General features: G+C 39.6%; 2 protein-coding genes, 1 long non-coding RNA gene and 2 pseudogenes across 5 annotated transcripts; 3 read left to right on the top strand and 2 right to left on the bottom strand.

Annotated features, from left to right (window-relative positions):
* Positions 1 to 37,088: 37,088 nt before the first annotated feature.
* On the top strand, positions 37,089 to 110,775 carry MAP3K1 (mitogen-activated protein kinase kinase kinase 1). Of its 3 annotated transcripts, none has more exons than XM_043887515.1 (20): positions 37,089 to 37,596; positions 81,033 to 81,183; positions 81,807 to 82,007; positions 85,214 to 85,414; positions 86,165 to 86,281; positions 86,660 to 86,808; positions 91,458 to 91,579; positions 92,163 to 92,244; positions 92,359 to 92,542; positions 94,860 to 95,138; positions 98,531 to 98,652; positions 100,276 to 100,367; positions 100,618 to 100,807; positions 101,123 to 102,404; positions 102,777 to 102,929; positions 103,630 to 103,792; positions 104,923 to 105,054; positions 106,065 to 106,207; positions 106,810 to 106,941; positions 108,192 to 110,775. In XM_043887515.1, the coding sequence occupies exons 1-20, from the start codon at positions 37,118 to 37,120 to the stop codon at positions 108,339 to 108,341; spliced, it is 4,524 nt and encodes a 1,507-aa protein (XP_043743450.1). In that variant the 5' UTR covers positions 37,089 to 37,117; the 3' UTR covers positions 108,342 to 110,775. The 3 variants fall into 3 exon arrangements, with proteins under 3 accessions (XP_043743450.1, XP_043743451.1, XP_043743452.1); XM_043887516.1 differs by lacking the exon at positions 37,089 to 37,596 and adding an exon at positions 37,887 to 38,051; XM_043887517.1 differs by lacking the exon at positions 37,089 to 37,596 and adding an exon at positions 38,181 to 38,677.
* LOC122683714 lies at positions 73,274 to 131,343 on the bottom strand. Its single transcript, XR_006337794.1, has 3 exons — positions 130,890 to 131,343; positions 83,091 to 83,379; positions 73,274 to 73,399 (listed from the first exon to the last, which is right to left on the bottom strand). It is a non-coding gene; the product is annotated as an uncharacterized LOC122683714 (long non-coding RNA).
* Positions 90,232 to 91,448, top strand: LOC122683712 (annotated as a pseudogene).
* Positions 121,429 to 121,572, bottom strand: LOC122683998 (annotated as a pseudogene).
* Positions 131,053 to 139,053, top strand: SETD9 (SET domain containing 9). Its single transcript, XM_043887522.1, has 6 exons — positions 131,053 to 131,198; positions 132,611 to 132,978; positions 134,693 to 134,816; positions 135,759 to 135,874; positions 136,571 to 136,676; positions 138,587 to 139,053. Exons 1-6 carry the CDS (start codon positions 131,101 to 131,103, stop codon positions 138,672 to 138,674), a joined length of 900 nt encoding a protein of 299 aa, XP_043743457.1. The 5' UTR covers positions 131,053 to 131,100; the 3' UTR covers positions 138,675 to 139,053.
* Positions 139,054 to 144,179: the final 5,126 nt, after the last annotated feature.

The following is a 144,179-nucleotide window of genomic DNA, read 5'->3' as shown; positions in this document are numbered from 1 at the left end:
TTGACTTGAATCCCAATCAGACAACTGGCATTTAGTCCTTGCACACATTCTGCTCACCTTGTGATGAAAGATTTTAAAGACTGGAAATGAAAGAAGTAACAGCAGCCGACATTATACATTGTATAGTATGCTATACATAATAACAATAATAATGCTATAATAACCTTCCACAGTCTGTTAGTATTCTATAGCACTAACAAAAAGCTTGGAAACAGGAAGAAAGGTTAACATTCAGGTGTTTACACATTTTATTAGGCATTAGACATAACAACAAGAAGTGTTTTCCCCTTAGAGAAGGGAAGAAAAAGGCAAACACAGTTTTTGCTTGTTTTTAATATGCCAAGCAGCATGCTCAGAGCAGCTACAGAACTAAATCCTCCAGACACATATTACTACACCCATTTTACAAGTGGGAAAACTGAGGTTTAAGGGAATTAAGCAATTTACCCAAGGGCATACAGTTGATAAATGGGTGACCCAGGATTTGAACCCAATGTGTTTGATTCCAAACTTCTGAACTCAATCACAAGGTTAATCTTCCCAGAAAATCTCTATGGTGTAGGCATTACCTGCAGTGTTACCCAAGGTTACCTCCTAAGAAGGTCTTCATGCTGGAATACAAAAGATCTTTTCGGAATAGTCACTCCTTCATGGCCCACAGATACTGGGTTGGGGAAAAGTTCGTTCGGGTTTTTCCGTAACATCTTATGGAAAAACCCAATGAACTTTCTGGCCAACCCAATACTATTTTCCTGTTCAGAAGCTGATTTCATGGCTCCACATTAAAATTACCTAAAGAGGATTTTAAACAGTCTCCCATTTTCCATGGTTTCCTCTGGTCAACCATGGCCTGAAAATATTAAACAGAAAATTCCAGAAATAAACACTTCATAAGTTTTAAATTTCACATCATTCTGAGTAGCATGATGAAGTCTCGTGCTATCCCACTGGGGACATGAATCAGGTCTTGTCCAGGGTACCCCACCGGGTAGTCACGTAGTAGCCATATTGGTTATCAGATCAACTCTTGCAGAGCGGCTGTGCTTCTGTTGAAGTAACCCTTTACTAATAAAGGTCCCAGTGCACAAGAATAGTGATGCTGGCAACTCAGATATTCTCTTACTGTGCCTAATTAATGAATTAAACTTTACCATAGATAGGTATGTATAGGAAAAAAAAAAAAAACATATATAGGGTTCAGTACTATCCACTGATTCAGGCATCTGTTGGGGGCTTAGAACACATCTCCCATGGATAAACCAGGGCTAATCTCTCTATGGAGGTTCTAATTTACTATGCCCTCATGGCCCCAGGCCCATCTTGGCCCAATTGAGCCAGCAGAGAGAAGCACTGCCTTCAAGGTTGCCAAGGGCCCCCTCTGCTTCCAAAGGGATGCTCACGTAGTTTCCCCATCCCCTCAGCTCCTGAGGTTTTCCCTCCATCCAGCAGTACCTATAGCTTTTGTCCTCGGTTTGCTCTGCTTTCTCTCTCATTGATTCTTTGCTCTGCCACCAGTGACCTTAAATCGCTTTCCTGAATAATCCACTTCCCCCCCTCCACCCCCACCCTTTCAAAGTTTCCTAGAAAGCTTTGGTGAAAGCATGTTCTATTTCTTTGTTGCAGTGTGCTTGGGAAACCACTGTCTGTGGAAAAGGAAATAAAAAAGAGAGAGAGAGAGAGAAAGAAAAGATGCTCAAAGTCACTATTCATCGTTCCTAGGAACCTACCCTATCAGTGATTTTTTTAGAAGGAAAACTTGTCAAACCTCTCTTGCCCCTAAAATTGGCTGGCAGGGATGCTGCTGGCTTTTAGAAGTGTGTTCTGGATAGGCAGGCTATCTTGGGGGCTGGATGACCCTGAGGAGCAATTGCTTCTGTTTTCTAAAAGTTACATTACCTAGTGTATGGAACACTCTAAGTACAAGGACCTTATTCCTCAAAGAGTGTTCAGTTCTTAAAAATCTCAGACCTTTTAACTGCTAGAAGGGAAAAACCACCCTGAATTTTTTTTCCCCAGTAAAGCCATATTAAAATATGGCTCCAAACTAACAAAACAAAGTTTCTCTGCTTTAAATGATGTACCACTGTTGTTTCTATTGGCCACTCCCTCTGGTACGTTCTATATTCACATGTGGAATAGAATTCTGAAAATACTCCTTTTGACCTACTAAGTCTTTATCCTCCCATGTTAATTGTTTATCTCCACCTCAATTATCTCACAGAGACATCAGTCAATGTAAAACTTTGACTGCTTTTCACTGATAAACCCACAGAAAGGGGCTTTTATCTGAGATGAATTAACTGTTCTCTCCCCTTCTTCTATGACAGTTTAATATCTATGTGGCCACAAGAAAAGCTTTCAATAGCTCAACCTTCAGCCCTGGCTCTGGTGAGAACCAGGAATAAGAATGATAATCTTGTCTGAACAACCTGAAACCGATTCCAGCCTGGACAGAAGGTTTTGCAGTTTTGCCTCCCAGAAACGTCCAAGACTTTAGGCAGATTGTGAGAACAGAAACCACGATATTGCAGTACAGGCTTCTCTTAAAAGGACTTTGGCTTGATTCATCTGCACCTCATTATTAATTTACCTTTTGCTGCAGCAGAGGCCAAAAGAAAAATGCCCAAGAAACAAATCTCAAAGAGGCCTCACTGAGCAGAAGGAGCAGGATTTATCCTGCTGTTTCTGGAAAACAGTCCCTGATTAGTACAGAAATTAGAACAAGTTGTTGCAGCAACACAAGGTTGCTTCTTTACCAAACTGGCTTTTTAAAATCCTGGTTTACAAATTATAGAAGTTCTTATTAACTTTTAAAAGTCACTCAACATCATTTTTTTTTTTTTTTTTTGTACACATAAGCATCTTCTGGAGAAGGCACATTAAAATGTAAGGGATGTGCTCAGTTTTACAGATGATGTGAAATCAGGGTCAGACAACCACGAGGTAGGCCAGGTATTTGGCCTAAATGCTGCAGTATTTAAATACACTTGTTTAAAACTCTTCTAAGAACAATGATACAGATGTATAAGTGGATACACAGTTTTATTCTGGACTGATAATCATAAACAATGACTATGTTTCATTTTCATTTCATGTTCTGTGTAAAGCTACTCAGTTGAGCTCCTAACCATATGCTAGTGACAGTTTCTTTATAGTGTAAAAAGTATTATGGTCAGTGAGGCTATCATCCATTTTAATTCTTCTATATTCTTATGTTAAAAACCAAATACATTCTATTTTTAAATTAAATATCATTTTACCCATTCTATTATTCAAAAAATATTGCGGAAGGGAGAAGCAGTTTCAATAAAGTGAGAACTAATAGAAAAACACTATGCAAGACATGCTCTAGGAATCCAAACAGATTTTCTCCTGTTCGCATATTTACTTCCCTGCCCACTCACGACCAGCAGATTTTACTTGTATTATGTTCTACTTGTAAAACTTTCTGAAATTAAAAAAAGCACCTCAAGACCCACCAGAATAGAGAATTTTTTGAATGCTATCAAGTTATCATATGGTAATATTAATATTTAAGTAGAGCCATAGGAGAGGGGGGAAAAATCTATGGTTTCATGAACTCTGCTGCAGATTCTGAGAAGAGTATGCTGTTCCTCAGAGCTCTGGGTACTTTTATATGTCTTTACTTCTTTGTTCCTCACAAAGTATTATTGTTTTATGCTTTCCATTGTCCAGTCCCCAAGAACCTTGACTGAAGAACCAGCAGTCTGTGCTGGGTTTGAATTCACCATTAACACCCAGGGTAACCTCAGTCCACAGAATGTTAGAAGACAAGCGAGGCAATGTTTGTGGAGTCCAGCGGCTGAATCCGCTCCACTCCAGAAGAAATGCCCCAATTGTCCTTCCTAAGCAAAAATTGCCACGATTCCCCATAAACATGCAGTTGTCTGTTGACTGTTATAAATAGACTTTAATACACAACCAGCTGTCTGAGAGAGTTTATAACTGTTGACCAAAGACACAGTGGGGAAGGGAAATGGGAGATTTCCACATAGCAGGAGAATGGCTTGTCAGCAGTGAGTGAGCTTGTGCACAGATCCCCCATTTAAAATATGTCAGCATGCCTGGATTTGAGCTAAAATTAGGGGACAGCACAATGGGCTTCATGTGGGAGCCTTCAATAGATACTCTATTCTTCTCTCATGGGCACCCTTGAATTCAGGATTGTGAATTAAGTGGCAGTTACCAGCAGACAGCCTGTAAAGTGCTGGTCAAAGGAGATAGTTCAGATGATACAGAGCAAGATGCACCAGTTGGGCTGTGGTAGAATTAACCTCTGCCCCCATCTCTTCCCATTTCCGGTACTATTTTTCTTTATATTTTCCAAGATGTCTCCTTTTCCTTCTTTTCCAGCCTCCCCAGATAATCATTCTCTAAGAGCGTTCTGAACAGTTTAGTTTAAGTAGACCCAATCCCTGGGGAAAAATGGTGTCTCAAAATCTAATGGGGTGTGACAGAATGGGGCCCAGAGCCAGCCTGCTCCGAGTTCCGACCAGCCAGCCGGAGATCACTGGATGTGACTGCAGCTGAAAATGGATGGGCTGCTGTTGCGAAGTTCAGTGAAACTAAGCAGGAAGGAGAGACCTGCCTTCAAGGAACAAAACTGGATCTAAAGGGCACAGACGGAAGACAGACACAGAAGTAGAACCCAGAGGCAAAGATGTATGTTTCTTTCCCCTGCAAAATGCGTAGGAGCAAAGAATGAGGATCATGTTTTAAAAGAAAACAGCGCATTGTGTGCATTTTTTAGAAATACCTTGTCCCAAAGGTCTGCAAAATATGCTACAAGACACTGAAATTTCTCTTCATATCCTCAGTTTAATCCCCACCCCCCAAAAAAAATTTTAAGAGGTATTCTGAATTTTAATTGAAGTATAATCGACTTTATATTAGATTCAGGTATGCATAGTGATTTGATATTTTCTTATATTCCAAAATGATCACCATGATAGGTCTCATTACCATCTGTTATCATCCAAAGACAGGACATAGTTTTTTACTATTTCCCCCACACTTTATATTTCACACTCATGATTCACTTATTTTGCAACTGGAAGTTTGTACCTCTTCATCCACCCCCCCCCCCAACTTATTTCACTCATTCGCCTCTCACCACAGCTTCCCCTTTAGGGGCCACCAGTTTGTTTTCTATATCTATGCCTCTGTTACTGTTTTGTTTGTTCATTCTTTGTTTTAGATTGAATATATGAGTAATATCACATGATATTTCTCTTTCTCTGTATGACTTATTTCACTTAGCATAATACCCCTTAGATCTATCCATGATATTGCAAATGGCAAGATTTCATTTCTCATGACTAACATTTCACTGTGTGTATATGTATCCCACATCTTTAGCCACTTGTCTGTGGACACATATGTTGCTTCCATATTATGAGAGCATCATAAACTCTCTTTGGAAAACAAGCCTCTTATGACTGGCGCTCTGTGATGACTTAGAGGGGTGGGATAGGGGCAGGGTGGGAGGGAGGTTCAAGAGCAAGGGGAAATATGTATACCTGTAGCTGATTCATTTCATTGCACAGCAGAAACTAACACAACATTGTAAAGTAATTATATTCCAATTTAAAAAAAAAGATCATAGCACAGTAACAACACATGACTTTAAATACCTTTTGAGTGTCCACCAATAGTATTCACACACTGGGTTAACTGGAACTAGGCTCCTATGCAAAGCAAGCAGTCTGGCAGGGCACATGTCAGGCCTAATGGTAATGACTTTGGGATAGGATTGGTGGTGGAAGGCAGGCCCTTCATTCATAAACTTTACTATTCTTTACATTTATAGCACAAACTACTTCCACAAATGTGTTAGAACTTCACTGGCAAAGGTACGAAAAAAATATCTACCAAACAAGTTAGTACATCTGCTTTACAGAATACCAAGCTCTGAGACAGAGCTTGGAAAAGACAAGAGCCAGAAACTATTCTGTCTTCTAATTGAGTTCCCATTCCAACCACCATTCTCCCATATTGCCAACTCCATAAATTATGCTGCAAGGGGCAGGCTGACATGGAAAACTATGACCATCTGCTGAGAACGTTGAATGCAGCTATATTAAGATTTCCAAGTGTAAGTGATGTATATTCCTCCTCTTTCCTAGGATTTTATGACCGATCAGATAACATTAAGGTACTGAGTAAATGCAGAATGTCAACTTGAACTTTCAGTTTCTCTTCTGCACCAACATCTAACAAGTAATTTTTACATTTGTAGCCACACTGGAGTACTTCCTTATATTTTTGTAGCTAGGTTTCAGAACCTAAAACCAGAAGACAAGTGTAAACATTGTAAAGGACAAACATTTCAAAGAGCAATTTGAATTGCTTCTCTTTTCTGGGATCCTTGACAATAAGACTTGAGACCCAATGTGTTCACTCATTCTGATTCAGACACTCAAGGACATCAAAAGAGAGTATGAGACTCACAAAATGATTACAAAAAATTATAAAAGATTATTGAGGATAGCAAAAGAGCTAATATAACTGAGTCAAACCATCTTTAGGCAGTGGTGGTGGTGGTTTAGTCACTAAGTCATGTCCAACTCTTGTGACCCCATGGACTATAGCCTGCCAGGCTCCTCTGTCCATGGGATTCTCCAGGCAAGAATACTAGAGTGGGTTACCATTTCCTTCTCTAGGGGGTCTTCCCAACCCAGGAATAGAACCCAGGTCTTCTGCATTGCAGGCAGACTCTATAATGACTGAGCTACAAGGGAAGCCCATCTTTAGGCAGAAAGTCGCTCAAATGATAGTGAGAGACAACCTGTCTGTTGGGGGCCTTCCCAGGTGGCTCAGTGGGTAGAGAATCTGCCTGCAGTGCAGGAGATGCAGGAGATGCAGGTTCGATCTCTGGGTTGGGAAGATCCCCTGAAGGAGGGCATGGCAACCCCCTCTAGTATTCTTGCCTGGAGAATACCGTGGACAGCGGGGCCTGGTGAGCTACAGCCCATAGGGTCACAAAGAGTCAGACACGACCGAAAGGACTGAGCATGCAATCTCTCTGTGACGTCAAAGTTCTCTGCCACCGAGGGTCAGACTCCAGCAACGTCCTCCAAGTCCAGTGGCGCCCAGACTCCCAGCTGACACTCACTAGCAGCTAAGGCCTGGAGTCCTCCACCATGGCTGTCCCATGCAGAGTGCTCCCTTGGATCGAGTCCTCACCTACTCCAAAGAGGCTAGGAATGTTAGGTGTGGAGGAGTTGACCATCTGAGGCTTAAGGCAGCTTTGGCCCAGCTGCAGGCCTATGAGGCAGAGACAGAGAAATGGAGGGAAATAGATTGAAAGGGTTCAAAAGCAGAGCCCTGTTGAACACCAGTAAAGGTTCTCCCCCGACCCCAAGGGCAAACACACCCATCCCAGCTCCTCCTTCCCCTCCTACGTGCCCCCCAAGGTGGCATTACACCTGGCCAACTCACTGTCCGGAGCAGTTATGCAGACGTCCTGAATGCAGTGGGCCCGGCTCACTCAGTGATGGGGCGACATAGCACTAGAGGGGCCTCTGCCCCCGTCAAAGACAAGCATCCAAGGAGGAGTTACTCTCATAGCTCCATCCTTCTTACTGTGCTTTGAGAAATAGAAACCAAAGAGCTTCAAAGAGCTCTCATCACTATGAAGACTAATCCGAGTCCCCAATAGAGTCCCAAAACTTGAGTGACTGTGGGGCCAGTGGGAGGCTCCAGGGTGTCTCAAAAGCAGCCACACGTTTCTATCAGGGATGTGTTCATGCAACACACACTCATTGTCTTCATCATCTTGGGCCATCAAATAGAAACACCTGACCTCGAAGGGACCACTGACCTCTGTGGAAGAGCTAGGTGTGTCTCCGGATAGGAAGGGAAATTGGGTGCAACAATGCACTCTCTGCAAGCAGCTCTGTGAAGTATCACCTTGTAATCCTACAGATGACAGAGCATCTCTGCTGGACACTTAGCCTGGCCAGGCCTTAGCTACCAGTGACACTGGCCCGGGACCCACATCAGGGACAAAGGGCTCCTGCAGGAAGGCAGGTGAAACAGAAGGCGTTCTTCGAGGAGCCAGGACATAACCAGCAGCCCTGCATCCCGCTTGCCATCGGGTGTGGACATGTTTGTTCAGGCCAGTGTCAGCAACTCAGTGATGGAAACGTCTCCTTGGCCATGAGGGTGGGTACCAGCTCCACCTAATACATTAGCAAACAGGAGATCTCCAATAATGATCCTTTCTCTGACTGACTGATAGGATGGAGAGACAGTGGGGAAAGAACCCAGAAGGAATCTTTGGGTGCTCCTCCAGTGATCCTCAAACTCCAGAACTAGCTCAGCTGGATGGGGGTGGGGAGCAGTAGGCACTCACGCTTGCAACTGTATCAAGGAGATCCCAGAGAAGTGGGCGGCTTCCAAATGGAGAAGCCAGTAGCTGTATAGGATCCGGGAGCCTGTAAAGAACAGAGGATGCTGAAGGAGGCTGCCATCACAGAGCATCCAGCCAAGGAAAAGCCTTCCTCCCCACGCACCTATTTAGAAGGATAGGGCCAAGTCTTAGCAGACCCAGGGCATGTACACCCATCGACCCACCTCCTACCAAGCCAGCTCTTGACTCCTCAGCAGTCTGGCATGGGAAGAGCTTTGTCTAATCCCATCACCTACCACTCACGTTAAGACCAAGAAGGATAGCCCTGGGGCTGACCATCATCCCAGTCACCACGACCCAGGACAAGCCACTAGCCCTGCCATGTCTTGTAACACACTCTAGTTGCCCCGGCTAGTAGATGTACACTCCACATTTTAGAGCATCCATGCATACAGAATATTAAGGACATCAGCCACAAAGCTTAAGAACACCTCACCCATCAGAGCTGCAGAGCTGAAACCAGGAAACACACTTCTTTCCTGCTAGACCCACCCAGGGTTATTTCCTGCCTCTAACTCCTTGCTGTATCACCCAAGAGGTTCAAACTGTGGTCACTTACTACTCTTATAGTGGCCCTACAAAATGCTACCAGACAGTGTCTGGAACATTCTTTCCCTGGCAGGGATCAGAGCTCCAGTTATATACTCTTGAACATGAGAAGGGAGCCACATTGCTTGGCAGAAGACATCTTATCCACCTGGAAGGCAGAATCTGGCAGGAAAAGTCGAATAGCTCTACTCAGGTAAACCGCATGAACCAAAAGCCCAAAGCCAGAAGCAGGGACAAACCAACGAACCAGAGAGGCCCCTCTTACTGCTGACCCGACGTTGTACCTGCTCTTAGAGGTTGGTGGCCCTATCCAAGGCCTTTAAATAGCGTTGTGCACAGGTGTAAGCCCTCAACCAAGTCACATTGATTTGCACACCTCATACACAGTCAAAAGAAGAGAAACTTGTGGTTTATTTATCCTGACTTAAAAATTTAGAGTGTGCCCCAAATTATACAAATCAAAAGGAGTCACAATCAGAACATTCCATCTTTAGAAATGCTCCACCAACATTAGCTTATGAACTCACTCGACAAGCCGGTGAGGTAGGCGTGATTATCCTTGTTTTGTGGATATGGAGAAACTGAGGAAGGAGCATGTAATGAGTTGCCAAGGCAGGCATGAGGCAGTGCAAAATGCAGAGTAGACACTATGTTAAGACAATTGCTTTGGATTTTTGTCTCCTAAAAATCAAGAACTACAAAACAGAACCAAAGGAGGAAAAAAAACTTAACTTGGAAAAACAAGCTTTGGTGAAAAGAATAGGGTTTTTTTTTCTTTTTTTAAAGCTAAGAATAAAATTTCACAAGCTAACAATTTGTATGCCTCCAAGGTTCCTGCTAATGACTGCCACCTAAATTGGTTATCTTTCTAGTCAGTGAGAGGTTGATCATAATATTCTTTCCACCGGATATGCTTTACTTTTTAATGAGTAGGTTTTTATGAAGCCCTAATTAAATATGTAGTGAGCTTATGGAATTCCTATCATATATGGATGGAATTTCTAGCAAACATGACTTTCCTTTTTGTTTAAATTAATCTTCAAATTTTCAGCCAAGAATATAGCAGTTGCTCCTGAGTAATTCCCAGAGCTTCCCTAAATGACTTCTAAAGCTATATCAAGTATGAACATGTTAAGTAAAATCCTTCATGAATTTTTAAATTGCTCTAAATAAAGCTTTTCAACAGTAATCTTGAATGAGAGGCTTGTTTTAGTAATTTATAGTGAAGCAGCTGTTGTTTTGGTAGCATCTTCAGTTCTTTTTCACAAGAAAATCTGAAAATGAGTCATGTAGACAGGAAGACCAGATTGCTTTCCATGGTAAATGTTATTATATTCTTGTCTCATAGAACTTTTAAAGTCTCAGAAAAGTAAACACCAAAAAAGATCATTCGTTAACCATTACACTGGAGAAAACATTAGCCAATGAGATATTCAACTTATATTCCAATGAACTTTCTATTTTTGTATTTCATTGCCATGCGATCCCTGACTGTGTGTAATTACCACATAAGCTAGCAAAGCACAAGTCAACTTATCTGATGCCCTGCAAAGGTTAGCAAATGGCTCTTCAAGGGTGCAAGGTAGGATTGACTTCTCAAGTTATTTCCTCTGGCATGCCTCTCTGCACCACTCAGTTCTGTCCTCTTAGACTTGGCGAGAATCAGGAGTTGATGAAAAGCACGTAGTTACTAATATGCTCTTGAGCACTTGAGCTAATTTATGTAAAGCATATGTTATACATTATAAATAGCAGTTCTCATCTGTAGACAAGAATGTCCTATATTTCAGTAACACAATTATTTCTAAGCTCTTGATTGAGTACCAGCAAGAAGAAATGAACATTTAACCCCATATCTATGTGTGTTTATTCATTCATTAATAAACTATATATGTATATTCTCTAATAATATATTACATTATATATTATGACAACAAAAATAGAAATTGAAAAGGGATAAGAATTTAGCAGTTTCTTCTTACTTTCAACAGATAGTCTTCAGAGATAGTCTACAGATAGTCTACTGCTGTAAGGGAATGTTAACTCTATCTTGAAAATAAAGGATGATAATTATAATTAACATTTACATAGTATAGGTAAATACTGCTAAATATCATTAATTCTAGTGCTGTATGTATATTAACTTGTTTTATCTTGGTATCAGCCTTATGCAAGAGGTATAATCTTCACTTCCCAAATGATGAAACTGAGAACAGACTGGTCACGTAACTTGTGTGTGGCCAAATAATTACAAAAAGGGATGTGATTTAAACTGAGGCGGTCTAGAGCTAGACTCCAGCTAATCTGAAAATCTGAAAGCCTGGCAAGTTGTTATCCTTCTAACTAGCGAGTGACAGAGGCTCCAAAGCGTTAGTTTCCAGAATACCTGCATAATGGCAGGTATCCTACCATATTAAAATTGTTGCTTTGAGTGTTCCTCTCTTCCCATAAAATGCAAACTCCTTGAGTTTGGGAACTGAAGTATTTTTATATTTGCATCCCAGCTTTGAGCACAGTGCCTCATATCTAGAAAGCATTTGTTAAACGGATGATTATATGAAAGAAAAAAAGATTTTTAAAATGGATAGATCAATTGGTAGTTTTATCCAAAATTACTAGATAGTCACTGAAATTTCAATGTCCTTGAAATAGGGACAAGGAGCTATCCTACCAACAAAGATACTCTCAGGCTTTCTTCCTAATGGGATGTTATTCCATTGCTAAACCAACACATAGGAAAAAATATCCTGCTGATGCTATCCAAGCCCCTTCAGATAGGAGTACCGTCCCACCCATTAGCCTTCCAATTTTTGACCCTAGAGAAACTGAGAAGGTGAAAGAAGAAAAGATGGGAATGTTGTTCATGGAAATATTATTATTATTATTTCTCAGGAGCCTTATTCACACTTCCTCTCGTGAAAAGAACAAAACAAAACAAAACAAAAAGCAAATCTGCCCTTGTGCTCTGGAGTCAACAGGAAACTATTTCATTACTAACTTAGCCTTATCACTAGGGGTGAGGGGGGGAGGTTGATGGGTGAATGAATGAATGATGGGCTTGCCTTCTAAAAAGTGGAGTTGAGATATCTAGTTTTCAATCCAGTCTTAGTTCAGCACAAGTGGTTACATTTCTTTTAGCAATAGACTTTGTCACAGCAAAAGCTACCCATGCTTCAAGCTGATATTTATCCTCAAACCATGGGAGTTAGTGTATTTCTTTTCCTCAGTTTTGCATGATGCAAATTAGCAGCAGTAGTTGTGGCACATAAACTCTAGGGTGTCTGGGCTCAGCAGTTGTAGCTCATGAGCTTAGTTTTCCCACAGCATGTGGGATCTTAGTTCCCTGACCAGGGATTGAAGTCATGTCCCTGGCATTTGGAGGCAGATTCTCAACCACTTGACTTCCAGGGAAGTCCCTTTTAACAGTATAAAAGCAATAAATTGGTTCCAAGAACATGGAGGACTGTGGCACTGCAGAATCTCTCATATTACAGCATGTAGAAATGCTTAATACAAACTAAGCACCAAAGAAATAATAGAAAATCTGAAGATGCAAAAAAATGGGACAGGAGGACTTCCCTGGTGGTCCAGTAGTTAGGAATCTGCCTGCCAACGCAGGGGACATGGCTTCGACCCCTGGTCTGGGAAGATCCCACATGCTGTGAGACAACTAAATCTGTGCACCACAACTGAGTCCACACACTACAACTACCGAAGCCCCCGTACCTAGAACCTGTGCTCTGCAACAAGAGGAGCCACTGCAATGAGAAGCCCACACACCGCAGCTAGAGAGGAACCCTCGCTCGCTGCAACTAGAGAAAGCAACAAAGACCGAGCGCAGTAACAATAATATTTTTTTAAAGTGATACAGGCGTACGGGAACGCACAAGCAGAACAGTAAGCAAGTGCCACAGCATGTCCCAGGGGGTGGGGTTTATTACCTACATGGGAACAGAGATGTGACTTGGACCCAATGAAGTAGGGACCTAAAACTGAGACTCTTCATGAAGCTGAGACACCCCCCACCCACGGTGACAGGAGGATTAGAAAAACTGCTCTCTGGCCAAGGAAAGTTGGTCTTTTCCTTGGGCTCTGAGCAGAAAAAGAGAGATTATGTGGGAGATTTCAATCCCCAGTGGGCCTTGTATGAATGTGGAGACTTAACACTGTCGGATGTGGAAATCCCGAAGTGAGATACTTGAAACTCCCTGGACCAGTGGAAGCAAAAATGAAACCTCCTGCGAGAAAACCCCCTCCACAGCCCAGGATAGCTCACAGGCACCCAAAGACAGAAAGAGAAAAGGTCAGTATTTTAAAAAAAAAAAAAAGACATTTTCAAACAAGGAGAGTCTACCATCCAAAGTCCTTGGCCAAAAGAGCCACTAAAGGCTGTGCAAAGGAAACTGCAGTTTTTCAGTGCAAAGGAAACTGAAATCAGAAAGGATTTCTTATAACTGCACAATATAAAGACAGCCCAATTTAAAAATGAGCAAAGAATTGGAATAGACATTTCTTTAAAGAGGAAAATGAATGGCCAGTAAGCATAAGAAAACATGCTCAACATCATTAGCCAATAGAGAACTACAAACAAAAATCACAATGAAATATCAATGCGTGCTCACTAGGACAGCCACAATTTTAAAAACCAGCAACAGTAAATGTTGGCAAAGGTATGGACAAATTAGAGCCCTGATACATTTCAACTGTGAATGTAAAATAATGCAACCGTTTTGTTGGAAAGTAGTTTGGCAGTTCCTCAAAATGCTAAACAGAGGTATCATGTGACCCCATAACTCTACTCCCAAGTATATACCTATGAGAACTGAAAATATATTCACACACAGACCTGTACATGAATGTTTGCAACAGCAGTATTCATAATAGCTAAAGGTAGAACTCAAACGCCCATCCCCGATGAATGGATAAATACAGCATGACACATCTATACAATGAAATATTATTTAACATTAAAAGGAATGGAATATGCCTACATGCTACAACTTGGATGAACCTTGAAAACATTATAGTTAAGTGCAAGAAGTCAGTCCCCAAACCATCTATTATAGTATTCCACTTATGTGCAATGTCCAGACTAGGCAAATCCATAGAGAGAGAAAGTAGCTTAGTGGTTGCCAAGAGTAGGGAGTAGGAGGGAATGGAGACCTACTGCTAATAGATATGGGCTTTGTTTGGGGTGATAAAATTGTCTTAAAATTAGACACTGGTAATGGTTGCACTGTGAATATACTACAAACCACTTAATTTTATACTTTTAAATGGTGAATATTATGGTATGACTTCTCTGGTGGCTCAGACAGTAAAGAATCTGCCTGCAATATAGGAGACCCAGGTTCGACCCCTGCATTGAGAAGATCCCCTAAGGGGGAAATGGCAACCCACTCCAGTATTCTTGCCTGGAAAAACCCACAAACAGAAGAGTCTGGCAGGCTACAGTCCATGGGGTTGCAAAAAGTCAAACACGACTGAGCAGTTAACTCTTGTATATTTTCATTATGGTGTGTAAATCATATCTCAGTAAAGTTGTTATAAAATAAAAGATAATGAGAAAAAAACATGTAGGATGCAGAGAAGTAGAACTTTGAGGAAAATCAGTTCAGTTCAGTTCAGTCACTCAGTTGTGTCCGACTGTTTGCGACCCCATGGAATGCAGCACTCCAGGCTTCCCTATCTATCCAACACCAACTCCCGAAGCTTGCTCAAATTCATGTCCATAGAGTCGGTGATACCATCCAACCATCTCATCCTCTGTTGTCCCCTTCTCCTCCCGCCTTCAATCTCTCCCAGCATCAGGGTCTTTTCCAATGAGTCAGTTCTTCACATCAGGTGGCCAAAGTATTGCAGTTTTAGCTTCAGTATCAGTCTTTCCAATGAATATTCAGGACTGATTTCCTTTAGGATGGACTGGTTGGATCTCCTTGCAGTCCAAGGGACTCTCAAGAGTCTTCTCCAACACCACAGTTCAAAAGCATCAATTCTTTGGCACTCAGCTTTCTTTATAGTCCAACTCTCACATTCATACACGATTACTGGAAAAAACATAACTCTGACTAGATGGACGTTTGTTGGCAAAGTAATGTCTCTGCTTTTTAATGCGCTGTCTAGGTTGGTCAAAGCTTTTCTTCTAAGGAGCAAGCATCTTTTAATTTCATGGCTGCAGTCACCATCTGCAGTGATTTTGGCGACCAAAAAAATAAAGTCTCTTACTGTTTCCATTGTTTCCCCATCTATTTGCCATGAAGTGATGGGACCAGATGCCATGATCTTAGTTTTCTGAATGTTGAGCTTTAAGCTAGCTTCTTCACTCTCCTCTTTCACCTTCATCAAGAGGCTCTTTAGTTCCTCTTCACTTTCTGCCATAAGGGTGGTGTCATCTGCATATCTGAGGTTATTGGTATTTCTCCCAGCAATCTTGACTCCAGCTTGTGCTTCATCCAGCCCAGCATTTCGCATGATGTACTCTGCATATAAGTTAAATAAGTAGGGTGACAATATACAGCCTTGACGTACTCCTTTCTCTACTTGGAACCAGTCTGTTGTTCCATGTCCAGTTCTAACTGTTGCTTCCTGACCTTCGTACAGATTTCTCAGGAGACAGGTAAGGTGGTCTGGTATTCCCATCTCTTTAAGAATTTTCCATAGTTTGTTGTGATCCACACAAATACATAAACTCAAATACGCATATTGAGGAAAATTTGAACATTAATGAATTAGTTTTCAATTCAGGAAATCAGGAAAATAATCACAGAAAAATCCCAAAGAGAGTCGACAGAAGGAAATAATTTGGTAAGAGCAAACATCAATAACAGAAAACCAAAGAGAATGTCAATAAAACCAAACTCTAGTTCTTTGAAAGTTCTTTGAAAAAACTAAAAAATAGTCAAACTTTTTTATGAGAAAGAACAAAGCCCAGATCAAAACTAGGAATGGGGAAATGAGCATTCATTACTTTTGAAAAGTAGAGACTTCTTTAAATCCTAAGAGATTCTATGGGCTACTTTAAGATGATAAGCTTAGCTCTTGGAAAAATATTAATTTTATCAGAAAAAATTGTCTAAAATGTTTATAGGGGAAATTATAAACATCTATTGCGGATAAAAATGAAGACTTAAATATATGGTGGAAATCTCCCACCATATTATTCTGTAGTAATTGTCTCTGTAGTAACACTGCCTTTCTTCTCACTCCTTAAGTGAGTTTTTAATTAGAGAGTTGATTTATCTGACTTCCATGGGCTCCATTTGCTCTACGGGATGAAGCTAGCCTATTAAACTGTCCCAAGAAGTGCAGATTCACCCTCTCTGCTGCCTGTCTTCACTCCAGCTGACCTTAAGTAACAAAGTTGGATGGATTATTTACTTTGCCAAGTCCAAACTTGCCCTCTTTCACATCTTCACTGAAAAGCTATACAACAATATTTCAGGTAGCATCATTTAACAAAGGGAAAATTGGAAGTAATCTAAATGTTCAATGATGGGACAATAGATTAAAATAAAATTGAAGAATATTTACACTGTAGAACACCATAGAGTCTTAAAATACATAAGATACCTCTGCACTCATCAAAGTGATTAAATCTCAAAAACAACATTTCAAGAGAGATTTATATAAATTTTTACAGACCATGAAACAATATTGTATCTTGTTTACGGATGCAAACACACATAGTAAGAACATAAAAATATAAAATAACTTCAAGATAGAGATTAGTTTTGGGGTTCAGGGAAGGGAATTTAAAAAGGAAGCTTTCATCTTTATCTATCATACAATTTTATTTCTTCAAAAAAATATTTGAAGCAAGAGCAGTAAAATATCAGCACGTATTAAAACTGGTTAGTGATTACCTAATGCTTTACTATTGTCACCAATTTTTACAATTTTATATAGTTTAATAATTGGAGAAACATAATGAAGCTTTATAAGAGCTTCATTTACATGTGTTCCTCAAGTTTTTCTAAATGAAGTCATCAGCTACATTTACATCTCCTTAATTATATATGAGAAACACATTCCTTAAAAACTAATACTATATGGATAAACCTATGGCTGATTCATGTTGAGGTCTTACAGAAAACAACAAAATTCTGTAAAGCAACTATCCTTCAAATAAAAATAAATTAATAAAATTAAAAAAAACTAATAATAGAAAAGTAACTTCACATTTGTCTATTGTCACTATGATGTCAAACATCTATACATTTTGAAGAAAACAAAAATATATATACAACTAAAATCTTTTTAGCTGTTTTTGGAGTAGGGTAAATACCAGAGAAGAGAATTTTCTGCATCTTTATGTGGTGTGGAAATGGGCTTGAAGGCTATAAAGAAAGAAAGAACATAATTTATCCCAAAGAATCCATCTAGAATGCACCACTTGAATGAAGCCAGAAATGACTGTCTAGTGCTTGGGGGCTTTTTTAGAGGATTTAGGGGACTTACTTGGATTCTTAGATATTTGAGACAGGATAACCAACTTTCAGCTTTGAGGTAGGTACCTGTAGACCTTAAGTTCAGTTGGTTTCTTTCTGGTAAGACGAAGTTTTCCCGTGCTCAGCTTCTAAAATGTTATCTCAATTTCACCTGCAAAAATTAGATTATCCATTTTATGTGAGGGAAGTTAGAAAATTGGCACTTGATTTTGTATACATAGTGTATGGCTTCTTAGAGTCAGGACCCTCTGGACAACCACAAACATTGAAAAGATTATGGAGTCCTTCGATCCCTAGGTCAGGAAGATCCCCTGGAGAAGGAAATGGCAACCCACTCCAGTATTCTTGCCTGGAGAATCCCCATGAACAGAGGAGCCTGGCGGGCTGCAGTCCACAAGGTCGCAAAGAAGCAGACACTACTGAGCAACTCAGCACAGCCCAGCACACGTCAAAGATAACTTGCTTATTTGTAGAGAAAGGATACTTTTGCTTTGCTGGTACCCTGAACACATCACAATCTGTGGGGCAGTTCCACACTGTCTCAGCTATCAGTAAAGTTAAAGGGTTCTTTAAAGAAACCCATTATTTTAAAACTTAGAAGTGACTAGAAAAAGCTACTAGAGGTTCTAAGTTTTCGCACTGGTTTCAGGAATCAGATTCTAGACTGAAAAAGCAAACACTCAAGTAGTTAACCAGGTGGCTCAGATGGTGAAGAGTCTGCCTACAATGCGGGAGACCCGGGTTTGATCCCTGGGTCAGGAAGATCCCCTGGAGAAGGAAATGGCAACCCACTCCAGTACTCTTGCCTGGAAAATTCCATGGACAGAGGAGCCTGATAGGCTACAGTCCATGGGGTCGCAAAGAGTTGGACATGACTGAGCAACTTCACTTTCACTTTCAAGCAGTTAAATGAATAAGTACCACAGGGCTGAAGCCTAACATTGAGATGCTCATTTATGTTCTCCCATCCTCTGACATGGGAGAAGGTAATGGCAAACCACTCCAATATTCTCGCCTGGAGAATTCCATGGACAGAGAAGCCTGGTGGGCTGCAGTCCACGAGGTCTCAAGAGTCAGACATGACTGAACAACTAACACTTCACTTCACATCCTCTGACACAAAATGAGAATGTGAGACACCTGTGCAGTTTGGACCTACGACCTTCTGCATATGCTACATGAACCTTTGAAAAAGCTATACTCTTTAGCTTCAGGACTGCTTTTGTTGTGGTTGATAGAGTGTAATTACTGAACTAAGATTGTCTTGAGATGTCTTTCACAGCCAGTGCGTCAGACTTCCGCAAATAAAAGTCATGTAGAAATATATTTTTTTAAGTTTCAAAAATAAGGTTAATTGGAACAGAAGATAGAGCTAATTAATTTTAAGCTCATGTCATATTACTTTATATTTTCATAAACTTGTTTTGGCAAACTTGTTGAGAGCAGAGACTGTCTATCTGTGAATCCTGCACAGAATCCAATGAGGTGATTGGAGAAATGTCCAGCTGTTGCATTACAAATCATGTCACCTCTTTTCAAGTTATATGAAGACATTAAAAAGTATATGGATTAAAATTCACACTAAACCAAAAACTTTGATTTTTTAAAACACATATACAGAACTACCTGAGATATTTTTGGAAAAAGTCCTCTTTCTTGTATGATTCTCTAGTAGTCATGTATAGATGTGAGAGTTTGACCATAAAGAAGGCTGAATGCCAAAGAACAGATGCTTTCGAATTGTGGTGTTGGAGAAGACTCTTGAGAGTCCCCTAGACTGCAAGGAGATCAAACCAGTCAATCCTAAAGGGAATCAACCCTAAATATTCATTGGAAGGACTGATACTGAAGCTGCAGCTCCAATACTTTGGCCACCTGATGCAAAGAACCAACTCATTGGAAAAGACCCTGGTGTTAGGAAAGATTGAGGGCAGGAGGAGAAAGGGGTAGCAGAGGATGAGATGGTTGGATGGCATCACTGACTCAACTGAAGGAGAGGGGAGCCTTGTGTGTTGCGATCCATGAGTTCACAAAGAGTCGGACATGACTCAGCTATTGAATGACAATGATGACCAAATTGATTTAGTAAATCCAAGAACACCACCAATCAATTTGTTAATTAATCAGTGTTATTAAGTCCTTGTTATATGAAAAGAATCTTAACAGTTACTGTGTGGAATTTTTTTAAAGGCATAAAGGTTTTGCCTTTAAGAGGTTTATAATTTGGTCAAGAAGAAAAAGCTTAAGTACACGACTGAAAAAATAACACACATTAAAACATAAATTGCATAAGAAGAAAAACACAAAAGCAGACAGAGGCAATGCATGATCAGCAGTCCAATCTAAATAAATATAACGCTTTCGTAAAAGGAAGAAATTACTGTAGAACAAAATTTGCTATATGAAAATTTCACTACTTAACCAGGAAACATTGAAGGACAGGCCAGTCACACAGACCAGTTGGACAAGAGTTGCTCCAAAGTTAAGACCAAACTAGGTCAAACTGTCTGGGTATTTACACATCTTTAAGGCTGTAAACTGAGGTTGTAAGCAGAGGAGAGACTGGAGCAAACAAACTGAGGTTGGAGAACTGAAAGGCTGAGTGCCTTGCACACCTCCTGGGAAACCTTCTGCTCCACCAATGGGACGCATTTGATGTGCTTAATATGGATGGATACATTTGCATGGATTCTTACAAAATGGGTAGTATTGTTGCAACTGCATGCTAACTCTGTCTCAGCCTTAATGAGATATAGTTTGCATACCATACAGTTCAACCATTTAAAATGGATTAATCTTTGCACTGATGCAAGATTAGCAACAAGGCCTACTTTCATTCTGTTCTAAGTTAGTGTCTGAACAGAGATGCATTAGGTTTGCTAGTTCTTTTCCCCAACTATGCTGTCTTTGTACCAGTTAAAATTATCTATTAATAGATGCTTCCACTTTGTGAAATAGTCTAATTTTTCTAAACTGTAATTTTTGTTTGAAAATGCCCAGCAAATGATTTTTAAAAAGTCATGAGAGCCCAAAATAATAGAAAATTAGATGAGCAAATCATTGGCTTTTAGTATCTTCACACAGTTGTTCAACTGTCACCACAGTATATATTACTATATTCTTACTTTCCTATAAAGAAATTGTACCTACTGAGGAGACACTGTCCATCGCCTCTCTGCCCAGCCCTTGGCAGCCATGAATCTACTTTCTGTCTGGATGGATTTACTTCTTCTGGACATTTTACATCAGAGGAATCATACAATGTATCTTCTTTTGTGCCTCACTTCTTTCACTTAACATAACAAGGTTTATTCATATTGCAGCATAAATAGGTATATACTTCATTCCTTTTTACGGCTATATGATATTTCATTGTAGGAATTTACCATATTTTGCTTTATCCACTCATCAATTGAATGGATAACTTTTGGGCTATTATGAATAATGCTGCTATGAACATTCATGCATAAGTTTTTGTGTGAAAATATGTTTTCAGTTCTCCTGGGTGGAAGTCTAAGAATGGAACTGCTGCATCATATGGAATGTCTATATTTAGCATTGGAACTATCAAACTTTTTCAAAGTAGCTGCACAATTTTACATTCCCATCAGCAATCGCTCCTCAGTCTCACTAACACTTCTTATTTGTCTTTTTTGTTATAACCATTGTAGTAGATGTAAAGTGGTATTTCAGTGTGCTTCTGATTTGCATTTCCCTGATAGTTAATATTCTTAGGCATCTTTTCATGTGCTCATTGACCACTTTTATATCCTCCTTAGAGAAATGTGTATTTCAATTTTTTGTCCCTTTTGAAATCAGGTTATCTGTCTTTTACTGCTGAGTTGGAAGAATTCTTCTTGTATATTCTAGATACAAGCTATTTGTCAGGGTTGAGTTTTTAATTTCTTAATGTCCTATGAAACACAAAAGCTTTGCATTCTAATGAAGTCCAAATTATCTATTTTTTCTTTTGTTTCTTGTGCCTTTGGCGTCACACCTAAGAAATGATTATGAAACACAAGGTCACCAAGATTTACCCCTATGTTATCTCGCAAGAGTTTTATAATTTTAGCTCTTACATTTGATTCAATTTGAGTTAATTTTCATATATTCTATGAGGTAGGAATTCCATTTCATTCATTTGCACATGACTATCTCATCCAGAGTCATTTGTTGAAAATACTATTCTTTCCCCATTTAATTTCCTTAACACTCTTGTCAAAGATCACACGAGTGTGTTAAGTCACTTCAGTCATGCCCAACTCTGTGCAACCCTACGGACTGTAGTCCACCAGATCCTCTGTCCATGGGATTCTCCAGGCAAGAATACTGGAGTGGTTTGCCATGCCCTCCTCCAGGGGATCTTCTGGACCCAGGGATCGAAGCTAGGTCTTTCCATCTCCTGTGTTGGCAGGTGGGTTCTTTACCACTAGCACCACCTGGGAAGCCCCCATCAAACATCAGCTGACCCTAAATGTGAGGGTTTACTTCTGGATTCTCAGTTCATTCTATTAATCTAGTTGCCTGTCCTTATGCCAATACCACAATGTCTTAATTGCTGTTGCTATTTAAACTGTTTTGAAATGTTTGACTCTTCCAATTTTGTTATTTTTTAAGGCGGCATATTTTTTATTCATAGCATTTTATTTTTTATCTACATATCCCTTTTATAGTTGATTTTGAAACAAACACCTAGTGATAATTTTACATAAAAGCTGTCTTTTCCTCTTTGTGGAGGTGTCCTGTCATTCTCTTCTTTGGGTTGATGTAAACACCAAAACTCCTCTTGCTGGAACTGACGGAAGCAATGCCTCCAAACAAAAGCCTTCTGTGAAGGTGGCAGTTCTTCCTTCTTCCTCAAAGTTCCTTCTTAAAGCAGATCTCATCTCTTTGCATTGTTTTTTTAAACTCTTGAGACCTTTAGGACAATTGCTCTATCTCTGATAATTCCAGTCGAACTGCTCAAGCTGAAACTGAGTGAGTGAATGCATTAATAACAGGCTTTTCTATAAACTCCTTTGCTCTATACTTCTTTCCAATGCTCTCTTCCACATTACTAGGGAATAGTAGAGTCTCTACAAACGATCCATGGTTAATTGATGATATTAGTTGAATAAATGCCAGTTTTAATGTTGGCATTAAAAGAAATCCAAATCTTTAATTTCTAAAATTACCTATAAATATTTCATATATATTACTGCATATAGAAGTATAACAACTAACACATATGTAGTACTCTCTGTGTTCCAGACACTATTTAAGTGCTTTTCCTATTTTAACTCATTCATTCCTCTCACTGACACTACAAGGTACTATTAGTCTCATCTTACAGATGAGGAAATCATTGCATGTGGAGATTAAGTAATTTGTTCAAAGTTACATTAGTATTAAGTTGCAGAGTCAAGCTGAAACTTGGACTGTCTTGCCCCAAAGTGTGTGTGTGTATGCGCCACGTGTTTACACCAACATGGTATAATACCATAATATGGTAGAGGTAATTAGAGAATAGCACAACATATGATAATGTGCAAAGCGATCAGAGAAGAAAGAGGTCCTTATGAATAGAAATGACTGGAAAAGAACTTCCTAAGTAGGGAAGATAGGAGAAAGTCATAGGTCAGTTTGCCCTAAGTCAATTTATCAAATGATCAAACTATCAAATGACAAATTTGCTAAAATTTGTCAGGAAATTCACTGCAGCTAGTTACGGCAACACTGCAACTGTTACCGTAAGAGCCATCCACATGGCTGAGAGCAGAAAGGGATAGAGGTATCTAAATTGTGAGACTGATAGTCATTTGACAAGTCTAACAAGTCTCTAGCTATAGGGTTATAGCAACGCTTCAAGGAGTCTGAAAAGTGAGGAAAGTCCCCAGTAAGGCAATGAATTGATGATTCAGCACATTAATCATCCGAGGAATTGATTTTTGGTGAACTGGCTTATGGCGAATTCACTGTCAATGAATTGATTTTTGCTACATGTGCCTGATTCAACATCTAGAACTGGAAAGTGTAAACATTCGTTTGGTCCTACAATCCCCAAATCAATGACCTTGAATCCTTTTTTACTATAACCTACAGTACTGCTGAAGCTGAAACTCCAATACTTTGGCCACCTCATGCGAAGGGTTGACTCACTGGAAAAGACCCTGATGCCGGGAGGGATTGGGGGCAGGAGGAGAAGGGGACGACAGAGGATGAGATGACTGTATGGCATCACTGACTCAATGGACATGAGTTTGAGTAAACTCTGGGAGTTGGTGATGGACAGGGAGGCCTGGCATGCTGCGATTCATGGGGTTACAAAGGGTCAGACACGACTGAGCGACTGAACTGAACTGAAGAGTAAAGAATACACGTTTGCACTTTACAGTGTGACCACACACCACACATACACCCCCAAGATTCACATTGCTCTTACCTCAGGCAATGTACTCTGGTATTTTCTATTATATTTCTTTTTTTTCCAAACTGGTTACAACCCAATAAAATGATTTTGCAAGCATTCAATTGGTTATGACCTGTGGTTTAGAAAACCTCATAACAGAAAACCTGTTGTACCTTTGAATATACAGTACAAGATTAATAGTCCTATAGCACCAAACTAACATGTGTAATACTATTTTGGAGAAAATAATGGCTATAATTCTAACTCAGTGTTCCAGGATACAGTTCTCCACTTATAATGAAACAGGGAACATTCTGTCTATTAATACTCTAAATCCTGCTGTGAGGCTGTTGGGAGATTCTGCAGATCCAAATTGCTGGTATTGCTGCCATGACCTGGTGGGTGCCTGTGGAACTAGTTTAGGGGCTGAGGGCAGGAGTGTGCCTTGACCACCAGATGCCTCACAAGTGGGGCCCGTCCTTTTCTTCTACCAAATTTACCAGTTCCACTTTTCACTGCTAGAACTTGCTATGTGGTGACTCTAAGAATTGCTCTTTCCCTTGTTCCACTAATAAACCAAATGCTATTTTTCACTTCCTCTCCTATCCCAAAATCAAGTCATCAATCCTTCTAGCTTTTCTAAGAGGGGTATAATGCTAGTGAAAAGAAGATGTAGATGGGTCATGTAGGAAAGAAAGAGTTACACACAGATTCTCATGGTGAGTTGTCAAGGACAGCAACATTGATTTACCACCATCTTGAGAAAAACCAGACTTGGGCTGGTCTGACAGAGTTTTCAGGTCATCTGGCTATTTTAGGATATTATTTATAATTCAGTGACATATAAATATTAGAGGGAAAAACAATTTTTTAAACATATATCATGTGCTATCATATAATATCCCTTCATTTACCATGGATTTAAACAAGTTAGATGCTGATTATACTTCAAGTGTAAAATGCTGAAGGCCTATTCTGCCCTTTTGAGTTCAATTAAATTTTTAATTACTTGGTAAATGGAACTTCGGGAAGAAGAAATGACATTTCACCCAAAGGCTTTTCTAAAGTTAAGAATTGAACAGCAATATTTTTATGTGCTATTGTTTGCTGATGACCAAACAACGCTTTTGTTCAGTTTTAACAAACTCCATTCGTTCAATTCCAAGGGATTTGTATCAAACCTACTGAATGCTAGGCCTTCCCCGGTGACTCAGCAGTAAAGAATCCACCTGCAATGCAGGAGCCACAGGAGACACAAGTTCAATGTCTGGGTCCTGGGTTAGGAAGATCCCCTGAAGGACAGCATGGCAACCCACTTCAGCATTCTTGCCTGGAGAATCCCATGGACAGAGGAGCCTGGCAAGCTACAGTCCATAGGGTTGCAAAGAGCTGGACACAAGATGACTGAAGTGACTTAGCACGCATGCACACACGCTGAACAGTAACAGAAAAGACTGGAGTCAAAGACAAAGAATAAGGAAAATATCTGGGATTTACAAATCTCTGGGATTATACACTTTGCAGCTGGAACTTTCCATATTGGAGTCAACCCAAAACTTATTTTAAAGAGAAACTTTGATTAGCATTCCTTCATTTATGAGGATGTTATAAAGCAAAGTGTTTTCTTGGCACCTTTGTTTTAGATGATTTTTTCTTTCTCATCCATGCGAGCATCTTTAGAAGAAAAAGAAGAAGAAAGAGCTGCACTTTGAAACAGACTTCATTGAACAAGGTGAGTGTGAAGTATTCAATGGGCAAAACGGAGAAAACACAAAACTGAAAGTATTATATGGGCATTTGAGTATCTTGAATGGCTACTGGGCCTGCTGAATGACCTCACTGAATGCGTAAGAATCTGCTCTGGTCCCACGTTCTTTGGTGTCACTCTGCTACCTCTGTGAGTTGAATGGTTAACACTAATGAGGTGACGTGGCAGGCATGGTCCTGTTTGAGTTACTCAGCATCATTCAGAGAAACTTTATTACTTTTACCACTAACTGAACTTCCGGCTCCAACGAACCGCTGGGACACCTTGTACTCTCAATAGCACTGGCCGAGGACTGTGAGCGATTACGCTGTGGTTACTCAAAAATCCTTGAAGTGTCTGGTACCTTATCTGCACTCGATACATATTGGTTGACTGATTAAGTGCCGCCTGATTATTATACAGGAATACCTTTATTCTTCCTGGAAGCAGTGATATAGAGTGGAAAGAATAACAAATTTAGGGTTAGTAGCCTATCTTGCCAATTTGCCAGCCAAGTGATTTGGGGCAGGATGAAAAAATTCTCCCTGAGGCTCCATTTCTGAGTCTCTAAAATGGGAGGAAGAAATTGGTCTCAAAAAAAGAGTTGTGGGAGAATTAAATAGGGGGACAGAATGTAAAACACCCGACACATGAGGGAAATCTCAGTAAGCTTCGGGTGAATCAGATCCAAAATCATTCATTCTCATGAATGAGTTTGCCGCTAATGTTGGTCTTCCCACCAATAACTTTCTGCTATATATTTATTTTGTTCTCTGGATCATCTAGTATTCCTCCTCCCTTAAAAACAATCAACTCATTTTTGGCAAAGTACAGATGCAGGCAAAAATAATAGGAATATGAAATATTACAATGTCAATAAAAAAAGGAGGAAGACCTTCTTTGAGAAACTGGGAAGCTCACCAGACTCCTCTGTGTATATTAATAAGGGAGGCAGTGAATCTGGTGGCAAATTCCCTGGGTTAAAATAACTGGAGCTTTTCACAGAGAACCCAAAGGATTTAAGTTTATGTCATCCTCTCATTAGGGATGGCCTCCTGGTAGTCACCTAAGCTGGTATTACTGTCAGATTAATATGAAAAGTTATGACAGATGCTGAAATAGTTCCCTTTAAATAAAATGAAATTAACACCCACGGAAGAAGAAAGAGATACAAGTGAAGGGGCTAAAAATCAGCTAAGTTAGAAGGGGCCACTCCAAACATATGCTCGTCCTCTAAAGAGACTAACAGCTTGGGTCTGGGGCAGGCCAGACTGTTTGGGAGCTGCTTTTTCTCTTCCTCCAGACCAGAGAATAATCAGTAACTGCCACATGAGTAGCAGAGCTGGGCCTGGGCCTGATACTCAGTGAGGAACACCGGTTGTAGACAACACTCTTGCAAAGTCCTGAGTCTCTTCAGCCTTCAATGCAGAACCTTAAGTACCACCCAACAGCAGTCAGCTGTTTCAGGATGATAAAGAATTCCTTTTAGGAAAAGTTAGCAATTTAAAAATTGGCTTAGAAATGTCCTTATGTTTCAGAAGATTTTGATTTCCAATGATATTCCCATATAATTTTCATCCCTGAAAATTTATTGTCTGAAAAATTAAAAAACCTAAATCTTCTTGGAATTCAAGTCAGTTCAACTGACTCTGTCAGTAGCTATTTTTAAAGGAGATGACTCTTCAAAAACAAAACTTTGAGACTCTCCGAGATATCAAGTGATTTAAAATAAGAGGAAGTGTTTATTTCCAAGGTCTTATTCTGCCTGGTCCACTGTTTTCTTATCTTAAAATGAGTTGGCATTCCAGTATTTTCATATGTACTAATGAGCTATAACAACTGTTGTTCAGTCACTAAGTCGTGTCCAACCCTTTGCAACCCCTTGAACTGCAGCAAGTCAGGCTTCCCTGTCCTTCACTATCTCCCGGAGTTTGCTCAAACTCTTGTCCATTGCCCACCCATTTAAATGACTCTTATTTAGTAAAAAAGAAGATAGTCTTGTGGTTTCCCCCAACATTAGGAGCACTTCTCAAAGAAAAGCTATTTTTAGTTTACCTTTCCCTCTCTCAGACTAGGGTAGGATATGACTTGTTTTGGAAATGACAAAATTGAGGAGAGTAAATGTTTCCTTTTAAGCTTCCATATCTTACCATCTTCTCCTACAATTGGTCCTGCAGACACTCTGCCACTAAATCATCTGAAGCAACAGATGCATCCTGCAATTGCCAATAAATAAGTGTTAGGGAAGGGCTCTCTGCAGACATTTCCTGTGTTTTAGAGCCATTACTACATTGACACTTTTACTTTTTCATCTTAGAAATTATTTTTCTTTGTAATTTAATTAGAGATGGAAGTCAGTGAAGGTGTCCTCTTAGGAAATGCAGAGCAGTTACTAAACTGAGTCCCCAAATCAAGACTGTTTCGCTCACCTCATGAGTTGTATTTCTTTTTCACTTTTCTTTTTTAACTTTGCAAAAACATTTTAATTTCTTAATGTACCTAAAAGGATGCTGTGTCCACAGTGTGCGCTGAATATATCGTAAGGATCAGTCTTTCTGTGTCACAATTCTTTTTCCCCCTTTTTATTTTATATTGGAATATAGCCAATTAGTAGGCTTCCCAGATGGCTCAGTGGTAAAGAATCCACCTGCCAATACAGGAGATGTGGGTTCGATTCCTAGGTTGGGAAGATTCCCTGGAGAAGCAAATGGCAATCTACTCTAGTATTCTTGCCTGGGACATCCCATGGACAGAGGAGCCTAGAAGGTTACAGTCCATGGGGTCACAAAAAAGTCAGATACGGCTTAGTAACTAAACAACATAGCCAGTTATCAATATTGTGATAGTTTCAGAGGGACAGTAAAGGGACTCAGCCATACATATAAATGTATCCATTTATTCTCCCCCAAACTTCCCCTGCATCCAGGCTGCCACATAACACTGAGCAGAGTTCCCTTTGCTATACAGTAGGAGTTTGCTGGTTGTCATTTTAAATATACTGGTGTGTAATGTCAATCTCAAGCTCCCTAACTATCCCTTCCCTAACTTATCTTGTAAATAAGTTTGTTTGTATCATTTCTTTTTAGATTCCGCATATAAAGGATGTCATACAACATTTCTCCTTCTCTGACTTATTTCACTTAATATGACAATCTGTAGGTCCATCCATGTTGCTGATAATGACATTATTTCATTCTTTTTAAGGACTGAGAAATATTTCATTGTATACATGTACCATATCTTCTTTATCCATTTACCATGTCTTAGCTATTATAAACAGTGCTGCAATGAACACTGGGGTGCAAGTATCTTTTTGAATTATGGTTTTCTCCAGATACATGCCCAGGAGTGGGATTTCAGGGTTATATGGTAGCTCTATGTTTAGTTTTTTAAGGAACCTCCATACTGTTCTCCATAGTGGTTTAACCAATTTACATTCCGACCAACAGTGTAGGCAGGTTCTCTTTTCTCTATAAACTCTCCAGGATTCATTGTTTGTAGATTTTTTTGATGATGGCCATTCTGACCCATGTGAGTTGATACCTCATTACAGTTTTGATTTGCATTTCTCTAATAATTAGTGATGTTTAGTATCTTTTCATGTGCTTTTTGGCCACCTATATGTCCTCTTGGAAGGATGGGGGAAGGGATAGTTAGGGAGTTTGGGATCAACACGTACACACTGCTATATTTAAAATGGATAACCAATAAGGACCGACTGTATAGCACACGGAACTCTGCTCAATGTTATGTGGCAGCCTGGATGGGAGGGGAGTTTGAGGGAGAATGGATACATGTATATGTATGGCTGAGTTCCTTTGTAGTCTACCTGAAATGATCACATTTTTAATTAGCTACACTCCAATATAAAATAAAAAGTTTTTTAAAAAGTTAACATATATGAAGTACTTATCACATACTGCCATATAATAAATGCTCAATAAATAATTTATAACTGTAAATAATTTTTAACTTCCTATGCTCCCTTGGAAACTTTCCGAGATCCTCTTCCTACAAACTTTCCGATTTGTTTCACGTGTTACAGATACGGCTCCTTTTCTGTCATTCTCTTCTTCTGTGTTTCAGAGTCCCACTCCTCAGTTCTTTCTCCCCTTTTCCCTTCCTTTTCTCCTTACATCCCTCTTCTCTCCCCCTCAGTTATCCCCAATAAGAGCCAATTAGAATGCATATAGAAATTAATTCTCACCTTCTTCTAAAGAAAGTGCACAGCTATATTTGCAAATAAAGTCATATCACTTTTATGAAAGAGAACTTCTTCCCCATTAGGGAGCAAATGTTGTGATTGATGCTCAGATCCTAAGGAGTCTTAGACAGTTTGTGTTTGGTAACGACCTGTCCAGCTGGTAAAGAATCCACCTGCAATGCAGGAGACCCTTGTTCAATCCCTGGATCAGGAAGATCTCCTGGAGTGGGGCATGCCAACCCACTCCAGTATTCTTGCCTAAAGAATCCCATGGACAGAGGAGTCTGGAAGGGGTTACAGTCCATGGGGTCACAGAGTCAGACACGACCGAGTGCCTAAGCACAGCACAGCACACAGCGACCTAAGTCAACCCCCATTACTTGAGCATCTACTACATGCAAGGCACTGAGCTAGGGGCTCTGGGGAGGTAAGGATGATGAAGAGGAGACAGTCCCTCCCTCTGGGGTCTCATTAGCCGGTGGAAAATGTTGACATGGACACAAGTGGCTCTCACGCAAGGCAGGCTCTGGAAGTTCTCCCAGGGAAAGGGCATCTTCTCACTCTCTCTACCCCCAGCACCTGGAAGGGGCCTGCCTGTTAGCAGGTGCTTAGCAGTATTTCCCTCAGACCTGGGCAAGAGGATAGAAGTGCATCATGTGTCACAAATTTGGAGAACAAGTGTTTTAAAGAATACACAGCTGCCCTGGTCACTTGGGTCTGGGGTGCAGCGCTGGCTTAGCATGACGCATAACCCTAAGCTTCTGTTCTCAAGATCGATGCCTTTCAGGACCCAGAGATGCATTGCTTCACACGCCTTGCCCCCTGGTTTAGACAGGTCGAGAAGGTCTGTGACTGTACTGCTGCCCATGTTGGAGATCAACATTAATTTGTAGTTGGGGAGAATCTTAGTAGTAGACATATTCAATAAGAGAAGGGAAAAATAAGCTAACTTGTCGAATCTGTCCCTCTGATAATAGGAATGCAATGGATTCCTGAATAACCGCACGTCCTTGCTTCTCTTTTTGACCTTTCTCATGGGTCCTGGGCTACTCACTCATTGGGCCAGTATTCACAACAGTTATACACAAATGCTAAGAAAAATTTTGCAATATTAAGCAATGTATATGACCTACATTTGTATTTGTGTAGGTATAGACAAATCATGTGAAGTATGTTGCTATTCCTTACATTGGCAACTATATGGATATTGAATGCTAAGACTGCAAATAGTTTTATCCTAATAAAATACTTGATTACATTTAATTAAATTTTTTAAAAATTTAGAATTCAACTTTAAATATTTGTTATTTAAAATTTTGATATATCTTTATTTTATTCCTCATCCAGTCAGCCCATCAATGGAAACCAGATATAATTGTCTTTAATATTTTGTTGCCAGTCTTTTAAAAAAATCACAACTTTATATAATGTTCAGTTTTGTCTTTATGAAAGTATATATATCAAGGTAGAAGTCTAAAATATATTTTATCCACTGTTGGTTTACATTCTGACTTTTAGCTAATTTAAAATGTTGTTATGGGGCCTTCATGTGTACTCACCCTGCCCCTTCAAAGGTTAAGAATGGGCCAGGCCCAGGGGTGGTGGTGGCCAGAGTTTGGGAGTGGAGTGGATTTAAGGAAGAGTTTTCAGAAGAAGAGGGCTCATAGGTTCCTTTGGAGGAAAAGATAGCATGACCTGCTCCCAACCTGGGGAACAGATATCTGTGGTGGGAGCCCAGGTACAAGACAGGGTGAACTGTGCTGAGAACCCAACAGTCAATGGTGGTAGGCTGTGGGTGTGATGAAGGCAGGTGTCAGGTCTATGCTGATCTCATTCCTTGACCTTGAGTGGTGCCCAGCACACAGAAGAAAATGCATTTAATATTTGATGAATGAAAGAAAGAACGAATTTGGACTCTATACTCTATGTAACATAGAACCACTAAAGAGTCTGAGGAGAGGGGACAGAATCAGAACTGCAGTTAAGAAAGCAACTGACAAGGGTGCCTGGAATTTATTTGAAAGTTTAGCTGTTGGAGATAGAGTAATATGCTAACTTATATGTTACTAATTTATATCTATTGTGATTCGTTATTTCTTGAACATACAAATGTGGATATTTGTAATTATACACAATGAATGAAAAAAGGAATCTGGAATCCGCACTCTATATTCTATGTAATAGGAACCACTAAAGAGTTGGAGGCCTAACTGGACATTTAATGGTCCATAAGGTGTTAGAGGAGACTCTTGAGAGTCCCTTGGACTGCAAGGAGATCCAACCAGTCCATCCTAAAGGAGATCAGTCCTGGGTGTTCATTGGAAGGACTGATGCTGAAGCTGAAACTCCAATACTTTGGCCACCTCATGCGAAGAGTTGACTCATTAGAAAAGACCCTGATGCTGGGAGGGATTGGGGGCAGGAGGAGAAGGGGACGACAAAGGATGAGATGGCTGGATGGCATCACCAACTCGATGGACATGAGTTTGGGTAGTTGGTGATGGACAGGGAGGCCTGGCGTGCTGCAATTCATGGGGTTGCAAAGAGTCGGACACGACTGAGAGACTGAAGTGAACTGAACTGGAAACTCCTAAGTATTAGGTGTAATGGCTCTAGGGCTGTGCTGACTGATAACACTGGTCACTGTCTACATGTGCCTTTTGAGCATCTGAAATGTGACTCAAATGATATTTGATATGTTCTGAAGAGTAAAAAACATACTGGATTTCAAAGATGTAGTTAAAAAATAATGACAAAATCTCATTAGTAATATTTTATATATTGATTAAGTACTGAAAAAGTAATATTTTGGATATACTGCATAAACTATATTATTGAAATCAATTTCACTTGCTTCTTTTTAGTTTTTCTAATGTGGCTACTAGGAAATTTAAAATTACAAGTAAAATAAAATTACATATGAGTATTGCATTTGCAGCTTGCTTTACATTTTATCAGATGGCACTGCTCTAGTGGATATCAATTTTGTACACTTCTTTAGCAGTTTTGACCCCAAAACAATGCAAATAATTACAAAAGGAAGGTGCAAATGTTGCAAAAGATGAAGAAGTTGACTAAACCACCAGAAGTGATACTAAACTTCCTAGATCATGTGTAAGGTCTTGTCAACATAGGATTTAGCAGAGTTGGACCAGTGGACCACAAATGAAAAGGAAACTAACAAGGACACTGATTCAAAGAAAGAAATGGAATATTACAGGAGGACCTTGGAGAAATGTATGAAGTCTTCAAATATTTTTTTTTTGCAAAAATGATAGTCATGATTAAGCCATAAAACTTAAACAGAAAAAGAATATTGCATTATACATCAAAAAAGAGCAATGAACAGGGTTCAACAGAATTCAAAGGATCATTCAGAGTTGTAAAGGTAAGTCGAATTTGGCTAACTGTGAGATAAATCAAATTTCATTAGTTGCAGTTGTATTTTTAAATATAAAATCCCGATCCAGCTGGCTTTCATTATTCACTACAAAAATTTAGTTTCTGATTTTAAATACTTGCAAATATAAGCAAAATATTTCAAAGGCTGGTTAATAAAAAGGAATCTCATATGTACATATAGTATAAAATATTTTCCTTTAGCTTAAAACATAAGCAACAGGATTTTGTCTTGTATAGTTTGGGGGTTTTAATCAGTATTTGGGTGGAGGGCCTTGGTCTTTTGAGTATGGGTCCATTATCCAGAGGCTTTCTGACATCTCTCATGGTCTACAGTTTTCACTTTTATTTTCTTTCAAGCAAAGTGAAAACTGAGAGACATGTACAAAGTTCTTATAGATTTGAATGCTTTTTTCTCCATTCTTTCACAATCCTCATATCCATAACTCATTTGACAGAGACTCTTTCCAGTGTCTTGCTTTCACTCATTCTTTCAAAGCATTTAACTTAGTTTTCATCGGAATAACTTTTGTTTTGCACTTACACAGTCATGTTCAATAGGACTTAATTAAATTCCATAGCGACAGTTACAGCAGCTATAGTCAGATTTGGGAACAAATATGGTGGATTCGCTGGGGTCCATAACTCACCTGGTGGGAGCAGAAGTGTGCCGGTGTCACGAGTGTTCATTATGCTGCAGCATCCCTCTGGCTGCTGCACACCACACCAGGAATGACCGGAATCTGTTACTAGATGAGTCAGTAAGTGGAGGTTGGTGAAGAAGCTTTCTACTATTATGTCACCTACAGTGTATTTACAAAAGGTCACTATCCTATACATGACAAGATTTCCCAACTTAGGACATCTGCAAACACTTGGGAAGTATGGTGTCTGGAAAGAACAGAGAAACCAAGTTCTCACCCCAACTCTCCTGCAAGTATTCTATAATAATATTTATAACCCTGATAGGATACCAGCTTTTACTCTATTCTCAAGGTTATCTTCTTACTCTTTACATCTACCTAAGATGTAGATCTCACAAACAGAGGAGTGAAACCCCACACATAGATGGATCTGAAATTCTAGCAGAGTCAACTTGATAAATACCCACTCATAAAAATATTTGCAAATGGATCGTTTTATTTACTTTTGTAAATCTCTCAAGAGAAGAAAATTTCTTATGTGTGCATAATAGGTATTTAAGAAATACAAAGTGAATGATACACAGACTGAAATATTTCTGCAGTGCCTATTAAATCTGTTCATTCTAAATCAGTGATGTTTATGCACAAGGAGGAAATGCGCCAATATTAAACTGGATCCTCCAAATGAGTGTGATTCAGGAACTGAAGTATGACTTAGGTGATTCCCAGAAGCACTATGTGGAAGCAGTGATCTGTAAAATATTGACGTAAAGGTTACCAAAGTTGTCATAGCATAAATGAAATTACTGCAACATTTGTGTCTGAGAGAGAATAGAAATAAAGAGGTTGGAAATAGGAACTGGAATTTTCAGTGTACAAGCAAACTTGGAAGAGTCACAAGACTCCTTTATGTCATTAAAGAAACAAATTAAGGCAATTTGACATATGTCTTTATGCAGTAATATAAAGCAGGACCCAGCAGCACCAAACTAGAGATAGAATTTTAACCATGCTTAAGATGCAAAAATTATGGTAGCAATCCCACAGGTTAACGTCTCCTCAAAGAAGACTTTATACCAACAGATGATGGAGGAAGAACACCCTTTTCAGTCAAGCACGTCCTTTATAATTCTTCCTTAAAAAATAAGTTTGTCAGTGCACGGTGCATAATGACAACTCGAATATATACATAAAAGATTAAAGGCGGAAATGACTCAAAGCACCAAAAACCTGGTGAAAGACCAGCACTTAAGGTTTCGCCATGGCGGTGTGATGGATGGAGGCCAGAGACTGTGGCTAGTTGATAGTAGCGTGCTCTTCTCGCTGGGTCCCGTTTTCATCACTGAGCACAGATGAAGAGGCTAAAGTAAATGTTTCACTGGATCCCGTTCTGTTTTGCTACTCTGGCCAAACTTCAAAACTGGAACACTTTTGAAAAGCTGAAGGCATCTACTTATTTTTCTCATTTACAGTTACCTAGGGTATGTGTGTGCAAATGTAAAGGTTTTCTAATCTAAATAAGAAAGAAACAAGTTTATCCTTCCCCATGGAGGTTTTGGTGGGTGTAACAATCCGGGAAGACCTAGGAAATAACTACTGTTTGCTGTGGATGATACACTTGGCTACCATTAAAAGACTGTATAATCATAGCCTAACTGTAGACTTCAAATTTTAACAGATTTATCTAAAGTTTCAAAATTTGTACCGTTGGATGTAACTAAAACTAGCTTATGGCAGACTTTGTAGCAGTTAACACGGAGCTAATATGAAATCTGAACCCGCTTTAAAAATCCCTCGGATATCACCATCCTCCTCAGTTACCATTTATAGCCAAGAAAGAGGTTTTCATTTTATCTGTTTCCAAGAAATCAAAGGAATTATTTTGTAGACAGTTTAGACTTTTGTCTAAATATATGCATACTGACAAGTTAGCGCTCTCCTTTCTCTTCCAGAGCAGCTCTCTCCCTCCACGACGCTCCCCCACCCCACCCCCGCCTTAATTCCCGTTTCACAAAATAAATCTAGGGACTCTGTTCCCGGCTTAAGGGAGATTTCTCAGCCCAGACACACCGGCTGGAGGAAAAGGAGGGAGGGGAGAAGTAAACGCGACACGGAAGCGAACAGAAAGGTCTAAAATCATTAACATGTAAATGGTGCCTTTTCCATTCCGAAGCACCTTATCGCCAGACGCCCTCAGGGACTCGCAGGGTTCGTGACGCCGCGCCGGGGAGCTCGGGCTCCGGGGGGTGGGGGCGGAGGGAAGCCGACGGCAGCCCGACCCTGCCGGGAAGAGGGACGTGCAGCCAGAGGCATAGGACTCGGGGAGGGTCAGAACCTGGCGGAGGATGACAGTAGCCGGCACTTCCTGGTTCCTTCCCCAAGCATGCTGTCTGCGGTCCTGCATATCTGCCTTTCCCAAAGGCAGCGGAGGAATAAAAAGAAAAAGATGTATAACAATTCACCTCGACCACCCCACCCTCCCCCCGCCCCCGACCCCGTGGCCCGGTCTTCTCTGTCTCCCTCTAGCTGGGGGCGAGACAGTGGGTGAAGAGGACGTCCCAAACCTGTGATTTCAGGTTTTGAACACGATATTCCAGAAACTTCTGTTTTATTTGTAGTACGATGTGGGGGTGGGCAAAAGATGAGGAAATTTTTTTTTTTTTTAATAAGTTTGTGTTTTGGGTCCGCGGCGTCACGTCAGCTGAACATTGGGTTTCTTTCGCTTTGCAACAGGCGAGCGCCCCGGGCGCCACCTGCGCGTCCCGCGCGGAGTGGAGGCGGGGGTGGGGGTAGGTCGGTCCGCGCCTGGGTTCCCCGACGCCCACTGCAACGGGCAGGCGAATGACAGACTGCAGACCCTCTGGCTTGTGCCCCCTGCAACGCACCGTCCATCAAAGCTCGAACTGCAACTCCCTTAGGGCGAGCGCCTGCCGAGCCGGGCCGAGATTGCGGCGGAGAGGAAGCGGAGCTCTGCCGCCGAGGCTCCTCCTCTCGCCGGTGCAGCCCGGGACTACCTGGCGGCGCGGCGGGTGAGGCGCGCGAACCCCAGCGCGCCCCCGCAGCGCCACCGCGGCGGCCCGCGTGCGGGGCTGAGCTAAGAGCCCGCTCCCCACCGAAACCTGCGGCCCGTCCTCCCCCCACTGAACCCCGCGCGCCCGCCCGTCCGGGCGCCCGAAGGGCCGCGCTCACGCAGTTGGCGCAGCCAGCCCTACGCTAGATGCGCAGAGCCCGCCCCCCGCCCCCTGCACTCTCCCCGCCCCCTCCCTCCCTCGCAGGGGCCGAGCGAATGTAGCCCGCGAGAGAAAATGGCGGCGGCGGCGGGGAATCGCGCCTCGTCCTCGGGATTCCCGGGCGCCGGGGCGGCGAGCCCCGAAGCGGGCGGCGGCAGAGGGACCCTCAAGGCGAGCAGCGCGCCCGCGGCAGCCGCGGGGCTGCTGCGGGAGGCGGGCAGTGGGGGCCGTGAGCGGGCGGACTGGAGGCGGCGGCAGCTGCGCAAAGTGCGGAGTGTGGAGCTGGACCAGCTGCCCGAGCCGCCGCTTTTCCTCGCCGCCTCGCCGCCGTCCTCCTCTACTTCCCCGTCGCCGGAGCCCCCGGACGCGGCGGCGGGCGGGAGCGGTTTCCAGCCTGTGGCGGTGCCGCCGCCCCACGGAGCCGCGAGCCGCGGTGGCGCCCACCCTGCCGAGCCGGCGGCCGCACCGGACAGCGGCGCCCAGAGCCCCGCGGGGGCCGAGCCGGGGGAGAAGCGGACGCCCGCCGCCGAGCCGACTGCGGCGGCCCCAGCCGGGTGAGCAGCGCGGCCCGGGGAGCGGCGGGGACTTGGGGGGCGGGCGGGCTAGTGCAATGAATGAACCCCGGCATCGCGCAGGGCGTCCCAGGGCTCCGCAAAGCAAGGCTGCGCGCGGCTATCCGGGACCCGAGCCCTCGGGCACCCCCTTTGACCCTTCCAGCGTCGGGCGGCGCCCCAGACCTGGCCTGGGGGACCGGACGGGGGCCCGGGGCGGGGACGTGCTGGAGAGTTTGTTATTGTTTGCAGACATGTGACAGGCGTGCGAGCCGCGCTGCTTGGACCAGTTGAGATAAGGTGTGGGGGACCGGGCTGGCTTTGTGGGGCTCCTGGAATCGGGGCTCTCCGAGGGGCCCCAGAACAGGACGCTGGCGCTGCCCTCCGGGTCAGACTGGAAGAGGCGAGCAGCAGTGCGGCGGCGGCGACCCCGGACCTGAGTCCCGGGGGGCGCGGGGGTGAGGCCTGAGCCTGCGGGCGGGCGGTGTAGGTGGGCGGAGTAGGTGGGCAGCCCTGCCCGAGGCCGAGTTGGGGGGCCGGAGGGCGGCGGCGCAGAAAGCGGTGGGGTCCCCCGGGCCGTGACAGGCAGAGCCTCTAGGCAGGTACCCGGAGGTCGGGCCGGAACGGAGGCGGCGCGCCCCGAGCGCGGCCGCAGGGGGTTCCGGGTGAACGGCTCCGTAACGCCTGTCAAAGCGGTGCGGGCTGACGGGCTGCAAGCTCTCGGGGGCTTGCGGGGTGTGAGGACAGAGAGTTTTCTAATCGCGTCCCCCGAGGGACTCCTAGTTTCCTGGGGAATGCAGACCGCACCACGGAGACTTGAGTGACTTCTGTTTGGAGTTTGAATTCGGCCTTTGAAGTTTGCATTTGGCGGAGTGGTGTAAGAGCCAGGACCGGATGTGTCAGCCATTCACTTGCAAAGCGGTGGTGCCCCCTCCCCGCAGCCTCTCCGGCGTGGTTGGGGACCGCGGCGCGGGTGCGGTGCTTCCTGCTCCCTGCAGCTGCGCGGGCCGCCGCGGGATTCCAAGGGACCCGGTGCGGTGTTTTCCGGGGCCCTGGGCTGCCTGCGCGTTACGGTCTGTGCAAGGTAACTCAGGCCAGCCGTTCCTGGCCTGACTCTTTTGGCAACTAGAAATTTTTGTTTAAGGAAATTCTTTTAAATGTGACAGCCACAGTCCTTGTTTTTGTTTGTTTTTAAATCTAACTAGTGTATGCAGAGCACAGGTTTGAGGGGTATTTTGAGTTGCTGGAAATGTTGCGATAGTCACCCGTTTCCCTGTAGGGTTTCCTGACCTTCATTCTTAGTGCTTTAAAGACTGCCTTGTATTATTGGTTTCCCTTGTGAAACGAATTTGACAGTAGGAGTCATTGGCTTTCGTTAATTATCTAGTGATTTGGCACTTGGGGGGGCAACTTGATTGTTTAAAACCGCAGTGTGTTGATTGCTACTTAGAAGTTGGCCCCTTCTCTTTCCCCACCTCGCGGGGGAGGGAACCCTAAAAATGTGGTCAGCAGTGTGCCGTGGCAGTGTCGAGAGGAACGGAGACTTGTGACTATGCTAGTTTCCTGTGTGCACTTGTACATGTAGCTTAGTCTTACAAGGGTTATGTTTCTCTACACTACTGCTCCTTTGCAGATTGCATTAGAACTTGACTGGAATGATTCGTTGTAGGCGATTGTTACTACAAGTGAGGTCCAGTTAAAGATATTAAACCCAGAATTTGAGAGGTGAATTTTGTCTTATTCCCATGATAACCAAGTTTTTGGATGCAGTAAATAATTTAGCAAGCCTCAGCATTCTAGGCATCTTAACGAGCTATGAATATAGTAGAAGAGGAACCACTGTCAAATTAATGTATAGATGTTTAGTGTTGTCTCCACACAAAATAAGAGGACGAAAGTGAAAGCAGATAAAATTCAGGGGGTGAGTAATCCGTGTTTAATTTTTGCATTTTATAAGCTAGTTTTCCCCCTCCCCTTTTTTGAAAGGGTGGATTATAATTGCATAGTATATGAAATAATAGACTAATCGGCAAAATCATTTCTTAAAATGAATTTCACTGGCTAGAATGCTGTTTGTTCATCCCAAATGTTAAACATTTCATTTATAGTAAAATACTGATTTCCTCTACTTTTGAAATAGTGAGTTTTTTCCATATTTCCTTGTTCATGGGGTTGAAATTCATTTGAAGCTGTTGGTATAAGCACTTTGACTGTAAGCAGTAAAATCGTAATTGAACTTTACTTTTTGGATAATAGTTACATTCATACTTTAGTAGGATCATCTAACATTGAGATTTTGAAATATTTTTATGTTTCAGTAGTACCATACATCTGGACACCCATCTGTTAAGACCTGTCATATTTTTTTAAAGAGAATTCCTAAAGTTTTAAAATTTCATAATTTCCTTTAGTTTTTGATCTTTGGGTGCAGAAATTGAAATTGTGGAAATATAATTTTGTAGTGTAAATAATATAAATAATACTGATATTAAAAATAGAAGATTTTAAGTCCACCCCTTTTTCAGGTTAGTAACTGAAATCAGTGAAAGTTTTTTGCCTGTAAGTGGCGCCCAAGGGTTTGGGATTTTTCCTTCTATTACAGAATTAGGGGCTTTTTCTTCCTATTTACTGTCTTTGAAGAGAAATTACAGTGTTACTCTCCATTGAACAGGCTATTGTGAGTTTGGTAGATATAATTACTCCATCCTATTTTTGTAACTTAAAAAAAAAACACCTAACTATCAATTTGCTGGCCCCATGAAAGAACAAGATATGCTGTACTTGTTAATGTTAGTTTTTCCTTAAAACTGAAGCTGTTTCATAGGCTGCTTTTATATCCTCATATAGCCCTCAGCTTTCACTTCCTTTTAGAAGCTTCTGGACTAAAAATATAATTTAGTGACTTTTTACTAAAGGAGGTGTAGGAAAATTATTGCCCAAAATAAATTTTTTTTAAAAATTGGTGATTTTATAAAATGACAGAAGTAGTTACATCAGTTAGTCTTACATGAATTTGTAAGTTTTGTAGTTAGGAATTGTCTCCAAGTTTAATTTTGAATCAGGTAAGAAAATGAATGCATTCTTCAAAGATTATTAAATATAATTCTGAAAGAGAAATATTAGAACTACAATTGTTGCCAACTTTAGTTTTCTTTTCATATCTGATTCTGGCATGAGTGACTGGTTAACCAACATTCCTTAATACATTATTTCCAATATGCTATAATAACTCCCATTTTGCTAGATACAAAAAAACAGGAAGTAGCTCTGTTCATTGATATTCTTTTTCACATCTCCTATAGTACCTCAAGCATATGTTGCACGTTTTAGAAATGGTTGCTGACTTACTGACTTGGAAGATTTCAAAATATGGAATGAAAGGAGTGTTCTTTGCTTTCAACAAGAGCAAAAGAACCAGCTACAGCTTGCCTAGGCTGTCTGCTGATCAGCCCTTGACAGTTGCTGGGAGCATTCCAGAAGAAATGCTGGGGTGGCTGGGGCAGTTAATAGGGAATGGATTTCCCTGAGGAAAAACATGGGGCATTCAGAAGTTCTCTGAGTTAGAAGGCACAACTTTTGCATTTTGTATCCAATTTTCTTGGGCTGAGGGTTATTTCTCTTTGAGGAAGGCAATAGGAGAATGTGGCATGGAGAAGCATTAGTCTCCAGAGGCTCCTTAAGATCTGCAGTATATTGCACTTTTAACCTTGAAATGCCTTGCTGTATCAGATGTACCAGGTATATTCCTTGGACTTGGTTGTTTTCTTCAGTCCTGGCCTCTTTTTATATCTTAAGCTGAAAATTAGAATTATTTTAAAATGTAAATGGGTAAAAAACATTAATGTGAGGAAATATATGCACTATTAAAAATCAACCAAAGTTGTTCTTAAGAAATAATTTAAGAATATTTTGAAACACGAAAGAAATAATCAGAAACAGAATTGAAGGAAATGTTCATTTATAAATGCTCACTGCAAAGCTAACTGTGCCAGTTGGGTGTTTCTTGCAAGAGAATAAGAGGATTTTTGCTGTGGTTAATAAACATGTTCATTGATCAAGTAGAAGTACTTTTATATAGTCACTATTCTTGCCTTCTGTGTGTCAGGCAAGTTATATATTAGCTCATTTCATCATGTCTGCATCCTTCCAATGTGTTGTAATTTCTGTTTTCAAGAGGTAGAAACTCATGTGTGATGCTAAGGCCCCGTGATCACATGACTGGAAAACAGGCTAGGATTCCAGTCCATGAAGGTCTCTGCACAGTCCATTTCTATCCATCCCTCTCTGCTGTCTCCACTTTCTTTTACAAATTAATGACCAGATTAATGATTTGAAGGAGGAAGTTGTCCTTCAAGAGTCAATGTGAGAATTAAAAAAAAAAAAAGAGTCAATGTGAGAATGATAGGTTTCTACCCAGTACCATTGCCATACGTTTGTCTCCTGACGTGTCCATAAAGCATGGTGTTTGTAACCTGGACTCATACATGTAATACAGGTAAACTGTGCTTAGATCACCTCATCATGTTAGGCAAGGAGAATAAGTGATTTGTACTTAGATCATTTCATTGTGTTAGTCAGGGAGAATGGTTGATTAGTGTTGAGTGTTTCTGAGGTTTCTTGATTTGTGCGGTTTATGTTATAAGTAGAAGGAAATAAAGAAGCTAATATAATACCACACATTCATTTTAATCATCACACATGGAACCTGTTTCAGTAGAGTCAGACCCTATTTGTTTGTACTTGTTTTAGATTTCATTCATCCAACTTTTATGAACCTCTGCGAGGTAATTTCCTGGATGGTAGAGAAAAATGTCATCAATGCACACAGCCTCTGTTTCTGCTGGCAGATTGTATTATGAAGAGGTTTCACACTACCATGTTAAGTGTTGTAAGAGACATGGAACTAGAGAGGGGCACCTAGATTAAGGATCAGTGCTCTGAATCTCACCCACAGCATTTCACACTGTATCTCTGCAGTGAATACAGTCGTACTTCCCTAGCTTTCTGAGGAATAGTTGACCTTCCAGAACAGTAGTTAAAGGTGAAAGCTTTGTTCTGCTTGTACCTTTGATCTGCTAGTTTTTGCTCTTTCCCTTTGGTCTCTTTCCCTTTCTTAGGACAGATATATACTGTAGCTTTTCCATTTCCACAGCAATGGCAAAAGGAGTACAGATTACTTTCAAACTACTTCTGCCTATACTCTTAAAAGGTATGAGTATGGAACTTCAAGTTCAGATGTGTGTGTTTTTTTTTCTTTCTTGAAGAGAAAAATAAGAAGGGGTATAGGAGCAAGCAACAGGATCTGCCAACACTGTTTTTAAAATTCAGGCTTTATTATTAGTACAAGCAACTCTGCTAGTTAGGAAAATAACATTGGGAAACACATAAAGTATCCTCTAGGCTATAAGATAATCAAGAAGATATCCTTGTCTCATTTACTCTGGCCCATGGGTTGGTTTAGGTATGTTTGGTATGGAAAGGAGTTCTGTACTGTTAGCGATAGAATCCTTTGAAATAACCAGTCTGGTTAGTTTGGTTTAATAGATTGAGATGTTGTAGAGAGCCAAGAGCTGTTAAGTTCTTAAGACCCACCAAGAGTGTATTTCTGAAAATGCAGTCTGTCAGCTGGGAGTTGCTGATGAGACCTTCAGTCCTCTGGAAGACTGAAGCAAGTGCCTGGAGCTCACACAGTGCTGTAGTTAATGTGTTAACTAAGTGTCACAGTAAGCATGATGATGAGCGTATGTGGAGGAGGAAGAGGGTAGATATCGGGGTGGGGGGTGGAGATTGTACTGTTGATAAATAGTTGGGATTATTGTCTTCCTTTATGGCCTAAATAACCATTCAACTGATAAAGCATCAAATAATATTCAAACTGGTCTTACAGCATTCTGAATACTAAATATCAATTGCTAACAGACAAGGAACTCTGTCTTATTCTTTATGCCATTGCCCATCATCTAGACTAGTGTCTGGCACCCGTGAATATTGGATGCATGTGAGTGGTGGTGTTCAGTCTCGTCCCACTCTTTGCGACCCCATGGACTGCAGCACCCCAGGCTTCCCTGTCCTTCACCATCTCCTGGAACTTGCTCAAACTCATGTCCATTGAGTCGGTGATGCCATCCGACCATCTCATTCTCTGTCATTCCCTTCTTCTGCCTTCAATCTTTCCCAGCATCAAGGTCTTTTCTAAGAGTGTTAGGACGAGCGTTAGGATGAATTAATTTTCCCAAAGTGTTAGGATGAATTAATTTTTAAATAAGTGTATCAGAAGATACACTGACTCATGACTTAATGTGATTTTAATCATAACCTAGCTTAAGGCAAGTTTTGAAGGCAGGAATTATTTCTTATGAGTTTTGGTGTATTGCTTGGTATTTTGTAGCAGTAATTGGTATTTAGCAAGCAGTGATTAATAATGTTGATCAATTTTATATAATATAAACCTTACAGAATTAGCTTAATAACTCAGTGTAGTTACAAAGTAATTGGAGGCATGTGTAAAGTGTCAAATATTGAGAAAATTGAGTTTCTGGGGTTTGAGTGTCTAGTTTTTTGTGCTGATGGGTAAGCCCTCCTGATTGTCTTCTTAACCCTGCCAACCCTTCTTTAATGGCTCCTCAGCTTCTTGAGCATTAATATTAGAACATCCTCAGGTCCAGGCCTTCTGTCATTTCCTCTCTTCCACCCCCGCCCCAGTCTCATTAATGCCTTTAGATCAACTATTGGCCTTTCCTGAATGAGTACAGAGTTTATTTTCCTAGCCATGACCTCTCCTAGATGCCACACCTCTCTACAGAACACATCCATATTCAGGTATCTAAAACCAAATTTAGGATTTTCCTTACACCTTACCCTACTCATACTCACGAGTTCTCTGCTCTTGAAGTGGCAGGACCAGAACCGAGTAGTTACCCTTGACAACGCCGGGTCTTCAGTTCCTTATCAGAGGCTGGTGACGTGGTTTGTTACCATATTCCTAGCCCAGGTCTCCGTGATCTCTCATTTGAACTGACATAGTAGCCTCCTCACTTGCTCCCTGTCTCCTACTTCCTCCCTTCCAGTTGGTTCTCCGTATTGCGACCAGAGTCATCATTTTAAAATGTAAATCTGAGTGTAGCAATTTTCCTGTAAAAAAGTAAATTGAATTTTAAAACGTTCAGATGCTTTCTTTTTGGATAAAGATCACGGAATTCTTAAGATGTCCTACAGAGTCCTTGCCTGGTTTCGCCCCTGGCTGCCTCCCTGGGCCCATCTCTGATCACACACGCCCTTATTCTCAGCAGGACTGCCTTCGTTTCCTGACTCAGCACACCACCTCTGCCACAGGCCTTTGTGGTACCGCCTGCTGTCTCTCCTGGAGCACTTTTCCCAGTCGGAGTCAGCTCCGCCCTGTTCAGACCGGTCTCCTAGACTGGCTTTGTAGCTCCATGTCCTTACTGTTAGTGTTTTGATTTTGTATTTATCTCATTTGATGAATGGTTGCCTTCCCTTGAAGACTGAAAGGACATAAGTGGGCAGAGCCTTTGTCTGGGTAGGAACCCAGAACCTAACAAAATGCCTGGCCCAGAGTATATCCGCAGTAAGAATTTGTTGAATAAATGGATGCAGGTAGTTATGATGTTGCAAGATCAAACCAGTGGATTGTCTGTTCTTCCCCTTTGGTCAGATGTAGTCAAGACTTAGCTGAAATGGGGTTAAATGGCAAAAGCCTAGATGATTGGTGTTTCCAAATATTCAGTGTGTGATAGATTCATTAGGAGGTATCTGAAGTATTAGACACACCAAAGGCCACAGGATGGCTTAAGTGGTACAGAGGAAAGAGCTATACTGCATGATAATATGCTGTAGGAAGAAGTGTTTGCTCCGTGTATTTAGTTGTGCTCTTACCAGGGAGTTGAAAGTGTGTGTGTGTGCGCGCGCGCGCGTATGTGTGTGCACGTGTGTGTGTGTGCACATCTGTATATAAATAAATATACACCTGGAGCTGTTATGCATTAATACAATGATTCCTTTTTCTGAGTTCTCAGAATGTTATCTAAATTTAGGATACCATGTTTAGGATTTTTGTCCCAATTACCCTACTTCATCCAAAATTTATGAATTTGCTACTGATAATGATTCAACTTGGGATAAATAGTTCACATTTGCATTAAAGAAAAGATTTGCCAGACAAGTACTATGTGAGATTTCAGGAACCAAGAACCCACGTTAACAGAAAATGTTTTGAAGTTTACTGGTGGTAACTAAACCTGGCACCCTCCCTTATCTGGAACACGGTTTAGCACTAAGAAGTAAGAAAAGAAGGCTCTGCCCTGCCAAAGGGCCTGTAACAAAATCTGCGCTTTGAAGTTCTTTGATTTTACACTTAGAAGAGTTCCAGGGGCATTCACTCAGGATTTGCTGACATTTCTTTATTATTCTTGTAGCCTTGTCTATTTGGTGTCCCTAAGCTATGTGTAGCAATTAAAAGCAGCCAGTTAGAAGACCCATGCTTTGAGCAAGAGACAGGTTCCCTACAGGCAGAATATAGGCAGAGACCTGCCAGGTGAGAAGAAGAAGGGAGGAGAAAGGGACCTGCCGAGAGGACATTAGGACATTGCAGTTGGCGGCCACCTGGTGTTGGAGCGTTTGCTTCCACACAGCTGGATCACTGCTAAGATTATGAATTTATTAAATCACAGCACTTTCCCACATTACTTTCGGGGTATCAACTTCTTTATTTGTAAAATGAGAGTGATCAAGATTATATGATTGGTTTTGTCTTCTGTAATGATAATGACTGTGGCTTGCAAGATTGTTGTGTTTCCCTCCACTCAGTCAACTAAGTTAGGAAGCTTGTAACATATTAAGGAAGTTTTCTGTCCATGATAGTCATAGAGAGTATTTTGATCCTCAAAGTGGTAAACATCTAAATTATCTGGAAGAGGTGGTCCTGTAGCCTTGGTGCTGAATAAATGAAGTGTTCTTTAGAATTACATAAAATTGGATGCTGCTCATTACAAACGTCCTGTGGATTGGCTGTGTAGCAGAATTTTTTTGCTCTGTTTGTTGGCCTGAGTCATTTTATATCATGCAATTAAAAAAAAATGCTTTAACAGTTAATCACCACCACCAATATATACTGCCCTTTCTCCTAGCTAGACTGTGAGAAGTCAGGCAGTAAGCGCCAGCTTTGCAATGTTGACCAAGTTATTTAATTACTGTGAGGACTTTGGTCTAATAAGATGTTTGCTTGCGAAAGGGTTGAATTCTTGATGTTCACATGTCTTAAGATGTTCAGTGTTTTGAGAAAGACATTTCACATTTCTTTTTTTTCTCTTTCAAAATAATTAATTGGCTGTACCTACTATTTATTATCTGGATTTTATTGATATTCTTAAATGCTTCTTGGGTAATAAATCAGATTGTTTTCATTGATCCTTAGATTAAAAAAAAAAAGATGTGACATTAATTAATGTAGATACTAACATTCCTGAAAAACTTTTAATGTCAGTATAAACTTATTTCGAAATTTGTAAATACGTTTCAGTTTTTCTGGCACACTGGCATTTCTACACTGTTAGATACGGTCCTTGTGATTTTTCTGAATTCAGAATTTTTAGATTAAGCTTTATTAATAAAATGGTTAGACAGTCCTTTTGAAAGCAACAGAACAATTTATTTTAAACATTTATCTTTTAACAAAAGAACTAGGTAGTACTACTATGTACTATGTGGTACTATGTACTATAGTAGCAGTACTGTGTAGACTGCTATACAGTATTTTTTTCCTTAACAGCATTTTGTTTATTATCTTGATGATGAACAAAGAGCTGTCATTTTCATGACTGCATAGCATTCCATCATTTGGTTGTCTCATTAACCAGTCTCTTCTTTCTAAACATATTGTTTATTGTTTGGTTGTTATATCACGCTACAGTGACTACCACTGTATGTACATTTTCAGATATTTGTGCATTTGGTTTTGTAAAACAAATATTCAGAAGTAAAACTGCTGAGTCAAAGGATTATGCATATTTAAAATTTTTATCGTTTAGCCAAATTGCCCTGTAAAACATTGTGCCACCTTACATTCATCTCACGGTATGTGAGGGTGCTCGTTGCTTCACATTCTTGCCAGTGTTTGATATTATCAGTCTATGAAAGATGGTTTCTTATTTTAATTTGCATTTCTTAGCTTATTAGCATCATAGTACAACTTGTATTTATTAACAATTTCCTGCTTCTTTTGTGACTTTCACACGAGAGAAAATTGTTTATTTTTTCTTATTGATTTTTATTATGTATTAGAATATTAGCTTGACATTTATTGGAAATGTTCTCCTCTGTTATCATTTATGAATTTCAACTATACTGTTGTTCCATAAAGAGGCTTTAAATATTCCTTCAGATTTCATTTCTTTCTTTCTCTCTCTCCCTCTCTTTCTGAATGGTCTTACAGAGAGACTGTGCTGTGTAGTGGTTCAGAGTACAGATGTCTGAGTTCTAGTCAGAGTTTCAGCACGGTCAAGTAGTGTACCTCGGAAGTTACTTAACTTCTTAGCACTTCAATTTCCTCAACTATAAAATGGAGATATTACTTCAGAGTTGTTGCAGGGACAAAGTGTTTGTATAAACACTGTAAACAGTGCTTGGTGCATGATGAACGCTATGTAGGTAATAGCTGTTATTATTCCCTACCACAAGTTTATAAAAATTCACTAATCTTTTCTAGTACTATTTTTATAGATTAAAAAAAAGTCTCTGATCTATCTGAAGTTTAAGGCCCCAACTTGATTTTCTCCAAATGATTGGCTAGGTGTCCCAGCATTGTTTATTGATTAAAAGTATCCACTTTATCACATACTAAATTTTCAAATATTTTGACGTTCCCAAATACATTTCTTTATTTCAGATCTCACTCTTGCACAAAGGGCTCAATTCTTAAATAATCACATTTCAAGTTTTATACAAAGATCCTTAAAGAATGTCATTGACTGGAGAGAAAAAGATCCATCAGAAGACTATTAGTTGTATCTTCGCTGAATTGTTTTTATAATATTTTGGTGCCTGAAATGCCTTGGCTTCAGTGACGGAACCCTGCGTCCCCCTGCCTCTGGAATAGTTTCTCCAGGAGGTGCAGCTCAGCCAGCTGCTGCCACCACACACCCAAACTGAATCTCCATCCTCCCGGTCAGATCTCCTGGTCCTTTGGAGTGCCACTGGTTTAATTCCGGCCACCACCTCCGAGCGGCTGTGCTCTCAGGCTGGCCTTCTCGCCCTCAGCATCCAGTCAGTCTCCAGTTCTGTTGTTGTCAGTTGTCTGCTAGCCCTGGAATCCACCCCCACAGCTGCTAACCCAGGGTCAGGCCTCTGTCACCTCCTCCCAGTTCTTGCAAGGCTTCTTCCTAACCAGCCTCTGGCTCCTGGACATGTCCTCCCCAGTCGCTCTCTGCACTGCAGTTAGAGTGAGGTTTCTACTGTGGAAGTCTGATCTTGACACTTCAGTAGACAAAATCTAGCTGAGTCTTCTCATTTTAAAAATGAAGAAACGGAAACACAGGCTTAAACAGTTCAGATAGTTAATCAGTGGCAAAGGTGGGAAATCCCAAGTCTGTCAGAAATAACTGGCACTGTTTCTGGCATTCAAGAATAATTTCTGTTCATGCATGTTATACATGTGTAAGATAGATTTTACACCTTGTGAGTGGTGGATAATGTATGTAATGTGAATTGCTGGTGTCCAGCAGGTCTTCTGTGCACAAACTGAGGCCAGGAGAATGATGAAATGCTATAGAATGAACTCCTTCATACAGTATACTGTACAGTTCAAAAGATGCTTTTGTATTTGCTGCTGTCTAATTGACATATATGTTACTGTAGTCTTTCAACCTGAAAATCACACAATATCACTCTCAACTTAGATTCTCCTAGTTACTTGGGTCATTAGTGCCTTAATAAATCTTAAAATCTACATTTGCTTCTTTTAAGATATTTATTAATGTAAATTAAATAGAACAATTCAACTTAATCCCCTAGCTTTAAACTCTGTTGATATTGTGCTCTACGATTTTGAATGGCCGTGTTCTATCTTTGAATAAGTGAACTCAGAGAGGAAAAAAAAAAAACTTTTCTTCATCCTGAGAATAAAGTCCAGACTCCTTAATGTAGTTCAGAAGCTCGTGGTAATTGGCTCTGCGCCCCTCTCAGCTCCCCCTCCTGAACCTAGCTCCAGTCATTCAGGGCTAGGTTCACATTTTTGTTTCCCTGGCTGACCCTTCTTTTCTCTCAGTGCACTAAATGTTGTTTCTTCTGTCTAGAATACTTATTTTGTCTCTGCTGTGAGATAATTTTTAATATGCTTTTATTCCCCCCGCAGTGAACAATTTTTGGTATTCTATTGTATTAAGTATAAACGTGACTATTTGCGGAAGTCACTTGTTGCTGTTGAGTCGCTAAGTTGTGTCCAACTCTTTGCGACTCCATGGACTGTAACACGCCAGGCCTCCCTGTCCCTCACTGTCTCCCAGAGTTTACCCAGAAGTCGATACGTATTGTGAATTCTACTGAACTCTTTGATTTAAAGCTCCTTGGTATCTGAATTAGTTTTGCCACTTTTAGGCCTTTTTAGGGACTTGCCTGGGGGTCCAGTGGCCAAGACTGCTCACTCCCGATGTAGAGGGCCTGGGTTCGATCCCTGGTCAGGGAACTAGATTCCGCATGCCTCAACTAAGAGTTTGCATGCTGTAAGTGAAAATCCTGCAACTAAGGCCAGGTGCAGCCAAATAAATAAATAAATATTTTTTTTAAAAAAAGGAAAACCCCTTATAAATCTTATTAAGAAGTTTTTCCTCTGTCATCCCATGTACAGTCATGTCTTACTGAACAAGTGTTTAAAAAGAAAAATTCTTTTAAAATTGCAATACATTATGGTAAAGCAAATCAGATTTTTCTTTTAATTTGTGTTAAAATTTCAGAGGTACAGTCTTGGGAAAATATTTTGGTGTCAGGCAGCATCCTGTCGACCCTCTGTTTCCATGGTTACAGAACTTGCAGGTATCGAGAGCTGACTGTACTACACAGTTTTATAGTATATGGACTTGAACATCTGTAGAGTTTGGTGCCCGCGGGAGGTCCTGGCATCAGTGTTCTGTGGCTCCAGGGGGACAACTGGATTGCTGTCACCCAGAGTAATCCAAGACCCCCCAAGTCAGAGAACAAATATGCTCAGTGCTTGAGCACAGAGGCTGACTGTGGCCTAGGTGCATCCATTACAAGGTTTATATCAGCCGCCTGGTCTCTATGGGCAAGGTGCCGAGGAACTCATAGGGTTATAGGAAAGCAAGCACATCAGATGTAGGGTCATTCCAGATCTTTTTGTCTGGTCTGTGGGTGGTTTTTCTAGAAAAACGGAAAGGCAGAGTGGTAAACATGCCGGGGTGAGTGCCCATTGTCAGTGCTATCATCACTCCTGACCCGGGTGGGGTCATGCCTTCATGAACACTCTTGGAATGACTTGCTGTGAGCTAGGTGCCAAGGTGCTGGGGACCCAGCCGTGGGGAAGCCCATGAAGTTTAACGAGGTAACAGACTGCCCGGTGACAAGGGTGGGGCTGGCCAGTCTGCTGGGAATGGGAGGATACAGGAAGGGTTTTCCAGGAAATGGGAGGACTACTAAGTCCTGAAGAGTGCAGAGCAGTTAAACAGGTGAAAGGGACTTGGAGAGAGGCTTTGTGGCCTGGGGCTAGGGGCCGGGGTGTGTGGAGAACACACGGAGGCCTGGCAGTCCATGGTGGGTTGTGTGCTGATATGGAGAACTGTGAGTGTAGTTCAGGTAGCCCTGTCTGGGTGGGGTCGGGGCTCAGCAACCAAGCCCGAGAACCACGCAGGGCTCTCTGCCTCCATACTGCTCGCAGTGCTTAGGACAAAATAGAAAGCCTTTGTAGTCTGACAGGTAACTCCAGCGTCCTAGGAAGTGGGTCAGGAGGCCCAAAGGAGGAGTTACATCAAAGCTGGAGCAAGACAGTCTATGTCTGAGGCTGCAGTCTAGAAGCTGTGGCTCTTGCATTTCTAGTAGCTCTCCGTAGATTCAGAGACTCACAGGGAAATGTTCTCAGGCAGATGAATTCCAGCCACCCTGGTCCCTGAATGTGGTTTTGAAACTGCACGATTACATTTCAGGGGCAGCACAAGGATGCTGGGCCCAAGGAGGCAGATCCTCTTTAGTCACTCACCTGTCACTGAACTCCAAGAAAGTCACTTAATTTCTCTGAACCTCAAATTTCTCATCTTGAAAATGGAGTGAGTGGTGGTGATTAGATAAGATAATGAAGCACCATTCTTAACCCAGAGAAGCACTCAGTAAAAACTGTAGTATAAGTGCAAGTAACTATGAAGACTCCCCACTTAAACATTTGACTGTACAGATGAGGATGATGTAAAGAGACTCACAGTTCCCTTACAAGTTACCATTAATTTAACAAAGGCAGTTTGTGTAGATTATGCAGCATCTTGAGAGCAATATAGTTTCCTTACTATTTTGAAATTATTAGAATAATGGAAAACGCAACTTTCAAAATTATGTAATGTGGGATAAAGCATGTCATCAGTAGGACATTGATGAGGGTTCTCATCACTTTGTGAAGACCTAAGGCTGGTCTCCTAGGTCTGTTTCTTATCTGTGAAAAGAAGTGGTTGGTTCACATAATCTTTTTGTTCTCCTCAAACTCTGGCAAATAATATTCCAAAAATTTAACTTGAAAATTATTTCTTATGGCTAAATTTAGTTCTGATTATTGAAACAATTAGATTTTTGAACTTATTAATTCTTGGAGTTTTAAACCTGGGTATCAACTATAAAAATGCAAATGAAAAGCAGGGAAGGCTCAGAAAACAGAGAAGTCATGTCTATTAACTGACATTAAATGATGATAAGTATTTATTTTTTAAGAAGCACACAACTATGCTGGGAGAACATATTTTTAAAAATGGAAAAAATAAATTAGGGCATGGTCGCTTGCATGTTTATGTTTAGCAAATATGTGTAGAGAGTAGTTTTGAAAATAACTTCTAAGTCTACTCTTGTAACTTGTGTGTGCTTAGTCGCTCAGTTTTATCCAACTCTTTGCGACCCCATGGACTGTAGCCCGCTAGGCTCCTCTGTCCATGGGGATTCTCCAGGCAGGAATACTGAAGTGGGTTGCCCAGCCCTCTTTCAGGGGATTTTCCTGACCCAGGAATTGAACCCAGGTCTCCCGCATTGCAGGCAGATTCTTTACCATCTGAGCCACCAGGAAAGTTCAATTCTGGTAACTCGACTGCTGTTAAAAACATTTTCCCCTTAACTTTAATTGCATAAGGAAAGGATATTCTCTAGGGATAACCTCTAATAAGCAAAGCAGTCCTTTGACTTTTTTCCTATGTTTATGAAGACCTTTTTGTAAATATACATATGTATACAAACTTTTTTTTAAGTAAAAAAACTTTTAAAAAATGACACTGAATTGTATTGTTTCTTAATTGTGAAAATTCAGATTTCTGTTTTGTAGGTTCTTTTCATGTAATTTTGGCAGTTACTGAACAGTATGAATTTCACTATCTTTTTTTTTCTTTTTAATCTTTAATAATTTGGAGCTCAAGTTCTAGAAAGTCTTGACTATCAAATCATTTTGGAATAGAACTTTTTGACTGATTTAATTGTGGTTACGTCAATTTGAAGCATATTCACACCTGCAGACTCTCTCACCCACCACTATTCTTCATCTACACAACTGAAGCTGCTCATAATTCAGTGCTGAGCACGGGGACCTCCAACAGTAATGAACTATTTGTCTTAGATTCCTGGTAGTGAAGAATACTGGACCCTTCCTGCTTCTATCAAAACTCACACAGCTCGAGTTCCAATTGTTGTGACAGTTATTCAGTTGTTTGGGAGCACTTATTGCATGATGGGCTTCCCAGGTGGCGCTAGGGGTAAAGAACCCGCCTGCCAGTGCCAGAGATAGAAGAGACATGGGCTCGATCTCTGGGTCAGAAAGATCCCCTGGAGGAGGGCATGGCAACCCACTCCAGTATTGGAGAATTCCACGGACAGAGGAGCCTGGCAGGCTGCAGTCCATAGGATTGCAGAGTCAGACACGGCTGAAACAACTTAGCACACATGCACACACTGCATGCTATCACCACAAAGGCTTTGATAAGAAATAGAGCAAAGTCCTTTTGAGTCTTGGTTGCTTTAGCACCATTCTTCTAGCTGGTTGTGATTGATTTTGATAGCCGGCTGTAGGTTTTGTCACCAGTCAGTAAGGCAGTTAGAATGTCATTTGCACAATGTGGACTGGAATCATCCTACAGTTTTATAAGTGGATAGTGGAACATACCCTCCACTGCAAGATTTGCTAGAAGAGTTTTAAATAATACCAAAAACAAATGAGAACAAAGCCTACACTTTTGGGACTTAGGTCTGTAAAGGCAGTTTTGGCATCAAAGAGAAAAAGGTTTATGTTCAAGAACTTCATTCTTCTTCTCCCTTACACTTCCTAGGCCAAGTTTTGGTGATAATATATAAAACTGTTGGTGTCTAAAGTCAGCTTATCTCTAAATACAGCCGCTTGAAAAGAAATACGTTCAGAATTGCATGTGTAATAGAATGCTTTGTTTTTGTCGAAGGTTACCCAAAATACTGAATGTATTTTAATTACTAAAAATAAGTTAGTGGAAATTTCTTAACTAAGTAGAGAATATAGTCAGCCATGCACTGAGCCAAGATGAAATTGTGTGTGTGTGTGTGTGTGTGTTCTGTTTCTTTTTCCTCCCAGCACACACATGCCACCCCCTCTCTGCCCCAACCCCCCAAACACACACATCTTTCTAAAGTACTGACTCTTCATTCCATGCTGACAGGTTGTACTGGAACTTGCTACTACAGAGTCTTCAATGAGCAACTTACACTGAATTCTGCAGCAAAGGCCCTATAGTGCCAGTGCATTCATACTTTTTCCTGTATTTCTCTGTTCTTTATTAAAAATAAATCTCATTTTATAAATTATCTGTTGAACATTTATAAGGGTTTGCATTTTTTACGAAATCTTCTTGACACTGTAGATGACCTATGTATATGTGTATGTGCTGAGTCATGTCTGACTCTTTGCAACCCTTTGGACTATAGCCCGCTAGGCTCCTCTGTCCATGGGATTTCCCAGGCAAGAAAGAATACTGGAGTGGGTTGCCACTTCCTTCCCTAAGGGATCTTCCCAACCCGGGATGGAATGTGTATCTCTTATCATACTTTTACTCCTAGGCTGACTTCCTGTCGTTACACTGTTGGGTTACCCCTGCCCTATAAAACTGTTGCAAAAGTTAGCCCAAAGACATAGAAAATTGCATGCTACCAATTATTTATTTTTTAGGTGCCTAATCTAGGATTTGTTTCTGTGTACTGTGGAGATTGTCTGCATTATGAATACTGATAATAATACATAGCTTTGGGAAAAAGTTTCTCCTTAAGGAATAGCATGTTTAAAATGTTGATTCATTCTTTACCATGTACTTAGGCAGCCACATGTGTCAAATCTTTTGAAATAGAATATTTTGTCTTTCCACAAACCATTAAAATTTCAGCATTCCAGGTCTGTCTTCTACAGCTCTTTTACCTGTGAAAATGGGATAAGATTTTGGCTTTTTAGGATCACGTGTGTGAATTTGAGGTTCAGAGGCTGTGGTCACTGTGGCTATCTGACAGCCATCACCAACTGTCGTCCAGGATTATGTCCCCTGTGATTGTCATGGGGGAAACGGTGACATGCATACTCTTAGCTGCTAGAGTGTCAGATTCTGCCCCACAGCCCGGTGACTATTTTGGAATCTCTCCAGTAAGTCTGGGATGTGAAACATCACTAGTCTCACCTTGGATCCTGGGTAGCAGAACGGTCAGCTGCTTACTGCAGCTGAAGCAGGGTGAGTTCTCAGTATGGATCATTTCAGATATCTCTCAGAGCTGCTTCTCCTGAATAAGGCTTGCTCAGAAGGATGTTTGTTGGTGGTGTTCAGTCGCTAAGTAGTGTCCGACTCTTTCACGACCCCATGGATTGTAGCCTGCCAGCCTCCTCTGTCCTTGGGATTTCCCCGGGCAGGAATACAGGAGTGGGTTGCCATTTCCTTCTCCAGGGAATCTTCCCAATCCAGGGAGCAAACCTGTGTCTCCTACATTGGTGGGTGGATTTTTTATCACTGCACCACCAGGGAAACCAGCTAAACACACAGCAGCAACAACAAAAACAACAAAAGGATGTTGAACTGTTCCTGCCTGCTGGAGCATAGAAGCAGCCATGAGGTTGTTTTTAGGAGACCAGCTCAGGAATGGGAGAGAGCAGGAAGGGCTGTTTGTGGTGTTGGTGGCCAGAGTCGATCTCTAGAACCAGTGAGCTGTGAAACTTGATCAGGTTTTTTCCCAAGGTAGGTAGATTCTGAGAGAGGAAGATGGACCACAGAAGACCTTGGCCTAAAATATTTTTAACCTCTGATTTGTAACTTACTGTAAGAACCTTATGAACATTCTAGTCTATTTCAAGATATATCTGTGATTGCTTGTGTAGGACTAATAAAAAATTAGAAATAAACACATTCCATGAGAATTCTTCTTTGAGCTCTTGAGTCAAGTAGCACTACCTGAAAATGAAATAGTGTGGATAATACTTTAAAAACCAAAATTATTCTGATAACAAAACTTCAGTTTTCTTTACTGTCTCAGTTAAAATGAAAAGCCTACTCAAATTGCAGTTCAAATTCAAGAGTTCCTTGTGGACATACTTGATTGCTTCTTTTCCTCTTTTAGCTGTGGGATAGGGAATCGCCAGCTGTCTTGAGTTTAAAGGTATTTAACCTGCTTTCCAGCTGCTTATTGGGGTGGACTCAGTGTTGGTGGACTCAGGCTCATCAGTCCTGTCCCCAGGGCTCTCTTACCACTTCTGCAGGACATTAACTTATTTAACTGCTTTGAATTTGACTGGCTTCATCTGCGAACTAGAAATAATGATACCTTTCCTACTACCAGAATTTGAGAAGATCAAATGAGATGGTGGGATATGAAAATACTTTCAAAGGGTAAAAATTACTAGAATTTATGGTCACAGTATATTAGAACTCAAAAGTACAAGCTCTGACTCGGAGTGACATTAGAGAGGCCCCATTATTGTCAGGAGGTTGAGCTCTGCGGTATAGTGCGGGGCTGGGGTACCCATGCCTAGCTGACCTTAGTCCGTCCTTGATTAGCTGCTTTCTCCTGCTGTGCTTGTCTCACTGGAAATAGTGATAGTAGTTAATTTCCTCTGAGGAGGTACACTGGTGCATTATATAGCTTGTCTGATTTTAAGCCTAGTCCTATCCTTGTAAAGTAAGAGCAGTTTTTATTCCGATTTTACAGATGAGAAAACAGAGACCCTGAGAGATGAGGTAACTTGGCAGCTAGTGGGTGCTGAAGCCGGGGTGTGCACCCTGGCAGTTTGACTCCAAGATGGCTCTTTAACCTTATGATAATCTTTTATGCATATTTTACTATTTCTTGAAAATCAGGAGATGAGTTTGAGTTACATCAGAGAATACATTTCATTATCCGTTATTCATTTTCTTGTCTTGGCTTTTACTGAAGTAAAAAAATCATACCTAATGATGATATTTTAAATTCTGTTTAGGTCTTTCAAAATATGCAAGAAGCATCAGTGAAATATTTTTTTTAACATTTTTTGTTGTTACGAGACATTCTTATAAAATAAGGCCGGTTGTAAACACAAATTTAGACTTCAGTGTGTTGACTGTGCCGGAAAAGAGAGTAGGCTCAGGGTGCAGATGTGGTTGGACTTGTTCATGCGCAAACCTTTGCCAGCAGAGCGGGAGATGTGCTTGGAGTGCACAGTCGGTGCGGACACTCGTGGAGGCCTTGCAGCGTGCCTGCACACAGTTCCCTCCTCACCCTGTGAACCGGCCCTGCTCCCATTTTACAGCTGGTGGGTCTCCTCAGAAACCAGGCGAAGTGAAAACTCCTGACCCTCTGCTCTGGGCGTACACACACCCCCTCCTCTGGCCTTCTCCCAGGCTCACACCTGCGCGTCCCAGTGCGTGCTTGGAGGGAGCTGCCTTGGGCAGCTCAGGCACTTGAGATTTATTTCTTTACAGCTGAACATAGCTATTAGAGCTCTTTATAAATGAGTCATGAAAATAATAGCTAGTTTTCATTTCCAGTGGTTTTAAATTAAAGCTCAATTTAGACTTTGGCCTACTTTTAATTGGTGTGTTTTGATTGTTGGTTGTGCCTGTTTACTAATTTGAGTAAAGATACCAGTTTCTAAGGCCAGCATCCAATAGACAGTTATGCTTAAATGGACTTAAGTTCATTTTTTTCTCTTACTGATGTTTGTTCTCTACTGGTAATTTAGATCAATGAATGCTTGCCTATCAATATTTCGTCTTCAGCAGGCATCGTCTTCTATGATTAAAAGAGCTTAGTGGCTCTGAGAGAATTCAGTAATCTCCCCAGCAAACAAAGGAGATTATCTTTGAGTTTAACTATAGAAAGGTCACTCAGGTAAAACTGAAATCCCCTTTAAGGCAAGATAAATATCTTTCCCTTTAACTGCGTCTCTAATGTTCCATTATTTTGTTTTCTTAAGTAACAAAAGTGATGTGTTTGCTGTCCCAGAAGTCTTATGCATGTGCTGCTTATGGAAACTTAGACTATCATTCCAAACTCAGTGATGTTTAATGATATACCACAGGTACACTGCTGTTCTAGGAACTCAGCTATCCCCAGCTAAGAGCTGGGTAGGTAACAAGGTAATTCTGTTGTGTTGTCTAGCTAGTTGTTGATTATCAGTAGCTAGTTTCAGGAGAAGCTCTTTGAGAAAATTGAGTAGCCGTAGGTTCTGCCTGAGTTTGACCATTTCCATGTACTCACTGGATATTGGACAACTCCATGAATGCTGCCTACTGATCGTCCTTTTAGGGTACAAATGATGTAGGCAGTGAAGAAGAAAGAGGAGAGAAATACTATTGCACTTAAGAAAGCCCTCTTACTAAAAACTTGTGTTGACATCTTCTCCAAAAAGTCAAGAATGATTCAGTGTGAGACACCTGAAAATGTTATTGTGTGTATTATATTTATATACAGCCTTTAAGAAAACAACTTGCAGGAAGTAAACTATGCTTAGCTTTATATTTCTTATTACATTGATAGTAATTCTGCCTCTGGGATTGACGTTTCCTGGCTTCTCATAGTGTTTCTCATTAATGGTACCTTTGCTTAGCTCAGTCTTGAGTTTCTCAGAATCTCACAGTGGCTGAGAACATTTTAATTTCTTGATAAGTAGGCGCAGGCCCATCTCCATGTCACTGAAAGGACAGTGGGGAATTCTAGCTCAGATCCCTCCCTCTGAGGAGTGCCAGGATTTCCTGGAAGGGAGCAGAGAAGATCCTGCAGGAGAGATGACACCCAAGAAGCAGAGCAGAGGATTTTATCCAAGGAGAAGACGGTCGGCAGCTGCAGTGCCTCGGGGCGGGATGCAAGGGCCTCCGCCACCGTCCCCAGGCCTGCAGTTGTAGCGGGTATTGGGCATTAGAGCTGCTGAACTTCTCTAAGGGATGACAGGGCTGTGAGGAAGCACAGGCTCCTCTTGAGAAGCCAGAGGAGGGGAGAGGCAGGAGCCCCAAGGATTTGCGAAAGCAGGGAAGCATTTTGGGGTGGGCTCGGTTGGGTTTTATTTTAAGGCAGGAAGAAGGGAGAATGCCTATAGGCTGAAGACGGTGGAGCAAAGAAGGGAAGTTTCTTGTTAAAGCGGTGAGTGTTCTTTCCTGAAATACTGACATTTTCTCAGGGAGGGGGCTTGGAGGATGCTTGACTGCATAGTGACTGGAAAGCCAGTCCATGATTAAATTTGCCATAGTTATGAAATACGTTGGTAGGAGTTTTCTCTGTGTTTAAATTAATATTTCTCAGGGTGTAAAGAAACATTTATCCACCTGACAAGTTTTTTAAGAATTGGCTACACTAGGAATATAGCAGTGATGGAAAAAGACAAAAATCCCTGCCCCCATAGAGATTATGTCTTCACAAAAATACGGTTGTAAGTAATCCTGGGATCCATTTCATGGTTTCTAGTTGCACTTTTTTTCATGCTTTGTGGCCTTCCCTTAGGATGACATGAACACGTAAGTGACCTTCCTGCCCCAAGGGTTCCGAAGATTTGCTTTCTGTCCAAGCCTTCCAGGTGGCTCTTGCATCACTCCACGCTGTTCCTAATTGTCACTCACAGCTACCTCATAGAAATACTCTCCAGGTCCCCTTTTAGCTTGGGCAGCATGTGTCCCTGACTGGTAGCCAGTCAGATTTTGGTGTTGAAGGCGTGGGTGTGGTGGTTAGTACTAGGGAGGTAATCCAGTGTACTCTGTTGGTAATGATAAAATATCAAAGTTTTAAAATGATTTCTTTTTATAAAATAGGTTAGGACATATCGAGACATATCCTTGTAAATGCTGCTTCTTATCTTGCATAACCAGCAGACATTCTTGGATGGAAAATGGTAGCAACATAGCTAATACTTGGGCAGTCACACAGTTTATCTTTGCTTCAGGTAGAGGGTGACTTGGTACTTAGATGTGGCTAGTGGTTGTACCATTGATAAATTATGTCCCCTAAACAGATTTTTGAAGTTTCACCATATATATTGTGATTGTCAAATTGTGATGGGAAGGTTGTTGAGAAGAGCTGCTTTTGCTAATTGGCGAGCATTAGTTCGGCAGACTTCTGTTGAAGAGAAAGGACCCGGGAGCATGGTACACAGCCTGCCACTCTGGGAATGCTTGCTTGGAGCACTTAACAAAATTGATTCAAGTCCCTACACTCATAGTTTACCTTAATTCGTTTGAATTTTATGTTTTAGTTATATTTATTTTTACCTCAAACTGTCACTGCATCCCCTCTCCAAATGTTGGAATAAAATTGACATTCTAGAAGTAGCTGCTCTTATTCTTCATAGTTAGGCTGTGGCATCTTACCAGCTATACCCCCGCCCAAACTAGGAGAATCCAGGTTTAAGGAGTCTCGATTTGGGGTTCGAGCGCGGTCCCTTCCCCAGAGACACCCCGTTCATTGAGCTCCTCATCTAGTCCGCTTTCTCCATTCAGGTTGCTTTCTAGTGTAGGGTAGAGTCTCGTGACTTCTGCCTCTTCCCTCTCAGGCACAAAACTTTTTGAGGTTCTCTTCAACCTTTTTCTTCTTGTTAACTGCAGGAATATCAGTAGGCATTAACCAAGTTAGAGACATAGACAGGTTCTCAAGTTATGCAAAGTGTTTTCCACTGAAGTGCAGATGTTCTAGGCTCATGGTTTTTGGCTTCTTTTACTGACCATCTCTGTTTTACTGGGGGTGAAATCTGTCACTCTTACTACAACTGGTATCCCCAACTCTTCTTTCTGCAGCGTCCGTAAAACTAGTGGTGGGGACTTGGTTTACACAAAGGCCCCAGTGAAGCTTATTTATATCTTAGAGATCTTTCTGGCCTATAGACTCATATTGGAGAGGTGTTGCTATCTTCAGCCTGCCACGCACAAGTAAAAGGCATTGCAGAGTCAGTATTGTTAGAGTGGAGGATGAGTAAGACAGAGGCCTTGCCCTGAAGTGAAACACAGCCCGAGGGGAAAGATCAATCTCTTCCTTTATTCAGCACATATTATTGAGTATCTGCTATATGCCAAGCTTTCTGCTAGGGCAAGGAACATAAAGTTAAGACTCATTTCTGCTCTCAAGGATTTCGCAGTCAGACAGGCAAGAAGCCATTATAGCAGAGTGCTATTTGCTGAGTTGGGACAGAGGAAGGACACCCCCCTGCCCACTGAGTTAGAGGTGCTGTGACCAGTGGGGAAAGCTGAAGGCGGCTTTTGGGATAGTTTCTTCAAGGAAGGGGTGATCCTAGATAGAATTTGAGAAATAATATGGGAACAGGATATACCTAAAGAAGTTTTCTAATCTTCTAATTAAGGAAAATTAGGCAAACTCTGTTTTTTGCTGCTTCTGTATGCTAGGTTAAAGTCACATTTTATCAATTGTCAGCATTGTTTCTATTTTTCAACTTAAAAATTTGAGATTGAGTATCAGCTGGAGTGATAATGAATTTTGTTAGTTATTTTAGTTAAAAAGAATATTCACATACATGCTTATGAAAGACTGCCATGTTTTAAAACAAAAACAATAATACAGTTTATATATTACAAGTATAGTTTTTCCCTGTTTCCATTCAGATTATTCTTTTATAATGAAGTTCTTTAAAATCAGAAAATGGTTAGGAAGAATGTGTTTTGAATCATATATCAGGCTAAATTTTACATCACAACCTGCCAGTTTAAAATAAACACAGTTCTTCGGTTCTTCTGAATTGTAGCTTTTGGTGCAATGAAAAGAAATAAGCATATTTGTGAACACCTACAGTCCATTGAAATGAGAAGACATTATTTTGGTAGACAGAATGTAATGATTCAGACCATATTTGGGACAGGATATTGGAATTAATGTGCCTTCTCCTTCAGATTATTAGTGGGCAGATGATATTTTTAATAATTGCCTGTTACATTTTTAAGGAAACAGTGCCACCTATTGAATGAAGATTTTATCTTCTCTCATTCTATTCCTAGAGTGTTCTGTTTCCCTTTGAATCTTTGGTTTCTCCAACTGTGTGCTATAATTAATTGCAATAATTTTTGACAGTGAAGAAAGCAGTTAGATTCACTCTTGATCCGATCTTCTAGTGGATTAACTAGGGTGCCTAGTTTTCTTAGAGGGAGTTTGAGCCTCCAAAACCAGTTGCAGAAACAAGACTTAAATATAAGCATGATTCAGCACTTTGCAAGTTTCAAAACCTTCCCATTATTTTAATGTTTTCTCTAGCTGAAAGGGTTTGTGTTTGTTTTAAGACGTGTGTGTGGACATTCAGGGAATAGGAATTATTCCCAGGAGTAATTGAAAAGGATTGAGGAACATATGGCATTGGCCAGGATCTACTGGGGAGAACTCAGTCTCCTTGGGGATATTAGTACAGAGACTGATCATAACTTGGCCATAGGTCACTTGGGGAGATTCCTGAGGTTACAAATCCCAAACACTGGATTCAGAGTAAACCACGTGGTGCTTTTTGGTAGTTATTATCTATGAAAGGTTGAGAACATGAACACAAGCGGACACACCAGTATTAGAAGTAAAAGACTTCATTTGGGAAGTTATATGGTCATCATTTGAAGTTTATTGGCACATTTGTGGTGTATTGGCTTAATACATTGCTAGGTATCAACTGTCTCCAGCTTTTCCACTTGTTTACTGGACTGTGCAAGTAGGGAGTGATTTTTTTTTTAAAGGAGGTGAACTTTATGCTAAATTGATTTATACTTGCTGATGTAGACAGATTAATAATACAGCCCGCCGAGGGATGATATTTTGTGTTAAAATCCTGAGGTCAAAAACAAAAAAAGTATATAGTTAAGGTGGTTGTTCAGTTGCCCGGTCGTGTCTGATTCTTTGCGACCCTGTGGACTGCAGCACGCCAGGCCTTTCTGTCCCTCACCCTAACTGTCTCCCCAAGTTACAGTGTAAGGTATCATTCCATATAAAATGTTTTAAGTTGTCTAATCCAAATATGTCAAGTTTATGTCCTAAATATCAAATGTAATTCACCAAAGATGAATCACCTTTTTTTTTTCACTTTAAATAATAAATTGCATCTAAGAGAGTAGATCTTAAAAGTAAAATAAATAAGTAAATAAATTGCAGTGACTGCATTATGGGAAGAGCAGGCTTGGTGGCTGCAGAGAGCTATGGACTGGGGGAGTTAGAATACAGATTGGGACGCTGTCACAGCTGAAGCTGAGGCGTGGCCAGAAAGCCACCATGCTTCATTTCTCATTTCTGGCTCCTGCTTTGCAGCTTTTTGACTTGAAGCACTTAAATATGCAGAATGATTATGTTTCTTTTAAGGTGGAGAAAGTTGTGGTTCTTTTCTTTAAAAAAAAAAAAAACACTAGGAAAGTTAATGTTTTCAGTGTTTAAAAAAAGAAAAATCCATGTTTTGTGGGCTCTCCTTTCTTCACTGTTTCTCCTGACAGTTGTTTTAGCTTTCTGAGAGAGCTCTAATAGAGTCCCTCGTACATAATACTCACCCTTTTCACTAATTAGACTTGAATTTATTTTACCATAGTGACTATTAGGGAAACTGAGTCTAAAAGTTTTAGTAATTTCCAGCCTGAGTTTTCACAGAGTCTATGGATCCACATTTGTTCTATGGTAATGGTAATGTTGAGAAAGGATTCTCACATTTTAAAACACCAGGAGGCACTGAATTATAGATGTACAAAGAATATTTTATGCAAATAAACTATTGGAAGGTACCCTCCAGAATTAAGAGTCTGTGGATCCTGTTGAGCTATGTATTTTTTGATATTCTGTCTCCCTTGCAGAACTGTGGCGTTCCCATTGTAGCCTTAATGAATGACGTCTTCCCAGAGGGTTCCGCCGTAAAGAATCCGCCTGTCAAACAGGAGATGTGGGTTCAATTCCTGGGTCGGGAAGATCCTGTGGCGAAGGAAGTGGCAGCTCCAGTCTTCTTGCCTGGGAAATCCCGTGGACAGAGAAGCCTGGCAAGCTGTGGTCCACGGGGTCCCAAAAGAGTTGGATACGACTTAGCCACTAAACAGCAACAGCAATTAATAAATGAATTGTGTTCATTCTGGGTGTCCCTGAAATATCGTCTTGTAGTCTGATCTGATTTGGTAAATCCTTGAATTCCCGAAAGGTTGGGGATTACGTAAGATTCTGTCGCTGTTAATGGCCTAGTTATGACTTTTCAATCCTGTTATTTTTCACTGGTTCCATGAAACCTTCCACAGTGTAGAGAAAGTGCTACTTCCACACAGTAGCACATGTTTATTTTTAAGGAAGTATTTCAGCCATGCAGAGGGAAAATATCAGAGAATAATATAATGAACAGCCATAAAATTTTTACCTGTATATAATAAATGCTAATATTTTATCATTTTTGCCACAGTTGGTTGTTAAAGAAATGAGTGTGCTCCAGACACAGCTGGAGCCTCCTTTGTCTTCTTACCCCCTCCCTCCTTGCTCCCCAGAGGTAATGGGCCACTGTAGCCTGTTAGCAGTCTTCACATCCCAGATATCTCTAATCAGCGTTGTTACCTCCTGAATCCAGAAAAAATAGTTTTATTTTTGCTATTTTTATCTGCTTTCCAACTAACATATTGTCAAGGGAAACTGTGAAGTAGCATAGACCAGAAGGAAGAGCCCAGGGCCTCAAAGCGGGAGAAGCCTGGTTTGGAAACTCAGAATTCCCACTTACCGTGGATTCTTAGACTGACTTAATCTTCCTGGCAGAGTTTCTCTGTTTGCGCAGTGGGGACACTGTCTTACCTCGTAGCTTTGTGAGCGATTTCACGGAGCCCCTGTACCTTGCACAGTACCCAGTACGGATGAGGGGCTCCGTGGAGAACAGCAGCAGGGTAATCAGTGGTGAGGATGGGAGCAGTTGTAGGTTATTCACTGTGTGCTCACCGTATACTTGACGCCATTTTAAGTGCTTCTTCCTTGTTCATTCTTTTTAAAACTGTGAGATGAGAACTATATACAAAGGGTTTGAAACAGTGAAAGGTACACAGGAAGTACATCAGAAATAATGGCTATTATCTCCATTATACAGAAAAAAGAAATTACTGGAAGGGAATTGGGGTGAACTTGCTTTTGAGCACTTTACCTGTAAACCTGTTTAATCCTATGGTAGGTATTATTATTCTTTTTATGGTGAGGAAGTTGAGGTTCAGAGAGGTTAAATAACTTGGGCCAAAGCCATCCAGCTAGTCGGTGTCAGACCTTAGATTTTAACCCAGGCCTTCTAGCTCCAGAACTCTCATCACTGATCCCCAAGCCATATGTCTTGATGACATTTGTGGTACAACTTTATCTCCCCTATCCTAGGGACGTGTACGTCACGTTATGTCATCTCCTTCGAATAAGAAGCCCTTTTGATTTTGCTGAGTATACAACTGAGATTTTACTGGTTTGGGTGGCTGTTGCCCCATCAGTGCCCCTAATAGACACACCCATAGTTTCTAAACTCCCCAGTGAGGACCTGGCATGTACTAGTGAATGAATGTGGTCAGTTCCCTGTAGCCATCTCTGGATGACATGGAGCAACAGACTGGTTCCAAACTGAGAAAGGAGTTCATCAAGGCTGTATATTGTCACTCTGCTTATTTAACTTACATGCAGAGTACATCATGCAAAATGCTGGGCTGGATGAAGCACAAGCTTTAATCAAGATAGCTGGGAGAAATATCAACAACCTCAGATATGCAGATGACACCACCCTTATGGCAGAAGGTGAAGAGGAACTAAAAAGCCTCTTGATGAAGGTGAAAGAGGAGAGTGAAAACGCTGGCTTAAAATTCAGCATTTAGGAAACTAAGATCATGGCATCCAGTCCCATCACTTCATGGGAAATAGATGGAGAGACAGTGAAAACAGTGACATACTTTATTTTCTTGGGCTCCAAAATCACTGCAGATGGTGACTGCAGCCGTGAAATTAAAAGATGCTTGCTCCTTGGAAGAAAAGCTCTGACAAACCTAGACAGCATATTAAAAAGCAGAGACATTACTTTGCCAGCAAAGGTCAGTCTAATCTAAGCTATAGTTTTTCCAGTAGTCATGTACAGATGTGAGAGTTGGACCATAAAGAAGGCTGAGTGTTGAAGAATTGATGCTTTTGAATTGTGGTGTTGGAGAAGACTCTTGAGAGTCCCTTGGACAGCAGAGAGATCAAACCAGTCCATCCTAAAGGAAATCAGTCCTGAATATTCATTGGAAGGACTGATGCTGAAGCTGAAGTTGAAGCTCCAATACTTTGGCCACCTGATGTGAAGAGCTGACTCATTAGAAAAGACCCTGATGCTGGGAAAGATTGAAGGCAGGAGGAGAAGGGGATGACAGAAGACGAGATGGTTGGATGGTGTCACCGACTCAGTGGACATGAGTTTGAGCAAGCTCTGGGAGTTGGTGATGGACAGGGAAGCCTGGCATGCTGCAGTCCATGGGGTCGCAAAGAGTTGGACACATCTGAGTGACTGAAAAACAGCAATGATAGTGTCTGGATAGCACTGCCTCCTTCAGCCACACTGGGCTCACTGCCTCTGCTTCTCCCGTGACCTGCTTCCCACCAGTCACTGCCAGAAGCACTGTCATCAGTGCTGAAGACATGTGAGTGCTTCCACAATGCCAGAGCTCCAGGGGTTTGCAAGAAGTGAGGGCCATTCCCCAGGCCCCTTCTTTATTTCAAGTTCTGGGGTTTTCCTCTAGGCATGTAGAGATTTTTAAAGTAAATGGCTTGTCAGGGATTTTTTTTTTTTTTGGCTGATCTTCTTTGTCTTCTCTCCAGGCTTAAATCTTAAGCAGAGTGAATAGAATGGGCCTGGGGTAGATCTTAGTGACAGACTCTGGCCTCTGCAATGCAGGAGACCTGTGTTCAATCACTGGGTCAGGAAGATGCCCTGAAGTAGTAAATGGCAACCCACTCCAGTATTCTTGCCTAGAGAATTCAATGGACAGGGGAGCCTGGGGTTCGTGGGGTTGCAGAGTCGGGCGCAACTAAGTGACTAACACACTGGCCTCTGCTAGAGGTTAGACTAGGCCAGATTTCAGTGTCTGACGTCCACTGCTCTTAGGATGAGTTCATACCAGGTGGGTTTACTCATCTCTGGCTAGCTGTCAAATAATCTTATCCCCCATATTTTGATTTTTGGAGGCTTACTTTCACTGAAGACAGTTGCGGAATTTTATGATAGCTTGAAAAGCCACCACTGAAACAGTATTAACTGGTATTAATTTCTTGTCTGTATTTTTCTTCTTAGACCTGTTGACTAATTTGAACCAGAAAGGGTATAGAGATGATCCTGTACAGATTTCTCACAGTATAATCTAAGGACCGCTACTCTGTCAAAGGTGTTTTGCTTATAAGGACTTTTGTGCCAAATTAGTGTGCGAAATACTGTTACCTTCCTTTTTTTTTTCCTCCATGAAAAAGTATGATGAACTTGTCTTTAAATGAACATGTTTAACTTTATCTAGTGTTTCCTAAACAGAATGATGAATTGTTTAGTATCCTGTCAGACATTATTTTCACCAAAGCTGTTTCTTTTGTCAAGAAAATCTTTTAACCTTCATCAGCTTCATGCCTGCTAGTCCTTTTCTTTCCTTAAAAGCTCTTCAGGCATCACCTCCTCTGTAGGGCTTTCCAGGACTCTGCTAGAAAAAATTAAGGATGGAGATCCACTCCATCCTTGCAACTATTTATGTTCTATTAGAATACTCCTATTGTAGCAATGCTGGCATGTTTTCTCTGTTCTGCTAGACTAAGCGCCTAGAGGGATGGAGATCCTGTCTTTTTTCTTTATCCCACTTTGTATCTGTTGCCTAGTTCAGAGCTTACACGTAGTAGGCGTGCCAACATTCATTGAACAGAATGGTTTTCTAGCATTAAAAGCATAGAGAAGAAAAGCGACATTTGTCAGGAAGTCATTTTTCCTCATTCTGAGCATCCCAGTTAACGTGCCTTTCCACCAGCTAGAAAGAAGTATTATAGAAATAGTACTAGCTGTTCCATGGGGTTTGAAAGAGATCATTCTCCCAGCACAGGCTATAAGAGGGCTTTGTGCTCTACTTCACACTGTATGCCTTCTCCGTTAATCTGGGAATATTAAAAACAACCGAAGGTTTTTTTTATTAATACAGAAGGTATTCAAGGAAATGACAACCCACCCCAATATTCCTGCCTGGAAAATCCCATCGACAGAGGAGCCTGGCGGGCTACCGTCCATGGAGTCGCAAAAGAGTTGGACACAACTTAGCGACTCAACAACAACAGTAGCTCATGTTATACTTCTAACTTTACTTTTCTTAAACTGTGAAAGAGAAAATGGGCGGTAACATGCCACTTTCCCAACTATTAGTTTTGTTCATTTGATCTTTTAGAATATTCAAACCGAAGTGGTCGCATTTCTTTCAAGATGATTGGCTTAGTAAAAATGTAGTCACACACCCATTGGAGAATGTTCCAGAGAAACATACTTAAGAGCTCACCATAACACTAACTTGGGATCTTTTTGATGAAAACCAAAATGGCGAAGGGAGCAGCCATCTTTTCCCAGAAATGCCCGCCTTGTGCCATGGATTGTGTACCAGAACCCTCGTGGAGGACAGGACGCGGCTTTGCTGAAAGCTGCCCCATAGTAGTGGTATGTAGGGATTTCTAATATACTTCTCTAAAAGCTCACTTACATTTATGCATCAGTTGTCTTTTACACATTCCCAACCCTAGACTTGTCAAGTAGCCTGAAAGGGGAATTCTTGAAAGGAAATACACATTTAGCAAAATACTGTGAAAAATTAGCATCCTTTTCCTTGCTTACTGATGTATATTCAAATACTAAGGAAGAGGATGCTCACACATCCCACTTTGTTTGTTTGTTTTTTTAACAGTTTCTAAAGTTTCTTCGTCAGTTATCAAGGACACAACAGAGGAAGGAATAAACAGTGGAATTTTTAGCACTGAATATTAAAAGAATACAAGCTCACAGAGTGAAAAGTATTTGAAGCTTTCATGGGTTTTTGTTGGAAAGGAACAGATGAGAAATGGAACCATACTTTTCTTAAACTCCCACTGTAAACACTGGCTCTTAAATAGTTTGCATTAAACCTGTAGATTTTCTGAGTTCATGAGTGAGAAGAGTAGTGTGACTCTTACCCCATGGGAAGGTGGATAGAAGAATGGTATTATAGTATTTATAAATTTTGTTACAGAAGTGGTTCCTTTGATGAGTACAAAAAGAAAGTATTTCTGTACAATATTAAGCTTAAGTCATAAATATTGCAGTGACAGCTAGTAACTTGTCAGTGCATTTTGTTTTGTCTGTCATGGTAACAAAACCACACTCACTGTTTTTCTGTTACTAAGATATTCATATATTTTGTGAGACGATGAATTTTACAAAACCACGAAACTCATTTCTGTTCAGTTCTGACCATTTTTACAGTTTTCACTTGTCTGCATAAATATCATCATCAAATTTCAGTTCATAATTTGAGACAAGTCAGTGAATTTCATTGAAGTTGAATCTTAAGACATTACAGAACTGACAACATATTGGTTTCACTTCAGTCGGTTTTGTTTTCTTTTCTGCCCACACAGGAGGGGTGTTAACTTGAAAAGACACCTGCCCTCACCTTCTCTGATTTTTCTCCTTGACTGCTTCTTTAAAAATAATGCTTTTTTAAAAATTTCAAATTGCTGAATCTTCTAGGATTTTACTTTCCTTACCAACCTAATTTGATTCCTAACTTTATTCATATTATTTCCTTTTTCTTTAAAATTCTTGTCAATTTTAATAGTCATTGCATATCCTTGATTTTCTCTACATAGCTGCTTCCCCCTTGAATTTTGCTGTATATATGAGCTATCTGAATTATCTTTTCCTCTATCAAGTTTTAATTTCTATTGCAGTTTGACATTTTCTGACATTTACTGGTCAGCTACACACTTGTCAGTACATGATTATTATCTTCTATTATACCCCTGATTTGATAAAGTATACCTAATTAGTTTCATACTTACATTGGACGATTTTTATACTTACCTATTAGCACGTTTAGAAGGAAGAATGATTATTTTTTCCAGATTTTGATAGAACATCTTGGTTCCATTATTGAGTGATGACATCAGTAATACAGATTAAATTGATTTGTTTGTGGTACATTAATAACTTGGATGTAGTGGCTTTTAATGGAATCCACTAGCTACATTTCTGAGAGACATGGATGCCCCAAGGAAACATCTTAACCAAGTTTTTACATTGCTGCTTTATATTTTTCTTGGCCTGGGTAGATATTAAGAAATGATTTAGACAATCACTTTGCATTGTATATTTTTCTTTGTTTATCTGGGTTCTCAGCCACAAGAAACATAGCCCTGTTAGTTTGATATCATTTATTCATCTAGGAAGATCCCCTGGAGAAGGAAATGGCAATTCACTCCAGTATTTTTGCCTGGGACATCCCATGGACAGAGGAGCCTGGCGGGCTACAGTCCATGGGGTTGCAAGAATCGGACACCACTGAAGCACAACAGCACGAACTTGTCTACCTGAAAGTCTAGCCTTGATAGTTTACCTTAAATGTGTCAGTAACTTTGGAGGCTGTTGAAGTCCATCCAAAATGCTCATATGTCAATTTTATAAGATTTATTTTACTTTGATAAAACCTGCAAGGCAGTCTTATCAAATTCATTTGACTATTCCTATGAATGTTTGTGATCAAGAAAGGTTTCTTTTAATCGTCAAATAGTCTTGAGCAGAATTAAAGGAAAAATTAAAAATGTGATTCATGAAAAAAACAAACTAGAATCTTTTTTCTTTCTTCACTTAAGCCTCTGTTAATCATAATAGTGTCCTAATGGCTAGTTACCGATACTTTATATACATTAAAAAACATTTGTTTTAATGATGTCTGAACTTGTAGCACACTGACTTAGAATTATCAGGAGTAATTTACTTCTCTGTAGTTTACTTATACTGTAGACTTTATTGATTGCTTTAAATATTTTCATACATTTCTAGCATGCATATTAAAAAACCTATAGTATAGAAGAGTTTTACAGTTAAAATACAGTTTTCTTTTTGATTCTCTTGTTTTCTCTAAAGGGAGACTTTGAGGCTTGTAGTTTTACTCCGTGTATGTGTCAGTCACTCAGTTGTGTCTGACTCTTTTCAACCCCATGGGCTGTAGCTCGCCAGGCTCCTCTGTCCATGGAATCCTCCAGGCCAGAATACTGGAGTGGGTTCCCATTCCCTTCTCCAGGGAATCTTTCCAACCCAGGGATCAAACCCAGGTCTCCCACACTGCAGGCAGATTCTTTTCCATCTGGGCCACCAGGGAAGCCCAGTTTACTCCATAAACTTCATCAAAAAAAAGCTTCAATAGAGTTGCCACCTTTAAAAATGGTTTAATGTTGCCTAGTAGCTCTGTTTTGTAAATTCCCTGTTACTATATTTATACAGTGATTGTTAAATCAGTCTTTTATGAATTACTAATTTAGAAGTAGGAAACCTTTTGAATATTCTTCCTGTTTTCTTTGAAATTGTTTATATACCCCAGAGGCACTCATTTGTGGTAGAAGTTATGGATTAAACAGGCTGTATGTGTCTATTACATGTGCTAGATACATCTGCAGTTTTATTTCCCAGATCTTTGTTGATTAGGAGTGATAACCAGCTATGCTAACTCCAGGTCATTGATTGTTTATCAAGCCCATGGTGTCAATTCCTCTGGGTGCTTTGTTTGTGGCAGCAGGGTGTGGCTTGGGGAAAGGACCTGCCCTTGAAGAACTGGCACTTTCCATGTCTAGGTTGGCATAGGTCAGCTAGAGAGTGAGTATTTGCAGGATGCTGCTGCTGTCGCTTCTGCTTCTCCTAAGTCGCTTCAGTCGTGTCCGACTGTGCAACCCCGTAGACGGCAGCCCACCAGGCTCCCCCATCCCTGGGATTCTCCAGGCAAGAACACTGGAGTGGGTTGCCATTTCCTTCTCCAATGCATGAAAGTGAAAAGTGAAAGTGAAGTCGCTCAGTTGTGTCCGACTCTTCGCGACCCCATGGACTGCAGCCCACCAGGCTCCTCTGTCCATGGGATTTTCCAGGCGAGAGTACTGGAGTGGCATGCCATTGCCTTCTCCGGTGTTTTTCGCATACAGACTTTATTACCTTGGACACATAACGTAACCTCCTGGTTTTTTTTTTTTTAATCTGCCAGTGGGATAGTAAGAGTCACATCATTGGGGCTTCCCTGGTGGTCCAGTGGTTAGGACTCTGTGCTTCCACTGCAGGTGGCGCTGGTTTGATCCCTGGTCAAGAACTAGGATCCCACAAGCCCCATTTCGCAGCCAACAATAGAGAGTCCCATTCTCATGAGAATTGACTGAAGCGACCCTTCAGGGAGCTGTTAGCACAGTGCTCCGTCCATGGTAAGGGGTTGTTGGCCTCTGTTGTTATAGCCTTTATGCGTCACCACACTCTCCTTATCCTTACCAAAGTCTCCTTCTCTTGCTTTTCACCTGGCAATGTAAATTTTAAGGATCCCAGAGTGGTCTGGTTTCGTTCTGGGAGATAGTTCCTCCCTTGCTCGCTCTCGTCTGGGTAACAAAGCTTACGGGTTTTAGTATGTGAATTCCTTCTGCTAAGAGAACTTCACAGGTAGGCGTCAACTGGCTGGCTCTGAACTGCGCCTGTCCCAAATAATTCGGTGTATTTTCCAGGGTTCTTTGAGATTGCTTGGACACTGAGAGAATTGAGATTCTCTCTAAATAAAGTTATCCATAATGGAAACTGTTCTGGAAATCTTTATTTGTACTAAGGTTAAACCTCATTAATTTCCAGAAAGGTTTCACATCACTGTAGTCATTATTACTGTTACAGTGAAGTACTCCACTACTTTATACAATTAATGTGCTTCTTTAATTTGTATAATGAAAGTCACCATTTAAAAAGTTGTTTAAACCTCTTTGAGTCCTCAAGCAAGTCTCAAGCATAGACTTCTGATGCTGACTTGTTATAAAAACAGAATCAGACTTGACAGTGACCTGCCAGATCAGCACAGGCTTCGGAGTCAGATCGACTGCGGTTTGAGCCTCTCGGTTGGAGTGTCTTCTGTGTTGAGTTAGTGTTTTCGTCGGCTCTTGGGGGCTGCAGGGGAGAGAGACACGTTAGGGGTGATTTCAGTGCCCAGCGAGGGACCCGTGAAGGTTCTCCCCTGCAGCGCATACACGTGGCCTTTGGAGAGCGTGGTGACTCACCCCCGGGGAGACACGAGAGTAGCTTCATTTGACTGACAGCATTTACAGGGGAGCCAGGTACATGTTTACTTTGGTTGCTTCTTCCCCTCTCCCTGTCTCTAACCACATCTTCCTTCTGACTAATTTCTCTCTCTTCTGCCTTATTTCTGTCTCCTTGCTCTTGGTTACTGCTTTGCTATTTTTGTCTATTTGGATGCCATTCTTCCCACAGCGACACTCTCCAGGTATCTTGTGTTCAAACTCCCAGAGAGGTCTGGTTAAGATGCACACACCATCCAGTGCAGAGGGTCTTTGGAGCAGGGCACATTCCTGCACCAGCCAGCCAGCTGTGCAGTGCAGGATGGGTTTAGATGTATAAAGCATGGTGCCCGGCTGTCAGAGACACTGGGAAAGGACAGTGGCTGTGACTGGGCAGGCCCTCTGGCTTCTTTTCGGGTGCCTCTTGTGGCCTGTCCAGGACATTTGGTGCTGGTGATGGAAGAGTGAATAAGATGTGGTAACCTGTCCTGGAGGAGCTCCCAGTGTGGTGAGGGAAGCAGCTCCCTAAATACTAGAGTTTATGCTGTATGATAATTAATACTATTAATAGCATCCTGGGAGGGAATGGCTAACTGCTGTAGAATGGTGGTAGGAAATTCTTTACTGAAGGCCTATGAGATTTCAAAAGGTATATTCCTATCAGGAAGTAAATCCGCAAAGGCAGAGAGATGTGAAGTATCTTGGTGTGCCTAAGAAGAGGGTAAAGTTTTAGTGCCGTGAGAAGAGGCCATTGGCTGGCATGTAAGAGGTTCCAGGAAGGGGGTCTCGTATATGATACCAATGAGTATTAGAGTGTTAGAATCAGGAAAAATCATCTCCCAAAAGACAAGGGAAGGGAGAACTACAAGAGGGACCATCTAATCAACAATGGCTGGTACCAGATACATGGAGGACTGAGTGGCTTCATTGAGAAGGGGCAAGTACAGCATCTCGTTTTTTAGAAATATTAGCAGGAAAATTCTGTAGGTCTAGAAAGAGACTAAACTAGAAATCTAACCTCAGGAGAAAAGGTTTTTTGAAGCTCTAGGTCAGTTACAGATTCATTCAAAAAAAGCAAGAAACCTCATGTTTTTTAAATAAATAGGAAAGGAGGATAAAGCTTAATCTGTAACAATGTTAATCTGTTTAGATTAGTTCATGTTTAAAAAAAACTTTCCTGCTATATTAATTGATAAGATGATAAATCTCAAGATTACTGGAGTGAGTTGCCATTCCCCCCCACTCCAGGACCTCTTCCCAATCCAGGAATCGAACCTGGGTCTCCTGCATTGCAGGCAGATTCTTTACCATCTGAGCCACCAGGGAAGCCCTATATACCTGCACACATATCTGATAAAAATAAAAACCCTGTTTATGTCTGATCTGTGAAGATTAAAACAGAACAATAAATGTGTAAGAAAAACTTGTTTTTCTTCCCAGCTTGGTTTTTGTTTCAGAGACAAATGAGGCCGAGTAGGTGTGATTTTTCCTCCCGCTGGCAAGTGGGATAGAATTTGCTCTATATTTCATTGAATTTAAGATTCCGCTGGTTGTAAATTGTATCGTTATTTTGTATACCATGGAGAAACTTTTAAAACCCTGCCAATTATAGCAGCAGTTTGATTTAAAAAGGCATTCAGATTTCAGAGATATTAAAATGTGAGGCACAGGCATAAGAAAGTTGAACTAAGAGATCTTATAGACAGAGTACCTGAAGAACTATGGACGGAGGTTTGTGACACTGTACAGGAGGCAGGGATCAAGATCACCCCCAAGAAAAAGAAATGCAGAAAGGCAAAATGGTTGTCTGAGGAGGCCTTATAAGTAGCTGAGAAAAGAGAAGCTAAAAAGCAAAGGAGGAAAGGAAAGATATACTCATTTGAATGCAGAGTTCCAAAGAATAGCAAGGAGAGATAAGAAAGCCTTCCTCAGTGATCATTGCAAAGAAATAGAGGAAAACAATAGAATGGGAAAGACTAGAGATTATCATCAAGAAAATTAGAGATACCAAGGGAACATTTCTTGCAAAGATGGGCACAATAAAGGACAGAAATGGTATGGACTTAACAGAAGCAGAAGATATTAAGAAGAGGTGGCAAGAATACACAGAAAAACTATGCAAAAAAATCTTCATGACCCAGATAACCACGATGTTGTGATCACTCACCTAGAGCCAGACATCCTGGAATGCAAAGTCAAGTGGGCCTTAGGAAGTATCACTACGAACAAAGCTAGTGGAGGTGATAGAATTCCAGCTGAGCTATTTCAAATCCTAAAACATGATGCTGTGAAAGTGCTGCACCCAATATGCCAGGAAATTTGGAAAACTCAGCAGTGGCCACAGGACTGGAAAAGGTCAGTTTTCATTCCAATCCCAAAGAAAGGCAATACCAAAGAATGCTCAAACTACCGCACAGTTACACTCATCTCACATGGTAGCAAAGTAACGCTCAAAATTCTCCAAGCCAGACTTCAACAGAACGTGAACCGTGAACTTCCAGATGTTCAAGCTGGTTTTAGAAAAGGCAGAGGAACCAGAGACCAAACTGCCAACATCTTTTGGATCATTGAAAAAGCAAGAGAATTCCAGAAAAACATCTACTTCTGCTTTATTGACTACACCGAAGCCTTCAACTGTGTGGATCACAACAAACTGTGGAAAATTCTTCAAGAGATGGGAATCCCAGACCACCTTACCTACCTCCTGAGAAATCTGTATGCAGGTCAGGAAGCAACAGTTAGAACTGAACATGGAACAACAGACTGGTTCCAAATTGGGAAATGAATACGTCAAGGCTGTATATTGTCACCCTACTTACTTAACTTATATGCAGAGTACATCATGAGAAACCTTGGGCTAGATGAAGCACAAGCTTTAATCAAGATTGCCAGGAGAAATATCAGTAACCTCAGATATGCAGATGACACCACCCTTATGGCAGAAAGTGAAGAAGAACTGAAGAGCCTCTTGATGGAAGTAAAAGAGGAGAGTGAAAAAGTTGGCTTAAAGCTCAACATTCAGAAAACAAAGATCATGGCATCTGGTCCCATCATTTCGTGGCAGATAAATGGGGAAACAATGGAAACAGTAAGAGACTTTATTTTCTTGGCTCCAAAATCACTGCAGATGGTGACTGCAGCCATGAAATTAAAAGACACTTGCTATTTGGAAGAAAAGCTGTGATCAACCTAGACAGCATTTTAAAAAGCAGAGACATTACTTTGCCAACAAAGGTCCATCTAGTCAAGGCTATGGTTTTTCCAGTAGTCATGCATGGATGTGAGAGTTGGACTATAAAGAAATCTGAGCACCGAAGAATTGATGTTTTTGAACTGTGGTGTTGGAGAAGACTCTTGAGAGTCCCTTGAACAGCAAGGAGATCAGACCAGTCAACCCTAGAGGAAATCAGTCCTGAATATTCATTGGAAGGACTGAAGTTGAAGCTGAAACTCCAATACTTTGGCCACCTGATGTGAAGAACTGACTCATTGGAAAAGACCCTGATGCTGGGAAACATCGAAGGCGGGAGGAGAAGGGGATGATAGAGGATGAGATGATTGGATGGCATCACCAACTCTATGGACATGAGTTTGAATAAACTCCGGGAGTTGGTGATGGACAGGGAAGCCTGGCGTACTGCAGTCCCTGGGGTCGGAAAGAGTCAGATAAAACTGAGTGACTGAACAGAACTGAACTGAAAATGTGAGGCACAGGCATGAGAAAATTGAACTAAGAGTGGAAAGTTTATACAAATTTAATGGAGGAGGTGGTGGCTGGGCCCAGGACCTGTGTCCCCATGGAAGCCTTGGAAGTGCTGAAGCTCTGGAGTTCTGGGAGGACATGCAGAGGGTCCTTGCTGCCTTCCTTAGGCGGGATAATTTTTTTTTTAATATGAAAAAATACACATTTTAGAATTAATAATATGTAAGTATTACTTATGAAGATATTAGAAAAAACAGGTTTGTATTTGCAGATCAATTTAGGAACAACAAAAATCGTTCCACTGAGTAACATTTCAATTACAGACATATTAAGTGCAGAACTGTAAAAAGATTAAGTTACATGAGTAATCATTAAATTTTAAAACCAGGAAGGTTCTTAGAGCTGCCAAAGATTTAACAAATGATCATTCATTTAATATTTGTTTTCATACCTATTGTAAGCCAGGTATTGTTAGATGTTGGGTATATAGCCATGGATGGAAACACTGGTCCTCTGCCTTCATGGAGCTTACAGTTTGGGGGGCAGTGTGGTTTATAGGTTTGCCTACAGCAATGAACACTTCAAAGAAAAGGTACAGAGCTGTGGAAGAGTGGAACTAGAGATTTTTAATTGAGAGTGGGAAGGGTCTGTAAGGAGTTGAAGAAAAGCCACCGAGTGGGTAGAAATTAATGAGGTAAAAAGGAGACAAGAAACAGCTTGTGCAAAATACCTGAGCAGGAGAGATGGAGCCAGTCAGTGAAAGAAACAGTGTGTGGGGGGAGAGGGGGTCTAGGTGACTTCAGTTGAGGTAAGACTGGATGATGCAGGGCCTCATAAGCCATAACATTTTGGATTTTTACCCTCAGCCCAGGGGGAAGCCACCAGAGGGTTTTAATGAGGGAAGTGACCTTGGCTGCTCTGTGAAGCATAGATTGGAGTAAGATTCAAAGTGAAGAAGCCCCCTCAGGAGTCTGCTGCTAGTTGAGACCAGCTAAGGTGACAATCTGACCTGAGCATTGTGACTGGAAGTATGTGTTCTTGAGGATAATTTGTATTAACCGAAGTCTTAATTTGTGTACATTTGGACCCAGCAATTCCATTTCAGGACATTTGTTCTAAAGGAATAATCTTAGATGTGTGCAAAAGTTGAGCTACTAGTATGTTTAAATATTTATATTTAATAAGTAATATTAAGTATTACTTATTAGAGAATATTAGAGGATAGGAATAAGAAATTGATTTGAAGGATTATAGTATTTTCAGACAAGTGGAAAGGAAAGAGGAGAATCGTACCCACTTGAAGGAAGCCACATCATTGAGGAAGATTTGTTTAGATAAGGGGAGTTCTCTGTGTGTTTGAGTGAGTACTGGGGAATAGACACTGAAAATACAGAATTGAGAAGAGAGACTCCTGAAACAAATTTAGGGAGGAGAGATCTAGGACCAGGGGAAAGATGGCACCTTTTTCAGGGTTGCAGGAGCTTCTGGTGTAAAAATGCACTGCGTTCTACAGTGTGACTTCTGTTTTGAGTACTAGCCTGGGAATCTTTAAGCCATGCCTTGCAACATTGTTACTGGGTGGAAAGTGATTTTCATACCAGAGAGCTGTAAGTGAATTTTTAGTGTGCAGTCAGCCCATGAATTTGATTGCCTGTAAATTTGAGTTTCCCTGGGGAAGGATCGACCGAGCAGGATGAATTTTTGAGAAAACATTTTTTCTCTCTCCCTTTTCCCCTCTCCCCCTTTCTGTCACTATCCCCTTCTTCTTCCCTTCCTTTTCCGCCCTTCCTTCCTTCCCCTTCCATCCCTCCCTCTTCCTCTGACCCACCTCTAACATTTACACTTTATAATATATTCAGAGCAGGAAAAGCAGTCAAATACTTACAATAAGAAAACTAAAAAAAAGAAAACATCAACGTCCTCCTTCCCTCTCTCCCTCCCATATTGCCTCTTTCTTTGTGACAGTTTTTATACCTGTGTAGTGGAAATATTTTACTATGTGGTGTGTCTTAATGCCTCTCTGCAAGTTTCAAATGTTATGTATTCTTTGCATTAGTAAAAATATCTAGGCCAGTTTTAGGCACAGAGGTATTTAACCCTGGTTTCCACTCCCTCCATGGTATTGAGGCTTAAGTAAAACCAGTTAACTGTTATTTCCTTTCTAGTGCCTGTTTTAAGTCGGTTTGGGGGGGTTGTTGCTGCTATTGGGTTTTTTGCTGTTGTTTGCTGCTTCTTTGCAAATGCTGCTGCTTTATAGTAATGATTAGCTGGAATATTTCTAGAGGAGTTTGAATTTGACTTTTTGGTAAGCTTGCAGTTACCATCTCCGGTATTTCCTTGAATTTTTCCTTTTCCTATCAGTGTAATTTAAAAAACTGTTCTGTAGCTTTACAGAATTTCCAAAATAGTTACTGAAGTTAACTGAGTATTTTTTCAATTGTTGCTTCTCCCAGGATGCAGTTGCTTTAACTCTTTCCTTATAAAACCAGATTTTAAAATCCATGCCAAAAAAAAAAAAAAAAAAAATCCATGCCTATATATATTGTGTATTGCATATATCCATGTGTGGATATGAGTATATTTTGAAACTAGTGGGTGTTTTACCTATTTAGCTTTGTAGAGTTAGTTCTGAAAAGTTACCAGCTTCCTGGATATTTTATTATAACTCCACAATATTATGGTGTAAAGGTAAAAATGTTTGTACCAGGTAATTTTTACTATTTATATATGGAGTACGACCCCATGAATCGCAGCACGCCAGGCCTTCCTGTCCATCACCAGCTCCCGGAGTTTACTCAGACTCATGCCCATCGAGTCGGTGATGCCATCCAACCATCTCATCCTCTGTCGTCCCCTTCTCCTCCTGCCCCCAAGCCCTCCCAGCATCAGGGTCTTTTCCAATGAGTCAACTGTTCGCATGAGGTAGCCAAAGTACTGGAGTTTCAGCTTCAGCATCAGTCCTTCCAATGAACACCCAGGACTGATCTCCTTTAGGATGGACTGGTTGGATCTCCTTGCAGTCCAAGGGACTCTCAAGAGTCTTCTCCAACAACACAGTTCAAAAGCATCAATTTTTCGGCGCTCAGCTTTCTTCATAGCCTGGTGTGCTGCGATTCATGGGGTCGCAAAGAGTCGGACATGACTGAGCGACTGAACTGAACTGACTGACCCCAATTACAATATCATTTTCTGAGAAAACAAGTTTAATTATTGAGACTTTGAAAAAATACTATGGGTTAGAAGATGTGGTTAGGTTTCACCTAGATTATTAAATGTTTAACTTATTTCCACAAATGAGCATATTTTCCAGATTTTACCTATATTGACTTAAGTTATTGGAATTCCTGGGATAAATAGTAGTAAAGTGCTCTTCTGAATATTTGTCTGTCATATACTTGAGTATGTTAAGATGGTGTGTTCAGAAACATTGCAGTTTTCATGAATGGTTTTGTTAATGCAGTGCTTAATGTCTTGAGATGCTTTTTATTAACTACCTAGAAACAAAGGAGGGTCTGCACTAATATTACTAGTAAGCCTGCACCTTCTAAATAGAACCTTTCTTTTTAAAGACATTATTAAACTAGTGTTATCAGGCAGCATTTAACACGGTCCGTGTTACAGTATAAATTCGACAACATAGTGATTCATAATGACATTTTCATATCTTGCTTAAGGCATTCGGGGATTTTAGCAGTTATCTTTTTAGTTACAAATCCATTGAAAGTATGAAGTAAAACCATATTGCTCTTGAAAATTATTTTTCATATGTAAATCTCATTCTCCTTATTTTTCCTTGTTTTAGTCGTGAGATGGAGAATAAAGAAACTCTCAAGGGACTGCACAAGATGGACGATCGCCCAGAAGAACGAATGATCAGGGAGAAGCTGAAGGCCACCTGCATGCCGGCCTGGAAGCATGAATGGCTGGAGCGGCGAAACAGGAGAGGCCCTGTGGTGAGGGACCTGCTGGAAGGGAGGCAGCAGAGCGGGACGTGGGAAACTGAGCATAAATCGATCCTCTCGGAAGCTTCCCCCCTTCACTTTAAATGCAGCGCAGTTTTATTTGCTTTGACATTTTTAGACACTTGAACAAAATGTAGCTAACGCTGTGCTCATTAAGCAACTTAAACGGTTCTAAGAACTAATCCCTCTGGTTGAGTGGGAGAGGTAATGCTTAGAGCAACACTGCCCTCTAACGTCAGTGTCTCGAAAATCCTCTAATTAGCCATTTATACTATACTTAAAAAAGAAAAGCGTTTTTTCCAATTTTATTTTGATGTTTTATCTCTAAGGTAGGATCTAAGGATCTTAATTCTCAATCTTTTAAATTCATGTAAGACAACATTTTAAAATGTATTATGTAAATATTATCTACATTCAGTTGATAAAGCTTAAATGACTGAAATCTGTGTGGTTAAAAATAGCCTCCCACTTACGACTTAAACTAATAAAGAAAAGTTGATAGATCTTCTGTTGTATAATATTGCATAATTTAAAAAACTGAGTTCTTAATCTTATGTTCACATTTACTTCTTTTTTTATTTTTTATGTAATAACATACTGGCATTTTAATTTAGGTGGTAAAACCAATCCCTATTAAAGGAGACGGATCTGAAATTAATAACTTGGCAGCCGAGTCTCAAGGAGAGGGCCCAACGAGCGCCGCTTCCTCAGCTCCCAAAGGCCGACGCAGTCCTTCCCCTGGAGGCTCCCCCTCAGGTCGCTCGGTGAAATCTGAATCTCCAGGAGTAAGGAGAAAAAGAGTTTCTCCAGTGCCCGTAAGTTAATGTCTTAGCAAATGTGCCAAGTTTCTACAGTTTTAAAACTTACTTATAACATGGGAAAGATTGGCTAACCATCTGTTAGAGCAACATTCCCAAAGTGTGCCCACAGACCCTTGGCTCAGGGTACTTGCCCTGAGATACTTTCTGTGGATCCATTAGGTCAGAACTAATTTTGTAATAAAACTGAGATGTTATTTGCCTCTTGCACTGCATTGACATTTACAGTGGTGAGTAAAGCTGCTGGTGCATTTGCCTGAATTAAAGTTATGACAGTAGGAGCTGTGTTCTTCACTTGGGTATTTGACAGACATTTTCCTTATGGAGAATTAAGTAAGACTCACTTCAAGGAAAACAACTGATATGTTTTTTCACTAATAAAATTTGAGATTTCAAGCAAAAATTAGAGTTTTGGAAAACTCATATCCACCACTGTCAGTTTAATAGCATCTCAGTACTTAGACTTTTAATAGACCCAATAGTATTATCACTTGTGGTTTTTTTTTTTTTTTGTATGTTGCACCATGAAATGTATGAACTTCTAGAAGATCTGCCATTCCTTTGATGTAGTATCAAAGATGAATATTCATTATTATTTGAAAAGGATTTCCCAAACACATATCTACGTGAGGCCAGATTCTCTTCATGTACTCAACCAAAATACCATATCACAGCAGACTGAACACTGAAGCATGATGAGAATCTCAGTATTGAGATTCAGTACTCTGGTTCAGTCTCTGTATTGAGCCAGACATCAAAGAGACTTGTAAAAGGACAGGTCCTGACCCTCCACGACAGAAAGACTACCACCGGCAGGAGTGCAAGTTAAAACTTTCTAACCTTGAAGAGCAAACGAATGATGGCAAAATAATTGTGGTATAGTGACCAGAAGGGGGAGATTTGGGTTTCCTCACACCTGAGGTTGTTAAAGCACATAAGTGCTTCAGAAAGTAAATTTCAGGTAAATTTTACAGTAAAGCCCAAGATTCTCAACAGTATTTATCAGCTTTATGTGGCCACACCTTTAAATGAGCTATTTTTTAAAAAACTCGAAATAGGAACAATCATTTATTAACTCACAGCTCTCAGGGCAGGGCTCAGCAGGAGTGGCTCATGTCTGCTTCCCGTGGCATCTGCAGATGCTGGAATGTCCACGGCTACTTCACTCCCCTGTCTGGTGCTTCAGCTGGAACAGCTGGGGGCTGTTGGCATCTCTTTCTCACAGCAGGGAAATCGGGCTGCAACAGTGTTTCAAGCTAGTATAGAGGGTGGAATAGGTTCTCACAGCCATCAGAAGGAACCAGCCCTGCCAGGACCTTGATCCTTGATTGTGGACTTCAAGCCTCTGGAACTATGAGACAATACATTTCTGTTAAGCCAAAAAAAAAAAAGGTGATTCAAGAGAACAAATTCCAGCATGGAAGCTCTTTTCAAGCCACCACTTGGATTATGTTTACTAATGCCTTATTGCCCAAAACTAGTTACATGCCCAAATCCCAGAATCAGTGTGGTAGGGGACTACGGAAGGGTGTATAAATATACTGGGAGGTGTGGTCCATGGAGGTCATCAAAGTGAAAGTCTACCGCCCGTAAAGAATTGTGTCTCCCATCCCCCTGCACCCTCTTTAGGATATATGTTAGACAAGGTGACTTCCTCATTCTAACAGCTACCTAGCATTTCATTATCTGGATAAAGATAAATCATGGCTTCTTAGAACTACATACTAATGGACATTTATGTTCCTTCTTAACTTTTCATTACTAAAAGCAATCTTGCAAAAATATTTTTTATGCATACATCATTTTGCACATCTAGTGAGCATATCCATAGCGTGAATACTTAGCAAGTCCAATAGTACGTGCATGTGTACTTGTTTGGGGTTTTGTTTTACTTTGTAGTAATTGCCTATTCAAAAAATAATGGTTTTATTAAGATGTAGTTCATATAGAGTACAATTCACCCATATAGAGTACAATTCACCCATTTAATTGTACAGTTCATTGAGTTTCAGTATATTTACATAGTTGTAGCCATCACTACAATAAGTTTTAAAATATTTTCATCACTCCAACAGGAAACCCCAGACTAATTAGCAGTCTCTCCCCAGCCTTAGGCAACCACTAATCTACTTCCTGACTATATACAATTTGCATGGACCTTTTTTATAAATGTAATCGTATAATATGTATAGTCTTCTGTGGCTGGCTTTTTGCTCTCAGCATCATGTTTTCAAGGTTCATCCGTGGTATAGCTTGTATCAGTATTCCACTCACTTTTAATTGTAGAATAGTATTCTATTGTACGGATATACATATTTTGTTTATTCACTCATTAGTTGATGGGCATTTGGTTTCCACTTCTGGCTTCACAATGCTACTGGGAACAGTTCTGTACACATTTTTGTGTGGACATAGCTTCATTTTTCTTGGGTATATACATAGGAGTGGGATTTCTTTACAAAGCTTTTCAAAGTGAGATTGTTTTACAAAGGAGGTACACCATTTTACATTCCCACCAGCCCTGTTGGAGGCTTCCAACTGCTTCATTTTCTTACCTTTTAACTGTTTAGTTCGGCATCAAAAAGAGCTAGACTTTCCACTGGACAGTGATGGAAAGACCAAGTTCTAGGGGGATCAGTGGAGTGGAGTGAGAGTGGGACACATCACCCTCACCGCAGGAGTGTTTTCATCAGCCTCCAGTGAGATGTCTTGACCTGGGAAGAGTCACTTACCACTCCTTCTCCATGGAGAATTCCACGGAGCTGTTTGTAAGTGACCAATCACAGGAAGCACATTTAGTAATCCCTTAAGTGGAAGCCAGGAAATTGGATGCTTAATTTTCATCAATAGAAACAAGTCATTTTACCTGTTTAAAAAGGAAATTTTCTATACTTTTTATTTTGGTTTACATAAAACTTTTCAAAGATGTCAAATACTTATAATTTGTAAAATTACCATATGGTTGTCGCTCTTGGCCAAAGATTTATTATTATAGGGATGACAGATTTTAGAAATTTACTCATAGTAATATGTCAGACAAATGGATTTGCAAAACATATTTTGTCCCATCATATTATATATTGAGGCATTTTTTTGGTGAATATAAAAAAGGTTTGGTGTGACCTTTTTTAGGTCATTTTTTTTTCTTATGGAGGAGTAAATTTCTTAGGAGCAATTTACCTAGTTTTTAAAATATTGTGAAGTTTCAGAGCGGGAGAATCACACCACCTCGAAGAGCCCCTTCACCAGATGGCTTCTCACCATACAGCCCTGAGGAAACAAACCGCCGTGTGAACAAAGTGATGCGGGCCAGGCTGTACTTACTGCAGCAGATAGGACCCAACTCCTTCCTGATTGGGGGAGACAGCCCAGACAATAAATACCGGGTGTTTATCGGGCCTCAGGTAGGAATTGTCACCATTTTACATTTTATTAGGATCTGGTACTAACTCAATATACTGTGACATTCTTAAATTTAAGTTAGTTATGTAATTCTCTTCTGCAATCTAAAGAGAGTTCAAATTATATTTGGGGAACTGTAAACACTTTTATTTAATGTGTTTATAAAGGGTTTTACTATGATTTGATATACTTCAGAATACAAGTTTGGTCTCTTTACAGCTCATTTATGGCTGTGCCGGGGCTTTGTTGCTGCTTGGGCTTTTTTCTAGTTGTAGCGAGCAGGGGCTGCTCTCTTCCTTGTTGTGCATGGGCTTCTCATTGCGGTGGTTTCTCTTGTTGCAGAGCATGGACTCTAGGGTGTGCGGGCCTCAGTAGCTGTGGCTCCTGGGCTCTAGAACACAGGCTCAGTAGTTGGGGTGCACAGGCTTAATTGCTCTGAGGGATATGGGACCTTCTTGGACCAGGGATCGAACCCATGTCTTCTGCATTGGCAGGTTGATTCTTTACCACGGAGCCACCAGGAAAGCCCCTGGTCTTTTTAATAAATCAAAAATAAGAGATTAATTCATGGAGGTAGCTGTAGGCTTTTCTTGCATATCCTTATATATCTTGTTATATAAAGATAATGAGAAATTAATAGAAAGTTTAGTATAATAAACTTGGAAATATTTTTAAAGGGATCAACCTAGGAGTTCTAGTGGAACACGGATTTATTAAAGTAGAGGTTTTTTTTTTTTTTTTTAACTCTTTAGAACTGCAGCTGTGGGCGTGGAACATTTTGTATTCATCTGCTATTTGTTATGCTCCGGGTATTTCAGCTAGAACCTTCAGACCCAATGTTATGGAGAAAAACTTTAAAGAATTTTGAGGTAATTTTTTAAATGCATGATTTGGAGTAAAATTGTCAACCAATTTTTATGATATTCCTGAAATTTTTCCATAAGCTTTAAATTTAAGTAGACAGTGGTCATTTCAGAGGTGTGAATGTGTATGTAAGGATTACTTGATGTTTGTAAATAGTTCTCTTATAATCTGTTTACTAATTAGTTTTTCCTTCTAGAGTGAAAAAAAGTAAACACTGACCTGCTATAAAAATACTGTTCTTAGTAAACTATATGTATTCTTATTTTTGAAGCTCTTAAATTGGCTTTGTGAAAAACTTATAAAAGCAAAATAGTTCAACCTTAGAACTCATCATATGTACATTATGGCACAAATGTCACGTTGCTGTCTTTTTTCAATGTTAGGTTGAGAGTTTGTTCCAGAAATATCACAGTAGGCGTAGCTCAAGGATCAAAGCTCCATCTCGTAACACCATCCAGAAGTTTGTTTCACGCATGTCGAATTCTCATACATTGTCATCATCTAGCACTTCTGCATCTAGTTCGGAAAACAGGTTAGTACTTTTTAAGGGATTAATGGCATTAACCCAGTTTTACTCTTTTAGGGGTAATTTATTTATTTATATATATATACTTGTTAAGTTGCTCTGAAATGACTTTAACTATTGAATCTTGGCTTTCAAGTTAAAATCACGGGTAAAAAGTATTAACAGTCATCAAAGTATATTTGGATATTTTGTCCTGAGGCCTACAGTGTTGAAAATGGCACCTTAAATATCAGAATATAATAAATGTCCAGTTCATGAGAAAAAGAAAGTAAGTGGCTGTTGTTCATCAATTATCACTTTGTGTCAAGCACCTTTTATGTTGTCTAATTAGGTAGGTTTTATCACTTTGGGAGATAATGAACTTGAGGCATTGTGTAAAGAATATGTCTGTAATTCTTTTATAAACTGTGTACAAGGCAAAGTGGTTATCCAAAATTACTTTCAAATATAGGATTTTTAAATTTCATGATATCACTGCTTCTCTCATAGATAGTCCTCAGGGAATCATTATTACAGCCTGTTTTACATGTGAGAACATAAGTAGGCTTTTCTGAACAAAGAGACTAATCATTTGTAATTAAGAGCTACAATACCCATTAATCATAGTTATTAATTAAAATCTGTGTTGCTTCTCAAACTTTTCCATTGCCTAATTGCTGATAAGACTAAACTTATAATCCTGAAAGATCTGAGTTGTAAACCAATATGACAGGTGTGGAAAAACTTAAGAGTATTATCATAAAAAGTCATGTTAGTTTCCTTTCTTTTCCAAGATTTCTTTATTGGTTTTAATGAAAAAAATGAGGTTCTTAAAAATTGCTCCAGAAAGGAGTACTCCTTTTTTTAGAAGGGCACCTCCTATGTGTTCTCAGGAACTTCAGTCTGAGAAGCACTGGTCTAAGTGATTAAGTTGTCATTTTCATTCCATCTACCTTTTATGTATTGTTGAGGAATAGAAAGTGATGATATCAGATAAGAGCGTGATGAAGTAAAGAATTGAGAGAGAAGTGTTTTTTTATCTGTGGAGAAAGTAAATGTTTGAATTTTCTTATTTTTTTTTAAATGGATTGATTTTAGAATGAGAGTTTTATGAGTTTTGGGGGACATTAGAGATTTCCAGGTTGACATGGTTCAGTGATAAGTAAAACCAGAACAGGTCATTTGAACAGACGCAGAACCAAACCCTCAGTGTCCTGACTTGTGGTTTAGGACTCTTTCTCTTAGCCTTCATTTCTTCTAAATAAATGGAAAAAATTAGCTTTATTTCCCAAGCTTCCTTACCCAAACTTATTCTAGAGCCATTTTACTTTTGATTGATATTTCTGTAGCTTTTTATTTTGGAAAAGAAATAATAAATGCTTAAAACCAGGTAGCCAATAGAAAGTATCTCTCTCTAAGATGAAAAAAGCACCCTCTAAATATGTGCTGGCCATAATTCGCGTTTTGTTTTTTTTTTAAATTTATTTGGATTTATTGTATCCAAGGGGGGAAACTGAAGAAGTTGTAATCTTATTAAGTGTATGCTGTGTAGGTAAGAAGGTTAATGTTTCATATAATCACAAAATTTTATGTCTAAAGTAAACATTTTAAGACTAAAATCAAGAAAAAAATTTATCTGGAGATCTTATCACAGTTTATATTAATTTAAAAATAGTATATAAGAAACAATGAAAAACAGAATTGGGACAGATTGAATATATAAAAAATAATTAACAAAACCGTACCACCAAAACAGTAGAAACCTGTGATCCAGTACAGAAGTGGGCAAAGAGCATGAGAAGAATTTTCACAAAAGAATCTCAAGGGGCTAACAAACGTATGAAAATTGTTCAGGCAGCCAAATAACTAAGAAAATGCTTATTTAAAAATATATATTATATATATATATCAGATTAATTTACAGAATTAATAGATTGTAATGAGACAGTTCAGTTCTTATATGCTTTACTGTATGTAAAGTGATATAGCCTCTCTGGAAAAAAGTAACGTGACTTTTTAAAACATTTATAGTCATTAATCTAGTAAATGTATTAGTTTTTTTAAGAAAAAAAATTTAATCTGAAAAATGCACAAGACTTACACATATGGCTGTTTGTCACAGTACTATGGTGAAGAATTTGGAACAACTTAAATATCCAGCAACTGAATGGTTAAGATATACCCATATTATGAATATCTCATGCAGCCATTAAAATTATGCTTTTGAAGACTATTGAATGGTATGAAATAAAATCCAGATTATGCTATCTGTCATGCATGAACCCATTTTTCATATATATAAAAGGTATTACAGGTGCTTAAATAAATGAGTAAAAATTTTAATGGTTATTAACTGGTGGTATTATAACAGGTAACATTTTTATACTTTAAATACTTAGGGCTTTGAGGGTTATTGGGCCTCTGTCACAGCTATTCAGCTCTGCCCTGTAGCTGAAGTAGCCACAGACAGCATGGGGCATGGCTGTGTTACCCCCAATACTTTTCTCATTATTTTTAAACAAATATAAAGTTGTGACATAATTTGATCTGCAACTTGCTTTTTAAATTTAAAAAAATGTTTTCACTTTATATATCAAGAACATTTTCCTCAGTACAAAAATATATTCTACTTTCTTACTATGGTCATGTAAGCTTATATGGATATAACACAAACTATTTTGCTATTGCCATAATTAATGGACATTTGTGCTCAGGTGCTCAGTCATTTCTGGCTCTTTGTGGCCCCATGGACTGTAGCCCGCCAGGCTCCTGTTCATGGGACTTCCCAGGCAAGAATACTGGAGTGGATTGCCATTTCCTACTTCAGGGGATCTTCCCAACCCAGGGATTGAACCTGTGTCTCTTGTGTCCCCTGCATTGGCAGGTGGATTCTTTATAACACCTCTATTTTTTTTTTCCTAATTAAATGCAGTGAGTTTTCTGTTTACTTGAAATATGTCTGAAGGAAAGCATTCTAGAAAACAGGTTCTTTTAGGTCGTGGATATGTACGTTTAGTATCTTAAGAAATACTAGCAAATTCTTTCCTGAAATTTAAGTTTTATCACTCCCACCAGTAGTGTATATGAGAGCCTGTTTTCTATGCCATTATCAACCTATGTTTTCTGTGCCATTATCAACCTATTTAATTTTTGTCAGTCAGATTATCCCACCCCCACCAAAGACAAATAAGAGCTTTATTAATATAACATGTATTTTGTACTTCTCTTTTTATGTTTATTTGCTATTGGTCTTTCTTAAGCCCGCTGCCTTTTTATCTTCTTTGCTTGTTTTACTGTTGAGTTGCTAATATTTTTCTTACTGATATCATACTTACTTTGTATATAATGGGAATGGTGTATACAATATAATTATATTTATCATATAATTAAAATACACATAATAAAGTTACAATTTTGCCATAAATGAAACCATTCTGTACAAGTTAGAATTCTGTCATGTTATCTGCTGTTTTTTCATCATACAGTATATTATAAATAGTTTTATCATCCTGTATCTCTGATCCTTTTCACAGGCTTCATAGTGCCTGGGTGTACTTTTTTTTTTTTAAAACCTTCTTTTGATGTTCCTTTGGTTGATTTTTTTTTTTCATTATGCTAAGTCGAACTCTAATGAACATTCTCACACATATATCTTTATTATTTGTCTATTTCCTTATGATATATTCCTAGAAGTCTAGTTGAAAGATTATGTGCATTAAAAATAGTTGTTTCTAGCTCTTTCCATCGTCTTTCCATGTTGCCATAATGGTGTGCACAAATGTCCTGGCTGATGCTCTTAAGAATATCAACAATGCTGAAAAGAGAGGCAAACGCCAGATGCTTATTAGGCCATGCTCATCGTCCAAGTCATCATCAGGTTTCTAACAGTGATGATGAAGCATGGTTACATTGGCGAATTTGAAATCATCAATGATCACAGGGCTGCGAAAATTGTTGTGAACCTCACAGGCAGGCTAAACAAGGGAGGAGTGGTCAGACCCAGATTTGATGTGCACCTCAGAGATCTAGAAAAATGGCAGAATAACGTGCTTCTGTCCCATCAGCTTGGTTTCACTGTACTGACAACCCCACCTGGCATCATGGACCATGAAGAAGCAAGACAAAAACACACAGGAGGGAAAATACTTGGATTCTTTTTCTAGGGATGTAATATAAACAAAATGCCTCAGAGGACCAAAAAACAGTTGTTCCTAGATTTTTTTCTAGGAAAATTGGATCAGATTATATACTCACCAAAAGTGTCTGAGATAGGCCTTCATACTTAAAGATGTGGAATAGATGAGTTCCACAGTCCTTCCAATAATTGAAATCTTGACAGTGTTGGCATGTAGTATATTTATACATAGATCTTGTGGTAGTTCATTTATTCAAAAGGTGCGGTAACAAAATTTGGGTGATACATGTATCTCTTGAGATTTAGCTCATTTATTGAATTATATTCATAGCAAGGAAAGGTTAAACCACATTCAAAATTACTGTAAATTATAACAACAGCAGAAATACTTCTCAAATAGTTTATGTACATGACGCTCCTAAACAAGAATTTCTAACTAATTTTTTCATAGTCTGAAGAAGCCAAAATTGTTTTTAGCATATGGCTTTAATTCTGTTGACATTCTTTTGTAGTTAATGCCTTTGTGTCCCCTTCCTTGTAGTATAAAAGATGAAGAGGAACAGATGTGTCCCATTTGCTTGTTGGGCATGCTTGATGAAGAAAGTCTCACAGTGTGTGAAGACGGCTGCAGGAACAAGCTGCACCACCACTGCATGTCGATTTGTACGTGCGCTTTTCCCCCTGTGCTTCGTCAACGCGGCTACTCTACGCGCTAACTGTATTAGCTAGGATTTTAGCATGGCCTTTGGCAAGACTGGTGAGAGGCGAAGTATACTTAGGCCCTATGTGAACTTGTCAACAAAAAAGAGTTTAGATCTGTTCGGAGATGAGCTGTGTGAGCAAAGAAACGTTATAAAGTGTGACCGTGGTAATGAAAGGCGTGCGCAGAATTAGAAACAGTTCTGATCTGGTGGGTGCACATGGAGGGAAAGGGATGGAAGAATGCAAGGGCAGGGCGTTCCAGAGAGGGTAACATCAAAGCAAGGTTTGCATGACATGACCAGATTATCAAGTGGGCAGAATGTTTTGGAAAACAATATATAAGATACTTGTTACATAATAGCATTTGCAAAAATTATGAGCATCAGCATAATCTAACCTGCTGCGTTTTCCTGCTTTTAGGTCAACATTATATGTTTTGAGGCTTCTTCCATATATAAACCCTATAGTAGCCATTATGAATAATTATTACATAAATAGTAAATATTAAACATTTTTGTAAGTTTTTTTCCCCATAATTTTTCAGGGGCAGAAGAATGTAGAAGAAATAGAGAACCTTTAATATGTCCCCTTTGTAGGTCTAAGTGGAGATCCCACGATTTCTACAGGTAATAATTATGCGTTAATGATTTGGGTATGTTTAATAAAGAATAAAAATGCTTTCACAGTGTCCTTTAAGTCTGTTAATTCTTCTTAGCAACCTCTGTTCACTTTTCATTCAGCCACGAGTTGTCCAGCCCTGTGGATTCCCCTTCTCCCCTGCGAGCTACACAGCAGCAGACCACCCAGCAGCATCCCTTGGCTGGATCCCAGCGGAGGAGTCAGGAGAGCAATCTTAACCTTACTCATTACGGGACTCAGCAGATCCCTCCTTCTTACAAAGATTTAGCTGAGCCTTGGATTCAGGCAAGTAGTTCTTGTTCTTCATTTCTCAAAGAACCATTTAAGGCTAGTTAATGTAGTTGTCTCCCCAGTTTATAATTTAAGAAAGTACTTTTGCATGCCTCCATCATGACTTGTATTCCACTGAAGATTTTAATTTGACCTTTGGTGTTAATACTATGCAGTGGCTTCCCAGGTGGCTCATTGGTAAGGAATTTGCCTGCCAGTGTAGAAGAGGCAGCTTCAGTCCCTGGGTGGAGATGATCCCTTGGAGAAGGAAGTGGCAACCCACTCCAGGATTCTCTCTTGCCTGGGGAAATCCCATGGACAGAGTAGCCTGACAGGCTACAATCCATGGGGTCACAAAGAGCTGGACATGACTGAGCAACTGAGCATGCACGCACACATCACGTTAATACTATGCCACTTATAATAGAGCTGAAACTTTAAAAATTCTTTGCAGTCTCACCTCCCACCTCTAGAAACATCTTTCTAAACTAAGAGACATAAAAGTGAATATCCTTATTCAAGGATGGACACTAGAACCATTTAATACTAACTTATTCCAGTGTTTAATCCCATTCCTGCCAAGAATTTGTTATTTTTCTTACCTGTTACCATTTAAACTCAGTTTCTCCAATTTGTATTCTCATGGCATATGTCAGGTACTTAATACGTGCTGAATGGATGAATAAGAAAAAATATGTGGCATTTACCTTATATATTAGTCTTTTTGATTTGTAAGAGTAGTTTCCATCCCTTTACTTTCTCTTCTGCTTAAATGCTTTCTCATCCTTAGTAAATCAGAATTTCTGTTGGTTGGTTGAATTCTAATGGTTTTCTTTGTTGTTATCTGCTTAGTCTATTATTTTTTAAAATGTATAATCCAAAACCAGACAATATCTCCAGTAGATTATAGTGAAATAAAGTGTTTTTGACAATCTGGTAAACTCTATTAAATTTGTAAGCAGACACAGGTTAACTCATTGCACTTATATATACATCAGTAGAATTTCTCTCCTTTTTCTTTTTGTGACCGTTATAGTCCTGAAGCTTTTGAATTCTCTTTTCTTAGCATGTTAGGATTCTAATAAAATTTACAAACTTAATAAATATTTTATCTAAAACATAGCCTCTCACCTGCCCCTTCATGATTCCTCAAGAAAACTCTCAGGTTGATACTGAGCCTTGGATGCCATTTTTTCAAGGCAGTGGTCTAGTTTGCTTTGCTTAAGCTGTAGGTTGGACTACGCTGTATCTTCTTGTTTTTTTATGAGGGATATCATATAAGACATAAGACTCGTGGTATGCTGTTTAACAGTGCTGTGCTTAGTCGCTTAGTTGTGTCTGACTCTTTGCAACCCCAAGGACTGCAGTCCCCCAGGATCCTCCATCCATGGGGATTCTCCAGGCAAGAATACTGGAGTGGGTTGCCATGCCCTCCTTCAGGGGATCTTCCCAACCCAGGGATCGAACCCAGGTCTCCCATATTGCAGGCAGATTCTTTACCATCTGAGACACCAGGGAAGCCCCATTTAACAGTGCTAGGCATATAATAAATTCACTAGATTCTAATTGATTTAGTCTTCTTTACTATCACTCTAAAACAGAACACACAAAAACTGTCATAATTTGTTTCCCCCAAATCATGTTTATTCAGTCTCTAATAGTTAGAAATTTTTCATATGATGTTATCTTAGATATTAAGTTTACTTTTAGCTAACTGGTCCATAATGTCAAGGCCATGCATCCTCTCTTTAGGGACTCTCTGGCTTTGCAGAAGAGGTAATGGTTACTATCATGACATACAGTTTATTATACATATTTTTCATTATCCTTTGCTGATTTGAACACAGTTGTTTTGCAGTCTTTTGATTTTTTCCGCTCTATCCATTAGGTGTTTTTCTAATTAACCAAGTAAGAGAAATTCTGCTACTTCCTGAACACCTTGCTCCTGCACCTTTCTTGATTTGTCTTTTAAAATCTTGCTTCAGTTTTTTTCTCTGCAAACTGTGTTAACACAGATACAAATTTGGGATTGTTCACAGATATGTTTAGTTTGTTTTGTGTTAGGTATAGTAGCACAGAAATACATATATATCTATCTGATTACTTAATGGTGTTCACTCTTAGTTTTACTTGAGCTAATAAATAAATGTTAAGGACTTTTGATAATGACCAGTTAAATGTGAGTATGTCCTTATGGACACATTTGAAAACTTCATAGGACGGTGAAGATTTAAGAAATGTCCAATTTTCCTTTAGTAATCAAAAGTCATACTTAATGCAAAACACTTCAGTTTTTCTTCACATTGAATTCATTTTGTCTGTTTGACTATAGGTATTTGGAATGGAACTCGTTGGCTGCTTATTTTCTAGAAACTGGAATGTAAGAGAGATGGCTCTCAGACGTCTTTCCCACGACGTTAGTGGGGCTCTGCTCTTGGCAAATGGGGAGAGCACTGGAAATTCTGGGAGCAGTAGCGGAAGCAGTCCAAGCGCTGGAGCCACCAGTGGGTCTTCCCAGACCAGTATCTCAGGAGATGTGGTGGAGGCATGCTGCAACGTTTTGTCAATGGTCTGTGCTGACCCTGTCTACAAAGTGTACGTTGCTGCTTTAGTAAGTAGCTTTATTCTCTAACTGTACCTGTATGGGTTTGCTTTGGGTTGTTGTTTGTTTTCTTTTTTTTTCTTCTTGACAGCTTGCAGTTACCATTTTTAAGATTCAGTAAAACTACATAATTTGATTTTGGGAAATCCAAATTTTGTTTTTATTTTATAATCCCAGGAAATTGCAATTTCCATTTAGCATCTTCACTTGGATTTTACTTATTTTAATCTCGTTAAGTTTTCTTATATGCTGTTGTAAAGTAGCAATAGCTAGCTGTTCATATCTTTATTTGCCTTACCTTATACATGACCAAATCAAAAATATTTTATGGGGTAGCAAAGTAACCAAAGTTACCTTCGTTTTTTTTTTTTTTAAAAAATGGTATTAGTAGACATTAAGAGCTGGTTTTTATTTATTTATTTATTTATTTTTTATTATTAGTTGGAGGCTAATTACTTCACAAGAGCTGATTTTTAAATAAACATTGTATGGAAATTCAGAAACTTTTTCACAAAAGAGGATTCTGTGACATAAATTACTGAGTCGTTTTTCTAGTTTAATCTGTTAGAAGCTGTGTTTCATGGTGAGATAGAATGACAAGGAGGCTGTTCTGTTTGTAATTTTGTAGGCTAAAATTATGAGTACTTACATCTTTAGAACAGAGTTTCTCAGCCTCCACACTTACTGACATTGAGACAGGCATCTTAGGCAGCATAGGATGTTTAGCAACATTCCTGGTCTTCACCCACTACATGGCAGTGGCAGCCCTCTCCTCTCCTCAGTCAAAACCAGCAGTGTCTCCAAGCATTGCTGAATGTCTCCTGAGGGTTGAAACTGCCCCCAGTTCAGAACCACTGCTTTAGAATAATTCTTACCTGATCTTTTGAAAACTCATTCATCTCTCTGCTTCCACTCTTCCATGCGTGCTAAGTCACTTCAGTCTTATCTGATTCTTTGCGACCGAATGGACTGTAGCCCTCTAGGCTCCTCTGTCCATGGGATTCTCCAAGCAAGAACACTGGAGTGGGTTGCGGTGCCTTCCTCCAGAGGATCTTCCCACCCCAGGGATGGAACCAGAGTCTCTTATGTCTCCTGCGTTGGCAGGCCAGTTCTGTGCCACTAGCGCCACCTGAAAACTTCCACCCTTAATCTTTTTCTAATCCATCCTCTGACAACTATGCCTGTAAAATCTTCTTTTTGAATAGCAGTATGGCATAGGGTTATGAACATTAGTTTGGAGTCAGATGGAGTGAACTCCTAATTTATCACCCCAACTGGAATACTTGAATAATTTTCTAGTTAAACTGGGACTAGCCTAGCCCACCTGGATGTATGGTCAAAATCAGAGAGAACTTGATTCAAATTCCCATTCTCCAGTGTGCTGGCAGTGTAACTTTAGGACTCTTAAATTTTATCTTTCTCACCTATAAAATAATGAAAATATTTTTCTCTCAGGTTTGAAATAGAAACCTCTAACCATAATGTCTAGTGCATTGTAGCAAAGTTGAATATAGTGGCCATCATTATTCCTTAAATGCCGCTTTATTCTCCAGCTCAGAAACCTTTAGAGGTTTCTGTTTCTTCAACAGCATTTCCTAAAGCTTATTCTGTGAAAGTCTGGACGGGTTATGAGAAGTTCCCTGAAGAAAGAGTGTGTGTTCAGTTAAAATTGGTAAGGACAGAGTCACATGAGGTTAAATGGGTCTGTTCACTGAAAGGCTTCTAGAAACCTTCATAAGTTAATATACAGTAGGAATCTAATCATGGCATAAGATGCATTATCTCCCACATTTATCTTACCATGGTCTGTTTTTCATGTTAGCATCTCGAGGGACCCAGTATCCTACAGAATACTATGGAATAAAGACCAGCATGTTGTAAAATAAAGACCCATGTTCTCGACTCAGCTTTTTACTACTTTCTTCTTACTGTTTTCCAGCATAAAGCTTCAGACGTACTTGACTGTTTGGTATACCACCTTACTTTCCAGTTGTTTATTACCCAGTTCAGATGGTGTCCCAGTGCATTTGTGAGCTCCTAGAGTATAGGGGCTCTGAATGACCCTGTATTCCGATTCCTCTACAGTTACTTACGTGCCAGACACCGTGGGGGCAGATGTGGTTCCTGCCCCTAGAGCTCTCCTTTCCCGCTCTCCGCTTCCTCTTGCCCTCCTTTGTTTTCTCTTCTCCTCTCTCCCCATAGATAATTGTTTGCTGAACCATTTGGAAGTTGTTTGTAGGCATCATGACATTTCACTTCCAATACTCTAGCATGTGTCTCTTAAGAACAGATACATTATTCTGTATAACCACAATGCAGTCAGCAAGCTCTGAAAATTTAGCATTAATAACAATATTATTATGTACTATAAAGTCCATATTCAAATATCCCCAGTTGTCCCAACTGTGTCCTTCACAGCTAAACCACAGACTTTACTCAGATTTCATCGGGTTTTCCATTAATGTCTTTTTTTTCTTTTCTAGGATTCAGTCCACAATCTCACATGTCATTTAGTTATCATGCCCCCTTAATCTCTTCCCATCTGGGACAGTCCCTCAGTCTTTCCTTGTCTTTTGTAGAGCTTGACACTTTTGAAGTGTATTGGCCAGTTATTTTGAAGAATGTCCCTCAGTTTGGTTTTATCTGGTATTTTCTCATGGTCACATTATGCATTTTTGACAAGAACACCAGAGGTGACGTGCCCTTCTCATTGCATCAGTATCAGGAGGTACATCACCTCAGTCTGTCTTATGGTGGTGATGCCATCATCCTTCATCACTTGCTTAAGGTGATGTCTACTGGGTGCTGTCAGTTCACTCTTAGTAAGTGTCTTGGGGCAGATACTTTGAGACTATGTAAATATTGTTTCTAGCCACAGAGTTTAGCATTTGTTAGTGAATCTTGCCTATAGCAGTCATTACTGTGGTGTCCTAATGATGATCTTCTATTTCCCATATTCCTTCTGTATTATTTAATTGTAACTCTTATGAAGAAGAGCTATCTTTTCTCATTTATATATTTATTCAGTTTTTTATTTCTGTCACCATACACTTATGGGTATTTATTTTATTCTTTGGGTTATAAGTCAGTACTATCTTCATTTACTTTGTTGCCCAAATTATTCCAGCTTTAGCCATTGGGGGCTCTTTCAGATTGGCTCCTTTTCTCACTTTCTTTTTAAAATAACTATTTTGAAATTAATTCAGACATTTAAAAATTACAAAAATAGTTGAGAGTTCCCTATTTATTCAGTTTCTTATTTGTATCCACTCATGGATTCTTATTTATGGGTCATAATCTATTCCTATCACTATTTTATTTCTCAAAATGTCTCAGATTAGGCCATTGTCTCTGATGCTTTTTAAGTGTAGTTAAACTGACCTTCAGTCTTTTCCCCCCAGAAAACGTTGAGAGCCATGCTAGTATATACTCCTTGCCATAGTCTGGCAGAAAGAATCAAACTGCAGAGACTTCTCCGGCCAGTTGTAGACACCATCCTAGTCAAGTGTGCAGACGTCAATAGGTAAGGCCCTTTTAATGAACTGATTCAAACCTTCTTGTCCTAAAAGCCTAGCACGGAGCCTCACACCTGCTGAGTGAAGGATACATGCTTATTAAATGAGGCCTTGAATATGGTTTTCTAATGTGAGATTTGAAATTAACATGTAACATTTAAAGCTCTTAAGGACTGGAAAGAAGAACTAATGGCAGGTAAAAACAGGATAACAAACTGCATAGACCTCCACGTTATTGTGATTCTGTTTTATTTTAAAGTAATATTCTTAAAACTGAAGTCCAGTTGATAAGAATAGCTGATATATGAGGTATAATCTCATTTTAGAGAATGAGTTACACAGGATAGGAACCAATAAAATTATTACACATTGTTTGTATTATCAGGACCGAAAAAAAAGATTTAAAAAAATGTGATTATTTTCTTTGTGATGGAATTTTACTCTGTGACAGTTTATGTCAAATAACAATAATTCTATATATCCCTGCAATATCCTTAAAAATCAGCAAAGGACAGAATAGCCCTAATTGGAGGTATAAAAATACAAAGTAGAGAAACGAGGTATGGTGATAAGGACTGTGCCAAGCTATGCTTTTCTTAGACCACTGGTTCTTTCTCTTCCTTTTCCCCTTTCCGTAAACTGGGAGGAAAAGACCCATTTTTCATACATAAAAGCATAGCCACAGTCAACATATCTGGCAGTTCTAATCTCTCTGTGTCCCAGCAGATCCCAGGCGGTTGGGAGCATTGACTCCCTTAGTTTGCCCCTGCAGGTACCTGCTTTTGGAGCTCTTCCAGGCCAACTTTGTCTTCCTCCCTAAATCACATGACATAGTCTATAGAGGGTCTCAGAATTTAAGCACTTAACTTTGACTTGTCATCTCTTGAAGTCTGTCTTTCACCTCCATTGTCTCTCTGCACAAGACTGCACGTTGTAAGAATTAGAGGTTTTCTTGTTGCTTAGAGAGAATACTATAAATATCTGAGAAAAATTAACATGTTTGTAAAATGCCTAGAAAAATAATTTCATTTCTTAATAGTACATAGGTTTTGGGTTTGTTCCCCCCACCCTCCCCCCCGCCCCCCACCCTGAGAATTTCAGTGCTTTTATAGCAATTGTTTTGTTGTCCACTCTGAAATTCTAAAGTTAGGTTGTTTGGTCACTTGAATGACTGAAAATTATAAGAAATATGGTAAAGAGATTTTATGATATCTAGAAGTCAATCTGGCTATATAAAAAGAATATAAAGTTTTAGATGGGAAGATTTTGTTTTTAATTTAACAATTCTTAGTGAAAATCCTGAAGTCAAAATGTCGGAATCTTCTTTCTTATTTTAACAGTACCTGATAATGAAAATAAGCCTTTTATATGGTTTGATATTTAAATTAATACTTGCTGTGTAAGAACCAGTAGTGAAGATTCTGTGTTTAACATAGAGGATAAGGTAAAATTTATGAAATTAGACCTAATAATAAATATTACGACTTATAGTGACATCAGTAATGCAGTTTTAGTGATAGTCCTCAAAAACATTTCTTCCCACCTTTTCACATGGCGTTACATTGCTACTCTCCTTTTAATATATATTTTATCCAAGACTCAAGCCTGATGTTGCTTCCTTTCATTTTTAGTCGCACAAGTCAGCTGTCTATATCAACGCTATTGGAATTGTGCAAAGGCCAAGCAGGAGAGTTGGCAGTTGGCAGAGAAATACTTAAAGCTGGTAATAACTTTTCACTTAAAATTAATATAGCATATTTTATCATTTTCCTTAGCCTAATCTCATCTCTAATATGGCAGTTGCAGGATTTTGAAGTAATTTTATAAATTGACTTGGTCAGCTAACATTAAAAACTAATCTGAAAGATAAATTCTTGAAATTAATTCAGAATATTTTTATTAAACTTAATTTGATCATGTTTTTAGGTTTTAATATCACTATTTTTCAGTTATTTTTGCTTTCCTTTTTGTAGGATCCATTGGTATTGGTGGTGTTGATTATGTCTTAAATTGTATTCTTGGAAACCAAACTGAATCCAGCAACTGGCAAGAACTCCTGGGCCGGCTTTGTCTCATAGATAGACTGCTGTTGGAATTTCCTGCTGAATTTTACCCTCATATTGTCAGTACTGATATTTCACAAGCTGAGCCTGTTGAAGTCAGGTAATTTTTCTTCTGAAAATGTATTTCTTTTCCTCTTCTTACCTAACCCATCCCACCCCGACTCATACCTATCCAAGAAGGACACATTTTAGATTAATGAAAGACTCAGAAACTACAGAGCACATATAGGTTACTAATACTTTAATATTTGATTGACAAACACCTAAAGTCTAGGCTATTTAAAATATATAGATCTTTTATACTGAAGCAATTTTTTTTAATGCAAAAGCTGTAAATTAGTACCATTTTCTTTATTTCTATATAGTTTGCAGTAATTTTAACTTGTTTCATAATTGAATGTGCTTTTTCTTTCAGGTATAAGAAGCTGCTGTCCCTCCTGACCTTTGCTTTGCAGTCCATTGATAATTCCCACTCAATGGTTGGTAAACTCTCCCGAAGGATATATTTGAGTTCTGCAAGAATGGTTACTGCAGTACCCCACGTATTTTCAAAACTGTTAGAAATGCTGAATGTTTCTAGTTCCACTCATTTTACCAGGATGCGGCGTCGTTTGATGGCTATTGCAGACGAGGTGGAAATTGCTGAGGCCATTCAGCTGGGCATAGAAGACACTTTGGATGGTCGACATGACCGCTTTTTGCAGGCATCTGCCCCGAACAGCTATCCAGAAGCCATGGACAACAGTTCCTTTGAACGCACGGACCATTTAGAGAAAACTGGAAAAGGACTGTGTGCTACAAAACTGAGTGCCAGTTCAGAGGACATTTCTGACCGACTGGCCAGCATTTCAGTAGGACTTCCTAGCTCAACAACAATGGAGCAACCAAAGCCAATGGTTCAAACAAAGGGCAGACCCCACAGTCAGTGTCTGAACGCCTCTCCTATATCTCCTCACTCCCAGTTAATGTTCCCAGCCTTGTCAACCCCTTCTTCATCAGCCCCATCTGTACCACCTGGCACCGGGACAGATCTCTCTAAGCAGAGACCTCAGGGGTTTGTTCCCTGCAAAATGCCTTCTGCATCTCCTCAAACACAGCGCAAGTTTTCTCTACAGTTCCAGAGAAACTGTTCTGAAAACAAAGACTCAGATAAACTTTCCCCAATCTTCACTCAGTCAAGACCCCTGCCCTCCAGTAATATACACAGGCCAAAGCCATCTCGACCTACCCCAAGTAATACAAGTAAACAGGGAGATGCCTCAAAAAATAGCATGACACTTGATTTGAACAATAGTTCCAAATGTGATGACAGCTTTGGCAGTAGCAGCAATAGCAGTAATGCTGTTATACCCAGTGACGAGACAGTGTTCACCCCAGTAGAAGAGAAATGCAGATTAGACGTCAATACAGAGCTCAACTCCAGTATTGAGGACCTTCTTGAAGCGTCTATGCCTTCAAGTGACACAACAGTAACTTTTAAGTCAGAAGTTGCTGTGCTCTCTCCTGAAAAAGATGAAAATGATGATACCTACAAAGATGATGTGAATCATAATCAGAAGTGCAAAGAAAAGATGGAAGCTGAAGAAGAAGAAGCTTTAGCGATTGCCATGGCAATGTCAGCATCTCAGGATGCCCTCCCCATAGTTCCTCAACTACAGGTTGAAAATGGAGAAGATATCATCATTATTCAACAAGATGTAAGTATGGAGTCTTTTAAGCAGTTAAGAGTTTCCTTGGACCATACAATAAAATAAATCTAGTTGAGAAATATGGCTTCTAATGTGAGTTAACTATAAGAAGCAGATTTTTCACACAGAATTAATTGTACAGCAATTTTTGTGTCACTGCTTGAACAGAAATACTTGTTGCCTATTTCAGAGGCGCTTCTGGTTGATTCTCCAATGGTGAATCACTTACGCATTTGACATTGGTTACCAACACTGTCTATTCAGAAGTCAAGTTTATAGGTGATTTGGGAAGCCAGACTAAATAAGAATAATATTTTGCTAGACTAATTTCACAGACTTATAGTCTTAACAGTAAAAAGATTGCTTTCATTTATTATGTAGACACCGGAGACTCTACCAGGACATACCAAAGCAAAACAGCCTTATAGAGAAGACAGTGAATGGCTGAAAGGTCAGCAGATAGGCCTTGGTGCCTTCTCTTCTTGTTATCAGGCTCAAGATGTGGGAACTGGAACTTTAATGGCTGTTAAACAGGTAAATGTCTAGTGAGCTTATAAATGATTAAAATTATAAAAATGAGTAAAATTAAAAAAACAAAGGATATATCCCCATGTGTATATATTTTAGTTCTTTAAATTTTCAGAAACCTAAATTTCAAAAGTAGTTGTTGCCAGGGCACCAAAAGCATGATGAGTCTATTTGAAAGCTGAAGCATGATTACCATAAGATGCGGTATCCAGATGGGCCTTCCAAAGGTTGTGTTTCTTATTTGTGCTTTTTTATATTTATTAGAGGTATGGTTTTATACTCCCCTCAGCCAAGTTACTGGTGCAATGTCACCTTGGGATTTCTGTGGTTTACTCTTTATAATGAGCATGCTTATCAATATATGATAAGAGTCAAGTTTTCATTTTCAGGACATGCTGGTTCTTACAATTGGTCTTTTCTCATTTTTTAGTCTGTCTTCAGACAGTTTTGAAAGAGTGGCTATACCCCAGCCTTTTATCAAATTTGATATTTTACTGCTGCTTAAGATAGAGTCTTATTATCTAAGAAGACTGACTTGGTTTTTTTTTTTTTTTAAGTATCTACATTGCATCCATGAGCATAATAAATGCAATCTCCTATTGATACATAAGCTAATTTGGGTTTGTCCATTTTAGATCAGATTGTTAGTGAAAATAGTAAATGAAAACTCATCAGGATTCAGAACTTTATATGTTTATTGAAACAGGTGACATATGTCAGAAATACATCTTCTGAGCAAGAAGAAGTAGTAGAAGCATTAAGAGAAGAGATAAGAATGATGAGCCATCTGAATCATCCAAACATCATTAGGATGTTGGGAGCTACGTGTGAGAAGAGCAATTATAATCTCTTCATTGAATGGATGGCAGGTATGTTCATGTTTTAAATCAGAAAAGAGTTAATACATAGATTTAACTTCTGCTTGATATTAAATTTAGGAAAACAGTTTAATGAACACTTATTTTATTAAATAGTTTAGGTTTCTAAAAGCAAATTTCCCTAACGTAGTACAGTTGTATAACTGTAAATATTTTGTCTTTCATTTAAATATAAATAAAATATTCATTACCTTTAAAATTTTTACAGTGTGTCTTTTAAAATGATTGTGTGCCATTGTTTTATAGGAATAATTGTTCAAACCTTCTATGATAAGATCCATATATGTCTAGTTGGCCATCTTTAATTGGATAGATTTGTGAGATATTTTAACATAACTATAAAATAAAATTACAATACAGCTTTTAAAACTTACAAGTATACTAGCACTGAAGCATAAAGTTGAACCTTGTCATCTACTTTAACAAACAGACTGTTTTATTCTATATTACCTAGCATAATACAATAAAATATATTCAGTAAAATAAATGACTTGGGGTGTAATGAATAACTTAAGTGCTTGGTTAACTTCTTAGATCTTTTGTGTTTGAAGGGTGTATTTCTATTTACAAATCAGTTCTTTACTATATTCTTTGATGTTGGTTGTAGGTGGTTGATGGTTGTATACGTGTTGACTATAAATACTTCTAGAAGAGGCTTACTGAGTTTGTGACTTGTCCCAGGTCATAGATGGTAAATGGTGAGATAGGAAGCCTAATTCTGGGTTCTTCTGGCTCTTCCCATTCTTTTTACTTAAGTATTTCACTGTTTACTTAAGTATTTAAGAAAGGCATTTTGTGTATCTTGGTCATAAAGAGAGGTGAATTGTACATATGAGAAACAGTTCCAACCCAAAATTGTTAACTTTTAAAGGTTTCTGAAATCTTGACTTTCCAGAAAACCAGTTCATGCAGGTTCCATGAAAATGTCTCCTAAATGATAGACTTTAAGATTACTGGGATGTGTTAGTTTTTAAGTCAGTTTCACTTCTGATGCAGATGATAAATTTAATATTTCAAATGTGAGTGTGAACTCATGCACTGCAAGCTTATATAATCAAAGTATAATAAACAATTTAACTTTGGCTTAAATTTATTATTAATTATTATTATTACATGTTTAGGGGGATCTGTGGCTCATTTGCTCAGTAAATATGGAGCCTTCAAGGAGTCAGTAGTTATTAACTATACTGAGCAATTACTACGTGGCCTTTCATATCTCCATGAAAACCAGATCATTCACAGAGATGTCAAAGGTAAGAATTCTTTTCATTACTGTCTGCTTATTACCAATAAGCAGAAAACAAATGTCATTTTAAAACTTGGACCTTTGTTGATAGTGTCTAACTTGAGTTTCACTATGGGATTTTTTTCTCCAAATATCTCCTGAGTACTCAAATTTCTCCTAAGTAAATCACTAGAATTACTAGAAGTGAAAAGAACTTTCAGGATAATATATCCTGCCTTTCTTAAGCTGTGACTTTTACAGTCTTATGGCTAATTGGTGGCAAACCAAGTACAAAACACAGGTCTCTGATTCCTCCATCTTGGTCTCATGATACACTGCTTCCCCAAAGGTTTCTGTTCTTGGTTTTATTTAAAATAACTGGGATATCATAAACTTCTTTTAAGAAAGCGCCTCTCAAATCTGTTGCAGTTTGGTTAATTACAATCAACTTTGGGGAATTTCCTGGCAGTACAGCGGTTAGAACTTCACGCTTTCAACTGCTGGGGCCTGGGTTCGATCCATAGATGGGGAACCGAGATCTTGTAAGCTGGGTGGCATGGCCAAAAAAAAAAAAAAAAGCATCTTGGTTTTCTGACATAAATGCCTTTTTATAACATTTATTTTTTATTAAGCTATAATTATGAAATTACAGTATAAAGTCTGAATTGGTCTAGCTACGTCAGTATGTTTAAACAGAACTTTTTCTTAAAAGTGTAAACTACACTAAAAATTGAACTCTGAGGAAAGATTTTGTTAGGAATCATTATATTAAAAGTTTAACACTAAAGTTTCACAAAATCTCTGCTTTTATTCCTAATGCCTTGATGTTTTGCTCCATTTTCCCTCTGAGGCTTTGGATTTTATTTTACATCGTGGAGAACTATGTACCTTTACTAATGAAGTGAATTGGGAAGGAGAGTAGATTTCTCTGAAATACAGTCTTTCTTTTGTCATTGTCCTATTTCATTAGTAGCATTTTACTGAGTTTTTAATCTGTTGTTTTTAACATAGAAGATTATTTGCTGTTTCTGTTGGCAGGTGCCAATTTGCTCATTGACAGCACAGGTCAGAGACTGAGAATTGCTGATTTTGGAGCTGCAGCAAGGCTGGCATCAAAAGGAACTGGTGCAGGAGAGTTTCAGGGACAGTTATTGGGGACAATTGCATTTATGGCACCTGAGGTGAGAAGCAACTCTGAGTGTGATGAGAGAAAATATTTTGGAGCTGTGTGGCAGCGTTACACCAAATAATTTTGCGGTGTTATCCTGCGTGTGCTTACTAATTGGAAGTCCATGGCCCTAAAACTAAGGTTTTGCTGATATCCTTGATTTTCAGGCCCTTAATCCCTGCCTTTCCATAGCCTTTAAGCAAATCTATTAAAGCCTATTTCTAACAAAGAATTATTGGATAATTTATAGTAGTTGTTTTCTGGCAAATCTAAAGTACATACAAAATAAATGTGTTCTGAACTCGGTCTCTTTGTTGTGTTCAGAGCTCTTCGTGTTCATACACAGTGATTACTAGTTGTCCTCTTGAGTTTAAAAGTGTACTGAGGCGGCTTTGAAATTCTGATACGACTCTGCTTCTGAAGCTCACAGTTCTCCAAAACATACTTGTGCCACATGAGAAATTAAGCTTATTAATGAAATCACAGATAGTCTATGGCATTGCTCTTTCTATCCCTGTTTTGCTCTGAAGTAGAAAAACTAGAACCCATAAATAAAGAATGGCTTTCTCTTTTTCTAGTGAGTCCTATTTCCAAGTTAACTCTGCTCTATTTTAGGTCCTCAGAGGTCAGCAGTATGGTAGGAGCTGTGATGTGTGGAGTGTTGGCTGTGCTATCATAGAAATGGCTTGTGCTAAACCACCTTGGAATGCGGAAAAACACTCCAATCATCTTGCTTTGATATTTAAGGTAATCATGAGACAAAAATGCCTTCTTTCTGCTAAAGCTGGCAACAGGCAAATTTTCATGGATTCTTCTTCACTATCAATCTAACATGAAAGCATATCTTCCTCGAAATAAGTATGTGTATCTAGGAGTTGATATGGTGCAGTGCATGTTGGCAGCATGCACAGTTAGTTCTCATGCTTTATAAAGTCACTTTGAACACTGAATTAGCAGATACTGAATCATTGCTTCTGGGTGAAATATGTACCTACATATACACATAAACACACACACACATATCAAACTTTTAAATTAAAATACTGGAAGCTCTTTATGTATTGTACTGTCACAAATTTTTAAATTTACTATTTCCTATATTTAGAAAGTTCATACCTAAGGCAGAGGCTAAGGCTGTTCTACCTTTCTGACAACTCTCAAGTTAACTTTCTCTGTCTCCACCAGAGAGTAATGTAATGATTGAGTTTTTAGCATTTGAGTTAGACCTGTGCTTGTTTAAAAGCTTGGGCTTTGGAATCGTACAGACCTGGTTCCATCCTTTAATAGCTGTGTTTTGGAAAATTATTCTGTCTGCCCTCTGTTTTCTTGTTTATAAAATGGGTGTAATAATAACACCTACTTCATGCATTATTCATTTCACCTTATGAGGATAAACAGAATTACCTCTGGGCCTGAGTAAAGCACTTAAACCACAATCACCTCTGTTGCTGAGTGGCTAGTGTAAGTCCTCCGAGCTGACCCCCAGCACCTCTCACCTGCCATAACCTCCTCCAGGTCTCCCAATTCTTATAAAATTTCCTCAATCACCTGGGGAGAAAAAAATCAGTGCAGTTGTTGTGTTTCTGATGTACTCAATTGACTGGCCAGGTTTAGTCTTACTCTGCATAGCTCTCTGTGCTACAAACAAACAAACAAATGAAAAAAAAAAGAAAACATGCAATGAAGCAAAGAGGACAAACCATTTTGGAGAATATGAGGAAAGCAGAATTGATTTGAGTGAATACCTGCCTAATCATTTTGATGCACCTTGGCCTTGTTCATTTGAGACAATAAAGAGGACTGCAACTCCCATCTCATCAGAAAGTATTTGGTCAAATTCATGAGTTTTACCATAGACACCTTGTTAGGAAAAAGTGCGCCCACTTCTGTTTTAATTCCTCTGTATAGCATGCACAGGTTGTGAAACACATGCACGAGTACTTCTGCATCAAAAGCTCTAGTTCTGGAGCGCTTTACACTAGTGCTGTCTCTTGCAGATTGCCAGTGCAACTACTGCTCCATCAATTCCCTCACATTTGTCTCCTGGTTTACGAGATGTGGCTCTTCGTTGCTTAGAACTTCAACCTCAGGACAGACCTCCATCGAGAGAGCTACTGAAGCATCCAGTCTTCCGTACTACGTGGTAGCCAATTATACAAATAAACTGTTACAGAGACAGGATGCTCAACAAGAGAAAAGAACTTTTGTGGGGAACCACGTTGATGATCTGCTGGCGTTCATGCCACTGAACAGCTATGAATGAGATCAGTGGGGAACCCTTACCTAAGTATGTGATTGACAAATCATGATTTGTACCTAAGCTTAGTATGCAAAAGTCCACAATTTGTGCAGAAACTGTAAACCGTGCCTTTCAAAGAACTGGCCCTTAGTAAACAGGAAAGCAGTGAAGTCTGCATGACTAATTAACAGAGCATAATTTTTTGGAGCACTTTTTCAGCAATATTAGCAGCTGAGGGGCTCAGGATCTGTTTTAATGTTTCAATTATTCTCCCATTTCATATCATGATCACAAGCAGGGGGTTCTGCAGTTCTGTTCTTTTTTTTTTTTGTCACTGGCTATAACAGTCAGTGTCTGCCTCTTTTAGGTCAGAATATGCTATAAATAGCAGTAAATAAATATATTTTAAAAAGTTGACAACTTCTTTATGACCCACAATTGACTTTTTTTTTAAAATATGCCTGGGCAATTGTGGTTCATTGTGCATTTTACTGTTGGCCCATTCATTTCGTTTTTGGAAATAACGGTTCTATACTTTCATTTCACCTTCATTTTTGTTTAATATTCAGGGAAAGGTGACCTTTTCAATCCACACACAAAAAAAGTAGAACTAGATGTGAACTAAAGTTTATTAAGTATCTTGCTGTTGCAAGAGTTTTTTAAAATACAGATTTAAAAACTTTGTTTTTAAAATTGGAATATGATAAAATACTACCTTCATTGAGTCAGTCACTGCTCTTCTCATGCAGGTTAAATATAAATTAAGTGAAAATCAAATGTTCTCTGTGATGCAGCTCACAACCAAGATCAAGATGACCTTGAAATGTATTTGAATTTTATAATTATGTTTCTTTAGTAGGAAACTTCACATCATTTAGGTCTTACTCTGTATGTAATAATCCATCATTCATCATCACCACTGATAATGTTAACTGCTATTTTCCTTCCACCATGTATCATCTCTTTGCAGTAGGCCTGGCTGAGAGATACCTAAAGAAAAATTAATTTAATTATGCAACTAGAAACAAGTGTTTCCAAACAATAAATTTGCTTCAAACTTGGAAAATATTTTCAGAAAGAAAAGTGACATTGAAATTTCATTTACGCACTAATTCGTTGGATTTTGCACAGTTCTCTAATGGTTTTTATCTGAACTGAATTCAGATGCATGGAATCCTGAAGGAAAATGGCAGCTCCTTTACCCTTTTTCTGTGAGTTTTTTAAATCAAGTACTGATTTAAGTATTTAATACAACTTTTTGAGATGTTAAGTTTTAACTCTTCAGAAGCCAGTTGAATTGTTGCAGAGTTAAATAGAATTGGTTATTCTCAAAGACTCAGGATAAATGAAATAAGCTATATATAGAGTACATTTTAAATGTACAACACAAATTGGAAGTAAAATAAGTTACAAGATAAGTTTACAGGGCAGTTTTTTTTTTTTATATAAATGAATGTGTTTCTTAGTGAAATTTTACATTCCTTTGGTTGGAAGATTGGCAATATTTGAAGAGTTAAAAATAGTACTGAAATGTGAAGTTTGGTAGCTCTAAATGTGTTGTTTTTCCTTTTTTTTTTTTGACTACTTTAGAATTTTCACAGTTCTAATAAGATTGTTTCCAAGTCTCTCATGTGCAAGCTTTAAAGGATGCACTCTTGCCATTTTATGTACTGGAAGATCATTGGTCAGATTAATACTGTGTCTGACAGAGATGTAAACTGTATAAACTGAGGAACCTCAGCTAATCAGTGTTACTTTGTAGACCACCATGCCCACCACATTTCAAACTCAAACTGCCTCTAGATGTCAAAATCCATTGTTTGAGTTTGTTTGCAGTTCCCTCAGCTTGCTGGTAATTGTGGTGTTTTGTTTTTTTGTTTTGTTTTCAATGCAAATGTGATGTAATATTCTTATTTTCTTTGGATCAAAGCTGGACTGAAAATTTTAATGTGTAATTATTTTTGTGTTCTTAATGTTATTTGGTACTCAAGTTGTAAATAACGTCTACTGCTGTTTATCCCAGTTTCTACTACCTCAGGTGTCCTATAGATTTTTCTTCTACCAAAGTTCACTTTCACAATGAAATTATATTTGCTGTATGACTATGATTCCTAAGACTTCCAGGGCTTAAGGGCTAACTTCTATTAGCACCTTACTGTGTAAGCAAATGTTACAAAAAAGAATCTCTGGGTTAAGAAAATTTGGCTTAAATGTATTCTTTGTTATTTTAAATATATCAAAGATATTTTAATTAAAATTTTTACCCCATTGAACCAATTTTATAGTATTTGTACCTATTTTGGTGTTTTGTCTTTATAGTAAATAAAAGTTTTTGAACAAAGGTTGTTACCTTTATTTATTTTGGAATAATTCCATTCTTAAAAAAAGAGTCCTAAGAATACCCCAAAGCACTCCCATATACCATACTCTCTCAAAAGCCCCACCCACTCAGGTTTTGCCAGCGGTCTAGTTATATCGTCTATAACAAAAGGATCCAAACCAAGATCAGCTTTGTTCTTAGTTATGTTTCTTGAGTCCCAGTCAATCCAGAACTATTCCTTCTTCCTTGACCTTCAGCCTTAATTTATTGTTTTATAAAAGTCGTTCAGGTTCCATTCAGTGCTTCCGCAGGCTTCGGTTCAGAGTGAGCACCTGTGGCAGGAATATCTCAGGTGAGGCAGGCCGTGTCCTTCTCAGTGTCTCGTATCAGGAGGCACATGAGGTCAGTTTGTCTCCCTGCTGTTGATGTAAACTGTATGGTCTGATAGGCTTCACCACAGTACTCCTGCCCTTTATAATTAATATCTACCTTTATATTTTGTAGAGATGATACTTTGAGACTAAACAAATACGTTGCTATTTATCCAAAGTTAGCTCTCTGCTCTTAGTTGTCTTACCTGATTATTACTTGGGTTGGTGGCCAAGCACTGGATTTCTGGTTCCTGCACACCTGTGTTGTGTGCGTGTGCACACGTGTGTGTATGTGTGAGTCGTGTCGATGTGTGTGAGTCATGTCCAACTCTTTATGAACTCATGGACTGTAGCCCACCAAACTCCTCTGTCCACAGGATTTCCCAGGCAAGAATACTGGAGTGGGTAATAGCCTATCCCTTCTCCAGTGGATCTTCCCAACCCAGGGACTGATCCCGGGTCTCCTGCTTTGCAGGCAGATTCTTTACTGGCTGAGCCACCAGGGAAGCCCCATGTACTTATTAATGAGCATTTTGCTATAAGGAAGACCTTTCTCTTCTTTCATTTATTACTCACTTATATCAAAATGGGTCTGTGGATTCCTATTCAGTGAGATAGAATTCATTACTATCATCACATATTTACTCAAATTGTCACATTTAGCCATTGGGAGCCTCTCAGAGCTTAGCTTCTCTCTGGACTGACAAGCCACCCATTATTCTTTGACCACTTCTATACTTTCAGACCCATCTTGTGTGTTTGCTTCAGCCCTGGGATCAGCGTTTTTCCAAAGAAACTTGACTCCTTTGGTATTAAAAAACTGGGTGCTAGATATGCTCATTGCTCCGGGGTGTCACTGCTCCCATGCCCTCTTGGTAGACAAAGCTAGAATATATATGGGTTTTTTTGATTCATATGCAAAACAAACACACACATACACAAAAACCATGAGTTCATACCAATTTTCAATTTCAGTCTGCCAGTACCCAGATTCATTCAAGACTTCCCTCTTTCCATATTTGTAACTTCTTTTCTCAACAGTTAAGAAACCTGGCTTCCATTTGCCTCAATATATTGACTTACGCTATGGTTAGATAACATCACCGACTCAATGGATGTGAATATGAGCAAACTTCAGAAGACAGTGAAAGACAGGGAAGCCTGGGCTGTTGCAGTCTATGGAGTCACAAAGAGTCAGACATAACACAGCAACTAAGCAACAACAAATTGACTTAACTTGCTCAAGTTTTCCACCCACCTATGTAACCCGTAAGGAAAGGAACCTAAAGGCAAGGTAAGCTGTGTATTTTTCCGGGTAGTTTTAGGTTCACAACAAAATTGAGCAGAAGATTCATGGATTACCCACACACTTCCTGATCCTACATATTGCATAGCCTCCACCACCATCAACATCAAATGCTTTTTTGACAAAGCGTTTTAAGAAATTTTTCCTTAAAAAAAATTAACTGAAAATCACATCTTTTTAAAAAAACCTTCTTTATGTGGTTTGACATGTCATAAACTTGCATATAAATACTATCTACTGTTCCCAGACAGCAACAGATAAACTTAGTTGATCCTGTTCATATGACTCAGTCATGATATAGAAAAACATAAAAACCATCCTCCTATGTTAAAACTGTTGGGAATGAGAATAAAGATTAATTCACCAGCTACTATTTGTCAGGGACACTTTGCAACACAGTGATTATGTTCTGTTTCACAAGTGAGGAGGTAAGGCAATTTCAATCATTCTGCAATTCAAAGTGTACCAGGGAACTCATTTGGCTGACCCCAGGGTTTTAGTCTTCGATTGTATCTTGTTTTTATTGTGTGTTGTTGTTTCCTAGTTTCATTCTTTGTATTTCTGCTCAGTAGTCGGTTTTCTCATGATCACCCTGCAAGATAGGTAATGTCACTGAAAAACAGTTCAGAAGCCACTGTGTGTCTCCACATTCATTTTAAACTTTCTGTAATAGCTTGGTTTTAAATGTACACCTTTTAAATAGGCTCTGCAAAATAAATAAATAAATAGGCTCTGAATATTTTTCCTAAAGGGCAGACCAGTCATTTCAGGAAAATACTTTGACTAAAGCTTTCTGTTTCAGAGGAATTAATTCTATTGTTCCTTGGTTCTACTTAAATGATAATAAGTTTTTAAAAATGGCCAAATCTGCAGGTTACATGGAATCTAGAAAAATGTTGGGGTATCATGCCCATATGGAAATGCCAATGAATGCAATTGTGAACTGACATAGTAGTGATTCACTTGTCATAAAATAGAATGTATGAAGTACTGCAATCCATGGAGAGCACAGTGACAAATGTATGTAAACTGCCGTATTTCCATGCTGTGACAATTTTAGGTTTGTCATTTTTAAATTTTGCCATAAGCAGGAGTCACATGTTGAACTGCCACAGGCAAGGAAAGGCTGGGACTTTTAAAGCAGGAAAGACGTGCCCGTGTGAGCGCGGAGTCCCGGAGAGCGAGGAGGAAAGCCCTCCTTGGCGATCAGTGCGGGGAAATGGAGGAAAGCAACAGAATGGGAAAGACGAGAGAGCTCTTCAAGAGAATTAGAGATACTAAGGGGACATTTCATGCAGAGATGGGCTCAATGAAGGACAGAAATGGTAGGGACCTAATAGAAGCAGAAGATATCAAGAAGAGGTGGCAAGAATACACAGAAGAACTGTACAAAAAGATCTTCACGACCCAGATAATCATGATGGTGTGATCACGCACCTAGAGCCACACATCCTGGAATGTGAAGTCAAGTGGGCCTTAGGAAGCACCACTACGAACAAAGCTAGTGGAGGTGATGGAATTCCAGTTGATCTATTTCAAATCCTGAAAGATGACACTGTGAAAGTGCTGCAATCAATATGTCAGCAAATTTGGAAAACTCAGCAGTGGTCACAGGACTGGAAAATGTCAGTTTTCATTCCAATCCCAAAGAAAGGCAATGCCAAAGAATGCTCAAACAACTGCACAATTACACTTATCTCACAGGCTAGTAAAGTAATGCTTAAAATTCTACAAGCCAGGCTTCAATAATACGTGAACTGTGAACTTCCAGATGTTCAAGCTGGTTTTAGAAAAGGCAGAGGAACCAGAGATCAAACTGCCAACATCCGCTGGATCATTGAAAAAGCAAGAGAGTTCCAGAAAAACATCTATTTCTGCTTTATTGACTACACCAAAGCCTTTGACTGTGTGGCTCACAATAAACTGCAAAATTTTTAAAGAGATGGGAATACCAGACCACCTGACCTGCCTCTTGAGAAACCTGTATGCAGGTCAGGAAGCAACAGTTAGAACTGGACATGGAACAACAGACTGGTTCCAAATAGGAAAAGGAGTACGTTAAGGCTGTATATTGTCACCCTACTTATTTAACTTATATGCAGAGTACATCATAAGGAATGCTGGGCTGGAGGAAGCACAAGCTGGAATCAAGATTGCCAGGAGAAATATCAATAACCTCAGATATGCAGATGACACCACCCTTATGGCAGAAAGTGAAGCAGAACTAAAGAGCCTCTTGATGAAAGTGAAAGAGGAGAGTGAAAAAGTTGGCCTAAAGTTCAACATTCAGAAAACTAAGATCATGGCATCTGGTCCCATTACTTCATGGCAAATAGATGGGGAAACAGTGGAAACGGTAGCTGACTTTATTTTCTTGGCTCCAAAATCACTGCAGATGGTGATTGCAGCCATGAAATTAAAAGACGCTTATTCCTTGGAAGGAAATTTATGACCAACCTAGACAGCATATTAAAAAGCAGAAACATTACTTTGCCGTCTAGTCAAGTCTATGGTTTTTCCAGTGGTCATGTATGGATGTGAGTTGGACTATAAAGAAAGCTGAGTGCCGAAGAATTGATGCTTTTGAACTGTGGTGTTGGAGAAGACTCTTGAGAGTCCCTTGGACTGCAAGGAGATCCAACCAGTCCATCCTAAAGGAGATCAGTCCTGCGTGTTCATTGAAAGAACTGATGTTGAAGCTGAAACTCCAAGGCTTTGACCACCTGATGCAAAGAGCTGACTTATTTGAAAAGACCCTGAGGCTGGGAAAGATTGAGGGCAGGAGGAGAAGGGGATGACAGAGGATGAGATGGTTGGATGGCATCACCGACTCGATGGACATGGGTTTGGGTGGACTCAGGGAGTTGGTGATGGACAGGGAGGCCTGGCGTGCTGTGGTTCATGGGGTCGCAAAGAGTAGGACACGACTGAGCGACTGAACTGAACTGAATGATGATGGACATGGTAACCACAAAGCCTGAAGCATCACCTGGGTCAAACTGGTTCTGCCACTTGCCAGTCGTGTAACTCCTGTTTGACTTTCTGAACCTCCATTTCTGCATCTACAAGATGAAACCAACAGCTTTGAAGAGAGCCTATATAAATGGCTCAGTACAGTGCTAGGCACATTGGATACACAGTATGTGTTTTGTGAATGAAGTGACCCAAGAGTCACAGACTCAAATGCCTGTGGGGCTAGAATACCCTTAACAGAGCTTTTGGCTGACCTGAGAGTTCAGGCCAAATTCATGTCCAAGGGGGCCCACAGTTACCACACTGGAACTGAAGGAAAAAAGCCCAGTACTGCCAAAACCTGTAAATTTTCAAAAGAGGCTGGAGAGATCTAGATATGACATGCAATTTCTTGATGTTTACACACTGGAAGCTAATTTTACATTTTTATAAGGAACTTTAGGCTAAACAAAATTCACATGCTTTATCTGGCCTGTGACTAGCTGCTTTTGACTTCTGAGCTGGGTCCAGGCTTGTAAAATAAAAAAAGTACAAAGTGAGAGTGAAATCTCAGCTTCGGGAAGCTGAATCCAGGACTTTTGTCTTCTGAGATACATGACATAAGGGGAAAGTGGAGATGCTGATTATAAATGCTAGAGAACTAATCTACGAGGAGAAAACGAATGTCTGATTTTATGCACTAGTGTGAGGTGCTTACCACTAAAGCCTAATTACCATGTAGCAAACTATACATGAAAATGAAAGTGTTAGTTGCTCAGTCATCTCCAACTCTTTGCAACCCCATGGACTGTAGCCCACCAGGCTTCTCTGTCCACGGGATTCTCCAGGCAAGAATACTGCCCTTCCCTTCTCCAGGGGATTTTCCTGACGCAGGGACCAAACCCAGGTCTCCCGCACTGCAGGCATATTGTTTATCATCAGCCACCAGAGAAGCCCACTATGCATATGCAGCATTCACTAATGCCATCCCAGTGGTGCAGCTAAGCCCGTGTGACTAAAGAACTTCACCCATAACTGAAGCCAACCCCATCACTCTGCATCAACCTGGTATCACTATGAGCCCTACCCCACAGCCCTCACTTCAGCTTTGCCTCATGTTGAAATACAGTGAGGCTAAACCGATGATGTAAGATTCATGACCCAGAGTTCTTTTCCCACAATGCTGAAATTTGTATTAAAGTTTATTTCTGAGATGACTAAGTGCTATTTTTCCCTTAAAATCAATTTGCTTAATGAGCTCTCCCAACATCTACGCAGACATACTCCGAGGATGAGGGCTGTAACTAGGATGAAAGGGAAAGAAAGAAAAGGAAGGGAAATAACAAGGAATGGGGAAATACTGGAAAACCTTTGGCAGGGAGTAGCATGGCCATATATGTATTTTTTAAAAGATCATTCTAGCAGTATCTTGAAGAAAGAATCAAATGGGGCTGGCTGAAGAAGAGGCAGAGAGAACGTCAGAAGACAACTGCAGTATCTAGATAAGAAAGTATGAGGGGGAGGGACTTCCCTGGTGGTCCCAGTGGATAAGACTCCGAGCTCCCTGGTCAAGAGAACTAGATCCCGCATGCCGCAACTAAGGGGAAAAAAAAAAAAAAATCCTGCATGCTGCAACTGAAGGATCCCACAAGCCACACGGAAGATGAAAGATCCCATGCCACAACCAAGGCCTGGCACAGCCAGATAAATAAGTAAATATTTCCAAAAAAAAAGTATGAGGGGAGAGTGATGTCAACATCAATAGAAGATAATATCCCTATCAACACTGAGTGATGAAGGAATGGAAAATCTAAACAGACCAATAACAAGTAAAGAGACTGAAATGGTATCCCAAAGCCTCTCAACAAAGAAAAGCCTGGGCCCAGATGGTCTTGCTGGGAAATTCTATCAAACATTAAAGGAATTAATGCCAATCCTTTTCAAACTCTTCTAAAAAACTAAGGAGGAGGGAATCTCCCAAGCTCATTTTATGAGCCCAGCATTACCTTGACACCAAAGTCAGGTAAGTAATATAAGGAGAAAAAAGAAAAGTACAGGCCAGGGGTGGTCCAAGATGGTGGCGTGGGAAGATCTTGAACTCATCTCCTTCTACACCAAATCAACATTCAGAACATTTCCCTCTAGAAAAGACCTGAAAACTCGCTGACCAGCGCCTTCATGACAAATGATAAAAGGGCCACCCTGGGACAAGCGGGAGAGGCAAGGAGTGGTCTTACTAAAAACCCAACCTTGGAGCAGTGATCCACGATCAGGAGGGACATCAAAAGTGCAGAGCTTCTCCCCGAGGAGGGAGGGGTTCATGCCCCACATTGGATCCCGCAAGCCTTGGGACCTGCAGTGGAAGAGATGAACCCCCAGAAGGTTCTGGCTGTAGAGAACTGAGATGTCTCTCTTAAAGGGCTCACATGCAGATTCATTCACCCTGGAGAGAAGTGCAGCAGTTTGAAAAGTGCCTGTTCTCCATTCTGACTGAGGCAATTTATTGATACATTTCCCACCAACAGGGTAGGAGGGTTCCTTTATCTCTGCATCCTCTCTAGCATTTACTACTTGTAGACTTTTTGATTATGCTCAATCTGACTGGTGTGAGGTGATACTTCTTCATAGTTTTGATTTGCATTTCCCTAATAATTAGTAATATTGAGTATCTTTACATGTGTCAGGCTATCTATATGTCTTCTTTGGAGAAATGCTTATTTATATCTTCTGCCTGTGTTTTGATTGAGCTGTTTTTTTGTTTTTCCGTATTAAGCTGTATGAGCTCTTTATTTATTTTTGGAAATTAATCCCTTGTCGGTCACATTGTTTGCAAATATCTTCCCCCATTCTATAGGCTGTCTTTTCATTTTGTGTATGGTTTCTCTTTGCTGTGCAAAAGCTTTTGAGTTTAATTAGGTCCCAATCATTTACTTTTGTTTTTAATTCCATTACTCTAGAAATGGATCCAAAAAGATAATACTATGATTTATGTTACAGTATTTGGCCTCTGTTTTTTCCTTTAAGAAATGGTCTTACATTTAGGTTTTTAGTCCATTTGGGGTTTATTTTTGTATATGGTGTTAGAGAATGTTACTTCATTCTTTTATGTGTAGCTGTCCAGTTTTCCCAGCACACTTCCTGAAGAGACTGTCTTTTCTCTATTGTATATTCTTGCCTCCTTTGTTGTAGATTAAATGTAAGGGCATGGATTTACCTCTGGGCTCTCCACTCTGTTCCATTCATCTACCTGCCTGTTTTTGTGCCAGTGGTGTATTCATTACTATACCTTTGTAGTAATTTATGTTATAGCCTGAAATCAGAAAATGTGATTCCTCCAGCTTCTTTATTCTTTCTCAAGATTGTTCTGCCTATTGGGGGTCTACTGTGTTTCCATACAAATTTGTTAACTACTTGTTCTAGTTTTGTGAAAAATGCCGTTAGTATTCTGCTAGGGATTGCACTGAATCTACAGACTGCCTTGGGTAATATGGTCATTTGAACAATATTAATTCTTCCAATCCAAGAACATGGTGTAGATATATCATATGTTCATATGTTTGTGTTGTCTTCAACTTCTTTCCTCACTGTCTTATAGTTTTCCAATATGGGTCCTGTACTTCTGTAGGTAGCTTCATCCCTAGGTATTTTCTTTTTGATGCAATGGTAAATGACATTGTTTTTCTTAGTTTTCCTTTCTGACATTTCACTGTTAGTGTGTAGAAAAGCAACAGATTTCTGTATATTGATTTTGCATCCTTCAGCTTTACCACATTCATCAATATGAGCTCTAGTAGTTTTCGAGTAGCATCTTTAGGATTTTCTATGAAGAATATCATGTCATCTGCGAACAGTGACACTTTTGCTTCTTTTCCCATTTGGGCTGATGTTTCATTTTACTCTGACTGCTGCAGGTGGTGCAAAAGTGGCAAGAGTGGGCATTCTTGTCTTGTTCCTAATCTTAAAGAAAATGCTTTCAGATTTTCACCACGGAATATAATGTTATTTGTGGGTATGTCATATATGGCCTTTATTATGTTGACTTATGTTCCCTCTATGCCCACTTTCTGGAGAGTGTTTTTATCATAAATGGATGCTGAATTTTGTCAAAAACTTCTTCTTCATCTATTGAGATGATCATATGATTTTTACTCCTCAAGTTGTTAATGTGATATATCACATTGACTGACTTATGGATACTGAAAAATCCTTGCATCCCTGGGATAAGTCCCATTTGATCATGGTGTATGATCCTTTTAATGTATTGTTGGATTTGGTTTGACAATGATTTTGTTGAGGATTTCTGCATTTATGTCATCAGTAATATTGGCCTGTAATTTTCTGTTTTGTGATATTTTATCTGGTTTTGGTATCAGGGAAATGGTGTCCTCACAGAATGAGTTAAAAATGTTCCTTTCTCTACAATTTTTTAGAATAGTGTCAGAAGGATAGGTGTTAACTCTTCTCTAAATTTTTCATAGAATTCACCAGTGAAGCCATTTAGCCCCGGACTTTTGTTTGTTGGGAGTTTTAAAATTGCTGATTCAATTTCAGTACTCATAAAAGTTTTATGTCATGAAAAACAAAAACAGGGATAGATTAAATTAGACTAGATTAACTTTGACCCAATTTTAAAAAGCAAATAGTAATAGAACAAACAGCTGTAAAAGGTATTTTTGAAATGTGAAAAATTTAAATAGGAGCTATATTCATGATACTGAATTACTGTTCACTTTAAATGTCATTCTGAAATGAGTGCAAGGCATATGTTGTGTGTGTGTGTGTGTGTGTGTGTGTAGAGAGAGAGAGGAATTGTTACAAAATGTTACCAACTGATGGACCCACATAAAAGATACATGTTTGTTCCCTGCACTTTTCTAAAGGTTAGAAATTTTCAAAATAAAAAATTGGGCAAATATTTCTGTTTGTATATTCTTCAACTTGGTTTCATTTATTTTTGCATTTTACCTTTATTCCCTTTTTACCCCTGTAATGGGCTTCCTGTGGCAATTCAGCCTTCACTAAGGGACCACCGGTAGAATTATTCAGGGATTACACATCGGACACGACTGAGCGACCGAACGGAACTGAACTGACAACATCCGGAAGAGGGCAGCAGAATACACGCTTTCTTTAGTGAAAGGACGGTCTCAGCAGTGTACCGACTGACAAATAACTGGAAATCAGACTTTACGCCACTTCTTTCTCAAGAATAAATCTCACTGCTCCTTTTAGAAAATTGAAAAAACACAAGGCAATTCACTGACAATTCCATTTTTCCAATCAAAACCTTGAATTCAGTGTTTATCCATTTTCTCAGAGGACAATACTATTCTGCTATCCCCTTGAGACGAGAGTTAACACTTTACAACCAAAGAAAGGCTTTAAAAAGACACTTGATGCCTTCTTTCCTGGCTTCCTGTTCTCAAGACCACCCTGCTCTGGGCTGACTCTCACCCACGCTGCCAACCACTGTTCCTCTGAGCTTCTCAAACTATTCCCACATGCTAGTGCTCTGCTTAAGAACCTTCAACGATGACCTACTGCCTATCTCAAGATTTCATGATGGTCTGAGCTTACTCTGCCTATTTCATTTCCTACTATTTCTAATGCAAAGTTTTACTCTGAGCAGACCCCACAGTATTCATTCCCACGTCTGCACTTTTGCTCATGCCAATGGTTCTCAAACTAGATAGCAGCAAAGTGTGGGAAAGAGCGTGTGTGTGTGCGTGCTCAATGTGCAAGCATGCTCGGCTGTACCCACTCTCTGCGACCCTACAGGCTGCAGCCTGCCAGGCTCCTCTGTCCATGGGATTTTCGGGGCAAGAATAACGGAGTGTGTTCCATGCCCTTCTCCAGGGGGTCTTCCCAACCCAGGCTTTAAAACCCGATTCTCTTCCGGCTACCTACACTGGCAGACGGGTTCTTTACCACTAGCGCCACCTGGGAAGCCTGGAGAAAGGTGGAGTTTTACTAATTCACAGACTAACAGAGACCATTTTTTTCTCCTTTTCATGCAGTACTTTCTTTTCTTTTACTTTCTTTTTTCCAAGGGAAAGTACGAACACAGTCCTCCACTATCACAAATTATCCAGCCGAGTTTTCCCCATTTGGGGAAGTTGTAGGGGTCAACACATCTGGATAGGCCTTGCCCTGGGAAAACCACCTTCATGATAATTATTTCACACAGTATCTTAGATCCTAAAGCACAAAATGACTTCAAAATACTTTGCGCCTAATGTTATTAATATGCAATATACTACTGTAATTCACAGAACTGACATTAACTTCAATATCTGAAGTTAATAAAACGCTTTGTCACAACTTTCCTTTTAAAAATTTGCATTATAATATGTGGCTCTAACACTCAATTCTTGAACATTTTTGTCTTCAGACCCCATTACCCTTTAAATTTTACTAAGAATCCCCAAGGAGCTTTTGTTTATGTGAGTTATATCTATAGATATTTAGTGTATCATATTAAAACTGATAAACTTTATTTACTTATTCCTTAAAAATAACAATTAAAAAATCTATTATATGTTAATATGGATGACATATCTTTAAGAAAAATAGCTAAATTCCCCCAAATAGTGAAAAAAATGGCATTTTACTATTTTTGCAAATCTATTTATTTCTGGCTTAATAATAGATGGCTGGATACTCATATCTACTTCTGCATTCAATCTGTTATACCATATATCATGTGACCCCTAGAAAACTCCACTGTACCCTTGTGGGAGAATGAGAATAAAGACAAATAACCTCTTGGTACTATTATGAATATAGTTTTGACCTTGCAGATCTCTAAAATGGTCACAGAGACCCCCAGTGTCACTAGACAGAACTTTGAGAACTGCTGGTTTATGCTGTCCCTTCCTTTCTACCTCTCTTCTATCTACTTCTCTTTGAAGCACTTTTTTTTTTGAAGCACTCCTTAACTCCAGTAACTCATACTCAAATTCTGTGGTAACTATTATTTATAATTATGTTTTTCCAACTAGACCATAACATTGAATGTAGGCACACAGTTACCAGTAAATATTTGCCAGTTATGTTACCCACACTAGATGATGTAGCTCTTCAAGTAGGCTCCAGAATATCCACCAACTTTAAATATTAACTCTCTTACAGCAAAGAACTATGAAATAATGACTCATGCAACATGAGCTTGTCTTCCAACAGTTTGAAAAACAGTTCTTTCTTGAATAAAGTCAAAGCTCTAGGTTATTTACTGATCCTGACCATAAAAAATACTAAGTGGATAAACTGCCAGGAATTCATAAAATGTTTGACTATCTGCTAGTTTGTCAACATAAACTCAATCTTTTCATCACTTACTACAGACAGAGTAACTTTAATTCCCTCTGAAGGTAGGAAGAGAACCCCTCTTTTCTTGTCCAAGAGCAGAACAACATCGGTGGGTTTATTTAAAATGGTTCAGTAATTCCCTCCTGCATTTCCCTATAAGATTGGCTTTCTAATTCTGGGCTATTTTAAATCTTATCTTCTCATTTCAAAATTCCAATATTCCCCTATAACTATTCTCATCGAAGACCTTGCCTCATAGGTCAATGAGAAACTAGAAACAATCACAATTTAGCCATCAACTTTCTCCAACCAAATCCTCTAACACACCTTCCACTGAGACCACAATCTCTGCCTTCCGTCTTGCTTTGGATGAAGATGCATCCGTGCTCCTGTCAGAGGACCTCTCTACTTATGCTCTGAATCAGCTCCTACCTTCTCAAGAACTTTATTCTGGAAATTAGTCATACATCTCTATCAATTTCTTTCTTTCTGTTGGATCATTCTCATCAGCACACAAATACACTATAGGATCTTTCATTTACAAAAGTTCTCTTCACTTTTGGCCCTATTTCCCTGACTCTCTTTTCCTAAAACTTACTGAAAGAGTTGTATACATTCATTTTTCCTACTTCACCTCACATTTTCTCAACACACTCGAACTTTTCACCAAAACTGCTTTTGATCAAGTCATCATGGGCCTGTATCTTGCAAAACTCATGGTTGCTGCTCTATCTACATTCTTTGCCATCTCTTCTTCAAGTCTTCTGGCTAAAGAATCTTCATTTTATCTCTGGTTATAGCTCCAGGTGTGGATATTCAACTAGTTACTTGACACTTTAACTTCACCCTCCCACATACATTCATCAGCAAGTCCCGTCAGCTCCTCCAAAATATAGTCCTAATCCATTCACTCTCTCCATCTCCGTAGCTACCACTTAGTCTAAACTATCATTATCTCTAACCTGAACTATTATATTAGCCTTCTAATTAACCTTCCAAGTATGGTGACAGCCCACCTATTATCCATAAAACATGCAAACTGGTCTTTTAAAAACAAGAATCAGATCCTATTACTTCTCTGCTCATAACCCTCCAAAGACTTCCCACTACACTAAGAATCGCAAATCCTTCCCTGAACTTGCAAGGCCCCACGGGATTTGGCCTCTTCCCTGACAGCATCTTTCCCTTCTCCCTTACTATCATGTTCCAGCCACATGGCCCTCTTTGCCTTGCCTGAACATAGCATGCTCCTACCCATCTCACTGCCTTTGCATTTCCTATCCAGAGACTCTCCCCACAGATCTTCCCAAGTTTTGTGCCTTCTTGTCATTTAGGTCTCAGTCGTACATGCCACTACCCTATCCAATGTTGCTACACCAATTCCCACCCCCAAGTGACCTTTATAAAGAAAGTGAAGTCCCAGGAGGAAACAGATGACACAGACGAAGTTATCCATCCCACTCTCTTCTCAGGACTCTACCTCATTTTCTCCAAGGCACTCATCACTGTCTGATATTATTTATGTGTTTAGTATCTGTCTCCTACATTAGACCCTCACTTGCAGTAGGTGCTCAATAGATTATCTGTTGGAATCTCATTCTGAACTAATTCTGGAAGTTATAATCCATTTAGGGACACATGCACTATTTGTGGATTTTTAGGACATTGATAATAAACTTTATCTTTCCTACATGGTATTTTTGTGATTAACAGCATAAATGGGATTTAAATGAAAAAATACAGCACATATCTTTAATTGGATAGAGTATCTCAAGAGACTGAAAACAATAGGAAGCAGGGGTAAAGAATCAGAGAGAAGAGGACAATTTTGGACAACAGCACATCTCCATGCCTACCAATACTAATCTTTTGATTGTCATATATTATATATTAGAAAATTGTCTGGCAGTCTGTTGTTTCTCATTTATCTGTATTTAAAATTTTATGTAAATGACTAAAGACACGGATGATCTAAAGGACACTACCAGCCACTATGACCTAATTGATATATATAAAATTTTAAACCAAACAGCTATAAAGTATATACTCTTTTCAACCGCATTTGGTATGTTCACCAAGAGAGAGCATATCCTAGGACATAAGACAAGTTAATAAATTTAAAAGAACTGAAAACATACTTATTCTCTAATGACAAAAACAATTAAGAACCAGTTACAGTAACATATCTAGGGAAATTCCAAATATTTAGAAATTAAAAACACTTCTAAATCATGAATCAAAAAAGAAATCACAAGGGAAATTTTAAAAATATTTTATACTGAATGCTAATGAAAATAAAATATATCAAAATTCCCAGGACTCAGCTAACATAATGCTTGGAAGGAAATTTTTAACTTTAGATGCATATACTAGAAAAGAAAAAAGGTCTAAAACCACTAATGCTAAAGTTCTACCTCAAGAAGCTGGAAAAAGAAGGGCAAAATAAACCCAAAGTGAGTAGGATATATAAAACAGTAAAATGAACAAAATAGAAAATAGACAAACAACAGAGAAAATTAATAAAATCAGAAGCTGTTTCTTTGAAAAGATCCATAAACTTCCAGTTACAATGATGAAGGAAAAAAGAAAACACAAATCACCAAAATTATGAATGAATGTATCACAACAGATCATATAGATATTAAAAAGACAGCAAGATATTTATGGACAACTTTATATCACCAGATTTGATGACTTAGACGAAATGAACAAATTCCATGAAAAATATAACTTATCAAACTTAAGACAAGATGAAAGAGAAATTCCGAATAGCCCTACAATCTTTAAAAGAAACTCAATTCGTTATCAAAGAAAACTAGAAGCCCATGGTTTCAGTGGTGAATTCCATTAACATTCAACAAAGGAATAACACCAATCTTATAGTTAATTTTTTTTTTTTTTGGTAGAAAGTAGAGGAGAAAGCAGCACTTCTGAACTCATTGCAGGAGGTCAGCATAAGCCAAACACCAAAATCTGAAATAAAGCTACAAAGAAGCCATGAAACTGAAAAAAGAACCCACCTGCCAATGTGCATTTGACTCCTGGTTAGGAAAGATTCCATATGTTGTGGAGCAGCGGAGCAGGCACCAGAACTACGCAGCCTGCCTCTGAACCTGTAAGCCACAACCACTGAGCCCACAGGCTGCAACTGCTGAAGCCCAGCGCTGAGAACCTGTGCGCCACGAGGGACGCCACCCAACGAGAAGCCTGCATGCTATAAGGAAGAGTAGCCCTGCTCACTGAAACCAGAGAAAGCCTGCGTGCAGCAATAAAGACCCAGCACAGCCAAAAACATCTAAATAAATAAAGTTTTTAAATGATAGGGTGTGACCAAAGTGTCATTCACAACTGAGTAGTGTCATCTCAGGAATCCAAGGATGGTGCAACATTTGACAACGTGGCTTCCCCAGTGGCACAGCAGTAAAGAATCTGCCTGTAATGCAGGAGATCTGAGTTTGATCCCTGGGTGGGAAAGATCCCTGGAGAAGGAAATGTAAACCCACTCCAGTATTCTTGCCTGGGAAATCCCATGGACAGAGGAACCTGGAGGGCTACAGTCCATGGATTGCAAAGAATTGGATACGACTGATTGACTAAACAACAACAATATTATAATTTACTACATTAACGGGAGAACAGAGAAAAATTATGTGATCATCTTAATAAATAGCAAAGAAAAGTATTTGATATTCACCATTCATTTAAAACTTAAGACAAAAATTCTTCACAAACCAAAAACAGAAGAGAACTTTTTAAACTCTATAAATTACACCTACCAGAAAATTACATTAAATATTAAACCTGAAGGTGAAACCTTAGAAACAGACAGAAGAATGAAGTATACTTATATGAACTAATAAGGTGAGACCCCAAAATATATTTTCAATAAATAAAAGAAACTGAATATACAAAATATAAGAAACTCTAAAGACTCCACCAAAAAACTGTTAAACTAACAAATTCAGTAAATTTGTGGAGAACAATTTCAACATGCAAAAATCTGTTGCATCTCCATACACTAATAAGGAACTAGGAGAAAGACAAAAAACAACCACATTTACAAATGCATCCAAAAAAAAATACTTAGGAATAAATTTAACCAAGGAGGTGAAAGACCTAGACAGTGAAAACTACAAGACATTAAAGAAATAAACCGAAGAAAACACAAATAGAAAGATATTTCATGCTCATGGATTAGAAGTATTAATATTTTTAAAATGCCCATATCACCCAAAGCAATTTACAGATTCACTGCAACCCCTATCAATGCAGTCAACTTCCCAATGTCATTTTTCACAGAAACAGAACAATTCTTAAACTTGTGTAGAACCACAAAAAATCCCAAATGACCAAAGCAGTATTGAAGAAGAACAAAGGAGGGTGCAACATGCTGCCTGCTATCAAATATTATGAAACTATAGTAATTAAAACAGAATGACACTGGCATAAAAATAGACACACAGATCAACAGAACATAATAGAGAGCCCAGAAATAAAGCCATGCACATAAATAAATTTACAATAATAAATTTACAAGAAAGGAGAGAATAATACACAATAGAGAAAGTATCTTCTATAAACGATGTTGGGAAAACTAGACAGCCACATGAAAAAGAATGAAACTAGAATACCAATTTACAGTATACACAAAAATTAACTCAAAATAGATTAAAGACTTGAATGTAAGACCTGAAATCATAAAAGTCCTCAAAGAAAACACAGGCAGTAAGCTCATTCTTACCAATGATTTTTTGGATTTGACATCAAAAGAAAAGGCAACAAAAGCAAAAATAAAAAATAAGTGCAACTACATCAAGCTAAAAAGTTTCTGTACAGCAAAGAAAACCATCAGCAAAATGAAAAGGCAAGCATCTGAGTGGGAAAAAAGATCTGCCAACCACAAATCTGATAAGGGGGTATTGTCCAAAATATATAAAGTGAAGTGAAAGTCGCTCAGTCATGTCCCACTCTTTGTGACCCCGTGGTCTCTAGAGTCCATGGAATTCTCCAACTCATACAAATCAAAGCAGAAAAACAATCTGATTTTTATTTTTTTATTTTTATTTAAAAAAATTTTTTAACAATCTGATTTTTAAAATGGGCTAAAGATCTGAACAATTTTCCAAAGAAGTTATCTAAATAGCTAACAGGTACATGCAAAGATGCTAACATCACTAAATAATCAGGGAAATACAAATCAAAACCACAATGAGATATCACCTTGCACCTGTCAGAATGGCTATTATAAAAAAGACAACCAAAACCAAGTGTTGGTGAGGATGTAGAGAAAGGCAAACTCTTGTGCACTGTTTGTGAGAATGTAAATCCATGCAGTCACTATGGAAAACAGTATGGCTGTTCCTCAAAAAATTAAAATTAGAACTACCATATGATCCAACAATTCCACTTCTGGTTGTTTCCAAAAGGAAACCAAATCACAATCTCGAAAAGTTATCTGCACCACGTTCACTGCAGCATTAGTATTGAAACCACCTAAGTGCCCATCAACAGATGAATGGATAAAGAAGATGCAGTAAATACACACACACATAGGATGACTACTACTCAGCCATAAGAGCTTTGCTAAAGCTAGTGGAGGTGATGGAATTCTGGAATTCCAGTCAAGGTATTTCAAATTGTAAAAGATGATGCTGTGAAAGTGCTGCACTCAATATGTCAGCAAATTTGGAAAACTCAGCAGTGGTCACAGGACTGGAAAAGGTCAGTTTTCATTTCAATCCCAAAGAAAGACAATGCCAAAGAATGCTCAAACTATCGCACAATTGCACTCATCTCACACACTAGTAAAGTAACGCTCAAAATTCTTCAAGCCAGGCTTCAGCAATATGTGAACCGTGAACTTCCAGATGTTCAAGCTGGTTTTAGAAAAGGCAGAGGAACCAGAGATCAAATTGCCAACATCTGAAGGATCATCAAAAAAGCAAGAGTTCCAGAAAAACATCTATTTCTGCTTTATTGACTATGCCAAAGCCTTTGACTGTGTGGATCACAAAAAACTGTGGAAAATTCTGAAAGAGATGGGAATACCAGACCACCTAACCTGCCTCTTGAGAAACCTGTATACAGGTCAGGAAGCAACAGTTCAAACTGGACATGGAACAACAGACTGGCTCCAAATAGGAAAAGGAGTACATCGAGGCTATATATTGTCACCCTGCTTATTTAACTTATATGCAGAGTACATCAAGAGAGACGCTGGGCTGGAGGAAGCACAAGCTAGAATAAAGATTGACGGGAGAAATATCAATAACCTCAGATATGCCAGATGACACCTCAGATGACACCACCCTTATGGCAGAAAGAAGAACTAGAGTCTCTTGATGAAAGTGAAAGAGGAGAGTGAAAAAGTTGGCTTAAAGTTCAACGTTCAGAAAACTAAGATCATGGCATCTGGTCCCATCACTTCATGGCAAATAGATGGGGAAACAGTGCAAACAGTGGCTGACTTTTTCTGGGCTCCAAAATCACTTCGGATGGTGACTGCAGCCATGAAATTAAAAGACAAGCTACTCCTTGGAAGGAAAGTCATGATCAACCTAGACAGCATATTAAAAAGCAGAGACATTACTTTGCCAACAAAGGTCCGTCTAGTTAAAGCTATGGTTTTTCCAGTAGTCATGTATGGATGTGAGTTGGACTATAAAGAAAGCTGAACGCCGAAGAACTGACGCTTTTGAACTGTGGTGTTGGAGAAGACTCTTGAGAGTCCCTTGGACTGTAAGGAGATCCAACCAGTCCATCCTAAAGGAGATCAGTCCTGGGTGTTCACTGGAAGGACTGATGTTGAAGCTGAAACTCCCAATACTTTGGCCACCTGATTCGAAGAGCTGACTCATTTGAAAAGACCCTGATGCTGGGAAAGACTGAGGGCAGGAGGAGAAGGGGACGACAGAGGATGAGATGGTTGGATGGCATCACTGACACAATGGACATGGGTTTGGGTGGACTCCGGGAGTTGGTGATGGACAGGGAGGCCTAGCATGCTGTGGTTCATGGGGTCGCAAAGAGTTGGACAGGACTAAGTGACTGAACTGAACTGAAGAGCGATAAAAGAAACAAGAAACTTTGCCATTTGCAACAACCGGATGAACCCTAAAGGCATTAAGTGAAATAAAACAGACACAAATAGCGTATAATCTAACCTATATGTGGAAACAAAAATAAGAAAGAACTGAAAAAAAAAACAAAAACAAAAAACACAAGCTCATAGAAACAGAACAGACTGGTGATTGTCAGGTGGATGAAATGCATGAAGTGGGTGAAAAGGCACAAACTTTCTTTTATAAAATAGTAAGTCATGGGGATGTAATGTACAACATGGAGATGACAGTTAATAAAACTGTACTGCACATTTCAAAGTCACTAAGAGTACATCCTCAAAGTTCTCATGACAGGAAAAAATTTTCTATGTATGGTGACAGATGTTAACTACATTATGGTGGTGATATATATAAATATCACATCATTATGTTGCATACTTGAAATTAATAGAATGTTGTATGTCAACTGTAATTCAAAAAAGTAAATAAATACGGTCTGGGCAAAATGGTCCTTGGTACTAGGTGTACACCTAGATGATTACACGTATGATAAAATATTTTAAAGCACTGGAAATATATACAAAAACTGCTTTTTTGCTTTTAAAGGTTAAGTATATCACTATGGGTAAGAAGTCAACTAGTTCTTTTTGGTTCCTTTTAAGTCTGGAGACTGTGAAGTTACTCTCTGAATGCCATTTGTTACACATCCTGGAACTTAATTGTCTCCATTTAGCAAATCAGGTTAACTCTGGAGGATGTCGATTTCCAAACACAACACCTGACAGCAGAGCCTCTGGAGTTTGCCAATTATCCTATTATAATAGGGTGAAATAGAAACTTTGACATATTTTTTTCTTTGTATTCCTATTTGGAATAGAACGTATTAGTCCTAAAGCTACTTGATTTCCCTGAATTTCCACGAGATCTGACTAGTTCGATTTAAACTTTTAGGTTAGGATTCACCGTCACTCTCAGGCAAAGAACAGGAAAGCAAACTTTCCATCCGAAGGAAATGGCAATTATCTATTTCTTGATGAACATCTGATGTGAAGATGACTGAGTTAGTCTCGTGTGTGCAAATACACGAGCGAATGGAGAAGGAAAAGGAAATAAGGGGCCCTCCTACAGCTCTACGAACCTCTGTTTCAGCGAGCTGGCATCAACAGAGCGGAGGCACGGAGAAGCGGCAACTGGAGCCAAGGGGTACCAGGACAGCCAAGCGGAGCGAAGAGGGCTGAGACCACGAAGGGGCGGGACGGCGCGGCCTCCGCTCCTCCTCGGTCGGGGCGGGCCCGAGACCGCGACCCACCTCTCCCGCGCCGTCCTCGTCAAGGCGCCACGGTACAGCCATGCCGGGCCGCCTGATGCGGGGCCTCTGGCAGCGATGGCGCCGTTACAGGTACCGCTTCGTACCCTGGATCGCGCTGAACCTAAGCCACAACCCGAGGTGAGAGGGCGACGCGGCTCGATTCAGGCCGTTTTCCTACCTCCCAGCGCCGCCATCGCGGCCGCTGCGACTTACGCTGGCGGACCGAGGTGGGCGGAGCCTTAGGCGTGTGGAACCTCAGGCAGGCGGAGCCTAAGACGGCCTACGGGCCTGAGGCGGGCGGGACCTGAGTGGGCGGGGCTCGAAGTGGGCAAGGCCCCAGGTGGGCGAGGCGGAGGCTGGTGAGTCAGAGGCCGGCTGGGGGCCTGGAGACAGCGCGGGGCTTTTAGTGGGCGGGGCCCAAGGCGCATTTCCCGTCGTTCCCGGCGCTGCGAGGTCTTCCAGACCCTGTTGCCCGCGGTCGTTGGCTAGAGTTTTAAGTCTTACTGTCTGCAGAGGTTGGGTGCTTGTGTTTGGGCAAAAAAATAGGAACTTTTGAAAAAGGGAAATAACGTGTACGGCGTGAAGGTGCGTGGCCTTCTCTCTATCAAGGCATAGTTAGGAGCTTGAAGTGCCTTAGAAAAGCCAAACCGTGGTTTATTTTTACAGCTCTGTAGTTTGTACGGAGAAAACAACCCAGCTCGGCTGTGAGGGTAACAGCTTGGAGTAGTTGACGTATAAAAACGAACAAGAAGCCACCAAAAGCACGTCGGATTATTGGGTTTAGAATACGGATTCAGCGCCTAAAGAAGGCGATCTAGCTGAGTGGATGGCCATAGGATCAGTGTTAATACTGGCTTTAGTAAATAGCCTTCTTGGAAGAAGTCAACGCGATACTCACTTAAATAGGCAGACTAGCTCGGTTGAAGGCTGGTTAATAGCCGAAGAGCTCTCCCAGAGTTTCGTACTACAGAAATGTAAATTCAGGTGCTTCATTACTATCAAACTGTGAGGCGGAAATTGGTTCCTTGTAAGTAAAACAAGAAGTAGAATAATACTTAAAAAGTGATCCTTAAAGTACTCCTGAGAGAGACTGACGACATATATAATGTTAAATGTGTCTTTGAAGCTACACGCGTGTAAAAAGAGCCATTGCAATTTGAGGACATAATGGCTTTAGGTGTACTGGGAACCAACCCATTTTCTGCTTCTGGTTCTGCCGTTTACCAGCTTTAGGACGTTGGGCAAGTTCCCTAACATCTCTAAGCTTGAGTTTCCTTGTCTGCAAAAATGGGATAATGAAAGTAAGGACCCAACAGAATTTGGTATGGAATGGGCCTTTTGTAAGTATTAGCCGTTGTTGATTGTGTAAGTATTGTTGGGAGTCAGGTAACTAGAACTGAACCCCCAAAACTCTTTTCCGAACTTCTTAGTTTTATGCGCTTCAAACACATAAGAATTATCTTCATAAAGGCCAGTAACCCTGAGAACATCAAGACGGTCTGGCTTTTATCAGTTGAAGAGTAGTGAATAGAAACTTTTCCCATTTTCAGGACCCTCCGATATGTTCCAGAAGAATCCAAAGACAAAGTTATCTCAGATGAAGATGTCCTAGGAACATTACTGAAAGTTTTCCAGGCTCTATTCGTAAATGATTTCAGTAAAGAATCAGATATCTTGACTGTGCTTCCAGAACCTGTTAAATCAAAATATCAAGACCTACTGTCAGTTCAGCATCCAAGGGTGAAACAGCTTGAATACAGACATCAGCAGCAAAATACCTTTACACCAGAAGAAATTCTTTATAAGACATTGGGTTTCAGTGTTGCCCGAGCACCTAGCTCATTGATTTCTGCTGGAAAAGGTGTCTTCGTTACTAAAGGATTGGTACAGAAAGGCGCGGTTGTATCTATGTATCCCGGTAATGACATAATTAGTACTTGACCAAGAGTTTCTTACATACAGATAAATATAAGTTCAACAGAATACCTAACCCTATAAGACTTACAGTAAGGGGTTGTATTGGAAACTGATTTCCACAGATTTTTTTTTAAATTGGCAGATAATTGCTTTACAGTGTCCTGTTGGTATCTGCCATACAACAACCTGAATCAGCCATAGGTATACACATGTCCCCTCGCTCTTGACCCTCCTTCCACCACCCCCACCCCACCCTTCTAGGTTATCACAGAGTACCAAGTTGAGCTATGTTATTCAGCAGCTTTCCACTAGCTATCTATTTTACGTATGGTAATATATATGTTTCAATGCTATTCTCTCAGTTTGTCCCACCCTCTCCTTCCCCATATCCACAAATCCATTCTTTATGTCTGCATCTGTATTCCTTCCCTGCAAATATGATTTCCATGGACTTTTAAATCTTGAGTTGGAAATTAACTGTTTGTAAATTATATCATGTATTAGAAAGTATCCGGGAGAATTTTGGGATAAATGCAGTTTTCTTTTAAGGAAATTTTCCTAATCAATATTTAAATTTAGGTGAGTTATAGTATGGCCTGCTTTGATAAGACTGATTACTTAGAAATTACTACAGAGTAAGTCAGTTTGGCTTAGATAATAATTAAAGGTAAAAAATGATATGGATTAAAACATAAAGATTAAATTTAAATCTATAAATCACTGAGTAAAGATCTTCCTGCCATTTCTAAACTTGATAAGTAAAGCATTTTCTTTGCAAAAGATCATTAACTGGAATGCTCAGTAGAATATGTTATTTGTTAAACCTGTTATTTGGTGCAGTAGCAAGTATGTGTGAATGTTTGTCAGACAGACCTGTTTTTTAAGTAGTCATTCTACTATCTTCTAATTCTATGTCCTTAAACAGGGGTCTAATTCTATGTCCTTAAACAGGGGCATCTGTTTCCTCCTTCACAACTGTCCTAACTCCGTAAAGACTAAACAGAACAAGCCAGCAACAAATAAATACTAAAATAAATTTAATAAATAAATTAACAGGGCTTCCCTGGTGGCTCAGACAGTAAAGTGTCTGTCTGCAATGCAGGAGACCTGGGTTCAATCCCTGAGTTGGGAAGATCCCCTGGAGAAGGAAATGGCAGCCCACTTAAGTACTCTTGCCTGGAAAATCCCATAGACAGAGGAGCCTAGTAGGCTACCGTCCATGGGGTGGCAAAGAGTCGGACACGACTGAGCGACTTCACTTTCCTATGCCTGCGGCATAGGAAGCACCCTGTAAATATTTGCTCCTTTCCTCCATTGCAAATGAAAGGAAAAACAACCTGAATGCCAGCCTCATCTATTCACGTACATATCTACACTAATTGATTGATAACAAAATACATTTCTTATTTGTCTCTTTAATAGATGTCAAATAGAACTCTACTTTAAAAAATAAAAACAAAAACACAACTTTGAAACTGAGCCTAAAATATGGTGTTCACATGTGCGGACAAGTTGGTTCAGTGTTCCTTCTGATATTGGGCACTTTTTAAAGAGGGAAGTAGCCAAAGAGAATGTGATAGTCTAGATTGGAAACATTAGAAAAAGGTAGAGAAATTAAAGCAAATTCTTCCATGTTATGTTCCAGAGAAAGGTCCTTATCATGATGGTAATGATTTTTATAAGTTGCTATAATATGTTTTTATCTTGTATGTTAGGTACAGTATATCAGAAGTACGAGCCAATCTTCTTCCAGTCCATTGGAAATCCATTTATTTTTAGATGCCTAGATGGAGTACTCATTGATGGAAATGACAAAGGAATATCAAAAGTCGTGTATAGGTAAGTTGGTGCCATGTTCAAATTTAATTGTAGGAGACAGAACCATACCACAATGACTCAAGTCCAACTATTTGACATTCTAGCAAAAGCCAAACTATGGAGACTGTAAAATAATCAGCATGTGCTAAAGTCTGGGGAGGTGAGGAGAGGTCAATAGGTGGAGCATGGAGAATTTTTAGGGCAGTGAAAATATTCTATGATACCATCATGACGGATAACCTCTCATTATACATGTGTCCAAACCCATAAAACGTACACCACCGAGAGTGAGCTGTAAGGCAAAGTATAGGCTCTGGGGTGGTTATGATGTGTCAGTGTCGGTTCATCAGTTGTAGCAAACACACCACTCTGGTTGGGGATGGTAAAAACGGGGAGGCTGTGCATGTATGGGAATGGGGGGTACCTAAGAAACATCTGTACCTTTTCCTCAGTTTTGCTGTGAACCTTAAACTCTTCTGAAAAAGTCAATTTAGAAAATTGACCAAAAATAAAATCTATTTAGTTAATTGCCCTATTGATTAGATAAGTTTTTTTAACACAGACTTCAAGAACGAGCTTATGGTTGCTGGGGGGTGGGTGGGGGGAAGAATGGGGGGAAGGGATAATTAGGGAGCTTGGGATAGACAGGTACACACTGCTATATTTTAAATGGATAGCCAGCACTGTATAGCACATGAAACTCTGCTCAACATTATGTGGCAGCCTGGATGAGAGGGGAGTCTGGGGGAGAATGGGTACGTGTATATGTATGGCTGAGTCCCTTCTCTGCTCACATGAAACTATGACAACATTGTTTATCAGCTTATACCCTAATACAAAATTAAAAAGTTTAAAACAACAATAAAAAGTTTTTAAGAAAAATTTCACTGCTCAATTCTAGGGTTAACTGAATTTTAAGATACAGAGGAACAGTCTCTTAGCTAATGCTTCCACATGTTTCAGATCTTGCCATGGGAGGGATCGACTTGGCCCTTTAAAAATGAGTGATAGTACATGGCTAACATCAGAAATTCATAATCCATTGGCTATAGGACAGTATGTGAACAATTGTTCAAATGGTAAGTTGGCACCTTGGGGCTGTGAGATAAAAATATAGCAGTGGTAATGTTCCTCCTTTGCCATATGACTGAGTGCCAGAGGCAGTTAAGTTTAATATCTCAGATATTGAAAGCCCTCAAGTAAATTTTATAATGGCTGATATCAACCAGAGAATTTGGGGAGATAATGATATACATTAATTGGAATTCTTTAACTGTTTTTATTCTGATTTTGCAATAAACGAGGCAATTGATAACTGCCCTTTTGATCACTATTATTTTAATTATTTTTACTAGTTAACTTAGAGATTATTTTGTCAGTTCCTCAACACAGCCTTATAGATTAATCACTACATTGGTTCTGTTACTAAGTTTGTGAGTTACCAGTCTTCTCTAGGTCTTTACTTTCCTATAAGCTTGATCGTCTGGCTACGTTTAACACAGACTTTAGTGTTAGACATGAACTTGAAGCCTGACTCTTCTACTTAACCTTTATTCTCTCTGAGCCTCAGTTTCCTAATCTTCAAAAAGTAAATAATAAAACATGCAAATATATGTATATATATAATCTCGCAGTGCCTGGAACATAATAGTGATTATTAATTTGAGCATTTTCTGATAATTTAGAAAACCATACATCAGTTGCCATAATTCCGTACTGTTTTCCATGACCAGATAAAATGGTTCTGCTTCTAAAAATTTTGTACTTGTTCTTAGACAGAGCAGCTAATGTCTGTTATCAGGAATTTGATGTGCCTGCAGTTTTCCCTATAGAACTGAAGCAGTATCTTCCAAACATTGCCTACAGCTATGACAGACAAAGGTTAGTCTTCGCGAAAAGTTTTTCCTATCTTCTGTCTTATGCTGTACCTTAAAATAGATATATATTTTCTAAGAAAAAACTATAGAGAGTTTGGGTTTTTTGTGTGTGTGTGAGAAAGTATAACTTAGATTTTTATGTTCATCATAAAATGTGTTAATGTAGGTTATTTGAAATTTTAAAATTTCCATTAACGTAGCTCATTCTGGTTATTATCACTACCCACTTTTATTCTATGTAGTACTTTATAAGCTTCAACCTTAAAAGTTTTTTAGGTGATTCTATTGTTTTTCCTACCTTCAAACACTTCAAATGAACTTTAATCATTTTAAGAATCCTGTTCTCCATTTTACATGAGAGCACCCAGTTGAAGAAAGGGACCAAATTACACGTTATTGACTTTGTGTACTTCGCTATTAGATTCAGAAACTTAAGAGTAAATAAAAGGGAAATATTCAAAAAAATATGCATTTTTTTTGCTTTTGTTTTTATTTTTATATAATTTTTAAAGATTATTTTCCATTTACAGTCATTACAAAATATTGGTTATATTCCCCATGTTGTACACTGCATCCTTGTAGCCTGTCTTATACCCAGAAGTTTGTACCTCTTACTCTCCTACCCTTGCATTTCCCCTCCCACCCACTGGTAACCACTAGTCTGTTCCCTTATCTGTGAGTCTGCTTTTTTCTTGTTATATTCACTAGTATGTTGTATTTTTTAGATTCCACATATAAGTGATAAGAATAAATATTTATTTATGGCTGCTCTGCATCTTCTTGGCTGCACACAGGCTTTCTCTAGTTGCAGTGCACAGGCTTCTCTCTGCAGTGGTTTCTCTCGCTGCAGAGCATTGGCTCTGGGCACACAGGCTTCAGCAGTTGTGGCATGTGGGCTCAGAAGTTGCGGTTTGTGGACTCTAGTGCTCTGACTCAGTAGTCATGGTGCATGGGCTTAGCTGTCCCGCAGCATGTGGGATCTTCCCGGATCAGGTATCAAACCCGTGTCCCCTGCCTTGGCAGGTGGATTCTTCACCACTGAGCCACTAGGGAAGCCCAAGAATATATTTTAATGTCACACTTATATTTTGTGCATTAAGTGGAAAGTCTACTGAGAATACTCATGTAACAATTTTTAAACATAAGTAATTGTATATAACTAAGAGTTTTTTTTTTTAAATTAACAATGCTATAGGAAGACATTACCTTTATATCATTTCACTTAGCTGCCAGTTGCTACCAAACTTTATTTTATACAGGTCCTATTGTCCTTTGACGATGAATGATATTTAAAACTTAGACAATTCCCTGTACTTAAAATTTGATAACTTTTATGTCTCTATATGTATGTGTCTGTGTGTTTTAACAATGAAGTTTTTTTAACCTGATATTCTGGGGCTTTTTAATTTATATTTATTAATTTTATTTATATTATTACTGTTCAGCAAGTACAGGAAAAGTTATAAGAGTAGGAACATTGAAGGTATGCATATGTTTTATTGTGTCCATAAAAGGTATTTTTTTAAATTCCAAAAGATTTCAAGTAACGTTTCCAGCCTTGCAGAATACAAAGATACAAATTAATTTTTTTTGAAGTGTTGAACTATAATGTCATTTTAAAATGCATTTTATGATACCAGTTTTGAGGACTGGAACATAGAAACATTTTCAAAGAAGCAGTCAGTTATATATACTTATTAATTTGTGGGCTTTTTAAAATGATGCAAAACAAATATGCTCTAAAATGCCTCCATCAGTGATGAGAGCTATTTCTTTATGGAAATCAAATACATAAATTGAGATGATAGTAAGGAATCTGAATAAAATTATCAATAAAATCCATCTTGATGGTATTAAAAATATGAGCTTGTATCTGTTAACACTCCTAACTTTTGTCTGTTTTTTTGTTTGCAGTCCACTACGATGTGTTGTTCTTGTTGCACTCAGGGACATTGAACAAGGAGAAGAGCTTTTTTCAAACTACTATACAATTGTCAGCTAGCTCTATGAAATTACGTTTACTCCTCAGTTATTGAGTTAATTCTAAATGTTTTTGGTTAAGTTCCACGTGCAGAACAAATGTTTTATACCTAATTGGACTGGGAATTTTGTGTTTATTGATATTAGTATTTCATCATAAAACCTATTTGCCTCGTTACAATTTCAAATTTGTAATGCAATTCCAGTGTTAATTTGGTTTTCACCTAAGTACACAGTAGCTTACTAAATTAAAAGCCACCATCTGAATTTATAATTTCAACTGTTCTTTTGATTGTCTTTGGTAGTTTATCAAATTTTAGCCAAGTCATCAGCAGTTCTTACATGTTGATGTGTACTAACATCCATAAAAACTTATTCAGAATAAATCAAGACCAAAAATATTTATTGTGTTGTCATGAGTTAATTGGGGTTTGTGTATAATTTCAAGATTGTTTTAGCTGGTTAAGGGGGCAATGGGGAGTCATTATACTATTTTCTCTATTTGAACATTTTCACACACGTGCACACCTACAAAGCTTAAGAGACTGTAAGAGAGATTGTTTTGGCATATGGAAACATAGTTAAAAGATAGTGGTGGGAGGAACACCTATTCCCATTTCTCACGTTTAGAAGGCTTCCATTAGTAATTCTGCCTCTCTCTCCACCTTTTGGAGGAAGAATGGTTCTCTGAGATTACTTTTAGAGAAGAACTAGACACCATGGCCCAAACCCCACTAGTTCCTTCTCTGTGGACTCCCCCAGTAGAGTCTGTTCTGGGTGGTTCTCAGCCCTGGATGGGGAATAGCCTGTAGTCAGCCCAGCCAGGAAAGGAGTGAGTCTAGTTCAGAGGTGGAGTATCAAGTGAGCTGGCCTGGCATCAGCTCTGAAGCCACATCCTCCAGTTCTATTAGTAGGAGTTACTTTGATCCCCATCGACCTGACTCACGTCCAGCCCTCAGCTCCATACTTGGATAGTGAGGGTGTGATTTATGGGCCTCTCCATGGCACCTGTACAACCAGATTCTGACCTTTACTGCTACACCAACAGCTTTTCTCACTTAAGTTTATTGCAATTTCAGTAGCCTCCTAATTGCTTTCCATGTTTCCATTCCTGCCCCCTTTTCAGAATAGACAGCCAAGAGTGATTCTTTTAAGCACAAATCAGATCCTGCTGGCATCTGCTCGGAACTCTTGATTACTCCTACTTTAGAATAAATGCCAAGTCCTTCACTGATCTCATCCTGCTCTCTCCACACAGCCTCAGCTGTCTCCTTGCCACTCCTGAGACTGCAGGGTGCACTCCCACCTCAGGCTTTTTGTACTAGTTCTGCCTCCAAAAACCTCCCCCCAAATAGCCATATAGCTCATTCCGTCACCTTCCCTAACTAACCTACTGAAATTTACAATCCTCAACCGCCAACCCCTAACACTCCCCATTCATTTCTCTTACGTAGTGTGTATGATGTATATGCACCTAAGTCCATGTGAGCATCTTTTTCTCAGCCTCATTTGTCTTTTATTTGTGCCACCAGGGGAACTCACTTTGTTAAAAAGCCAAGGGCTTCCCTGGTGGCTCAGTGGTAAAGAATCCGCCTGCCAGTGCAGGAGACATGGGTTCAATCCCTGGTCCAGGAGGATCCCACATGTCTCGGAGCAGCTAAGCCTGTGCAACACACAGGCTATTGGGCCCGTGCTCTGGAGCCCAGGAGCCTCGACTACTGAAGCCTGAGCACCCTAGAGCCCGTGCTCCACAGAGGAAGCCACTGCAAAGAGAAGCCCGGGAACAGCAACCAGAGAGTAGTCCCCACTTGCCGCAACTAGAGAAAAGCCCTCTTGCAGCAACAAAGACCCGGCACAGCCAAAAATAAAATATACATTCTACATATATATATATATAAAAGCCAAGAATAAAATATACATCCCACATATATATAAGCCAAAAATAAAATATACATTCTACATATATATATATATAAAAGCCAAGAATATACATCCTACACATATATAAGCCAAAAATAAAACACATTCTACATATATATAAAAAAGCCAAATAAAATATACATTCTACACACATATATGTAGAATGTACATTTTATTTATACATATTATTTATTATTAGCATTACTTATATATATTTAGTAGAGTATATATATAGTAAATAATAGTATTTTATATATATATATATATAAAAGAAGCCAAGTTAGTTGATCAAGAAGATCCTATTATCCAGAACTTTATGTTAAATACAGAAATGTAACTCCTGTGGTAGTGTTAGGTAGACTGATGTATTTAGGAGTGAAGTGTTGCCATGTCAGACTTTTTAAAAATAATTCATTAAAAAATGTGTATAACATAGAGTACAAATATGGTATAACATTAATTGTTCAATCAGGAGTGTTCTTTATACTCTTATTTTGTCTTAAAAGTTTTACTATCTTAAGTTGGGGGGAAAGTTACCATCAGCTTAAGTGTAATATAGTGAAACAAACATCAAATTCATCAAACATTTACTGAATGCCTACTATGTGAAGGGTCCTGGAAGATTCAAAGAATAAAACAGTTCCTGCTGATAAAATGCTCACAATGGGAGTATAGAGCTTGCCAGTATGATGACTTGGTCTGGACTAGAGGGATGGAGTTATTTTTAAAAAAGAAAACACTGCTATTTTTTTTTTAATCATTTTTTCCTTACTGGAAAAACTTTTCAAGAATTTCTTGAAAACTTTCTGAATAACTTTTCAAGATTTATAAATGACTTATTTCATTTATGACATGTTTATGAAATATTTTTATTAATTCTACACCAGGAAACAACTTCGGCAGTATTAGCTTTACTTGTATAAAAACAATCTCATCAAAATCTAGGTATACTATGAAGCATGTCTCTTGCTGAAGTGAATGCCAGCTAAAGTATATTAAGCCTTGAAAAATGTGAGCATTTCTGATCTAGGACTAGGACCTCAGTGCTCCTGTGCAGTTTTTTTTTCAGAGAACCCAGCCAGCCACAGAAAAGAATACAGATGAGAGATCACTTACCTGGGTGGGAAATCCTAAACAGTGCTACACCCCAAGACTAATTTAAATTAAAAATGGAAGTGTGTATAACAAACTACCCAATTGACAGATGCCACGAAACCTTTGAAAAAGGAAGAGAAGCAGTATGCTGGAAAAGCAAACCATGGATGGATGAAATGGGTTAAGGTCTACAAGTGTCTAGATGACTCTGCGCTCACGAGGCTCTCCTCCCTCCCCTAAAAGCCTGAAGGGCTGAGATCTCATATGGCACCCGGCTGCACGCCTGGCTGTATCAGCCCAGAAACACTGGTGCTTCTCCCACTTTGAAGGCACTTCTGTGTATGTGTCCACCAGGGAGGCCTGCTCATCAAGGCTCTTTGGTGTCTGTGAATGAAGAAATGTGGTTTTAGATGAGCAACTGAAGCAAAGATATCCTCTTGTCCTTGTACAAAATCTGGACATTAGGTGCCATCTGATCACTGCATATTAAGAAAGCAAATAGAGAAAGCTCTGGTCAGAACAAGTGAAATACGGGGACTTGTGAAATTAGGCCAAAGTGAGATATTTAGCTTGGGAAGATGAAGAATAGGGGAAGTTATTTCTGGAGTCTACCAAACAAAAGACAGGGATCAAGACCATCCCCAAGAAAAAGAAATGCAAAAAGGCAAAATGGCTGTCTGAGAGGCCTTACAAATAGCTGAGAAAAGAAGAGATGCTAAAGGCAAAGGAGAAAAGGAAAGATATACCCACTACAATTCAGAGTTCCAAAGAATAGCAAGGAGAGATAAGAAAGCCTCCCTCAGTGATCAATGCAAAGAAATAGAGAGAAACAATACAATGGGAAAGACTAAAGATCTCTTCAAGAAAATTAAAGATTCCAAGGGAACATTTCATGCAAAGATGGGCTCAGTAAAGGACAGAAATTGTATGGACCTAACAGAAGCAGGAGATATTAAGAAGAGGTGGCAAGAATACACAGAAGAACTGTACAAAAAAAGATATTCACGACCCAGATAATCATGGTGGTGTGATCACTCACCTAGAGCCAGACATCCTGGGATGTGAAGTCAAGTGGGCTTTAGGAAGCATCACTACAAACAAAGCAAGTGGAGGTGATAGAATTCCAGTGGAGCGATTTCAAATCCTAAAAGATGATGCTGTGAAAGTGTTGCACTCAATATGACAACAAATTTGGAAAATGCAGCAGTGGTGACAGGAAAAGGTCAGTTTTCATTCCAATCCCAAAGAAAGGCAATGCCAAAGAATGCTCAAACTACAACACAACTGCACTCATCTCACATGCTAGTAATGCTCAAAATTCTCCAAGCCAGGCTTCAACAATACGTGAACTGTGAAATTCCAGATGTTCAAGCTGGTTTTAGAAAAAGCAGAGGAAACCAGAGATCAAATTGCCAACATCCGCTGGATCATAAAAAAAGCAAGAGACTTCCAGAAAAACATCTACTTCTGCTTTATTGACTATGCCAAAGCCTTTGATTTTGTGGACCACAAACAAACCACGGAAAATTCTGAAAGAGATGGGAATACCAGACCACCTGACCTGCCTCTTGAGGTATCTGTATGCAGGTCAGGAAGGAAAAGTTAGAGCTGGACATGGAACAGACTGGTTCCAAATCAGGAAAGGAGTACGTCAAGGCTGTATATCGTCATCCTGCTTATTTAACTTATATGCAGATTACATCATGAGAAATGCTAGACTGGATGAAGCACAAGCTGGAATCAAGACTGCTGGGAGAAACATCAATGATCTCAGATATGCAGATGACACCACCCTTATTGCAGAAAGCAAAGACGAACTAAAAAGCCTGTTGATGAAAGTGAAAGAAGAAGAGTGAAAACATTGGCTTAAAGTTCAACATTTAGAAAACTAAGATCATGGCATCTGGTCCCATCACTTCATGGCAAATAGATGGGGAAATGACACGGTCACAGACTTTATTTTCTTGGGCTCCAAAATCACTGCAGATGGTGACTGCAGCCATGAAATTAAAAGATGCTTGCTCCTTGGAAGAAAAGCTATGACCAACCTAGACAGCATATTAAAAAGCAGAGACATTACTTTGCCAACAAAGGTCCAGTCAAGGCTATGGTTTTTCCAGTAGTCATGTATGGATGTGAGAGTAGGACTATAAAGAAAGCTGAGTGCAGAATTGATGCTTTTGAACTGTGGTGTTGGAGAAGACTCGAGAGTGCCTTGGACTGCAAGAAGATCCAACCAGTCCATCCTAAAGGAATTCAGTCCTGAATATTCATTGGAAGGACTGATGTTGAAGCTGAAACTCCCAATGCTTTGGCCACCTGATGTCAAGAGCTGACTCATTTGAAAAGACCCTGATTCTAGGAAAGACTGAAGACAGGGAGGAGAAGGGGATGACAGAGAATGAGATGATTGGATGGCATCACCAACTCAATGGACATGAGTTTGAGTGGACTCCGGAAGTTGGTGAGGGACAGGGAGGCCTGGCGTGCTACAGTCTATGGGGCTGCAAAG

This window comes from Cervus elaphus, chromosome 25, assembly GCF_910594005.1.
Source record: "Cervus elaphus chromosome 25, mCerEla1.1, whole genome shotgun sequence".
Lineage (NCBI taxonomy): Eukaryota > Metazoa > Chordata > Mammalia > Artiodactyla > Cervidae > Cervus > Cervus elaphus.
The sequence above is the reverse complement of the archived record's forward strand: the minus strand, read 5'-3'. Positions and strand labels throughout refer to the sequence as shown.

Excerpts from the sequence above, each read along its gene's own strand:
- MAP3K1 (XM_043887515.1), top strand. The coding sequence starts at position 37,118 with ATGGCGGCGGCGGCGGGGAATCGCGCCTCGTCCTCGGGATTCCCGGGC. Across the intron at positions 37,597-81,032 it reads ACTGCGGCGGCCCCAGCCGG|TCGTGAGATGGAGAATAAAG; the intron begins GTGAGCAGCGCG and ends TCCTTGTTTTAG. Across the intron at positions 100,368-100,617 it reads CAGAGAAATACTTAAAGCTG|GATCCATTGGTATTGGTGGT; the intron begins GTAATAACTTTT and ends TCCTTTTTGTAG.
- SETD9 (XM_043887522.1), top strand. The coding sequence starts at position 131,101 with ATGCCGGGCCGCCTGATGCGGGGCCTCTGGCAGCGATGGCGCCGTTAC. Across the intron at positions 131,199-132,610 it reads AACCTAAGCCACAACCCGAG|GACCCTCCGATATGTTCCAG; the intron begins GTGAGAGGGCGA and ends TCCCATTTTCAG. Across the intron at positions 136,677-138,586 it reads TACAGCTATGACAGACAAAG|TCCACTACGATGTGTTGTTC; the intron begins GTTAGTCTTCGC and ends TTTTGTTTGCAG.